The sequence below is a fragment of the Drosophila mauritiana genome, chromosome 3R (assembly GCF_004382145.1).
Source record: "Drosophila mauritiana strain mau12 chromosome 3R, ASM438214v1, whole genome shotgun sequence".
NCBI lineage: Eukaryota > Metazoa > Arthropoda > Insecta > Diptera > Drosophilidae > Drosophila > Drosophila mauritiana.
Genome location: NC_046670.1, coordinates 14,205,137 through 14,314,908, shown reverse-complemented (window position 1 = coordinate 14,314,908; position 109,772 = coordinate 14,205,137). Strand labels below are relative to the sequence as shown.

The following is a 109,772-nucleotide window of genomic DNA, read 5'->3' as shown; positions in this document are numbered from 1 at the left end:
TGATGTTCGCTTCCGACCCCCTAAAATACCACCCCATCGCACCCACTTTGCTCCTTGCCAAACTCACAATCTGAGTGTATATACTTGCAGCAGGATCTCGGGAATATGTGCGTGGCTGCAAAGTAACTCAGCAATCCAAATTATGGTAATTTAGCAAGCTCGACTGCGTGTCTTTGAGCGCGCACTTAATCTACTTTATGGCAGCGGATGGAAGTGCCTCCAGCCAGCGATTTCCAATTCGATTCAACTATGTTTTGGGGGCCAATAGGTTTAACCCGAAAACTGGCACATCGCACACTAAAGTGCGTACATTTGCCGGAAAAAGCAGCAAACCAACTTCCATTTGCAGGAACACAATCAAACTGTCATTGGGTCGTTGAGAGCAACTCTATTGAAACTACCGAATTGCATTTGGCCAGCACTCGGCACACATCACGTATACGCCGCTTGGGGCTGGCCTGGCACGGCAACACATGTGTCCTGGCAAAAACATTCACATTATAGGCAAAACAAAGGCCAAATGGCAAAAACGAGCGACACACAAAAGCCAAAAATTGCATATCCTGCCGGATAGCGGAGAGCAGCGAGCAGAGAACAGAGCGAGGTGGCATCAAAAAACGAGATCCTGATTGACGTGACACCCTCTCGAAAGCAAAAGCCAACAAATGGAAAAGGGAAAATTGTTAAATAAATATTCATGTGCCAGAGCGGTGGCTGTGACCAATTTGGCATAATGCTTTCTTTCTTCGCCACCATTTTACCACCAACTCCTTTTTTTTCGTCCAACCTGGTTATTGAATTAAACACCCGCTGACAGAGGGCCACCGTAATGTGAGCCGGCGAAAAGTCGGACCGAACAATGAATTAGCCAAGTTAATGCGGGGCTTTAAAGTCCGAGGAAAAGGCTAAAAAAGAGCCAAGAAAAGGCCAGGCTTATAAGTCTGACCCTTTTTCCTTTGTGTTTGAATGGCTGGACGAGGATGTGGAATGAAATGAGGTTGACTGATAAGCAAAAGGGTCGCAATTAGTAGGTGTCCTGGTCTCCGGGTGGCCTGTTAATATCGAACTTCTTCCCTTTGATATTGGAGCACGTACGGGCCCGAATAATCTGGGGATGCCATTAAATGCCATGGGACGTCAACAATTGGCCCAGTTCGGATTGGTTTGCGCCCAAAAGTTTTGCCCTTCCGTCCAACATTCGATACGCATGAAAATCAAACTACAATTAGGCACAGAATCCAAAGACGGAAATCTCAAGCGGAGCCAAAGAGCAAATGAAAATGAGGAAAGCACACAGAAATAAAAGTAAGATATTTCAGCTATTTATTATTACTTATTCTATATAGAAAAGAATTTGCAATGCTTTTTAAGTTTCTAAACATTAACTACTAGTAGTAACTCTTTAGCAACTCTAGCATTTTACTATCGCTTAAAATTATATATTTTTTCCAGTGCAACTTAGTGAGGAGCCATTTGTTTTCCGGCGTACAAACGCACATCCAGTGCTCCATTTGTTTTTATGCTTATGCTGCGGAATGGCTGCCCCTCCAGTCGCCTGACCAATTTACCAGATTCCGCCACTGCTCGCCGGCCGTGACGCATCGAATTATCTGCGATCCGGGCTTAACTAAGCAGGCAGGATAAATTTCCGTCCGTACGGGAGACTCCATCAAGCTGTTGGCGGCAGGCGGCGGCGGCGATTTGTTTAATACTTAATGCACAACAACAGGACGAGCGCCCCGAAAAGGGAGGCGGTCCTTTATAAAATATCGCCTTCGGGTCAAGCCAGACAAGTTTGTGGGCTTTCCTTGCCGGCTCCTTTGTGTGATTTATTTAGTTAAGCTGTCCCAAATCCGAGCAATGCACAAATCCCCGGCACACAAATTATGGCACCGACAGGCCGACCGGTCCAAGTTCCAACCAACTATTTCTGTTCCATTTCGATGTCGGGACGTGGACTGCTCTACTGACCCCCATCTTCTCCGGAGGACCTGTCAGCCGGACGGTGGGAGTGTATCGAATGAGACGCACGAGCGAACAGGCTGGACCCGACTCGACCTAGGTGACAGACGCTTGACACATGGGAAGTCCTCACCCGGACCTTTGGCAAAGTGTTAAATCGGTCGCCACTCGGCCGGAAGGTGGAGGATGCCGCCGTGTCCATAACAACTCCCGACCTCATCAATTTCCCAGCCAAGGCGGCTGGTTATTGGACTGCAGATGGAAGTGGAGCTGGCACTCATTGCTAATGAGTTAATTAGATGATTTAGGTGCCGCATTTTCGGCGCCACAAGCGCACATTAATTATAAACCCATCCAGGGAGTTGGTTATGAAACCCACATATTTACACACTCACGCATCTAATCGAGACGAACACTCAAGCTCTGGGGATAAGCCGAGTCCTTGGCATTGCGGGCTGATTGCGGCCTTTCATGTCTTATGCTATTTCAGCCTGTGTGCACGGGCAGAAAAGTGGGTGCAGTTTTGTAATACCCGTATATATTTGGGTAAATAATGAATCCCTAAAGCGCTTTAAGATTTTTTCAGTGTACCTCCCTGTGGGCTCATTAAAATCCACATTCAAACGTTTTGCAAATGCGTATTAACGAACCTTTAGCGCGAGTTCATTAATCGCACCGATTTTCAACCGCATCCTGTCCGCAGAGGCGACATCTTGGGAGGCAGCCAGATCTCTAAGTGGTTTCTTGCTGCCGCATAAATCGACCGGAAACGAGGCAACGTATGAGGGGATAACGGGGATATAGTGGCGAGGAGCAAGAAGGAGAAGGAGGCAGGACTACAGTGCCTGCCAAGTGGGCCCAGTTTGCATTGACCATGACCGTGAACTTTGACGAGCTGGGCCTCATAATGATGCCAGACAAACGTCTCGAAATGAGCTCGCACCGGGACTGCAACCTGCTCCTGCTCCCCTTCACCACCTCCTTCTCCTCCTGGCCTCGCTGCTCCTCCTCGCTTCCGCACACCCACTTCCGGCCCACTTGAGCCGGAGCTTTTGACATTGGCCATCTGTAGTAGCCTTGTCATGAGCCCACTGTGCTGCAGTCTAGATAGATACAGATAATAATCCTTTGCGTAGAGGGTGGCCGGTTGTCCCAGTTAGTCCTCCTCCAGGCGGGGGCGTGGCCAGCTCCCATTGTCTCTGCATTGCGCCCATTTTAATTTAAGCCGCTTAAATTGCAGCAAAGCTAAGCAGCTTGCCATTTTCAACCTAAGGCATCCAGTCGAGCATCGCTTTGATTACCGAAATTAAGCCGAATAGAAAAAACAGAGGAGGTCCAAGCAATTGGCCAAAACTTTGGCTCCGTTTTCCGTTTTTCGTTTTTCTCTCTTTTGTTTAAGCCAAAGAAAGTTTTTTTTGGTGTGCTCTCTGCTGGTGGGTGTATTTTACACCATCAAAACCACTGGCGTCAACCGAATTTTTAACTTCATTTAGAACTCATTAAAAACTTTGGCATAATTGCATAAATTTGCAAAGTCAATGGCAAACTTGTCCAGCGCTCTTAAGTGGAGGAGAATTTGGGTGGTTACTATGCAGAGTCGATAGGGAGAGCTCCTGAATTACCAATTAGTATTGAAGAAGTTTTTAAGCAAATCCTTGGAAAGTGTCTGACATTATTTCTAGTATTTAATTTAAATTTAATTCTTATAACAGAATTTAAAAGTATTATAAACGCAAGTCTTTCATAAGAAATGAAAAAGTAACCACAGTAAGTAAAAGCTTTCGATAAGTCAAACATGGTAACTAAAAAGCTTTCAGTTCTCTAACTAACAATAATGTGTAAATAATATAGAGTCCATGCAGTTTCATAGACTTATTCGTTTTAAATGGATTCCAGAATTCATCCAACTCAAAAAATTTAAATTGAATTTCATTCAAACTACCCGCAATTGAAATAAACATGTATGACTTTATTTAACATGATTTGGTGTGTAGTTTATTCATCGTTTAAATGTTCTATAGTTTATACATATACATGAACTAGTTTCTTTAAATACATATTATGTCAACACTTATTGTTTCGGCTTCTGTTCATGGTTGTTAAGTTGTCGTTGCTGAAATGATTGGGCCATATCATAGAGGACTTCCCCATTCACTCTTGTGACCAGAGACAACAAACAATATATATTAATTTATGCAACTTTATGTAATATTCATTAATTTAGAGACGAAAAACAAACAGTATTATTTTATAGATCTTTATACTTTTTGCAGATTTCCACATTTAAAACATTATTTGCATTAAAGCATTGTTTTTGCACTTAATATTCCATTGTTTAGTTGAGTTGCTGTACAAATTGTTCACAAGGTTTCGGTGCAGGGACGGGGGCAATACGGAAAACAGGGGGGCGGGGATTGTTTAATACTTGTGCGAACTGGTGAAACGCCTAACGTAAGAAAAACAGGGGAGCAAACAAAAGTAACACAAGGTAGGCAATTGTTAATTTTTGTTGGAATGCTACGATTCTTTATGCGAAAATGATTAGACAAAAATATAAACAATTCAAAGAGCATACACACTTAAAACCTAACAAAAATAGTAAACTTTAACAAGTGAAATTACAGTGTGTTGGCGGGAGTAACGACAATCATTAGGCAATTCAATTTATGTACATTGCAAGACGGGACTTCAATACTAAAACACACACTTTAGAGTAGGTTTGCTCGCTTGGACGATATTTAACTAGTTATTGTTTTGGCTACGCTGGGTCGCTCCGAGATACACGTATCCGGGCTCTCAACGTAGATTAGATATTTTGTGGTTTAATTGTGGTTTATGTATATATAGACGCATACACAGCGGATATTGCAGGAGGTGGAGACGCGCCGCACGTTGCGTCGCCGCCAGCTTAAATTATGAATGAAACAAAATTTTGGACAAAAATCAAAAACAAAACAATAAACAGAATCTAATGGCGCGAGTCCCTAGGGTAGAATTCGGCCAGGATGGAGGCCGGGATACGCTTGAGCATCTCCTTGGGGAAGATACGCAGCAGCTGCCAGCCGATGTCCAGGGATTCGAAGACAGTGCGGTTCTCGTAGTTGCCCTGCAGATGGTACAGAGGAAAGTTTTGTAACAAGCCCACTTAATATCCACCGCGTTCAACTCACCTGCGAGATGAAGTTCTTCTCGAACTTGGTCAAGAACTCCAGATACAGCAGATCGTCGGGCGTCAGGGCCTCCTCACCCACCACAGCCTTCATGGCCTGCACGTCCTTGCCGATGGCGTAGCAAGCGTACAGCTGGTTGGACACGTCAGAGTGGTCCTTGCGGGTCATGCCCTCACCGATGGCAGACTTCATCAGACGCGACAGCGATGGCAGCACGTTGACTGGTGGGTAGATCTGCCTGTTGTGCAGCTGACGATCGACGTAGATCTGGCCCTCGGTAATGTAACCGGTCAAATCGGGAATGGGATGGGTAATATCATCGTTAGGCATGGTCAGAATGGGGATCTGGGTGATGGATCCGTTGCGTCCCTCCACACGACCGGCACGCTCGTAGATGGTGGCCAAATCGGTGTACATGTAACCGGGGAAACCACGACGACCGGGCACCTCCTCACGGGCAGCAGACACCTCACGCAGAGCCTCGGCGTACGAGGACATGTCGGTAAGGATGACCAGCACGTGCTTCTCGCACTGGTAGGCCAAGAACTCGGCGGCAGTCAGAGCCAGGCGGGGAGTGATGATACGCTCGATGGTCGGATCGTTGGCCAAGTTCAAGAACAGACACACGTTCTCCATGGAACCGTTCTCCTCGAAGTCCTGCTTGAAGAATCGGGCAGTCTCCATGTTCACACCCATAGCGGCGAACACGATGGCGAAGTTGTCGGTGTGATCATCCAGCACGGACTTGCCCGGCAGCTTGACGAGACCGGCCTGACGACAGATCTGGGCGGCGATTTCGTTGTGGGGTAGACCGGCGGCGGAGAAGATGGGGATCTTCTGGCCACGGGCAATCGAGTTCATCACATCGATGGCCGAGATACCGGTCTGGATCATCTCCTCGGGGTAGATACGCGACCAGGGGTTGATAGGCTGGCCCTGGATGTCCAGGAAATCCTCAGCCAGGATTGGGGGTCCCTTGTCGATGGGCTTGCCGGAACCGTTGAACACACGGCCCAACATATCCTCCGACACGGGTGTGCGCAGAATGTCGCCGGTGAACTCGCAGAGCGTGTTCTTGGCATCGATGCCCGAGGTGCCCTCGAACACCTGGACCACGGCCTTGGAGCCGCTCACCTCGAGCACCTGTCCGGAGCGCACAGTACCGTCAGCCAGACGCAGCTGCACGATCTCGGCGAACTTGGGGAACTTGACCTCATCAAGAATGACCAGGGGACCGTTCACACCAGACACAGTCTTGTAGGCTGTCGAAGAAAGTGAGTTAAATGATTAATTTTAGCGTTAAACTATGCGTATCCATTCTTAGTCAGCTCAATCAATATCAGAAATCTTAAAGTTCAAAAAGTTGCTGGAATAGTTTTATATTCATATCTTATTACACTTATATTTTCAAACCCAAGACTAGTTATTAATCGTTGCTGTTTCATAACAATGTTCATTAGCTCATTAATTAAATCACCGAAGTTATCATAAAAATTTGAAACTTTTTAAAGAGACAATTATAAATTGTTTTTTATAGATGCCATTGGACATCTAAATAAATATTTGTTTCTCTTTTCTTTTTTTTCAATAAAATCGAAGTTTTAATAATTTTACTTTGTAGCACATTGCTTTCTTCGTCTTCCAATTAGATATAGTTCCAACAAAAACACGAGTCGCGCAATGCTCACATGAAAGTCGGAATCTGATAAGAAAGCAAACGTCAAAAGAAAAGTGTGGGCGCGAGGGGGGTGTTGACTGGGAGGGTAAATTATGTCAGCTGACTGTCCAACTGGTTTTATAGCCCTTGCCACGAGCTGCAGTTGGAATCTTATAGGAATTAGATAGGAAAAAGGATTGAAAAATGCAGCGAAGATAAAGAAAATTCCATTAAATGGCAAACCGGCAATAACTGGCTTTTATGCAACACTCGTCTATAAAAAAATAAAACTACATAGAACTATTTATCCACAATGTCTACTAATTTGACACATGAATAGGGCCAACATAAAAAACATTGAAATATCCTCCACAATAAAAAGTAGTTAAAGTTGCCGACCGAACCGATCAATCGTCACTTATGCCATCCACCCCGTTCGCAGTCAGGTGCCTATGAGTGTGTGCGTTCTACGTTGAATGGCAAACGCAAACAGCTGAGCAGCGAACGGTCATGTGACGGCGAAAATTTTCAATAAGCGTTAACCATGATTATGAGGTGCTCCCCATTACGATCTGATCAGCGGAGAACATTTAAAGCTCTATATGAAATATTGTGCTATAGGTTTTATCTGTTACGTTGTTAATTGTGTGTTTTTGTGGGTGTCGCAAGAATATATTGATTTTTTCTCTACTCCGCCTCACACCAGATACGTGCAAACTGTCATGGCGGACTTTCTTGGCATTTTCTTATTGGGTTTTTTTCGGTCACTTGATTGGGTTGCGAATGCATTTCTCGATATTTCACTTATTTGCAAATTCCGTGGATTACTCACTCAAGCGGGGCTGGGAGATAAAGTCCCGGGAGATGGCGAGGACATGTTCCCGCTGGGCTTGTTGGGCGTTCATCTTGAATAGACTTTTTCTGCGCCTCTACCTTGAAAGTGCACTGCAAATTTCGAGCTGCAATTAGATACGATTTTAGCTATTAGCCACTATTCGGACGTGGTTATTAATTATTCTGCAAGCACGTACAATTTTTCAGCTACGGAACAGTACTGAGCGACACACACGCAAAATTTTGGCCTGCGAAGTCGTTGCGAGTACGAGGAAAAATTGCCCTGGAACTGAAAGTATTGCTGAATGTGAATCTGCTGTGACGTCACGTGCCGTCACATGACCCGCCACGCGTTAGGATATTTCTGTTTAGCGATCTTAGCAACACTAGTTGTTAGTGTCGGCAGATAGTAGAGTTCCACACCGCAGCAAGGCTGCCACATTTCCGTATGAACCGGTCCCGAAATAGGTATAGCAGCTCCGCATTCATAAGTTTGTTTTCCTACACTGGAGTTAGCTATGTTTTCCACCTACGGAGTGCTGCCATGTTTCTGTACTTTATCGATAAATTTGGAAGCATTGATTTGTACCACCCCTACTGTTAACTCACACAGCACAGTTCTGTTAATTATTGGAAAGTTTTTTAATGGAACAATTTTAATTAAATTACAAAAGTTGTTTACCCGCTGCGGTACTTGGACACCCAGAAAGTAAAACAGAGTAGTGCTCGGGGACAGCAATTGCACAGTACCAGAATCCGGGACATCGGAGGCAGCGAGCCGCGACAAAGAAGTACACAAAGAGAGATAGCCAGTGCAAAACCCGTTTCTTCCAACCGATAAAAGGGGCGTCTATAGCTCTGCCGATCCGGAGCCCCTGGCATTGCACCACTATGATGGTTGAGTCCGATGGAACCGCCGACGCCACCCGCCGCCTGAACGTGAAGAAGCAAACGCTGGACGATGCGTACGCCGTGCCCGCCAACTTCCTGGAGATCGACGTGGTCAATCCGCTGACCACCATGGCGGCTGGCAAGAAGCGCTACACGGACTACGAGGTCCGGATGCGGGTGAGTGATCGGAGTACATGTACAAGGGGGCACCACCTATGCACCTTCCGAAATTCACCGAAAAAACCATTGATAATCGCTGGAATTCGCTCACACACTTGTGTGCATGTGTTCGTGCGACTTTGTCTCGCTGTGCATGTGTGCGTGTGTGTGTGTGAGTGCGGGTGATACGCCTATAAAGCGAGCCGGCCGATAAATATTAGTCACAAGTGCAGAGCACTGATTCGGGGCTTGAGTCACGGAAATGCGACATGCGGGTGCCTTAATGCAGCACCGACCTTTCATTGAAGTTCCCTTCAAGATTGGCCATTACATATGATTAACCATCTCTGTTTTCCAGACCAATCTGCCCGTCTTCAAGGTTAAGGAGTCCAGTGTGAGGCGACGCTACAGCGATTTTGAGTGGCTGCGGAACGAGCTGGAGCGGGACAGCAAGGTGCGGACAAGTGTGATGCAGCCGGAAGTCCTCCGTTTTCACTTTAATAGAATCAAAAAATCGTTGAGTTATTTAAATCCGCATTAGTCAGAATGAATTTATATAGAATCACTATATTACGAAATAATACTTTGGCAGTATAAGAAGCCACTAGAAAAGTTTTAAGCTGAAACTGAAACCTGAGTTGCATATGTGAAAACGGAAACTTCGATAGGCGCCTGAAGAGTATTAATTATTATTTAATCATGAACATACATATCCCCGCAGATTGTGGTGCCACCACTCCCAGGAAAGGCCTGGAAGCGGCAGATGCCCTTCCGCGGCGACGAGGGCATCTTCGACGAAAGCTTCATCGAGGAGCGGCGCAAGGGACTGGAGGCCTTCATCAACAAGATAGCCGGACATCCGCTGGCGCAGAACGAGCGCTGCCTGCATATGTTCCTGCAGGAGAATGTCATAGATAAGAACTACGTGCCCGGCAAGATTCGCAACACATAAGCAGCTTAGTCCGGCGCAATCGAAACCCCCTAACCATAGCAATGCAATGAAGCAAAAACTCGAACGAACAAACCCGCTACGAAATGTTTAGGGAAGCCGTGTGAATGTGTGTGCTTGCCCGGATTGGAGGAGAATGGAGCAGAGGAGCTATGATGTAGGTTGGAGTAGATGGGATCTGTTATGCGACGCGATACGAGGCGGGAAGTGCTGCTGCTCAGTTAATGTTGAGCCCCTCTCACCCCCCGGGGATTAGTTAAAAACCAGCATTGGGAATTTTTAATGCTAAATTCAAGTTTATATGGTATACATAACAATATACATACATATATATATATATTATATACAATACAGATATTTACGAATAGTGTACATAAGACATGCCTACTACGCCCTCGCTAAATGAGTCTCGAAAGTAGGAGCTGCCCCTCCCATTTTCCCGACCCTCAGTTTCTTCGTTTTGAACCATTGCAGCGGTAATGAAGCAGCAAATAAAATAAGGGAGCCATCCTGACCCCAAAATCCATCCCTTGTAAGTGTATGCAAATTATTGAATATTTTGAAACAGTTTAGTGAATAATATTGTACTTCGAATCAAATTAAAATAATTCAAAAATATTGAACTGCTGATATTATTTGAATGTGGTGGAATATGATGCGATACTGAGTTCGAGTTGAGTTCTGTATATAATACTAACCTTTTTATCTAGCCAATTATTCTGCGGGACGGTGGTTGGAGCCTTAACTGGTCAATGTGAATCTGTCGAGTTCCCATTAGCTAAACCAGGCGAGGATTAATAACAATATGCTGCAACAGGAAACTTATTTGGAAAGCAGGGATAATCAAGTACAGGTGGGTGGATAGGTTGATAAAATATTGTAAATGATAAATGGATATTCTATATATTATATATCATCACAAACACACATCACTAATAAAGGTATCATAGGTTATTATGTGATAATAGAAAATTAAATTTCGCGCTCTGCAAATCTGTACTAGTGATGTTCTGCCACCTATCGACAGCAAAAAGCCGATTTGACCATTGTAAAATTTAAATTTTATATTGAATATATTTTAATTTGTTCATATTAAAAATATATTTTTTTATCAATTAACAAGAGATTTAATAAGTAATTTAACGAACTTAAAAATAAACTTATTTATTAATAAGGTTAACCGTTTTAGTTACGGTTAAAAGTGGCAACGCTGCGCTTGTTATTTCTGGCAACGCTGTGTCATCTGTGGATTGGTTCGGTTTTTTTGTTTTTATTTATTTTTGGCATGGACTCGGCGGAATCCCCCACCAAAACGCAGGACGGCGAGGACGAGAACTACAGTCTGCTGTGCCAGGCGCACGAGCAGTTCAACAAGTGAGTGGGCATCCGCGTGTCATCGGGAAGTGCACCCATAACCGCCACTCCTTTCCGGCTGCTCCTCATTTCAGCTCGGAGTTCGATCGCTGCCTGGAACTGCTCCAGGAGTTGGAGACACGCGGCGAGAGCAGTGGTCCTGTCCTGCGGCACAACCGGGCGGTAGTCAGCTACTACAAAACCGGGTGCACCCAACACTCCGTCCTGCTGAAAGAACTGGAGGCCCTAACCGCCGATGCAGATGCGCCCGGAGAGGTGTCCAGCGGGCTGAGCCTTAAGCAGGGAGCGGCCGCCGCCACTGTTGCTCGTTACAACCGGGCGGTCATCTATTATCACCGACATATGTTCGGCACGGCACTGGAGAGACTAGCACCACTAGTGTCTCGTCTGGAGGCCCTGGAGAAGGCGATGGCAGCGCTGGTGGCCACACTACAGCTACAGCTGCTGTTGGCCACCAATCAACTAAACCGAGCCGAGGCCTTTCTGGATTACTTGCAGTACAAGCTTAACCTGGTGGCCACAGCGCCTAGCAGCAATGCGGCCGAAGAGGCAGCTGTTGTTGGCACAGCACCTCCGACGGCGGCCACCAATAGTTCAGTTGTGGCCACACCAGGAGGAGCAGCTGTAGAGGGAGCTGTGCCCGGTCTGGGCGGTAGTCTGCAGCTCTTGCAGCTAATTACGCTCGTGCTCAACCGAAAACCGGTGGTTATTCAGGAAGACGGCACGCCGGAGTACGCTGCTCTGAAGGCTCAGCAGTACTACATTATGAAGGATTTTCAGATGGCCGCCAAGCAGCTGATGCGAATCAATAACGAGTGTACACAAGCGGGGTGAGTTAGTTTGCTTTATTATAAGTTCATAAAATACATACTATTTTATTGTCTATCTTAATAGCACTGTAACGCCCCAGCTGAGCACGTGCATTGCCAACAATATGGGAGTGATACACTTAAGAGTGCGCCACTATGCCATCGCCGCCAAGTTCTTCCAAAATGCGCTCAACTTTGACCAGCAGCTGGCTCGAAATTTGCGCCAGAGTACGCTGCAGACCATGAGTTCGGCACGGTCCTGCGAGATCCTTTATAACCTCGGCGTGGCTATGTTGCACCTACGCCGCCCCAAGGAGGCGTTTCAGTGCTTTCTGGTTCCCGTTAAGCAATTCCACAGCAATCCACGTCTTTGGCTGCGCATGGCTGAGGCCTGCATCATGGAGCACGAGGCGGTAAGGCAACTTATCACTAACATGTTCTAGTACAATAGTGTCACCATATGGTATTTGTCTAATATCTTAAATTATTTTATTTTAAAGAAACTAGTGGAGGAGGAGCGCCAATCGCAGTCAGAAACGCCATCAACAAAGCCATACGCGTAAGTGCTATTTGTTTTGGCTTCGTCCATTGATAGTAACCCTTTCCTACTTTTAGTCCTCAATCGGCGGGAGTGCCAGAGCCCACGCTGGAATTCGCTGCCTTGTGTCTACGTAGCGCGCTGACGCTAACGCAACACTACAAGACGAGGTTCCACATGGCGGCGGTCTCCTCGGAGGATGTGGAAGCACCCGAACCCAAGGACCCAACTCAGGAGAGTTGGCGTCATCCCCAGGACAATAACTTCTGCAATCCCTCGAAGCCGGTCAGCCTAGAGTCATTGGAAAACATGATGGCTGCCATATATGCTGCTCACAGTTTCGTCTCGCTGCGCCTAGGCGATCATGTGACCGCTCTCGAGATGTCGGAAAAACTGCTGGCCTGTGAACGCCTGTCCGATGCGCACAAGTATTATACAGTTTCTATTGAATCTTCCCATGTTTGATTTAACGTATTTCCCTTTTTTTCTTCAGATTGCTGGGCCACATGTACGCTGGCGAGGCGTTGATGCTTATGGACAAGGCAGCCGAGGCACGCGACCATTTGGACCCTACTTTTGTGGGCACACTGAACGCCTTCGATTTTGAGACGCGTGACTGGCAACTGAAGTCGGTGGACGCCGCTCAGAACGTTGTGCGGTATAATCTGGCTGTTGCGATGGCTCTACAGAACGACCTGCCTCAAGCTAAAGCACTCCTGGCCAATTTAACCCATTCGCTGGTGGCCAACAAGGCGCTTGCTTTGCGACGCTTCATGGACCTCAAGACGGGTCCCGTTCCTGGCGGGACGCCGAGTTAGACAACAAATTGTGTATATAACTAGACGGAATTAAAGTGCGAGAATGAAATGAAGAGGAAGCAAAACTATTTATTTGGCGATCATCAGTTTTTCAGCATTTTACAGGGATACAAGGTGCATGAAAAAATGTCTGTTAACTAATCTATATATGCTTCTCTTTTTGTATACAGAGCTTATCTTACAATATCTTACGTTGAACTTTTGCATTCTCCAGTCATTGAGAATTTTTCATAGGAATTCTACAAATTAGATTACCCTCTACGTTAAAGCGTTGGACACTTAAATTTTAAGTATCTATCTCAGGAATTTTAAAAGTTGGGTCAGAATCATTTTGACTTGAGCAAGTTACTCTTACTCGCAATGCCGTATAAAACGCTTGTCATTCTGAGTGTCTGTACTCAAATAGTCAATGGAATAACTTCTGTAAGTGCTTTTTAGTCAATAATTATAGCTATAGGCAAATGCTACGCTCTCTTTTCCAAGGCCGACATCATAGCCTCGCACAACTATCCGGTGGAAATTCACACAGTGGTAACACGAGATGGGTATTTGCTCAACGCGTTCCGCATACCGAACTCAATTTATTGCGAGCACTCTGGACCAAAGCCGGCGGTTCTCTTCCAGCACGGAATGACCGCCTCCTCGGATGTTTTCCTGGTGAACGGACCTCGGGATGCATTGGCATTCATGTTGGCCGACGCCTGCTTCGATGTGTGGCTGAGTAACTCGAGGGGTACTCGGTATTCCCGACGCCACGTGTCTTTGGATCCCTCCGATGAGAACTTCTGGCGCTTCAGCTGGCACGAGATTGGAACGGAGGACGTGGCCGCTTTCATTGACTACATTTTGGCCACCACAAATCAAAGTGCGGTGCACTACGTGGGTCACTCACAGGGATGCACCACGCTGGTGGTACTCCTCAGTATGCGTCCGGAGTATAACCAGTTGGTAAAGACCGCAATCCTCTTAGGTCCGCCCGTCTTTATGGGTCACACACACACGCTGGGACAAATTTTTCTCAGGACGCTCATAATGTCGATGCCCGACTGCGAATTTATGTTCCACAACCGGATTTTGAATAAAATACTGAGGAGAATTTGCGGGCTTTTCGTTGTGAGGGTGTACTGTTCGACCTTTTTTATGATCGTCAACGGAAAGTTTTCAGATCACTTGAACACAGTGAGTATCAAAGTCGAATGGAGCAAAATATATATATGTTATTTATTCTGAACATCAACACTTCCAGAGTGCGATTCCTCTGATTGCCGCCACGCTTCCGGCTGGAGTTTCTTCCCGGCAGCCCAAGCACTTCATCCAGCTGACGGACAGCGGCAGGTTCAGACCATTCGATTTCGGGATCCTGAGGAACTTGATCAACTACAGGAGCCTCACACCTCCCGACTACCCGCTGCATAACGTCCGCCCTCTGACGCCAGTCCACATATTTTATAGCGATGATGACCTATCCGCCGCAAAGGAGGATGTTGAGAACTTCGCCGCCAGCTTGCCGGAGGCGGTGATGCATCGGATCTCCACACCGTCCTGGCACCACATGGACTTCGTGCACTCCATGACCGTCGCTAATGTGATCAACAAGCCGGTCATTGAAATTTTTAAAAGGTTTGAGCAACCTATCGACTGTGAGGAAGTCTATAATAAATAATATGGAGTACCGCCCGCCATGATCGACTACGTCTGGTCTTTTACGGAAGAGTAGGTTATCTTCTAAACTGTAAAATACTGCATTAACTAGAGAGTTTTCCCCACAAAATTTTACGTTCAAGCGTTACATATTGATTTCTTTGAGGCAATGTATAAATTAGATTAGCTCTATCTTTAAACCGATACATATATTATCCATATATCAGCGATTTATTCACTTATTCCTCCTCGAAATGTCGTACAAAACGTTTATACTCTTATGTCTCTGTATTGATCTTGCCAAGGGACTAATTACAGTAAGCACATGCATCATTAGTCGTAGTCCATGTCTTAAATCCTCCTATCAAAGTCCGAAATTATAGCCTCGCACAACTATCCGGTAGAAGTACACACAGTGCTCACACGAGATGGCTATTACCTCAACGCGTTCCGCATACCGGGCTCTAAATTTTGTCAGCAATCTGGACCAAAGCCGGCGGTTCTCTTTCAGCACGGAATGTCCGCGTCCTCGGATGTTTTCCTGCTGAACGGACCTCAGGATTCATTGGCATTCATGTTGGCCGACGCCTGCTTCGATGTGTGGCTGAGTAACTCGAGGGGCACTCGGTATTCCCGACGCCACGTGTCTTTGGATCCCTCCAATGATGCCTTCTGGCGCTTCAGCTGGCACGAGATTGGAACGGAGGACGTGGCTGCTTTCATAGACTACATTCTGGACACCACGAAGCAGAGAGCATTGCACTTCTTGGGTCACTCGCAGGGATGCACCACGCTGGTGGTGCTCCTCAGCATGCGACCGGAGTACAACAAGTTGGTCAAGACCGCAGTCCTACTAGCTCCGGCTGTCTTTATGCGCCACACAAGCACCCTTTCGCAGACCATCTTTAGGAGATTTATCATGGCTATGCCCGACAAAGAGTACATGTACCACAACGGAGTTTTTAACAAACTCTTGAGTAATGTGTGCGGACTATTCATTGCCAGGGTGTTCTGCACAACCTTCTACTTGATCTCCAACGGAAAAATTTCCAAACACCTAAACACAGTAAGTGCACAAAGAGAATATATAATATTTTACATATGGTTATTTAAAACATCACTGTTTTCAGAGCGTTATTCCTCTGATTGCCGCCACGCTTCCGGCGGGAGTTTCTACCCGCCAGCCAAAGCATTTCATCCAGCTCACGGACAGCGGCAAGTTCAGACAATTCGATTTCGGGATCGTGAGGAACTTAATACACTACAAGAGCCTAGAACCTCCGGACTATACTTTGAGCAACGTCCGTCCCCTGACGCCAGTCCACATATTCTACAGCGACGATGACAGTTCCACAGCAAAAGAGGATATTCAAAACTTTGCCGCCAGAGTGCCGGAGGCGGTGATGCACCGCATCTCCACACCGGGCTGGCACCACACGGACTTCGTGCATTCCATGACCGTTGCTGACGTAATCAACAAGCCGGTGATTGAAATTTTCAGAAGCTTTGAGCGACTCAGCAGTCCTACATTCACATGAAAAGAGTTTCCATATGGAATGATGAATGTCTATAATGCTGGATGAAAAATAAACTTTCCCTTCATAAACGAATGTTCATTGAAGCTACTCTATCACAACTTCTTAAACAACAGTCACAGGTTTTTAAGTTAAGAAGCTTTAAATCAATCACATATACAGTAATTATCTATGTTATATTTTAAAGCATGTTACATGCCATTTGATTATAGCGCAACTGAATTTCCTCATGGCTATGTCGTTCGGCAAGCTTATGGTAAATTGCGAATTAGTTCTACTATTCAAAGCATCTCATCACAAGCGACCCATTCAAACCAGTGCAATATGTTGTTGATGGAGCTCGTGATTTTCTTCGACTGGCTTCTGATCGTCTCTGGTATGCCGAAGGTGAAGTTTGGTCTCCAAAACTTTACGGGTCGTGGTAAAGATTACCGCATCAAGGTGATAACTGGGGTCAGTAGGTAAAATTGTCAAGTGGCACCTCATGTTCGAAGACCGTTTTCTTAGGTTCGTATTATAAACAAGCACGGCTACCCGGTGGAGACGCACACGGTTCGCACTGCAGATGGATACATTCTAGATATGTTCCGGATTCCCTCATCACCCAACTGCAAGGAGGACGGTTTCAAGCCATCTGTCCTCCTCCAGCACGGCCTGATCAGCCTGGCCGATTCCTTTCTGGTGACGGGACCGGAGACCGGACTTCCGTTCATGCTGGCCGATCGCTGTTACGACGTGTGGCTGAGCAACAGCCGGGGAGTCCGCTATTCGCAGCGCCACATCCGCCTGAATGCCTCCCAAGATGCCTTCTGGCGCTTTAGCTGGCATGAAATGGGAATGGAGGACCTGCCCGCCATGATCGACTACATCCTGTCCACGACAAGCGAGGAGGCGCTGCATTTCGTTTGCCATTCTCAGGGATGCACCACACTACTGGTCCTGCTCAGCATGAAGCCGGAGTACAACCGGATGATAAAGACGGCCAACATGATGGCCCCCGCCGTTTTCATGAAGCACGCAAGGAACATGCTATTGAAAATGTTTGGGAACATCATTATGAGCATGAAGGACAGTAGTTTTTTTGGCCCCTTAGATCCTATAAGATCCCTCCTATCGGCTTTTTGCAAAAACTCAAACTTTAAAAATTTCTGCGCCTTTATGTTCGCAATGGCCAGTGAAGTACCAACACCGTATATGAATATTGTAAGCCACAATGAATTCCAACTTCCAAATTGTACCTTGATGAACACTTTCAGACTGCCATACCATTGATATTAGCAACGCATCCTGGTGCGATTTCCACTCGACAGCTAAAGCACTTTCTGCAACTCTGGAAATCTGGAAAATTCCGTCCGTATGACTTCGGAGACTGGAAAAACAATAAACTATACAATCAGTCTACGCCTCCCGACTATCCGTTGGAAAACGTCCGTCCCCAGTCGCCCATTCAAATATACCACAGCCATGGTGACGACTTGGTGGTGCGCAAAGGCATCCACACCCTGATCAGCAAGTTGGACCAGGTGGTGTTGCATGACATTGCTTTTAAAAAATGGAGCCACGCGGACTTTTTGTTCGCCAAATTAATCAAAAATGTTGTTAATGAACCAATTATCAAAGTTATTGATCGCTTTGAGAATAGATAGATATTCATACATTAAATAATGGTATCTATTTGCAAAGTCTTTACTTAAATTGTCTAAAATAAATAACTACGTTTATATATATTGTTATGTTTTCATGACTCTAAAAAAATATTGTATAAAAACTGTTCCTTAGCATTAGTATACATATATAGTTATTTTTTCGTAATCTGCCTGCCACTTAAGATTTATTTTCTTCCTTTACGCACTGCTTGACAAGCAGCTTACATGTCGTGTAAATGTATAAAAATAATGTAAAATGTATACAACATCAAAAGGATGGCATATATCAACGGTGCTTCCGGGTCTTGTTGTACTGAGGGCTTTTACTACGGGGTCTTAATCATCGGTTTTAAATTGTATGACTAGGTTCAGGATTTCGCATCTGATCTGTATGCTCTACAAATCCACCAGTTGGTGAGATAACTATAATTTTTAGGGCTTAGCTACCATTTATCTCGTCCTCAGGAATGGCCAATTGACGTGCATACTTTCGGGCCGAGCTAAATGATGCCCCAAAGACAAACTAACTTGCACATTTTAATCCACGAGTAACGGGTAAAACTAGCACAAATGTCAGATACGAAATATTGTAGTTGCAGTTCTGTAAAAATAAGATGCTAATAAACAAAACGGATTAGTTCGGCCTTTTCTTACAATCATCCATGAAAAATGCAGTCATTTCTCAACCAGATGCTGCCGACATTGCTTGGAATTTGTTTTGTGTGGCTATCGAACAGCCCAGCCTTATCTGAGGTAGGTGCAATAGTTGAACAAAACGTAAGGATATTACCACAAGGATGCTTTATAGGTGAACTGGAATAATCACTCGCTTTACGACATTCATCATCGCACCAAAGTAATAACTGCGGTGAGTACGTTGAAGTTGACTCCACCTGGAGGCGTTAGTAATCCCTTTTCCTATAGGTGGACATCATAAGCAGTCACAACTATCCGGTGGAAACGCACACTGTGGTCACCAGGGATGGCTACATACTGTCGGTCTTCCGAATCCCATCATCACAGCTATGTGGAAGTAACGGGCCAAAGCCAGTTGTTTTGATCAACCATGGCATGACTGGCTCCGCGGACTCATGGCTCCTAACTGGACCCCGCAATGGACTGCCCTTCTTGTTGGCCGATGCTTGCTACGATGTGTGGTTGATAAACTGTCGCGGAACCCGGTACTCCAGGAAGCATCTCAAACTCAAGGCCTGGCTGTTGCAGTTTTGGCGTTTTAGCTGGCATGAAATCGGAATGGAGGACTTGCCCGCCACTGTTGACCATATCCTGGCCACCACGAAACAGAAATCCTTGCACTATGTGGGTCACTCTCAGGGATGCACATCCGTGCTAGTCATGCTCAGCATGAGACCGGAGTACAATAAACGGATCAGGACCACAATCCTACTGGCCCCGCCTGCCTTCTTGAGACATTCTCTTTCCATGGGTCATAAGATAATGAAGCCTCTTTTTAGCCTTCTGCCGGACATTGAGTTGTTGCCCCATCACAAGTTGCTGAATTCCGCGGTATCAGCCATATGCAAAATTCTTGGCGTGAGGGACGTTTGCACCGCTCTGTATCTCCTAACCAATGGACGAGTATCCCAGCACATGAACAGGGTGTGTGAAAAGTGGAGAGCAGGCTAGTCAAGCTTATGTATAAACTTGACTACCTTTTCCAGACCCTCATTCCTATGTTGATTGCCACTCATCCGGCTGGGATTTCTACCAGGCAGCCGAGGCACTTCTTCCAGCTCAAGGACTCCGGGAGATTCCGACAATACGACTTTGGATTCGGAATGAACTATCTTATTTACAGGCAAAACACTCCCCCGGATTATCCCCTGCATTTGGTGCGTCCGCACTCCGCCATCCACATCTTCTACAGCGATGACGATGGAACCATCTCTCCGAGGGACGTCCTAGCCCTAGCCAGCAAGTTGCCTTACGCTGTCCCCCATCACATCACGGATGAAACCTGGAACCACATGGACTTCCTTCTAGCGAACAACTTAAATGAATTGATTAATAATCCAGCAATCCAGATTATCGAGACCTACGAAGAAGATCTAAAGCAAAAAATTGGGAATATAAAGGGTGATATCAGTGTTGATGCACTTCTAAATGAATTTTAATAATTGGGGAAACATAATTGTTTTAAAAAGTGTTGATAGCACGAGCAAATTAAAAACGAAATAAATAATGTATATATTGCTATAATGTAATAATGATTATAATAATGATTAGGACAGAATTGTCAAATAATTATTTGCATGGTTATACCAAAAAAGAGTTGCCTTCTTAGCCATTAAAAGATTTGGATTTTTATTTGGTCTAAACTATAAATTATTTATTTATTAATCAGTACATATATCCATGGTTGATCTAGCTGATTCAACGCGGACTCCGTTTCGTAATTCTACAATTTGTTTTTGGCACTAGTGATAGTTCTGGCTGTGATCCACCGGCATCCTACGACATCCTGGCTTTCATCAGCGTCGCCGCTGCTCGTAGCGGTTCATGGAGAGCACAATGTTGTCGAAGATGTACTCCCTGACCCCCAATCCGCAAATGAAGTCAAAGTGGTTCCATCGCTTCCAAGGAACCTTGTACACGGCTTCCACGTTGGGCAACCGGGTGAGCAATCGCCAGATGTCCGCCGGCGCCACAATGTAGTCGTTCTCCGAGAAGAAGACCGTAACTGGCGTGGACACGTTTTCCAGCGCGTACTCCGGAGGCTCCAATTGCTGGTAGTGCAGCCAGTTCCGCTCGGGACCGTAGTCATACTGCCGGAATCTGGTGGACACATAGCCCTGGAAGTAGTGCATCAGCTGCTTCACCGATCCGCCCGCCGGAAAGTTGGCCATCAGGTCGGGCAATAACGTCTTGTTAAGGAATCGGGTGTCGTAGCCAACGGCTGGCCACAGGCGACTAATGCAGACCAGGGGCTTTTCGTTCTCCAGACACGTCATCGATAGGAACTTCTTGAAGAACTTGTTCGTGGAGAACATCTCGACGCCCTCGAGCATCTTAGAGACATAGTTCCGGGTGCCGAGCACTGGACCAATGACCTTGGCCAGCCCGCTCTTTGTATTGCTCACATAGGCCACCGGGGCCAGCAGGGTGGCGCTCTTGAAGACGGCATTATATTGCGGCATCATTGAATTGAGGACCAGGAAGACGGTGCCGCCCTGCGAGATGCCCACGAAGTGCATCGCCTTCTGTCCGGTTGTCCGAAGCACGTAGTCCACCTGGGCTGGCAAGTCGTAGACACCCATCTCGTGCCAGCTGAAGTCCCAGAACTCCCGCTCTGTGGTGTTCCGCCACATGTTCTTCCGGCAGTAGATGTTGCCTCTATTGTTTCCCAGCCACACATCGTATCCTGCTCGCCAAAGAAGGTAGGCTAAGGAGTCCTCCCGCCCGTTCAGCAGCCACCTGAAAAGGAGAAAGCGGTATTGGAATCTGCAGTTACTAAAAGAACGGAATGCTATTGAAATATATAAATTAGGGCGTTTCCCAATCAGATCATAGCACTAAGATATGTATTTCTAAATAATCGTGATTAATAGTTCACAATAAGCCGGTTCCTTTTAAACTGATATGGGATAGTTGCATGGAGTTATAAGGGATCTCCCAATGATTTTTATCTTCCGCAAGCGGAAGTACCTATTAGGAATGTGGTTTACTATACTACGCACACATCCGACGAGGCATAGAGTCCGGAGAGCAGGAAGACGACAGGGCGTCGCAGCAGACTGCCCAGCTCGGGATCCACCTGCGGGATGCGGTGCAGGGTGAGCACATATCCGTCCTTCGTCGTCACCGAGTGGCGCTCCACGTTGTAGCCGTCGTTCTGGATGCGCCGCACCTGCAACGGACCAAAGACAACGAACAGGTGAGCAACAGGTAGCCAAACTGGAGGCAGGAAGCGAGGACAAGGCACTCGGCCCAAAATCCGAAATGCAAACACAAATTGTTGGCACATTCGGCGCTTGACATTTGGAGGCCACGCGACGCGTGCGTTGTGACACTTGGTTAATTAGGAATTCCGTTGGCGAGCCGACCTGGGGCTTACCCCTAATCCAGCCCCTCTTCATCACCATTCGCATTTGCACTCGACGATCTTGGCCAGGAACACCTACCGCATCTGTGATGATGATTTCGCGCGACTGACGCAGAGTGGCCCTGGACACCTGCTGCAATCCGAGCAGCGCCAGGCACAGCAGCACCACTCGCTCCCGTCGCATGGTGGTGGTCACCAGGATTATGGTTACATGAACGACGCACGCTGGGATTAAGTAACTGGGTAACCGATCAGAAGTCCAACCGGTTCGCAGTCGATCGCACCGAAACCGAAAATGAAAATGAAAACGAAAGCTGCCCAAGGATCGGCGGCTTTAAGACCGAAAGACAGCACTTTCTTTCTTTCTTTCGCTGCCAGCAGAGAGCTTTCAAAAACGCCGAAACTCAAACTGAAAACGAAACCAAGCCAAAACCAAAACCGAAAACCGAAAACTGAAAACCGTCTGAATGGATATGAATGGGAATTGCAATCGAAGTGCCGTTTCCTCGTCTCCGGCTGCTCCGCCAGCTAGTGTTCGATCCGAATGTGCTTTATCGACTGCGCATGCGTCCGCCGCTCGCAGGGCTTGCCACTCATTTGAGCGGCTTGGCGGCGGAGCAGAGCTCCAACCGGTGAGCCACCTGCATGGAATGGCACAGTCGCTCGACTCGGGTTACCTGAGCGCCCAGAGCAGCGGCGCATCCAAGAGTCTGACTCGGCGGCAGCCGCCGGCATACACTGCGCGTAATATCACCTGCCGCCGCCACCGCCCCCACCTCAGCTATTTGCCCAACCCTTCTCCTCCACCAAGCCATACCCCCACAAAAATCCAATCAGTTGGCACGCTGCCACGGCAATTTGAGCAATTATAACAGCTTAGCGAAAGAGAGAACGCTATCCAAAACTGTCAACGGCAAGTACAGTGGGCGAATGGCGCAGAAACAACCTCAAGATGAGATTAAATTGTAAGCCCCCCCAATAACTGAAGAAAGTGAAATTGACCTTGTCGCGTAGAAAAAAAACCAAAGACTGCTTGGCAACATAGAGCTCAACTTTCGTGAATCATGTGTCCTAGAGTTTATGGTACTATATAGTAATGTATTGAATAACAGAAGATAAAACATCTTTCTACCTCCAGAAGTTCAATATACATATATCTTAAGAAATATCTTTAATTGTTCAACAATAACCCTAATTTATGCTTGCCAAAACTCGGGAGCTATAGAGCTCCATCTGTATTCCCGGAAAATGATTCACATCACCGATTGACAGCTTTGGCATCTCACAGCTTTGTCATCTGATCAGCACCATAGAATGTTAAAGGGCCAACATCACTTGGCCATTCAAGCCACATCAAAAAGATGGATGATAAACAATGATAAATACTCCCAATAAGCTTAACAATGTGCATGTGCTCACGTGCCGTTGAAAGTTATGCACATCACATACAATGCATTCATAAGCGACAATTGGTTTCGAGCAGTGTATAATTTTTTGGGAGCTACTTACTTACCTTCTTTTTTAACCAATTTTTTTTGTTGGCTCTGACTGTGGCTGCGACGTGGTTTTTCGTCGCATTGTTGTCGTCGGTCGCTGTTTTGTTTTTTTCGCTGAATTGCAATAACCTGTTGCCTAATGAAAACGGCGGCTGCTTATTTAGGATGTGGCCTGGTCTGGCCCAAGTACTCGCACTTACTTGCCAAAAGGCATAAATATGTACATATGTATGTACACATATGTAGTGGGTACATGTGTGCATGTGAGGCATAGGCTTGGATGCCCATAGTCTTCTGGTGTTTATGTTTGCCCACTTGAAAGACAATCGACGGATCGCCCGCCGAACCGCCGCTGCTCTCACCATTCATTCAGCAGCGGATCGCTGGAGAGCTTTCTGTTTGTTTATATCGCTTTTTAATAGCTCGTCAACAACTGCGCAAGGGGTTGGTACTGAACTGAACTCAACTGCTGTGCACACGGCTTCTACTCCGTTTCATCAATGGACCTCTGCCGCTCCACTGCCCCACTGGCGGCATTGACCCACCGGCCGCGGCTCACGTACTGGACAACCCACCAAGCCGCCGAGCGATTACCCAGTGATGTGGGGTACACACAGTCGAGTGTACCGTGTTGCCCACGGAGGTACTTGGCATGGAGTACCTTATCTTAAGCGAGCAATGATGGATGGATATTTACTCATGATATGATAGTACGATCGTAGAACCTCTTGTGATAAATTAAATACTAAATATAAAAATAATAAATATAATAATAGTGCATAAAATGAACAATCTAATTAATAAACCTAATATCGTACATAATAACATTTGTTTAAGTACCTACTATAATAGTTTACTAAGTGTACCTAACTAATTGATTTATGTACCACTCACAACATCTTACTACATATATGCGTACTATGAGTTCATTTGATTACTTATATTAATTACAATTTTAGTACTCTTGTTCTTGGATACATCACTACTAAATTGTACTACCTTGACCAAAAAGGGTACCTAGCCCATCGCTACCATCATGTTGGGCAAACCCCAAGGCGGGTCGCTCATACATATGATTATGGCGCACAGCTCAAATGCCCATTTGTTTGGCGTTAAAACAGTTTACGCTAATTCCTATTGTGACACATGCGACAGTGTTTTGTCGCATGGATAAAGTAAACTGTTTGGCTAACTGGTTTCGACAATTAAACTTGGGGCACTTGAGGTGGGCAATCAAACGGCACTGGGTCCATGGGGCCAGGGGCAACGCGAAGGCATCTCCACCTCTTGGGACTTTCTTTCTCACTTGGTGCCATCTCGCATTCGGCTAATGGATTCTATGTAATTGAGGCCTAAACACTCCATAATGCATACTCCATGTCGCACTTCATTGCCAAATTTGTTTGTTTATTTGGGCCTGAATGTTTGCCCGCACAAGTGATAGTCGCGTGATGCAATCAAAGGCTATAAGTTGTTATGTAAACAGGTATGGATAACCATCGGTAATTATGCGATGAGTTCATATTTCATTTAATCAACTCAGATGTTTATTTTCCTTTTTAAGCTCGGTGCTTAAACCGCAAGTAACGGAGCTGTTTAACGATATTAACCGATTCAATTTCAAAACATTGACAGAAACCCTAACTGTTGTGTACCAAATATGAGATCTTAACCGTCATATGTGAACCTCCTCCCACCAAAACCACTCTCATATATCTTCTTCCCCAACTGAAATGGTTAAACTTCCAGTGCCAAAATGAAAAATACCTCAACACCAGATAGAGTATCCAAATACCAATGCCCCGAATTCGAAATCACTTTCGTTGACCGCAGAGTCATTCACTGTTGACAGCTGCGTGGTGTGAACTTTGTATTGAACTTGAAACTGGAGCTGGAGCTGGACAAGATCTGCATAATGCATACGATCGGATGGATGGGTTGTGTGTGTGTCGGTCGGTCACAATTCAAAGAGCGTTTAGCTTTTCCGCCGAACAATGAGCTGACATTTCACTTTAAGTGCTCTGTTTTCTGATATGCATTCGGTTGCGTTTTCTTTTTATTTTTTTGCTCTTTCTTTACCAGTCCCTATGGAATTGCCGGTCCGGTTTCCGGTCGACCCAACGAGGTTTATCTAATCCGAAAAGGGCGCTTATCATCAATGCGCTGCCATCCGCGTTGACGTCTTGGGCTCATAAATCTCAATGGTGATTGAACTCGGCGTGGAAGGAAAAGTGATTTTAAAATGGAGTCGATTTAATTTTAAAAGGAAAGTTTTCCCTTTAATTAACTTAATTACTTGAAAAAATATTGTAAAAATAATATACATTTTTCAAAATTTATTTTGATATTTAGCATAAAGATTGATAATAAATCAATTATAGTGTATCATACATTTACAATGGTCAATAATACTGGGAAACATGCCAGAAGATGGTAACTTAAACTGAAATTAGTCACATAAATATCCGTTCCATTTCTCGCTGTGTGGGCCAACTGACCGACGATGACTGTCACCAGGTCCTGGGCAAAGTGACGGGTTGGATGGATGATCAGTTAGCCGTTAGATCACCTCGCTAATCCCCTGCTAATGGCTTCTTGATGCGTTCGTAACTAACCCTAACCAGGCAGCGGAGGACGGCCTTGGCCAGGAGGCGATGCCAAGGAGAGTCTACCTGAGTCAGTGGCCATGGCTAATTACCCGACTTTGGCCCGCGCCTGCCTGACTCACAGGCGTAGGAAATTTACAACTGCCGCCTAGCCGGACAAACAAGGCAATCGGCGGTCGTAAAAAACAGTCGAATGCCTACAAATAAGACTGCAGAGAAAATCTCAATAACAAAAAGCCGCCTCCCCACGACTCCGACGACAACAAAAGGAACCCAGCGAGGCCTCAGGAGGAAGTGCCGTCGTTTTCGTCATGACTAAGCGTGGTCACTCAAAGGGAAACCAATTGATTCCTTCCTGTTCCCGTCCACTGTCCACCATCCACCATCCATCGTCCATCGTCCACCGCAGAGCCACGATGGCAATAACAAAATCTAAATATTTAACGACTAAATTGAATCTGAAGGCGCGCGCTCGCTCACTCACTCACATCAGGCAAATTTTCCGGCCCGACTTGGCTGGGGTTACCTGCTGGCATAATCAATAAAAGATAAACAGTGGGCCGACCGGCCAGCGTCTGCGACTCCAGCCCATTGAAATTGAAATGGCTACATCACGTAATGGAAAATGTTGCAGGGAAAGCCTACACGAAAAGCTCAAAACAACTATATAGTTAGTATGTGCGCGCACAGATGTGAGTAGGTAAAGCGCCTGTGGTCCATGTCGTTGTCAACGGGCGTACGAGAAGTTTGGGCATTCTGTTAGACAGGCAGACATACCCATATAGCCAGCCATGTCCACACACATCCATGTAGCCGGCAAGTAGTTGGTCGACCTACCAGACCATCATCCATTCAATCACTTGGCCGGGAAAGACCCCCGTGGTCCGCAGCTCTCAGAAGCTAGAGTGGCACTCCACCTCTTTTCGATTCTGGCGCTGCTCTCCGATTCAGACTGGGCCAACTCAGCCGAGTCAAATCATTCACAAACAGAAACTGGAGAGGCTGAAAATCAATTCGAGTCAGCTGTTTGGTTTGGTCATGATTAGCCAGGAAAATATTGATTCGCCATGAGAGCAATTGAGTTTGCAGCTGCTGAAATGGTAGTCAGTTATGGGGTCTTTAAGATGGTTAATTAATTTAGTTGATATATTTATCTATTTTTATAGTTTTCATATCACAAAAATATATTTAAGAATGTGGTTCAGTGTGTCACGATTATCTTGCGGTCAGCAAATATAGATTACCTCCACTTCTGAGTGACTGACCCATGCTACCTCGGCGATCTTATCATTTCCCTTTGAAACTCGATTTATTTTACAGCTCCAATTAAGTCCCAAATCCGTGCTCCGATTGAGTGCAAGTGATATCCAATATTTGGTTAGACCAGCCAGCTTGGCCCTTATGGTTCCTGCTCTCCTTTGTGTTGGAGCTCTTGTATTGTACCAAATAAACAATAAGAGTGCCCGGCCGAGGGCAGTGGGATGGGGCTAGGTATAGGTATAGGTATAGGGATGGTATGGACGCAGGGCCTTAGGTAAACTGGACCTGAACAACTTCGTTAGCCGGAGGGTGGGGAGGGGCGACGAGGGGGAAGAACGCCTGCGGGCGAATTGGCTGCCAACCACTCTCACAATGAGGGGCTCGATGACGATGACGCTGTGGATGTGAAGTGCTGCTGCTGATGCTGCTGGCCACAGCCGAACCAAAAAGTTGGTTTCAGTTTGCCTTGGCTTGGCTTGGGGCCGGCGCTAGGCACTTGCACTTATCAGACCAACATGAGTGCATATGTGTGTGTGTGTGTGTGTTTGGGGAGGCGCAGTTGGAGTTTATGGGGCCGGGCAGCCCACTTACTTGCAGCAGCAGAAGCAGAAGCCGCCTGCCTGCCAGGCCCTATTATTACCCGAGAGCAAATAAAGGCATATGATGGATCTGCCGGCGGCGGTAGGGGCAAGTAGGGTAGGTAGCGGGGACCGACGTCGTCATCAATATACGAGCGCAGCACATGCATTGCCTGCCGCAGCAGCAGCAGCAACAACAGCAACAGCAGCAGCAGCAACAGCGGCAGCAGCAACACAAAATTCCAGAGCGCACGCGTTCTCAACTTTAGTTCTTTGCGAGTGGCCAACGCGTTCGGTCGTGGTGCGTGTTATTCGGATGAGTAGTGAATAAACCCCGAGAAAACCGGAGTCAAATCGAAGTTATAGCAACAGCTGAAAGTCTCGAGAACCGGCGACTGCAGCTGTATTCCTTATCTACACATCCCGGTGTTTTTAGTATCTGTGTGCGCATCCCGTGTTTGATAGTCTTGCTGTGCCTTGTGCGTGCGTGTGTGTGTGTGCGTGTTGGCCAGTTGATTTCGGGCCCGTCAAACTGGGAGCGACAACCTAATCAATCAGTCACTCAATATGGCCAGTATTTCTAAGAGCCGCGCCAGCAGCTGCTCCTCCAGAAAGAGGCTGCATCTGCAACCGGGATCGCTGCTCTGCGTGGTCGTCTTCTTCTGCCTGCTGGCATCGTGCTCGGCTCAGCCAAGTGAGTATGGAGTATGAATATAGCGAGTGTAGTGGGTATATCTCCACCGAGACACGCCATGGAGCTGTGGAGCGGTATCTCCATCGCAGGCCCCATCATCGTGATTGTCGTAATCACTTGCAGTGGCTGGTGGCTGCTGCGGTCGCATCAGGCCTTTGACTTATATACATATCTGGGGGTCTCCTCCTCGTCTTCTTATGATGCGGTTTGGCTTTATAGCGATTTTCCTTGCCTGCTGCGCTTTTGCTTGGCATAATTCAAAACGAGCATAATTATGCCAGTGCCGCGGAAGAGAGCCCCCATTTGCAAAGAAAAAAACACCAAACGGTGGCACTTGGGTGTCATAGTTGGTGTACTTATGGATACCACAACCCATGCCCATCGGCAGCTGCATTTCATGCTCGCCGGCAGCGTGCGAAAGTTCAATAATGTTTGGTAACAGGCCAATTGAGGCGGTCAAACACTTCAAATTGCGCGATAAGGAGAAGATATCGTTGCCCCTTTTGGGCTGGGGGATAAACTCGAGGGAGAGTTTAATGGGAATTGGGTAGCGGCAATAAAATTTCCGTAGTCTGGGGTGAACAAACCCATATCGCGTTATTAAATTATCAACGGACCCAGCTCGAAATTAAAGGATCATTGATCATATGGCGTGTTGCCATGCTGTGTGTTATGTATTGGACATGTAATTTCTCTCACTTAAATAGCACGGAACATAATTCCTTGGGCACACCCATCCCGAATTAAAGGAACTGACAGCTGACACTGGCCTACATCTAGCCGAATATATATGTACATATATCGTACATCTGTATCTACCATCTGGAACTGCAACTGCGGCAAACTGCGTAGACAAGTCGAAAAGAAAATCGATTTATGCTTGTATTTTTCCTTTAAATGCCATTTTCCTCATTTGGCCGCCTCTTTGTTTTCGTTTGTGCGGCATGCTTTGTCCCATTTTAAGACCCAAAGACAGTTTCTGCTGCCATTGTAGCTATTTGTTGTTCTTGGGCATTCGATGCGTTCCCAAGGGATTTGGAATGGAAATTGGTCATGGGCATGGGCATGGACCGACCGCCCATGCATATCTCATGCAGAGCATCTAATAATTCCGATTTTCCACGAAACGAGTTGCATCTTAGGGACAGGGATTCACTGGATGGGGGGCAGGGGAATGGAATAGATGTCCCCTCATAAATAAGTCAGCTACTTTATAGGCACACAATGCGACAGGCTGGGCGGGTTGCCCGGTCTCGTTGGTTTGTTTATTTGGTTACTAATTTGGGATTCCTCGATTTGTTGCTTGGTGTCTGCTGCGTGTGTCTGGAATTTTAATCACTCCGACCTCCATCCTACTCCTCCTCCTTTCTCATCCGTCCAAGTGGCCATGCATTTTGAGTAATGGGACGCGGGCGTACATATGTACATGTGTCTCTGGAGGAGAATTCGGGTTGATCGAGTTGCGTTTGGCTACCAGGCGGGGGAATCTCGACCTGGGACCCAGTTGTGAATGAATGTGTGAGAAAATGTGCACCGATGACAGCGATGATAGCTGCCTTGATGTGGCTATGAATGGGCCGTATCGATGTTGCGGCTCATATGTACATATGTAATGGATAATATCCAGCAAGATGCCATCTATAAAGCATTAAGAATCCATCGAAAAGGCCTAATGGCACTCGTGTGGAATATGGCTGTAATATTTGTTTATTAGCGCGTTAAATGGGAGGTTTATCAATGTAGCGGTTCGTCCATTAACATCGTTCGAAAATACATTTTATTAATTTCCGCTTTTCAATGCATTCTGATATTTTTTGGGGGAAAGTTAGGGAGGAGCTCTCAATATTTCCCAAGCCTATTTCCATTTCTGGTTAAGTACTTGCGACGTGTTCTCAGTTTCTTGGGAGAAAGCCGAGCCTAGTCATCGATGTAAACTTAATTATTCAGAAAGTCCATCACGAAGTTTCGATTCCCAATGCTGCAGTAATAATTTTTTTAAAGGGTCATAATTAATTCTTTTCAAAATCCAAAAAGATTGTTATTTATCAAGTATCAAAAACCAAAAGCCTGTGATAACAATTAAATTTCTCGCAGAGCGAATATTTTGTTATCCTTATTATATTTTAATGCAATTTTTTTTAAGAATTAAGCTGATCTGTACTATTTTACATTTTATTGACATTTTACATTGAGCTTACTATTCTTCTACATCATACATTACCATTACATGGGGTTGGTGTATTAGCTACACAAAGAAAAACAACTATGTGAGGCATCATTCGCGTAACATATTTGGAAAAAATTCAAATTTATAATAAATCTTAATTGTTTTCCACATTTCCTCGTTTTAGTCGAGTCAACCTCATTTCCTGCAGAAGTGGACGATGTGGAGGGTACCACAATACTACCCATCCAGTTGGAGGAGACTTCACCAACACCAGAATCAATCATCATGAACGAAACAGCTACTGCTCATCCTGTCGTGGAACTCAAAGTATCAGAATCTAATCCTGTAGATCCTGTTGAGGCTACGGATAATTTTGTATCGGTTTACGGCGGAAATCTGGAGCAGGATATAAAGAACGACGTGAACAGCGAGGTGGAAGATGCTCCTTCTCCGGTGGAACCAATCATCGAGGAAGTTCAAAAAGTGGCGGAAGCTGCACTTGAAAATCATGAAATTAAAAGTGAGTAATATTAATTCTTCAGTTGGAAAAAAATTAGCTAAATTTATTATTATCGCAGTTGCCGTTCAAAGTGTTCGGGAGCCCAAAACCCTGGATTCTGAAGAGGAGTCAAAGACAATCGATGAGGATCGCTTGGAGAATCAAGACGAAGCGGAGACAGTAACGGATAACATTGCCGTTTCCAGTGAGCAGTTAGAGAGCCACATCAGACCATTACCCAGCGTGACCAGTGACCTGGTTTCCGTGATTCTTAACGAAGACAAGGCCATCACTGAGCAACCGATCACCAAAACGAACCTTCTGGCTTTAGAGCAGGAGCACGAGAAATTCGATGGTGATGAAAGTACTATAGTACCAGTATATGAGGAGCCCAAGCACCAAGTCACCAAGAAACAAGGCGTTGAGGACCCATCTCCCGTTGAAATTGCGCCTGAGGTATCTGAAGAACTACACCTTGAGCCTTCCGAGGAACCCCAGACTGTTCGCGATGAACGTAAATTTGAAGAGCACGACGACAATCTGAATGAGATAAATGAGAACACCATTGAAGGTGAGGAGGCTCCAGCCAAAACGTCAACCACGGCAGGTCCCTTGATCACCGTGGAACCGACTAAATCAGCTACCGAACGCTATGAGGAGATCGAGAAAAAGGCGGAAGCTGAGGCCAAGGCGGAAATGGAGGAGCAAGTGGAGGTCAACACTCCTTCTGTAGAAGCAGCTGTGGTGGCAGCGGATCCTGATGATGCACAAGATGAAATAAACGTTGCTGAAACAACAGTAGAAGCTATCACAGAAGCTGCCAAGATTGCTGAGGAGCAGGAACCCCAGGAAGATATTTCAGTTCAACAGGAGCATATAAAGGAACATACAGTCCAGGCAGTTTCCGAGTCTAACCGTGAAGCAAGTCTCACCGAGGAACCAATCAAAGAAGTGATCTTTCCAAAAGGAGATGATGAATCCACGGTAGAAAGGGAAAGCTCCGAATCGGATGAAAAACCAACTGAGAGAGCAGAAGCGGATGACGACTCCTCGGAGGAGCAAAACGAGCCCGTTGTGGATGAGGCAAAGTCCTCTTCCGACGACAGCACCGCCACTCCGCTGGTCTCCTATCCCCCACACGATGCTGGCCAGACCTTCGATAGCAACTCGGCTGACGAGCACTCGGCCCAGCTGTCCGGAGCCACCAACTACCGGTCCACCCTGATCATAGCCCTGTGCTCCGGCACCGCAGTGATCTTCATCGTGGCCTCGCTGGTCATCTTCGTGGTTTCCTTCCAACGGCAGCACGGCACCTTGGACATTGAGATGCAGGAACAGCGTTTGGGCAAGGATATTCAGGAAGAGGACAATGTCCAGATGAAGCTGCTCGATGTGGATCTCTCGTCGCCCGTCATTCTGCCGATGGGCAACGAGGAGACCGACGAATGCCTGTAGACTCTCTCAGCACCATGATGCCAACACCATGGTGCCCTGTAAATATTTATTAACTTTGAGATTTCGATAAATACTTCAGGCTGTTTCTTTGGCCGGATGTTCATTTTGGTTACTAAATTGTTGACTGAGAGCAGCTGCAAGCTAAGCAAACGAAAACTCGAATTGAAACGAAAGCATTTGCCATACTGTTTAATTTTAAATGCACTTTAGCCGCTAAGAATTTGCAAAAGTTCGACAAAAATATTTATACCTAGACTTTTTTATAGAGTTAAGCTCTTTTTTATTGTGTCTGATGGGAAGTCAGAATAAATATTTTCGATTGGTCAACGTGTGGAGTATCTTTTGGGTGGTTCTCCTAAAGTCTGTTGCATATTTTTGGGCCGAGGGAATGATCATCAAGATCCACTGAATATTCACAAAATGTATACCTATTCAGTTCATTCATAATCCTACGCATAGAAACAGAATCTTTTTTTGTTGGATTACATATATGCCGACTATAGATTAAGATAGATTAAAGTTCATTGAATAAAGCCTGCAGTTCTTGATTTTTGCACGGCTCTTACTTGGTTAGCTTTGCCAACATTTTGACGGAAATATTCTGCAAAAGTTATTGTCATTTTGGCATGTCATAAAACATTAGCCAAAAAACAATGCCATGTATATTAACTGTGTAAGTGATGGCCAATTAGTGAAAAAGCTCGTTTTCTGAGGCTACCATGGCAGTTAAGTTCCGTAGTTTAGCCTCCGAGTTACAAGGTGCATACTTGTATGTCCACAACTACGCATTGGAAAACTGTTGCATTATGCATTGGAAAAATATTTAATGAGTGATTGCTTTGAAGTCAGTTCCCCTCCCCCTCAAGTCCCAAGATTAGACTAAAGGTCAACCAGAAATGATTTACGGCTAAGCTACATAGAAGTTAGAAGAAATGGCACCCGCACGCCTAATTGCTTGTCAGGCGTATTGATCAAAAGCTCATTTGCCACTTGGAGCATCGTAGGCGGCGCTCTTCAAAGTCGATTTTTAATTAGTTAATAACAAATGGAGAGCAGGGCGATCAGAGAGCGGCAAGATTACATACTGCTCGCTAGCAACATAATAAACAAGAGCATGCTGAACTCCCACCCGCCTTCGGTCGGCACTCCCATCATTTCAAATGCCGCTCCGCTTTTCATCGGAAAATCGAGTGGCTGTCGCTGTGTAAATGAGCTTAATGAGCGAAATGAAAAGGCGCTCGCTTCGTGACCGAATGAAATAAACAAAACGATTTTGAGATTAAGAGCTCGTCAATTCGGATATGTATTTGTTTACGCCGGATTATGCAAGCGCCCGCACAGTGGTCTTCGATTTCGATTTCGGTCGCTAGCCAAAGAATCAATTTAAAAGCGATAAAACACCAATTGACAGCCTCATTTTCTGGATTCCATCGAATCGAAGAGACAATTGCTTAAGTCGAACGCCCTGGACTGGCTCACTTGGAAATCCAGCGACTCAACGACGTCATTGTCTGCTCGACTTGGCGGGCTAAAGTGAAATGTAAGCCGCTCAAAGTCGCCACAAGTGCATTGTAATGGCCGGGATTGGGTTCCCAAACCATCCACGGACGAGCAACCACGACCACTGTGCTGCAGGCGAGAAGAGGAGACTTTTCCCATTTTCTTCCGCACTTTTGTCTGGCGAGCGTCTAACGCCAAAGCTCCCGCTCGTGCGCCTTTCGCTCAGCTGTTCCGCTTTTCCCGCCGCATTTTCCGCCGCTTTTCCTCCTGCACCCCAAGCACTTATTTTCCCGATTAAATCGTCTATGCCTGCATGCTAGCTAGTCTAGTCTGTCTCTTTCCCTCTCACTCTTACTCTCGCTGTCCCTCTCCCTTACTCTCGCTCTCTCACTCGCTCTGTGGGTGTGTGCCAGCGCTTTTTCATCTGCCACACATTTCGAAAAAAACAAAATAGCAACATCAAAAAGTTTTTTCAGTTTGCTTGTTGCTTTACACGCGTGCGGTTCGCTTGGATTTGCTCCTCCTTCGGTTAGTAAGAAAAAATCGAGGAAAAACGGAAGTAGTGTGTGTGTGTGCGCCTTTGAAAACCGCCAAAGGTAGATGATTCTGAATTCTGAAATTCCTCGGCTATTTCGAACGGCGGTGCAAACGCGGTGATATACGCTGCGTATACGCAACGTTGTCAGCACGTCACCCATACGCGCAGTGGGCCAACCGTTATTAATGTGCAGTCTCTATTGCAAGTGCCGTGAAATATATTTCGAATTTGTTTCTGGCGCTTCGTGACGCCCAAGGTGCGCATTGGCGCAGAATTCAATTCAATTTTTGAAATCACCTCCCTACTTATAGAAAACAAAAAAATATTCTGGCAGATCGTGTATATGCTGGCGGGGATTCTTGTATTTTTTGGTTTTTTTTTTTTTTTGGCAACTATGTTCTCTGTGTGAGTCAGCGGCATCTTGCCGTGACCGCCAAAGCATTGAAATCGAAATGAAATGCGGTGCATTTGAAGAAAAACAAATGAGACCACCTCGCTCCCAATTCACAAATGTTCCCCAATTAGAAATGTAAACAAAAGACCGAATATAGCTCGTCGGCAGGTGTTGCATTCCCCCCAAATTTGCGGGTGCTTCCTTCCACTGGATGTGCTGTGATATAACCAAGATCTAAGGGCAGGCGGCCAGTTGGCACTGGATGCACATTATGGGCCCAAATCCACTCTGTCATCTTGAGACTTGGCAGCAAGTGCACATGCAAATACAAATATCAAGCACTGCGATAACTAGAGCATCATCTCGTTTTGGTGCCAAAGTCAAGCGTATAATTGCCAGCCGGAGGCGGATTACAGGGACATTTGCCACTTTCACGAACATATGCACATACATGTCGATGACGAGCGCCCACAACTTGGCGAATTTGCTTAACTTTTATTTAATGTCACTATTTCCGATGCCTTTCAATGGCCTTTCGCAAGCCATATTCATTGCGGTGGCTGGATTGTACAATGTGGTTGTACTACTTGTATTTATGTGTGTGATTGGGAATGGGAATGGGATGTGGGGCGTTTGATTCGCCATATCTGTCGCCAGTGCCGAGACAATAAAATGGCAATGCGAACAATGGTAGCAGCAACAAATTACCTCTAATAGTCGAGTAACGCCCAGGCCGCAAAATTGTTTTTCAATCGCTCAATTGAGACGACAGCAAAATGTAAACCTTTTCTTGGTCACTTCGAAATTTGTTAATGAAAATTGCTTTGGCACACAAATGGCAAAATAATGGAGAACTGCGTGTTTTATTGACAGCTTGGCACGCGATGCAGATGCCTTCAAATGTTTCCCAATCACTTTCAATCGCTCTGACTGCCATCTGTGCGTTCGACAACCAGTTTAAAGTTGCTGCCCTTTTATAGGTACTCTAAAGGGTTAGTTACAGTTACAGTTCGGAACTTGGAATCCCATCCACTTCCACAGCCACCCACGCTCTTTGGCTTTGGTTGCTCATTTGCAGCATGATTGGACTGATTCGTTTGGCTTTACGCATGGCTAATTAAGGCGGCAATTAAATGAATATTTTGTTAAGCTTCAGAACAGAAGCCCCAAACAGAATAGTTGCCAAATTGGTGTGTTCCAAAAAGGAAAATCCAATTCAAAGGCAGCCCGCGAATGGCGGAAGTTATAAATTCCTAAGCGGGCTGATATCATGGCTATTTATACAAATGTCGCCAGCAGATGAGTTATTACACCAGGGACTAGAAGTTGGTCGAACGGCGCACGGCATATCAATTAGAAGAAAGCGCCGGGCGAGGCCAACACCCTTTTAACTTTGGACTGCCACATGTATGTGCCACTCCGCAATGGACAGACAGCTAGGTGCAACATGTGCCACGTTCCGGTCATTAACCGGAAAAGTGCATCGTTCAGACAAATGGCCATTAGAAGAGCCATCCCCATCCCCGCCATACTAGATCCATGGGCATTGCGCAGATCTCGCCTCTAGCTCAGATCATTAATTGCAACCATTTGATTTGTTTACTCCATAAAAGAAAAGAACAAGAATCCGCGAAAAAGCAACAATTCGCCAAAGTGCCGAAGGCAGGAAGAGCCGATTCGGGCAAACACAAACAATTCCCGCACTTTTGGGCCAAGATCCACGGAATACGGACTACAAACTACGGACTGCGGACTGCCGGCTAGTACATCGCGGGAAATTTTAAGTGCAAATAAAAACAATGACGACAGCCAAATGGATTTGGCGCTTGGCGCTGAGCATCTTGCTGGGTGAGTACGACCACCTATTACCATGTTATTTTTACGGCGGACCGATGCTGATTTTATGGACTTTTGATCGATTTACGGTATTTTTGGCCGGTTGTGTAAACGATTGGCGTTTCGCACATGGCCCCAGGAACTTGAATTCCTTTTACCTCCCTGGCCATTTTAGCCTTCGATTAGAATACCGCGACTGGCTGGCCACAGTGCGTCACGAAAGTATGTGATCGCCAAATGGCATAATGTTTATTTATACAAATGCCAAATCAGCTGTGTCAACTGGATGTTTGCCCGTCATTCGTATATTTCTTTTAGATCACATAAACTAGGCAGGAGTAGATGAGTATGCGGCTATTAACAAGAAAATTAATTCCCAAATATTTCCACTTAAACAAACTATGAAAGATAAACAAGAAGATATATATATCTGATTTAGTCATGACGAAGATGGAATGCTCTGAACTAATTTTATTACAAATAAAAATAGATGTATTTCTTTAATTGCAAATGTTTCAAGGTCTCTTAATTAAAATTTGAATCAAAAAAAGTTTATGGTAATGGAATTGTATTTAGCACTCTTCATTCCACAATCTTTATACCCTTTATCACTAGATATTTGTCTCGCATTTTCCCCGGTTGTGTCTTAATAAATCAATTGAACATATATGCTTTTCGCCTTGGTCCGTATGGCAAACACTCGCTTTCGGATTTTTTCAAATTATATTCACAAAACTTTGACAAATCGTGCTTGAAATGCTGCTCAAAATGCCAACACTCGTTCATTCACTTGTCAGCTGGCCTGGCTGTCTCCCTGCTTTGACATCCCAATCACATCTTTGCCTTTTGCTGTTGGATTGGAAGCCCACACCAAGTCGAGCAGAACTTCCATTACGCATACGCAGCGTTGACTCAACTTGGGAGGCTGTTGGCAGGTGGTCCACTGAAAGTGAAATTCAAGCGAATATTCCGCCTGTCACTACGGAGATGCTGTTGTGTCTCACTTGGGCGAATATATATACATATACACTATATAGTAAAAATCGCGTCGCATGGCCGTTTAACGAGCGTGGGAAATTTGTCCCGGCACCGTGACGCACTTGATGCTATTTTGGGATCGCTAGTTTGGCCATTAATAAATAAGCATAACGAATTCGGCTACTAATGACAACAATTTAAATTTTATTTATCAACATCTTTTACGACTTGCAAATATTTCCTTTCATTTATTATGGCCTTCTTGGATTGTTTGTAGTCGTGAGCTTTGTGGCTGCGGAAAAGCCGACTGGCTATCATCGCGAGATTTGCCAGTACCGCAAGGGCAAACATGTGAGTTGTGGCTTTTTGGGCATATGAATCTCTTTTTATTACCCGACTGGCTTTTTTCAGATCCAGCCCATGAGTGCTTATCACAATCGCCTGATGGCGATGCGCGAACAAATGCAGATTAGAGCCACGCTGCAGGGACCAGAAATCTATGGCTACATACTGCCCTCCACGGATGAACATCTCAACCAGGAGGTGGCAGCGCGAGATCAGAGATTGCGATATCTGTCCGGCTTCTCTGGAGTGCGTGCCTTTGCTGCCGTGACCAGTCACGGAGCAGCCATTTGGGTGGAGAACAGATATGCCCAGCAGGCCGATGGAGAGCTGGAGTGCGACTGGGAGATATATCTGACCAGCGGGAATGTCTCAGTGGCCGACTGGTTGGGTAGCCATGTCCACATCGACAAGCGAGTGGGTGCCGATCCCCATCTGGTGCCACACGCCCTTTGGGTTCAGTGGGAGCGAGAGCTGGAGGACAAGTTCCTTAAGCTGGTCAGAATCAATACCAATCTGGTGGATCACATTTGGGGCGAAGAGCGACCGGAGATGCCCAAGAACCAGGTGATAAAGGTGCACGAGAAGCACTTCGCCGGCGAGAGTTGGCAGGACAAGGTCAAGGAGTTGAGAAGGCGACTGGCGCATCTGGGCTGCGATGCCATGGTGGTCACCTCGCTCACCGAGATTGCCTATTTGCTGAACATTCGGGGCACAGACATTCCGTATACTCCAGTGATTAAGGTGGGTTCCAGTTATTTTAACATAGCTTCTGTAAGTAACCTCCATTTCACCATCAGTCGTACGCCGTAATCAGTCAGGATGATATATTCTTCTATGTGGACCACTCCAAGATTAGTCTGGGTATTGACCTTCATCTGCGCACAGACTGTTTCAATGAAGATTGCGTGAAGTAAGCAGTATATATAGGTTATATCGTAGATTTGCTAATTTAAATCGTTTCAGAATTAAGGAATACAATCAGATCTGGAGTGACATTCGTACCTATGCTCAGATCTGGAAGCGCGTCCTTGTGCCCGCTCCTTGCGTACAGGATCTTGGAGCGTCGGAGGCGATATACACCTCCATGCCTGGCAAAATTGTCGTCTGGGAGATCTCACCCATAATCTTTATGCGGGCACAGAAAAACTCCGATGAACAGGCCGGAATGAGAAGGGCGCACATTCGGGATGGCGCCGCCATTTGTGAGGCCATGAGCAACATGGAGACTAGGTTCCACACCGAGCAGTGGACCGAGGAGAAGATCAAGTACGAAGTGGAGCTGTGGCGTCTGTCGCAGAAGCACTCTAAGGGCCTGTCCCTGCGAACGGTGGTGGCCTATGGAGAACACTCCGCTCTGCCCTACTACATCTCCAGCAATGTGACCAACATCGAGGTCTCCGACCAGAGTCTGCTGGTCATCGAGTCGGGGGGTCAGTATCTGGAGGGCACCACGGACGTGTCGCGCACCTTCATTTTTGGTGAGCCCACGCACGAGATGAAAAAGGCATACACAAATGTTCTGGCTGGGATTCTGCATCTGGCACAACTGAAGTTCCCGTCCGATCTGAAGCCTTCCGAGGTGGACGCCCTGGTGCGCAGCATGGTTTGGAAGGACATGACGGATTTCCCGCAGGCAACAGGTCATGGCATTGGATCCTTTGGGTCTGTGGAAGAACGTGAGTATATGTTGTCTGTTGCTATTTGATTTCTATTAAAAGATACTTATCTTCCATCACAGCTCCCATATCAGTTTCCTATGGCAAGAACAGCAGTTTCCACTTCAAGCAGGGCTACTTCTTCTCAAGCGGTAAGTTGTTCTGGTATATAAGTAACTCAGCTTAACCAGCTTTGCCCTGTAGAATCCGGCTACTACAAACGCGATGACTTCGGCGTTCGCCTGAAGAACGTGCTCGAGGTGGTGGACACTGGCCACACGCATCCCAGTGGAGCACGCTTCCTTGCATTCCGGGACGTTACCATGGTGCCGTATGAGCCCAAACTGATCGACAGTACGCTCCTGAGTGCCGCGGAGAAGCGTCTACTGAATGAGTACAATGCCAAGATCCGGAACGATATTGGGGACGAACTGAAGCGACTGGGCAACATGCGGGCCTTCTACTGGATGATGAACCAAACGCGTCACATTCGGGAGTATCTGCCTGAGGATGAGTACCGCTCTGCGACCGGCGCAGGAAGCTGTGGTCACTCCGCGAGTCCCCTGATACTACTGGGACTCATGGTCATCCTTTCTGCGATTATGCCCTTGCGATCCTAAGGACCAGAGCTTTAAGTGTACACTGTCTGTAATTATGTAGATTTAGTTAGCTATGCAAATTTTAAGAGAGAATCTGGGACTAACAAGAAAACGAACCAATCAATAACTGCAACTGTTAGTATTTTAGTAACGTCATTTGGCCCTAAGCATCCAGTTTTGATCGTATAAAGTCGCACCTGCCACCGAATTCCCCCTTTTAGGAATAGGTATTTACTTAAACCAAATACGTAATATGAAATGTATAATATCCTTATTCGTAATCGACCAAAAATATGTTAAACCTGTTTATATTAATACGAGCATTGTCTTTATAGTTAAGAAATAACATTGTATATTTTTCTAAATATAATTTGGAAAATACGCTTCACTGGGTTTCAGTTTTCACTTAAAGCATTTGGTTCTCAAAGCATGTTTATTTATTTTGGAAGCTACCTATGCATATGATTTAATATAATTATGTTAATTTTACATGAATTCTACATGTTAACTAGCATTTTACACGAAGTCTTTGTGGAACTGTTAAACTTTTTGTTGCATACTCTACAGCTTTATTAAGATGTTTGATAATTCGCACTGCTGAGACATTTAAGTATTTTTCAACAAATTTCTTATAAAACATTCTTTGGGTTTTCGCCTTATAAGTTTTTAATTTTAGCCAAATTTTTATGTTGGTAGACTGTTATTTCATGCCATATTTACAATTAAATTGTGCCTTCAGTAGAAACTCGTTATGTCCTGTTAGAAGAATTTTCTGTTTTGACCCAATTATAATGATTCACGTCATCTCTTTGATTCTCCTCAAATAGCGATGCATACCACAACTTTACCAAAACTTTATCGCATGATCAAGTCAATAACCCCAATAGAACAAGTCAATATTAATAGTAAGCTGATATAATATGGTCGTGTGGCAGTATCTGCCAGTGGATCGGATTAGCAAATCAGAGATTACCCAACCTACTTGTGTTCGTAATGAGACGATTTCTATAAGTTAGTTGTTATTCAACGAGGGTAATCTCCTCTTGAATTGCTTTTAAAGTGGTCCCAATGGCTGTCAAATCCAGTTCAGCACCTGGCAGCAGCAGACAGGCGACTTGGGATTGACAAAGTCCGATCTCAAATGGGTTATGGCACGCCAGGAGCCAGTCCGTTTACGGTAAATGGTGCTCCATGAGCTCATCTATCTGTGGCACATTTTAGCTTTTCAGCTAAATCCCCCAGAATCGAACTAGAACAGATCGCCTGGCCCAGTTTCTCTGGGCACAAAGGAGTTGAGATGCGTCGCCCGGTGGAAAACTTCATCTTTTGTGGGTTGCTACAGAACCTGACACTTGTTCTTACTAAGAGATTGACCCATTTTTTTGGCCCGAGCCAAATAACCAGTTTCCTTTCGGATGATGCCATGAAACTAGCCAGGCATCCCAGCTGGATGGCATGAATATGCGCGGCCAAAGTTATCGACGGCCTGGCCAAAACATGAATTAATTTGGCCCGGGTGGCTTGGAGCTGCAGCCTCGACCGCAACGCCATCGTCTGTCTAACGGTGCACTCGAATATTGGCCAAAGTCAGAGATTTGCCTTGCGAATGGGCACGCGGCAATTTGGGCCACTGTCCACGCAGGTTTTTCCACTTTTCGGCACTGGAAACTGGGCCTCCAGATCGAGTCAAGGTGGACGGGCGGAGCAAATGCGACCTGACCTGCTCCAAAAAAGCGAGGATATGTTGCATGTGAGTGGCATGGGTGTCATGCAAATAAAAAATAGTTAACAGTAACTAGGTAAGAAATAAGTCGATTTGAGTAATGGTAAGCTAATGTGAGTCATGTAGGAATTTGACTTAACTAGGTTGAAAATCGACCATCGAAACAGTTTCCTATAATGTTTTGCAGATTAAATCGAAGATAAGGACATTATTTAATGCCTTAATCAAATCATTGTACTTAAATTATCAGCTATTTCTAGTGGTGAATAATAAGTGTGCTTAAGTCTTTTTGCCATTTCCTGCTAGGAGAAATAATTTATGTAAACATTCTTCTAAAGTCCTATGCATCTTAGCGAAAGGGAAGAGTTATTTAGTTAACAAACTTCTGTTGACTTCTGCTGACTTAAGCGTGGCAAATTGGCATCATTAGTGTCGTACTTAGGATCAGCAGACGCCGCAGGTTCCGACAGCTGGCCAAACTTTTGGCTAATCCACTGCTGCCGTCAGTCGTCAGATGTCAGCACTTTTGTTTTGCCAACTGCACGCATGCGCAGAGGCCAAAACAAAACTGGCCACTGCACCGGCTACTCCAGCATGCCCGTCTCTTTCTCTGCCCCTGTTGCTGTCTCTTTCGCGGCCTGTGCATCTCGAGCTCGGCTTTGGGAGCCATCAAATTGGCCAGCCGCTGTTAGTCTCGTTATTGACTTCGCGCACTCCGGTCGCTGCCTCGGCTGCTGAGTTTTCCACACCATTTTCTCGGCTGGAAAATGCAAATTACGAGCGAACGAAAGTGTTGTCGCCTACTGAAGAATAGGAACGTGACCGAGTCATTGGGAAAATAAGCAGAATTTGTACTTTGATTGCGGGTCTGGCGAAGAAAGTTGTGCCTCTTCTATTGCTCGGTTAAATCAAGAGCGACATTTAGTAATTTAAGATCCGCCAAGTGAAAAGTGATTATGTGTTAAGGAAAAGCCAATAAAGGTAAGGAATCAGTCTAAAATAGTCGTATATTACTCATACGACATGTAGTCACATGATTTTGTGCTAGCCAACTATCCATCTTTGCGGTTTTGAGTGACTTCTTCTAGCTGACATTGCAATTATTGCTATTCCTGCCAATTAAATTTCTGATTTGATCCTAATTACCCGAAGAACAAACTAAGGCAACGACATTCTCCTGGCCAAGAATGGCGCATAAAAACTGGACAAGATCTTGAGGTGTGTGCGTTGACAACCAATCCATATAAGCCTTGTTAGCGAAGCGGCAAACGCTTATTCGATTAGCGGGATTTACGACCACTGCAGCTGTGAGTAGCATTGGTAGCTTCTTGGGCTTTCATGCCATGGCGACGACATTCGAATCAAGATCGACAAGCCATTTTTCCTGCTAAACTCGTTCAGGTTTCCTACCTACTTGTCCGCTGGCCGCAATTGTTATCCGCGCGCTTCTTTCTAGGAGGGATCTCTCGGCTTTTCTAGCAATTATTTTCAGATTTTCTCCTCGGCGCTGGGGCTGCGTGACAGGTCCGCGGTTCAGAAACTGGAGCATCGATGCGCAGTTTATTTCAGCTGCGATCCGACTCGTTTCCACTTCTGAAGGTGGGTCACAGCCATAACTCCTCGACTGGATCTCCGACTCACAGACACGTCTGTTGGATGCGATGGATGTGGCTATAATCGTGCGTTGAGCCATTTCCAATCACCAGTTTACCGCTATCGAACAATCTCTTGATCGGGACGCTAGAATGTGCTAATGAACCATTCTAATGCAGTACAAGATTGTACATCGATTCAATTGGCGGTCTTATAACAGTAGGCAATCCATCATGGTGTAAATATCTGTGGGACAATTAGTATATATTTTACTGAAAGGGGAGCCCTGAGAAAAACAAGTAAATTTATGCGTTTGGAACATTTCAACTATTTAATAATATAAAATTTAAAGTGTTTGGAACAAGGAAATATGTGGCAACCTGTAATTGATATATCAATTCGAACAATTTTTTCTCAGTGCTTGAGTACTAGCAATTATTGACACGCTGGGGCGTCCAGACAGACGGTATATCCAAAAATAGAAACAATTACATTAATCCACAGGCAGAAACTAGTGGCCCTTAATTTAGGCAGCGACCTTAATGGTCAGTGGTATCGCACCCCGTAATTATGAATAGCAATAAAGAAAATCTATTTTCTCGTACTACCAAGAAGTGCAAACTTTCCCTGCGAACGCGTTAAATGACAAGAAAGCAATTATCTGGCCAAAGCCAAGAATTACGATCTAATCTCGCAGAGGAACGGCACTGGGCCACAAAGAGCACAGTTAGCCGGCAATCAGATGGTGTCAATGCGGGTACTTAATGTCCATTCCGGGCGCCCGTTGGAGGCGGAGGCGTTAACATGATCATGGGCGGAAAGCTGACCCACAAAGCACGCGCCATTTGAACTCAGCTGACCAAAGATGAGTGAGTGCCATTTAGCACCCGATGCTCGTTCTCGCACTGGTGGGAGAAGATGAAAACACGTTGAGTTGTCCAATTAAGGCGAACAAAAAACATTTCCATTAGAATTTTCGTGACCACTTACCGCTAAGGGTCCAAGTCCAGGGGCTTTGGGCCGTGAATGCTGGCCATGCGGTATGCAAATGCAAATGCTTATGGCAATTTATGGCCCAGAGTTCATGAGCAGCGCCACGCGTCACGCTCTTTTGGGCAATTTCTTTGTCGGATTTCATTATCTACGGCGTAATGCACCTAACCATCTCCTCGCGGATAGGGCATTGTGCGGTAAAGTGTCCATAACGACCGGTCCGAAAGATATTAGCCTTAATTCAAAAGGAGTTTATAATACAGATGCATATGCAAACCGTTTTTGCACACTCACAGTCGACCTTCTTTGAAAATGTAAGAGTAGCTGAATTCCTTTGATTTAATATTCATAATGTTCATGTGTCGACTTATCACTTTCCTAAGTGCCAATGAAGAAAGCCATGTATGTACGCAAAACCAGTGACAATGTAAACAAGGAAATCCACTGATGATGGCCAATTATATAAACCGAGTGTTTAACATCTTAATGAGCAACTTAGGATGTGAAATCCACACCACTTGGGGTTAGTGGTCGTGATCTTGGTCAAGTCACGTAGCCAGATCGTAAAGCAAAGTGTCCAAGTGCTACTGCCAATTTTACAAAGGGGCTTTAAAACGCGCGAAATTAATTTCTTTTTAACCACCACCCGCTGGCATCAAAATCGAAATCAAACCGCTCCGGCTCGTGAAAAGTGAATCGCTATTGTTGCACGGATGAGTGTGAGTGGGTCGGACGGGCGTAGAAAGGGGCGGGAAATGGCGTAATGAGTAGCACAATGTGACAATTGTCGTGTACTTTTCAAGACTCATTTCGGCGGACGCGGCTTCGTGACGCAACTGCCAGCCGGCTGGCTAATGAATGAATGGAGCCTCATGGAGCTTGGAGCTCGTAGTGGGGTAGAAATGTATCTCAGTCGGGGCCACGATTCTACAAAGAAAGTCTCGCAGAGCGATTATGTCTGGGCCTTAAGTCTAAGGGAAAGTCATGAGACTTTAATTGCGCAATGTTTTTGTGCAAATGATTTGAATAATTTGCAGAACCTGTCCACCAAGTACACTGCGGGAAAAGTTCTCCACCAGGCCGCGAGCTGTGGCTCGTGCTCCGACTTTATGGCCAATCTAATGGATTAGTTGTCTGCTCGCATTTTCTCTCACTGCCTGCGCATGTCAGATACGCAATGCTGGGCACAAGACGAGCGCGAAGGAATCAAGCGTATCTCTCGGAGCACCCAACTCCCAACCTGCAACTTCCAACCAGTGCCAGCACAACCCTCCGGTTGTATCCACACTATCTGTATCTTCAAGCTTCGTCGGGCTGGCTGAGCAGAAAAAAATATACGACTAATTTCTGAAATAGCTGCAAGAAACTCAAGAAACCTTAAAACAGACACCGAAACTACGAATAACTACGGCTAAAACACAGCCTGGTAAATTGAATAGAGAAAGTGATGATCACGGTAGTATGATGTTATTTGTTAAATAAATCACATCACCCATCAACGCCACCCCCTCCACCTCCGCCACCCCATCGAATGCGTGCAGTTAACGGCTTTAGCTGCCGAATGAAAATTCTCTTAAAAGTAAAAGCTGGCGACGCACAAAGGAAAATTCTACCATTTATTTATTTAAGTGGACAGAAACCGTTGAAAGCGAAAATGAAAAGGGGCAGGTTCGTGTTCAGGTTCTTTGAATTGAAAACAAAGTTTAATTTTTGTATCTTATTTAACTGCCTTTTTCATGTGACATCCGTTGAAAACGAAACCAGGCACAAGTTGAAGTTGGCCCTTTGGCCCTTCAGGGTCCAGACAACCCATAAAACCCGGAGCTTTCTGGCCAGACTCTGAACAACAAAGGGCCAAATTAAATCGCTTTGCATTTTTTTCGGTTTGTCTCAAATGGACCACATTTAATTACTTGTTACTGTTAGCTCATGAATAAACCGAAAACGTTGTCAACACTCGAGAAACAAACAACGCAGCCGATCAAAGGCCATCAAAACTAAAATCTCGTATGGAAAATGGAAAGTTTGATGCAAACGTTGAGATAGATTTTTACGGCGGCTGGCTCAAAAGTGTTTTATTAGTGAAATGGAAACGGACTTTTAATTGAAATCATCTTGAATGAAGAGCGTTGGTAATGTGTTGATTTCATTTCGGTGGCCAAAGATCATAAAATCCATTTAATGACACTATCTGCGAAGCATAGCAGCTCTTTTGTTTATTCTAACTTGCAGTTTAAAATGCAAATCTAAAATCAAGCCTGTAATGCCTGTTTGCATGCATATGAATTATTACGCTTATTAACCGAAACTATTCTTCTGCTCGGCGAGTATTCACATTCTTGGCCAAGCCATTCTCAATTTCCAACTGCGCCCAGGCGATTTCAGCTCGGCACAGAGTGAAAAATTAAATGCATTTTACGATGGAGCGAAAGAGGCCGCGGGCAGCTCCAATTATCGTAAGACTTGACCACGGTCATTGATTTCGAAAATGCCTTCACTGCTGCAGCCCGCCGCTCACCCTTCCCCTGGCCGCATCCAACTAGCCAGCTATCCATGCGCTCCATCTGGCCCCGGAATCCCCTAATCCGTCACAGCTTCTGCGCTTGCGCAAATGGCAAAACCCACCGGGCCACCGGCGTTTGGAAGACCCACTCGAAGTCGCGACACCACTGGGTTTAATTGCAATTTGCCCGCGGTTCGGGCCATTTTGTGGGAGACGACTGCCAATTGCCAGTGTCAGTTTAAGCCCTCAATGGTGAATTGCCCAAAATTGACTTTGCGACATTCACATCGGTGGTATGCAAATGCTGAGCCGCAAACATAATGCTCCAATATTGGGCAAGTGATTGTGGCATTCGTCCTCTATCTCTCTCTCTTTGTCGCCCGTCATTTTGGCCAAAAGAAAAACAGTTTGGCCATTTGGCCATCATATATTCCATATTCCGCGATACACAAAGGCATTCTCATTGTGCTCCTACTGCCCACTTGCGCCAGAGATGATATTGTTGTTATTATGGGCCGCTCTTTCTTTTCTTTCTCTGCCACTGGCTCTTTTGCTTTTAGCTTATGGCCAACAACTTCGACGTTTTGAGCCCGTTTTAGTCGCCGTGTGGCATTCAACGAACTCGGACGGATTTAGCCCGGCTTCGGAGCCCAGTTACAGCACCTGGATTGCTGATGCGGATTACCAAAAGCTAGACCAGTATTTGAACGGATTGGGCCGCGTTTTTTACGAGTGACGATGCGGTGCATTGGAGTTGAAGTTGAAGTTCAATAAGGCACAAGTAAATGGCATTTCGAATTGGCTCATTCGAGTCTGTGTGTGTGTGTGTGTGACTGTGTGGCATTTGCTAATTACCGCGAATATTTCTACAGTGAAAGTATCTCATAGATGCAGCTCGAATCCAAGTACGTAGTGCGTGGCTGCAAATAGCAACCAGCATTTTTCCGATACAACAATCGCATTTCATTGGGCAATTTATCAGCCGAAACGGTGTAAAAACTAAAAACGTAAAACTGGAAAACCTCAAAACTCGGATCATAAATATATTATTAACAGCGATTTTGCAATACCTTTTCCTACTCGTAGATTATATGGCCAAACGGTTTTGGGAGCCTGTGTCTTAATCAAATAATGCTAAAGTCTGTCGGTTTTTGGTTTTGCTTGCAGCTAATTAATGAGCCGGCTCCAGTGCGATGATTGAATGATGGCCCCAGTGGAGCACGCCATGCAAATGCAACACCTTCGCCGGGCATCCTACAGTGTGCCTAATATCTCATACCCAGTGCGATTCGCTAACATGTTGGGAATTAACGTTCATTGCGCCTAAACGGATTGCATTCACCGCTAATTGCTCACAAATTGCTAGCTCCGCCGCCGCCCAAATAAACCAAACAAAGAGATCAAGTTAAAAGCCAATAATAACCAGTCAGTGAAACAGTGAAAATTTGCATCCGCAGCTGCGGCATTCCGCGAGTGTTTAGCACGTCCTGCCCACCAGGAAGGAGGAGGAGGATGGTCACCTGCAAGGTGGACTCTCAGACCGCGGTGGCTGTGCCCAAAATGAACTCGGTCCGGACGCGTGGAAAGCCCCCCGCCGCCGGCAGCAACAGCAATAGCAACTCCTCCGGCTTTCGGCTCCTGGACGGCGACCAGCTCGAAAACAATTCGAGTGTCAGCCGCAACTCGATCTACAAACTGAAGATCGATCTTATGTTTGACGATTCCAGGTGAGTTACGGATATGACGATTTCGGTCATAGTTTCGGGGTGAAATTTGGTAATTGGTAGCAAATTGCCTGGGGAGGTGTGTTTTGGTGGGCCATTAGCCTCGCTCTCCATCTCCAAGCAAAACAAATCAATTAGCCTCTCATTTCCCCAGCTGACCACCCAACACTTTCGTTCTCGAAAACGCGACTCACCGACTACAGAGATACAGATACAAAAACTAGTTTCAAGAGATATTTCGTTTACCGTTTGGCATTTCCATAAGCAACATAAAACTACAGTTAGTTCCAAAATTAAAAACGATATTGTCCGATGGAGCAGATTCCCAAATCCGATGTGGGGCCATCCAAAGATAGAGCGACACTTGCTCTTTGAATAAACAAATATTCATCGGCGACACACATTCGCCGGCGGACGAACTACTAAATTGATTGAGAAAGAAAACCAAGAGCTCCCCCTCCCCCAGCACCACTCATCATCATCTCCATCTTCATTCCCATTCAAAACTTGGAGACGTTCTATGGAAATAAGCATTTCCGATTTTATGTCAGCTAGCGGTAAACGGAATGGCTCGAATTGGGAACACCTTAAGCTGCATTCGGTGTTCGGCACTTGGTCATAGGCCTCCAAGACGCCTCTATCCCGGCAACCTCTCTTCGAAGTTGGCCATTCCATGTTTCGCGGGCTCTGACCTGGTCAGCAGGATGTGGCCAATTCGGCTTCCAGCCAAGAAGTTCACAGATAGCTGACACTCGGACCTCAAACTCCGCGGCGCTTCGAATATGCTAATCTCGGCTTGCTTTTGCGTTAATCAGTCAAACTTTCACAAAAATGGAACCGTTTTCTCGATTTAAGCACTGAACGTGTTGACTGGAGAACGGCAATAAAATAAGAAGCGGAATCCATCAACTTTTCAATTTAATCGATGATCTAGATGACATTCTAACTTATGAGTTTTGGGGAAAATTATATTAGATACTTGTCCTTCGACTAGTAAAATCAAAAGTTATTGATTTTGGCTATCAAGATAGTTTGGAATGAATGATTCGATTACCTTTTACCTTTCAATAAAAATCATAAAATTACCCTTTACTTACTCCCTAACCAGATCCATGCGAAGCAGCCGCCTTGACGATCCCCGTGGATCGCATCGCACCCGCTCCATCATCATGTATGGGCGCAGTGAGTTGGCCAGCACCTCGGGCGACACGCCGCGCTCCCTGAGCAGCTTCCTGCAGGACAACCAGCAGGGAATGGGTCAGGGTCAGGGGCAGTCGGCCAAGGTGCTGGCCGAGGCGGCCAAGAAGGACGTGCAGCGGATCAGCAACAGTGTGCAGGCCCAGATCGAGCAGCTGTTCACGGACGTGGCCAAGGATGCGACCAGCAGCTTCGATGTCACCTGCCTGGGTTCCCTGCCACTGAAGGACAAGGTGACCAGTCTGCAGGGTCTGCAGGAGCCACTGCGTCAGCTGTACCTCAGTGAGGTGACCAAGAAGGTATGCATGTCCTCAAATTATCCGTCCATCCGGCAATTATATCCTGGTTTCAATCACCAGAAACTCAACTCCGGATCGCTGGATATCTGTGCCACCGGACTGAGAGTGAAGATCAGCGCTCTGGCCATCTCAAATGGTGCGGCTGCTCCGGAGGAGAACGAGGCCCTCATAACGCCCTTCCACAACATTGCCGTGTGGTCGGCGGTGAAGTTCGTCATATCCGACGACGATGGTGGTGCCGCATTTCTGCCCCTGATCACGGATCCAGAGAATATCGACAAGACTGCCCTGTTCCAGCCACTCAGGTGAGATATCGTTATACGTTCTTTGGGGCACTACTTCTTGACCATTACTTAAAATACTATCTTATATATCAAATTTACAGCTCCAGCGAGCAGCTGGCGGTGGAGCACAGCATCCATGTGCACGCGCCCATTTTCGCGGTGGTAATGCGGTCGGCCAGTTCGCCCAAGGTGCTCGAGTGCCATGGTTTTATCTGCAAGAGCACAGAGGACGCTATCGTCATCGCCGCCACGCTCTACCAGAGTCTGATGGCCCACGTGAGCAGCAGTTCCCGGCGGAGCACCCAGCGAAGGGCACCGCGTCAGCAGAATGGAGTCAGCTGCATCAGCATCGCCAGCAGCTCGGCATTGGCCAGCTCGAACTACCTGTCGCGGTCGCAGATTGTGCCCAGTGCCTCTGGACGTCGCAGCTCCTTCCGGGGCAGTGCCGGTGGTGCTCCATCCCGTTCCGGTCGGAAGAAGCGGGTGTCCAATAGCTCTCTAAGCTCACACAGTAATGTCATCAACGAGACGGCAGAGTTGGAAACATCGACGGAGGAGCGCAGGCGCAAGTCCCACAAGTCTAAGCGGGCTCCTCCGGTTCCCACCACCGTTCCTGGTTTGGGTAACCACAGAAGCGGCGGAGGAGGAGGACCATCGCGAAGTGGCAGCATAGTGTGTGGCAATGGTCATGTAACCCGGCTTCATCAAGGCGCTCATCACGGCAAGAAGTCTTCGGTGGGTTCGGAACTATCTGCCACTGTCGACGTGGCACCAGCAAACGGGGACATCCTCACGCGTGTGGCCATTCCCAGATCCGGCAGCTTTCTCAACACCGGAGGACTGACGCGCTACAAGTCGCGGGCGGCGAGACGCCATTCCGGCAAACTCGGCGGCGGAGGCGGCGGCGGAGGAGGGTGAGTATTGCCACCGGTCCGGTGGTCGGATGCAACTGGCGCACTGCACCACTGCATCTGGCCCATGGGCACGGGCGGCAAACTTTTTGCAATATGGGGGAGAAGGTTTGGTCTGGTTGATTGGCATCGCTTGAATTGTGCTTCTAGTTCCCCACTTGGTTTCAGCGAACTGTTTAACGAATTTCGCCTGCACGAGAACCTGCACTCGCTGGACGACATCCTGTACGCCATCATCGACGCGGACGGCATGTCCTTCAACGATCTGAAGCCCATCTACAAGGAGTTCCTGTTGAAGCTAGCGGTCACACTGACCCAGGACGAGCTCTTCCAGCGCTCCAAGAACATCATGAGGCGGCAGAAGAAAAAGAAGCAGAAGCGCAAGGCTAGTGTTAATGGATCACAGGTGGGTCTCCTTTTCTGAACTTTAGATGGTCCAAGTAATACATCTCGCATCTTATAGAAAAAGGCAAAGACGAGTTTTTTCGGCACAAAGAGTCTGAAGAAGGTGCTCCAACTGGGCCAGTTCCGCTCGTGCCGCGGCAAGTTGGCCAAGCCGACGGTGAAGGAGTCCACGCTGGACAGCAAGGGCAAGCCCAGGATCAGTTCGCCCATTATCATCGGACCGCCCATCAACCACAGCCACGCCCAGCAGCAGCACCAGCGGAATAGGGCGGCCACCAGCGGCTCCGATGTCTCCGTGGTGCGGAACGAGCACACCCAAGGACTCAATCGAAACAGCAGCAGTGGGTACGTTTCCGCCATTAGGTACTACATATTTTACTATCTATTTAAAAAAGGACTTCATGAAAATCTGGACTTCCTACTCTAATCCCAGTGTTTTCGATTGCAACTAACTCCTTGCTTATATCCTCCAGATACGTGTCCTGCTCGGAGTGCAGCTATGACTCCGAGTCCTGCGCGTGCGCCTCCGCCGATCGCTGCTATTGCAGCCTGCGCACGGAGCACCTGAACCACAAGCTGCGCCAGAAGAACGAACGGACCATGGCCCTGGCCTCACCCACGCGAAAGCCCGCGAACGGAGCTGTCCTGCCAACCAATGCAGCTGGAACTGCAGCCAACAACCGGCACTCGTTGATCTCCTGCCGCTCGGACGACAAGTGCTACTGCTCCATGGTGGAGGAGGAGCCGGCCAGCTCGATGGAACGCGACTCGGCCAACAACTCGCACACGGAAACCACTACATCGTGTGACTCCGACAGCTGTGTGAGCGCTAGCAAGTGCTACTGCAAGCGAACCCATCGTCGCCAGCGATCCGCGGCGGCGGCAGCCATCAGCGAGGATTCCCTGTCGCAGCAGCAGCGCAAGTCCCGCCCAAGCAACGCAGCAGCAGGAGGGGCACGCAAGGGAAAATCTGCGGAGAAGTTGGGCCTGGACTACGAGCTGTTCAGCATCAGCGGAAGCGGTCAACCGGTGCAGCCGCATGAGGCACTGAGCGTGAAGAAGAGCGTTGAGGCGGCAGCGGTCTTTGCGGACATGAAGCTCAGCCAGACGACGGACATTAAGAGCCTGTGCCCGCCGAAGGGTCCGGGATCGCGGATTGGCAATGGAAGCTGCCGATCGTACGCCTCCTCCAGAAGGTCCTCGTACCGCACCCGCGAATCCTTCAGCACGGATCGTTTGGGTGGAGGTTTCCCACCGCCGATGCCTCTGGGCAAGGGAATGGGTTTGGCGGGCGGAGGAAGTGCCGACAATCTGTTGGCGAATCTAAAGGCCATGGAGGCCAAGGCCGCCTCCATTCGCAGCAGCGCCAGCAGGAGCCGCATGGGCAGCTATCAGTCGATGCGCGCGGTCAGCGCCTCGCTAGAGGATTCGCTGGGTTACTTGCCATAGACCAGGATGAGGGATCCGAAACTGGAAGCTGGTTCTAATAAGATGTACATAGTTCATAAGCTTATATTTAAAGTAAATACTCTACTCCATCGAACGGCTTATGTTTCCCAAGACGATTTTCAAACCTACCGTATAAACGAGCAATTATCTTGGGAAACGTAATCATCATTAGCTTTAAGTACCTCCTATAGAAAATTCAGTGAGACTTTATCTCTAAGATCGTATCCGTAGAAATCAAGGTGCAATATAATGACCAATCTTTTGGACACAGAAGAGTTCCAATTATTTAAAGCAGTGCAATATTTATAATACTATTTTAAATAAAAGCATATATACTCAACAAGAAATCTGAGTCTTTGGTTTACGTAAGTCCCGGATGATTCCGCAATATTCAATACTATATATATGGATCTTGTGTCGGAAATGACTCCCTTATCTCAAAAATAGTAAACAGTGATTTTGGGAAATTCAAGGAAAATATATAACTCATTGAGCTTATTCAATGTACAGTGAATACTAATCACAGCAGACCTTTTGTAGTATTTAAACTATATTTTGTTAAATATATATGGACAAATATAATAGTGTTTCAGTGACGCAAGAATTGGATCTAATAGGATCTAATAATATCTGCAATTTTCATAAGTATAACAGATTACAGATTTCACTGTAAGCTGACGCTGACATGCTTAGTTATTTGCTTCGTCATTCTATTTTGACCAGGGGATGCGATCGCTGACTCCTAATCAAAACCGGAGGGTCAGGGTCAGGAGCAAGTCACAAAAGCGAAAGCCCGCCGGCGAGAACACGTTCCGTCGGGAACAGATGTTGAAGCTCTAGCCGTCATCCCGCCCATGGGTCATACGTCAAGTGGGCGGAACTGATAAGATTACAAAGTGCTATGTGGCCGTCGGCACTTTGTGGGAGCGCCAGCTGTTGGCTTCTGAATCCCCGGAAAGGCGACGTGGAACGTGATGGCGGAACGGCAAATTATTCACTCGCAATTCGCCGACCAGTGCTGACCAACAGAGATGACCACCTCCGCCGACAGTGTGTTCGTTGCCCGATCCGATGGCATCTCCGCCGAAGGAGTCCGGGATCAGTACGCCGATGGCAAGGCCGCCAAGGTGTGGGAAATCTTCATTGGGGACAAAAACTCGCGCACGGACAACTACAAGAACTTCCTGATCGATATGCTGCGCAATAAGGGATGCAAGCGTGTCCTGGACGTGGCCTGTGGAACGGGGTAAGATGCGAAATCATCCTCATTTTCATCAATGAAAATTAGTCACTACTCATCTGAACTAGTGTATAGAATCCTTTAAGAAGCTATTATTGCAAGCTTGTGCCCTCCGAATCCACTTTGTGCTCTACAACCTTCAACACTTTTCTTTCAGTGTGGACTCCCTGATGCTTGTGGAGGAGGGTTTCGAGGTTGTGTCAGTGGATGCCTCTGATAAGATGTTGAAGTACGCTCTCAAGGAGCGCTGGGCCCGACGAAAGGAAGCTGCCTTCGATAAGTGGGGTAAGTTGGTGAATGACCAATAAGCTTTGCCCCATATCTATAACTATTGCTATCCTACAGTCATTGAGGAAGCCAACTGGTTGACTCTGTACGACGACATCCAGGAGCACATTCAGGATGGTTTCGATGCAGTCATTTGCTTGGGCAACTCCTTTGCCCATTTGATGGACGGGTTCGGGGATCAGCGGGAGCACAAGCAAGCCATTGGCAACTTCGAAAAGTGCCTCAAGCCTGGAGGCGTTCTGCTCATCGATCATCGCAACTACGACAATATCCTGGAAACAGGAGCGACGCCTGCCAAGAGTATCTACTATAATGTAAGTACAAATTTCCCATTTAAAATCTAATTCCGATCTGTAGAATCGAATCCAATAAGCGTGTAGTTCGTACCTCCGATAGTGAGTTGTACAAATTCTAGCGAATCATCTCCTCAATTAAAAACTATCTGTGAAAATAGCTAAATGTTGTCGCATCATCGCGGTGATAAGAACGGATGATCTTGTTTGTGAACCCCACATAACACATAATCATCACTCGCCTTATCAGTTACACATCTTTCGATTCAATTAATCCAATAATCCAATGATGACTTGCACCTAATTGCAGACGAGTCACACGGCGGACATCAAGACATCCGTGCTCTTCTACTGCGGCAAGCCCGCCCTGGTGTCCATGGACTACCTGATCGCTGGCAACAAGCTGACCAGCGAGTTCCGTCTGTCCTACTATCCCCACGAGCTGAAACGCTTCCAGGAGATTCTAGCCGAGATCTTCTCCGCCAAGGCCAAGCACCAGTTGTATGGTGACTTCAAGGAGATGAGCCAGGTGAAGAACCCCGCCTTCTACATTCACCTGATTGAGAAGCCACAGGTTTAGATTTAAGTTTTTAGTTGTATTCACATAAGGCGACAAGACACATCCATATAAATATACATAAAGTTCCTCCGATTCGCACAGTCTCGAGCATCCTCAGTTTTCTCCTAAACCAAAATGCAGAATCGGCCGACGATGGAGCCAAAGCACAGGGTCACCATGGCGGCCTCGATCACGAACGGGAATTTGGCCTTCACGTAGTTGAACATCCCGGTGTAGATGCTCGACAGGGCGGCCAGTAGTATCAACGTCATCTCTCGTCCGCCGAACTTCGCTTCAGACTGTCACTAAAACGCAATAGCTATCGAAACCCTCAATTCTTGGGGCAAGTGTCATTAGCCTTGCAAATGCTTTTCCATTACGTTTTCAATGGGTTCTGCTTTGCAGAGAAAATGAGTAACGATCGAAGGGCGATACTTAAAAAACCAAATACTGGAAAAATTGTCGGTATTCTAATAACAGTGGAGCTAAATGTTGGAAAACTATGTTGCAGTACTACTTTGTATTTCCAAATTATGGTGTATGAAGTCTACTATTATTAAGAAACTAACATAAAATATTATATATATATTGAAATTTGAACTATAATCCGGAAAATGGGACAATGCGTCAAGAATAGATTTTACTGTAGTAGACTTTGTAGCACAATACCCATGGGTATGAATGTTTTTGTGGTCTCTGTATGAAGGATCGTCTAGCAGACAACGCTGACGTATGCTCATTAAAGTGTCATCGAATACAAAAAACACAAGCCAGCTAGCGAAAATAGGACTTAATTGACATGTTTATTATAAATACGTTTTATTTCTACGCAACGGCTTTACTATCATGAAAACGTGGTGAAATTGTAACAGTGTGCTTTCCAATCCGAAATTAGATGCCAACGATTTTATTAATGCGCTTGATGTCGGTGATCTGGCGATCGATCTCTTCGGTTAGCTGGGTAAGTATCTCGGTGATAGTGCGGTGCTGTTTCTCCGGCAGCTCGTACGCGTTCTTCTTGAGGTCATCTTGCGTTTTGGAAATGTGGTAGCGCTGCTTGTTAAACGTCTTCTTAACACTATCCAGTCCAGCGGCCAGGCTCTGGGTGACCTTATTAAGTCGAAACACATCCTGGGAAAACTGCCGTTCCGCAATTACATTATTGGGTAGTGAGGCATTGGCCCTCTGCATCAGGGCATTGCACTTGCGGACGAGCAGCTCCTGGTTGTAGCTAATCTCCTCAAAGCGCTCGGCAAGCTTGTGGGCCCGCTCGCTGATCAGTTCGCGTTCCTGCTCCAGGTTTTGGATCTCCTGCAGCTGTTGTTCCTTCTTCAGCTGGATCTGGTTGATGTGGCGAGTAAAGGCGGCGCGCACAAGGTCATGTCCTTTAAGGTACTGCTCGCGAAGCACCTCGATTGCCTGGTTAAGCAGTTCGTAGCTCTCCTGGGCGGATGGCGAGGAAAGTTTATTCGCCAAGATGGGCTGGTTAACACTACGTTGCAAAAGCGATTTAATCGTATCGACAAACGCTGGCCCACTTTCCTGCTGCGACACTTCTGGATCAACTGGCTTATTCTCATTGGGTGTAACCAACAGCTGGGCATCAATTACCAGCTTAAGACTAATCACCTGACCGCTGCCCAGCAGTAGAACCATACCGGCAGGAATTTGTAATAGGGCAAGTCCAAAGACTGCGTTAACCGTCTCACTGGAGTCGAATTTTGTGCACAGAATGTACTCTGCTCTTGCAGAGGCCGCCAGCTCTAGACGATCTTCATCGGACTCGCTCTCCAAGTAACGTTGCAGCTCAGCGATAAAGCTGACCGTAATGGCATGAAGTCCTGCGTTGTGGTAGGCAAAGTAGCGAAGCTCATTGATCAGATCCCGCTTTAAATATATGGGACAGTTGTCTCCACCTTTTTCAGTTCCGGATGCAGATATTCCCAGCTCAAGTTTGACAGTTTCTAGTACATGTACAACGTATTCGGCGGGTTCAATTAACATAAAATCGTCAACCTCACTGAAAGATTGCTCAGTGGCGTCCGCCTCCATGAGAAGGGCATGGTGGAGCTTTCCGTTGGACTCAGCTATAACCAGGGTCGGCGGAAGTGATGGGATAATCATGAGTGCACACGACTCCAGACCATAATTGTCATGTGCCTGTGGCGTTATAGTAATGGGGCCCTGCAGACGCGTATTCTCCGAGTCCACGGCAGTCATCAAAATGTATATGTTTCCATTCTCGCGGAGCAAAACGATGGGCCACTCTATCCTCTCCTGTTTTGGCAGCGATTTGGCCGCCACAAGGGTTTTGTTGCTCTTATCCAAAGTGGTTTCGTTATTTCCGGCTGTTTCCGGTTGAGTGACACGTGGTTTTGCAGCAGGAGCGATGTCAAAGTCGACGGCTACCTCGCCGAAGTCGCATAGCGAGTTATTGGCCCCACTTCGAAGCACCGTGGGACCCACCTGCCACACGTGGCGCAACTTGGAGTGATTGTACACTCGAATAGTGTTGTTGTTGAGCAGCACGATCAGCGTGGAGTCCGACACAGAGTGCGGATGCCAGCGGACCTGGCGCACTTCCAAGTGCGGGTTTTTTAGGAAGAGCTGGGTGTCCAGGCCGAACGAGTGGCAGGTGATCACTGGCTTGCCTTCTTTGTAGTATCCATCGGGGCCCCAGCGACGGGGCAGTTCCATTATGACAACGCCGCGCGGTCCACTTAGTGCCACTAGGGAGCCCTCGTTGGAGGCCAGCACGCGGTCCACCTCCAGGCTCACAAAGCACGATGGAATCAGTGTCTGGAACTGGACATTCACCTTTGCAGCCAGCGATGAGCGCCAGTTGCGAACCAGCAGGCAACTGTCCTTCGCGTGCCAGGCAAACAGCAGGTCGTCCTTGCAGTCCAGCAGGTTCTGAGTCCTCTGCACCACGGGCAACCCATTGCGGATCTTCGCAAACATCTCCGTTTTGTTCAATTCCAAGACATCGGTGAGCGACATCGTTTGTTTATACTTTAATTCGTATGACCGGCGTTTAAGGCAATGCTATAGTGTGACTGTAGTTTTCAGAAATCCGCAAAGTATTCTTTTAGTATTTTTTTAATTCGAATTCATGAAACTTGAAATTGGTTTAAAAACGCGAATATCAACATTTTCGGAAAAAATACTAATAATAATTGCTGTTTAAACTTTTTAACTAAAGACGTTAGCATGAATGATGCTATAAATTTAAAAAGTGGAATAATTGATTAATATTTTATAAAATAATATAACAGCTAGATGTTATTATTTTTTAATATTGGTATAATTCGCAAAACGCATTAATTCAACAACTTTTATTAATCTATTTAAATCACTTAGTGCTATAAACATTTAAGTTCTCTTTTGGAGCTCCAACAGCGGCACAGATTTCAACTTCATGGTAATATCTTCAACAAAGTAAAGATTTTCAAAAGGAAAACTCGTTCTAAACCTATAATTCCGCAATAACTTGGCTAATGTAACTTTGGCCGATATCAAGGCATATCTCCAACCTAATTAGAACGAAATAATAAGTATATAGTTAATTCAATGGTCATAAATTAGCGGTCACCTAGTTACCTATGCAATTTCGAATGCCCTTGGTAAAAGGTATATAGGCGTACGGATGCTTGTCCTGGATGTTGTGGGGAAGGAAATGATCTGGGTTGAAGGTTTCCGCATCCGGACCCCAGATCTTTTTGCTTCTGTGCATGTGATAGATGTCGATGGCGATTTGCACCCCTTTGGGAACCACTATACCATTGGACAGCTTCAGATCCTGCGACGTTTGTCGGGATACGACCGGAACCGGGGGTATCACTCGCATTGATTCGTTGAGGATCAGGTCCAGGTACACCATCTGCTGGGTGTCCGCGTAGGACACATCAAAGTCTCCTGTGTTTGGGAATGTAGTCTTTATTTCCTCAAAGGCCCTCTCCTGGTATTCCGGAAACATCGCCAGCAACATCAGGGTGTAGTACACTGCATTAGCCGTGGTCTCAAAAGCTCCAAAAACAATTATATTCGACTCATCCTCAACATTCTTCAGGGTAAACACTCCTCGTCTCATCAAATCCGTGGCTAGGTTTAGAAATATGTTCTTATCATTGGACTGGATGACAGGTAGTACTCCCATTTCGTCCTCGGCCAACTTCCTCTCAATTATCTGAAAGGGTTAGGAGATTCGTAAGTAAATAAGCGGAGGGAGTAGTTGGAGGTGGTAACCTTCCGAATAAACTGACGAATCTCCGTTTTGGCCTGGTAGTAGTGCGATTCCTTTCCAGCCAGCTGCCGGCAAAATCGGCTATTGAGCCACGGGGAGAAGCACATATCTGTCATGGTTTCCAGGATGCTATTAATGGATAGATGCAGTCCGATTGCAAGTCAACACTCACCATTGGTATCGCCCCAGCAAGGAATTGCTCCTGAAGCTCTCCTCGTCCTTCACATCGCTGCCCATGGTGGTTTCTGCTCTCATATAAGTATATCATATATTTAATATCAGATCGACTCTTTTACCTGAATAATTCATTCTGGCTTTGGACCACGTTTATATGCAAACAACAAACGTGACAGCCATAATTTATGAGTCTTCTTTCAAACAAACAACACATTCTTCTTTACTCACGGGTGGCAATTCCCAGGGTGAAGCTCTGCAGCAGTGGAATGAGATCCTTCTCGCCGTCATCCTGTAGTGGTTCGAGTTGATCGAGCAGAAGGGCCGTCTCCCGGTTGAAAATGGGCAGGAAGCTGAGTAGCACCTTGTGGCCGAAGGCGGGATTCAGCAGCTTCCGATGGATGCTCCAGCGGGGATCTACACAAATCCACACATAAGTAACGCGCACAATCGATTCCATAGACACACACCCTTCAGACTGAATAATCCAACTCCGGCTCCATCGTCCACTGCCTTGTAGATAATGCCCTTGTTGACGCAGTGCGGCGATGTGAAGATATCCTGCACCACTTGGGGATCACTCACAATCATAAAGGGAATGGGCCCCAGCCAGGAGAAAATGGTCGCGCCGTGCTTATCGAGAAAGCAACCGAATGCGTTAAGGATATCTGCGCACGGACACTAAAGTTATTACTCCCGACCAACACAACAATCATCACAACATCCAAGCACCTTCCCTGCGCATCAGCCAGTGAGCCATGCCCAAAATGGGATATCCAAGTGGTCCCGGTATCTTGAGCGTGAGCAGATAAAATCTGCGCCTGCTCCACAGAAAGTAGATCCAGAGCAGGAACAGCAGTCCACACCACAGCGTCCAGGTCAGCATGCTTAATCCTTTGCCAATATCCGCTATCAAATTGTAATAATCCGTTTGCCAACAATTTTCGACCGATCGGTTTGAAGTGCGCCAACAGTTTGATTGGCCAATTCTCAGTCAATCGACTTTTTATAATCCGGACGTGTTGACTGCTTTGGGACTCGATCGATCGATTTGTTGTCACGCGTGGAGCTCAGCAATCGACCTGGTTGACTCTCCTCCTCCCAGGAGAGAAGAAGCCGTAGGGGCTACGGGTGGAGACCCATTGAACCGCACATAGCGCGCCGCTTTTTATTGGGACTCGACGTGGGGGGTTGCGCATACAAATAGCTATAATTTTGACTAATGGCCAGTGGTGACATGCGCCACACGCTCCAAGAATGCGAATTGGCCAACGACGATGCACTACGTCACTGATCACTGATTCCGATCTGGGGGAGGGGTGCCTCTAATGGCGTTGTATAACCTAACGAATCTCAGGTGGCAAAGTGCGATGACACAGATATTTCATTAACGGTAGGGTTCGGTCAATAGCAATAATTAGAATAACAAGATGCGTAACTTTGTTGAAGCTACTTTTTATGGGCGACCAGATCTATTATATATATTCTAATTTTTATTTAATAAGAAAACGTTTAAATAGTCGAATTTTTCAAAATATTAAAAATAAAATAAAGTTATAACGCCACTTGACGTTCATACAGACATGTCCGGATCAACTTTTTAGTGATATATGTATATATACTTTATAAGGTCGGAAACGCTTACTTATCCTTAAATCATTAGGTTCCTTAACAACGATTGAACCAAACTAATAAAACTCTGCGTCTTCTTATTCTGTGTATTATTTATTAAAATTTAAAATATTACTTTCATTTGGTTTTCAAACTGTTCTTAGCTTAGGTATATTATGCACGTATGGTGGATGGTAGGGCGCCAAGGCGTCTCCACCTGATCTGATGATGAATGGGCATATGCTTGGAAACATGTGCGGTGGCTATGGTCTATATAAAGAATGAACACCTCGATTTTGCGCTGGCTAAGCTGCGGGCTCCGACGACGAGATTACAGCGGAAAATGGCAGAACTTTTCAATTGGTTTCGAAAGTTTTGTGGAATTTAGCGTTTTTGAGTTAGTGCGACGACGGTTTGTCTCCCTACGACGCCGATCCGTTGGTCACGGCGAGTTTCCCTGAAAGATGTACAGGATAATACAGTTGAGCGGATTTTCGGGTGGAACGATTTCGAGCCTGCCCATGCGATGACTCCGAAACACTCAGCGAGTAGTATGCGACATAAGCTGGCATTTATTTACAGCGGTTCCAAGTCGATGAGCCTTACGATCTACAAAGCAATCGGGGTCTATGGGAATGGGAATGGGTTTTAGGGTTTAGGTGTGCTGGGTATGCAGGTGCAGGGTTAGAGACAAGGTGCTCGGAATGTGGAGTGGACAGAAGTGTGTCTTAGTCATGCTATTCGATTACAAACTCGATCCACACCAGAAAGGCAGAGTACGGCAGGCGAAGCAGAGAAGCTCTAGCAGCTAGCAACTAGGCAGTGAGTGAGTGAGTGGGTTAGTAGATGGAGTAGTTATAGCGACGCCTCTTGGGTTCGTCGCCCAGGGGCAGGGACTTGCTGGAGCCAGAGCGCCCGCTCAGCAGGGCGGTGCGCGAGCAGCTGGGCAGCAGGTGGCCCGGGTTAGTGTGAAGCGAGCTACTGGGATGGTCGCAGGCGGCGGAATCTGAGATGCGAGTGGGGCTAGGCCAAGGTGAGTCGGGGTACGAACCAGTTCCGTTGTCCACGTGTCCATTGCTCTGGATAGTTGGGGACGCGGGTGCGCTTCCATTGACACCATTTGTGGCACCCATCAGCGGTGCACTGGACTTGGTGCCTGTTACAAAGTGACAAATCAATTAATCTAGTTCAAAAGGAATTGAGTAAGAGTAAGAGAACCAAAAACTTACCAGCCGACCGATAATGGCCGTTGCCGGCAATCTCGATGTCTCCATTGGCCATTACCACCGCTCGCGGCGCACTGACCCCGTTCTCCTCCTCCTTGACGCACTTGATGAGGAACAAGAGCGAGGAGCCGAGCAGTGGGGGCAGTCCGGCGAGGATGAGCGGCAATGTGTAGGAGTTCGTGCTGTCGAAGATCATGCCCGCCACTGGTGGACCCACTGTGAGCGGAATGGAGCTGAGGCCCAGCAGGAAGCCGATGGCCTGTGTGGCGCCCGAGGGGCCACATATCTCGTAGGCGATTGGTCCCAGCAACGAAATGAAGCAGCCGTCGAAGAGACCCATGACCAGGGTGAACGAGACGAGGATGACGTACGAGTTGGTGAGCGGCAGCAGCAAGGTGACCAGGCCAATGGACACCAAGGACAGCTGTTGCAGGTACATGCGGTTCACACCCGGCATATCGGCAATGACGCCGAAGATCAGACGCCCAATGCCGGAGGTGATGCCGATACACATGACCGGCAGGTTGACATCCTCGCCCGGAAAAGTGGTTTTCACGAACTGCATCATGTGCACATAGGGCACAAAGTAGCCGAACAAGGCGAGCGGCACACAAAGTGCCCAGATGACGAAGCGTTTACGCTTCCAGATTTCCACGTTGATGATGGAGCGCAGGAAGAGATTGATGCGCGATCTGCCGGGCTTCTTCTTCGGCGGCTCCGGTGGCGGATGCAGTGGCTTGTACACGAAGGAGCAGAGGATAATAAAGGCGGAAACGAGGCTCATTATCTGGAAAATCAAGAGAAGCCATCAGTATACTAGCAAGTAGATGCCATCATTATTCCACTTACCCGCAGGGTTCCCTCCAGACCATAGCTACCCAGTAGCTTGTCCAGACAGGGCGGCAGTATCACAGTGAAAACGCTGGAGCCGGCGGTAACGAAGCCACTCACCTTGCCCAGGTAGCGCTTGAAGTAGTGGCCCAGGATGGCCAATGTGGGCGTGTAGGCAAGGGCGGCGCCCAGGCCGAACATGATCCCGTAGGTGAAGTACAGGGCGCCGATGTTCTCCGTGCAGAACGAGGACAACAGCAGTCCTCCCGCGGAGAGGACTCCGCCGGCGAAGGTGGTCAGCCGCAGGCCAATCTTGTCCGTCAGGCAGCCAGCCATTGTGGAGAAGAGGAATGTGGTGCCGATGGCCAGGGCGCCAATCAGAGCTGAAAGTAATTTCTACAATGATTAAGTATTCTTGATATCAAATGAAGTAATCTGTGAGAAAACAAGAAGCTTTTTGAAATCCAGAAGGTGGGCTTCCTTAAGTACAGCTACATTTTGACCCATTTTTAAGGGTATGTTGAAATATTAAATACCTCTCATCTTAAGTAAAGATTATTTAAATATGTAGATGTGAGGGAATGATAATTTGCAAGTCTCTCGACTTAAACAATATTTGGTTTTCCTGCTTATCAAAAGCAATGTTGGTCCAACATATTTATATTTATATTATCTTTACATGGATTCCTGTGCATTTATTTGCAGTGAGGCAACTCCCTAATCCCGATCTTGCTGACCAACTGTCTGCTCGACCCACTTGGACCAATTTCAATTGACAAATCGAATCTCACGCACTTGCGGTCGATTGTGAAGTGAGGCCATGCAAACCATGTCTGGAGTTGGGCCGCCATCCCAGGTGTTTCATTGCAACTTCCAGGTGGATGCCCGACTGCGTCGAGCAGAGAGCGTTAGATGGAAACCCGATCCGCCGGCGGTTGGTGAGGTTGGAGGACCAAATGCATCTTGCCGCACGCCGCTCAAAGATTCGATTTTCGTCGTCAATAATTTTCCGCTGAACTCTATGGGCGCAGAAGTGGGGGAAATCCAATGGTTTTCGTGGCGTAAACACTTTCGCTTGTTCCACTTTGGCACTTCCAATTGATGACCGACTGACAGAATTGGGTTAATTCTTTGTTGCCCGCCTGCGAGGATGATCAAATGCCGTGATAAGACCGATGTGCAGCTGCAGCCGCTCCAGAGCGCCAATGGTCCATTGTCTGGGACATGGACAGTGGACCGGAGCAGGTAGCGCTTCCAAAGCAATCATAGCTTTATTTACGAGACTAATTGAAACCATATAGATTATATTTATAGCACGCAATTATAAGTCTTTGACCCCTCAAAACTAAGCGGACTTGTAGTTCCAATCGCGCGGTATTTCAAATACTACTCTACGGAACTGGAGATAAGCACTGGATTCAGTTCGCGTGTCCATCCGAATTTGTTGTCACAATGTACGTTGGAATGGCTTTTTTAATGGCGATACGCACACCATTCATAAGCTAGCCTTCCTTGACCTTTAATTCAAAGATTAGTTCGTTTCTTTTCATTTCATTTCCATTTCAGTGCATAAGAAATACGCTCCTCATATATCTTAAGTTCCATATATATTACATATATGGGAGAAATAGAACAGAAAGTGCAGTGCATAGCCCAAAATAGCATTTGACCCACTCCGGATGCCTCATGGATACTTATTGACCGTTCGCCGAGACACGTCCCACTGAGGAATGGGGCCGTGAGATGGCACGTAACTCTCGCCCACATGCGCAGAACGATATTCCACTGCAATCTCGGCAAGAGCCGGCCAGTCCAATGTCAATGCCACAGATAGAGACGTCGACGACGACGATACTCTCTCACTGCACAGCCAGTAGTCAATGGCGAGGAGAGGCATTAGATAATAGCCCAATGGACGGTGCCAAAAATCGGTGCTAAAAACGAATCCGTACGGAAGGGGAATCTGCCGGGTTGCATGGCCCCGCCGGCGTCTGGCGAAAATAGATCGGAATATTTATAGGACTCCTCATATTCATAGTTGGATAGGCAACCCGATGCGATCTCATCCAATATCTGACGCAATCTGCAGGCGGATTGCATCGGGGGATAACACTTAGATTGGCGCTCGATTGGATGATTGATCTTGACCTCCGATCCGCGCGGATGAACCAATGGGCCAACCAGCGCCCATTAAGCTCCCCCAAGTCGCGCTGATGTGCCTACGGAGGTGTGTAATTGACAAAGGCTGACAATTAATTGATGAATCGACACCGCGATAAAAGTGGGCGGAGGAGGAGGAGGAAAATATGGCACACAAGAGCTGGGGCTCGGGTTCGGATTACGTCAGGTTTTAATCATATTGCGGAACTGAACTGGCAGCCAGTCTTGGCTTAGCTCTAGCCTTAGCCCTAGATGAGTGCATCTGGCTGCCGTTCGGTCGGAGGAGGATCGCTGTCAGGCGGAGCACTTGAGGGGCTTCCCCGATGCAGCGCCGTCAGTCGACCAAGTAACTGGGTCACTGGCGGGTAGCTTTCGTCTTCTGCCGGTCGGCTTGGCCAATTCGACCAGCTCGTCTTAAAAGCGCCGGCCGTGCCCCCAATGCGTTTGTCGTCCCACGTTGCGTATGCGTAATGCAGGCCAAGCGGCAAAACCTTGACCAATGCTGTGGTGTGAACTCTGCTCGTTTGTTTCAGTTCTTTCTGGTTGAGGGTGGATCTACCCGCTGCTTCAGTTGAGGTGGCCAAAAATAAAAATGATGCACTTCTGGCGGAGAACCCTACGGATTTTCCGCTCCAACTCTATGCGACGTCGCTGTCTTCGTGCTCTTCGCACTCGAAGTCTGTTGAATAATGCTTTGTGATCCAATCAACTTTTAGCAATTTAATTCACTTGACGTCGCTACGTTGGATTCCTATATCGTCACTTCGTTCGTACTACGTACTACAACGTTTTATTGAACCCAAGAGCTGGCGGATGGGAGACGCCAATGTGCGTTGCCATGTCCGAGTGTCCGTTAGATTCGAAATAAATATTAATAAATGTAAATAAAAATTGGCAAAGTATTATTCAGTATGAAGTGCGTCAACATCTAATCAAATTTAAATTCGGAAATCTCTTTTATAAATTTCAAGGTAACTTCCAGTGGTGATAGTACAATCTTTGGCTGTGGATGCCATAAAATGCAAGTCAGATGTGACAATATTATCAACTAATGGGGAATCTTTGACGATTGAACCTCTAGGCTCTTGCGAATCAAAGTCTGAGACCCCCCCGGTCAGCAATCAGAGGCCATAAAATATGATTTGTGCTCTGGAGAGGTTGGCCAGGTCCGTGCCCAAAACAGATAGTAGCCGCAAAAACAACTGCCCAGTTCCCATCTAATCTCATTTGCCCTGCCTGCATAATTACAATCAGCGCCGGCAGCAGCCGTCCATAAATTCCGAATAGATGCGCCAGGGGCTGAAGGGATTATGGACAAATTGCTTTCGCATTTGGATGGATAGGGGAAACATCCCCAAACCCCATACCCCATATCCGATACCCGATTTCCGTGGCACACTCACCCGCTTTGCTGGACGCCTCCGGATCGCCGAGCTTCGTAAGCCTATCCGTCAGCAGCGAATGGATGACGCCGTAGGTGTTGATGAACCCAAAGATGATGCCGTTGCAGAGGAAGGCGCTCACCATGACCAGCCAGGCGCGTGCTCCTCCGTCCGGTGGCTCCTTGCCGTGTATGTCCCGACAGCAGGGCGCCTCGATGTGTGTCCCGTTCGCGTTTCCATTCCCATTCTGGACGGGAGCAGACGGCTTTAGGGCATCCTTGCCGTTCGCATGCACCAATCCGTTGGTCGCGGATGCAGTGTGTCCATTGGCGGCGGGCAGGATGCGACCATTCACCTGGTTTTGCAGGTCGTTCAGTGGTTCATTCTCAGCCATGGCTGCTAGCTAGGATTGGATTGGGATATGCTGCCTGCAAATATATCATATGTTGTATGAGTTTTGAGTGCATTGAATCGGTGGGATGCACTCCGCGTATCAGTCAGCCACACTGCACCCAAATATGCCGAAATGATACCAGTGCCACTCGCGTTTCCCCATCCCGGAAAATAATCACCGACAGACGCGGAATTGGCTGGCCAAATATTTGGACACGTTTATCGCTATTTGCGCCCCCGACAAATGAAAATGCAGTTTACATTGTCGGCGAACCAGAGGCCAACTAAATGGGGAACAAAGGCTAGATCTTAAGGGAGAGTTACTAGGGAAGATCACAGTTCCAGCTGGAGATAAGCTGAGGGAATGGCTATAAAGGTATAAAGATATAGGGGATGCATTTTGGTTTTGAATATATCAAATAAATTAAATTAAATTGTATCTTTGAATAAGTTACCCTTCTGTTCTTTGGCATGTTAGTCACTTAGTTAGCCAACGAAAAGTTTAAATTGGATTAAATTGCAAAGCTCAGTTAACAAAGAACCATAAATATCTATGGTTTCATTGGCTAACTGGTTCAAATTAATATCCAAAGATATCATGGCCACATAACTTTCGATTCCGCCTCCAATTTCCCTGCTTAGTATCTGGTCAGCAACATTGTAATGCACTTTTAAAGCTGCGCAGAACACAGATTGCATTACAAGCGATAACTGAAATTCGTCGCATTTTTCGATTATGCATGCCCTTGTCGAGTGCACTTCGGTGGTCCGGGGGTTTGGGGAGCGGTAGCTCGAGGTGGGTCTACGGTCTACTGTCTACGGTTCACTGCAGTGTTCCGTTCTGCAAACGTTTCTTTTTCCCGCCGCGGGGCAGCCGAAAAAACCGCATCGCCGCCACAGCGAAAACTCAATGTAATGCGAACCGCTCGACGGAATTGTAGCAAAAATAAAGAAATACAATTGAAACCACTGTCGTTCTTGGCGGCTATCGCCGAAGTTCGCGCTATCAACGCCATGCACGTGCCCGCTCGATGACGCTGCGGTGGGTGACACCCAGTTCAATCCCAAGGGGGGTTACTGCCTAAAACCGAAGGTCACCACACCGGTCGATGGGTTGGCCCTTATGCAATCGCCGGCGTTTGGATGAACTCCAAGTCCGCTCCTCTACGTACTTGTAAGCCGGAACTCCAGTCGCTGCAGGCAGGCGTGCGATTCACTTGAAGACACTGGAAGTCCGATGAAGCCGACTCGAGAATCGCGCGAATCAGTGGTCGGGTGGAGACCTCTCGAGCGAGCACACAACCGAACGCTTGCGTCGTCGGCGGCGGAATGAAGAAAACTGAATTATTTTCCACGAGCTGTTTTTGCGAAAAATCGCTCGCTCACTTGATGAGGTGCGCCTAATCGGAGAAGCATAGCAACTGTTCTCTGCGGTAAACAAAAATTCACCTAGGCAACGCACAGACAAGCGGTGCGTTAAGGGTTTCCCATCAGCCAGGCTGATGATGCAGCTGCTCCAGGTCCAGTTCCTCGCGCAATCACATGATCTCGGGCGGGATTTTGTGTTCAAATTGAATGCTCTTCTAATTGATCAATTCCCAGAATTAGAAACTGAAGCTTTCGGCGGTCCACTGCGCAATACTATCAATTGGTGGTTTAGTCGGTGGCGATGACTTCCACCGCCGGCAAGTGGCCATATCCGCCGCAGCCACCAAAGAAGAACTGTTCCAGTGCTCAATAGCCTGACCCCAACTTGACTCATCCGGCGAATTGTTCGCCGCTCCTGGCGCCGGCGCTTCCTCTTTTCATATTGCGATCAAAGGCCCGTCGAGTGGTTTCGGGTATATGTATGTGTTTGTATATTTTGACTGGACTCTGGCGAGGAGCAAAGGCCACGTGCATTGTGTTAGATGAGATGTATATATGTAAAACTTACTCGTTAGTGGAAGATTCAATTCGATTAATTTAAATAACTACTAGCTAATCACTGGACACACTGGAAATTTTCAGGGGAGCAGCGTCGAGGGACATGGGCAGAACATTGGGCAGCACAGGTTCCGGCTGGTCGATGATCAGCTTCAGATTCTTTTCGGGCCACTCGAGCTCCAGTCGCTCCTTGGGCTCGCATTTCTCGTCTAGGCCCGCGCTGCGGAAGTCTTCCATCAGGCGCGGCACCAGTTCATCGGGGATCAGGACCTGAATCCAGTAGCCCAGCACGCCGTAGGGTTCGTTCACTGTCACCGCCGAGCCGGTCACGGATTCCGCCACCAAAGTTAACGCCAGATGCTGAGCCTTGAAGGTGAAGTGGCGCCCATGTCGGATGCGATCCTTGATGGCCAGTAGCAGGTACTTGGCCACGCCAGGTGCGAGGGTAATCTCAATACCGTCCAGTGAAATGCAATTTGGTGCCTGCGCTTGAAAGTCCAGGGGACAGGACTTGTGCAGCGAATTGCTGCTCATCGACATGGATTGTGGAAAGCTCGGTTCCTCGCGCTTCATTTGCGTATCCGTCAGCTGCCGATTATTTTCGTCGTTGGCGCACTTCTCGCTCAGCGACTGAAAATCCACCTCTTCCTTAACCTCTTTGGTAGGTTTCAGCTCACGGAACGTAAAATCTGCATTAACGCCGGCCAGATCGGATCCCTGCTTCTCCAGGTCGTCCTGTAAGTTGAGCAGCGTTTCGGGAAACAGCTCGAAGACGCTCATTTGGCGATCCATGTTAGTCACCAGCCAGTCACCGCCAGTTTGCATATCCTGGCGAAGGAAGTTAAGCACACCGCGCCCGTTCCAACGCGATGCCTGCTCAAGCTCGTCGTCAAAGACGCCGACAATCTGGCAGAAGTCCACCGTGCCGGTGGGAGTGTCGATGCAGCCCAACTGAGGGTCCTGGGCGACGAGCAGGCTTTGTAGCTTGGAAGTGGTACTGCCGTCCAGGGTCTTGCGCCACGGGATGTTGTCTCCAAAGCACAGACCGTTGCCTGTTTGGAAACAGTAGCGTCCGATGGCCTGCAACAGGTTCGCCGGCCAGGTGGGCGGTCTTTGGGGCTTCTCTGGGTTCTCAATCTGCTGCTTCAGCTCCACTTCCGTTTTGGCCAGGCGAAAGGTCAACTCGAATCCCATGCCAGACCGGGTGACGCCCTCCTCACGCAAGTGGACACGCTCGTCGCCGTGTAGGTCGCTGAGTCCGAAACTGATATAGTGCCAGTGTGGCGGAACGTTCCTGTCCACATCTCCCGGATAGTTGTACATGCTAATGTAGTCCAACGGATCCTGACCGCCCAGCCAGTACTTGAGTAGTGTGGTCACCTGCAGCGGGTTGGGCTGCTTGGGGTAAACCTGCCCCAGGTGGTCTATGATGGCCTTAAGGCCCGGCGGAGGCTTCACCTCCGGTTTTTTGTCCAAATTCGCCTCAGCCATTTAATCCAGTGCGATCAGTATGACCTCAGTTGGACCGTTGCGGAATACCACCGCATACTACGTATGAAAATACTGCCATGTCAAAAGCGGATTTGACAATGGAAACTTACATGAGTTTCTTTTAAAAACCATTCTTTATTTTCAAAACCTTTTTTATAATAATTATTAGTTTTATTACTTTTTCCTGCTAATTCTAAAAATGTAGATAAAAATTATGAAAATATATTTCCATTTATTTGAAAACCACCCCCCGACAAGTGTTGAGTATTTCTTGCCGTGGTATATTTTTACATGCTGTTTATTTCTGCCAACCACCTACGGTCACCCTGTTGACCAACTATTTAATAGAAAATTTGCAAATTTTGATAAACGCACAAAATGGAGCCTTATGATGTCGTCGTCAACCAGCCCGTCGTCATAGATAACGTAAGTGGAGATTGGGCTCATTAAATGCGGGTAGCTTTGTGCAAATATAGGGTTCCCAGAGTTTTAGCCAGCAAACAGTGACATCACCTACCGCCCGTCCCTTTGTCAACGAGCTTTCAAGCCGTCTTCAAATGGCCAACATGACTAATCCCAGATAGAATGGCTCCGCAAACGCCAGAGATGGTTCAATTCGGAAGTGAAGACAGCAAAAACGGGGAATTTGGTCTTTAATGCTTGCATGGAATCCCTTTATCGGCCCAGCACACGCACACACGGATATCTGCGGGCGGTGGCTGCATCCCTGCTGTTGCGTCCCTGCATCTGGAAGCCTCTGTCGAAGTCCATTTGGTGCCCGTACTCCATTGGGTACACAACGGGAATGGACTCAACATGGGAGGCAGCGGGTCGCTTTAAGCGCTCCAGTTCGGGATCTATCTTGACACCACACTTGCCCCTGTATGTGCTGAACATCTTGGGGCGCAGCAGCTTGTTGTAGGGATCGCGGAACTGATCCCGGTACTTCTGGCACTCCAAATAGAAGGAGTCCACCTTATACAAGCTGCCGTAGCTGATGTTGGTCAGTCCAACTGGCGGTGCGAACTTTAGCAGCGATTCCCGTTCGTATTGCGAGTTCTTCGACACGGTCATCATGTCCACCTCCGGCACACTAAAGGATTCCATGTCGATTATTTAGATTTCCTGCACGTTTGCACGTTGAATTTTAGATAAAATAAGTTGACGCAACTAACTAAATGTATTTCACATCACTTTTGACAGGGCTCCGGTGTGATCAAAGCCGGCTTTGCTGGTGAGCACATTCCAAAATGCAGGTTTCCCAATTAGTAAGTGCCGTGGACCACTCACGAACCTTAAGAACCCCTAGAACTAATGCCTTCTCCTGCAGCATTGGCCGGCCCAAGCATGTCCGAGTGATGGCTGGTGCGCTGGAGGGCGACATATTCGTTGGACCCAAGGCGGAGGAGCACCGTGGCCTGCTTAGCATCCGGTACCCCATGGAGCACGGCATTGTCACCGACTGGAATGACATGGAGCGGATATGGAGCTACATTTACAGCAAAGTAAGGTGTCCATAGATGTTCTATAATCCTAAATAAATGTTTCAAATGGCACTTACCAGGAACAACTGGCCACCTTCACGGAGGATCATCCCGTGCTGCTGACCGAAGCCCCGCTTAATCCGCGCCGCAACCGCGAAAAGGCAGCCGAGTTCTTCTTTGAAGGCATCAATGCACCTGCGCTCTTTGTGTCCATGCAGGCGGTGCTCAGTCTGTAAGCATTGCAATCTCACGAACTGCCCTTATCGATTTCATCTAACCGTACCCTTGCAGCTACGCCACCGGTCGCGTGACAGGCGTAGTGCTCGACTCCGGCGACGGTGTGACGCATGCAGTTCCTATCTACGAGGGATTCGCCATGCCTCACAGTATTATGCGCGTGGACATCGCCGGGCGCGATGTGACGCGCTACCTGAAGACACTCATCCGCCGGGAGGGCTTCAACTTCCGGTCGACTGCCGAATTTGAGATTGTGCGCTCCATCAAGGAGAAGGTCTGCTATCTGGCCACCAATCCGCAGAAGGAGGAGACCGTGGAGACCGAGAAGTTCGCCTACAAGCTGCCCGACGGCAAGACCTTCGAGATTGGACCTGCACGCTTTAGGGCACCGGAGGTGCTCTTCCGGCCCGATCTGCTGGGCGAGGAGTGTGAGGGCATTCACGACGTTCTGATGTACTCCATCGAGAAGTCAGATATGGATCTCAGGAAAATGCTCTACCAGAACATCGTGCTCTCGGGCGGATCCACGCTCTTCAAGGGATTCGGCGACCGCCTGTTGTCCGAGCTGAAGAAACACTCGGCTAAGGATCTCAAGATCAGGGTAATTATTTCTAACAATTGTATAGTTCTGTGTCACAGTTCTGAAACTGACGAATCTATCTTAACAGATCGCCGCGCCGCAGGAACGTCTGTACTCCACATGGATGGGCGGATCGATTTTAGCCTCGCTCGACACTTTCAAGAAGATGTGGATCTCGAAGCGGGAATACGAGGAGGAGGGACAGAAAGCCGTGCACAGAAAGACTTTTTAGCGTGTTTATAAGCTTAAACGCCATTTGTAAAAGGCTAATTAAAATGTATATCAAATCCTTGTGTCGGCTAACATCAAGTACCCCATAAATTGAAAAATAATGTGTACGTTTTACGCATCAAGGGCGCAAAGTATTTAAAATGCTATTTATTGAAACTGCTTTCCCAGCCTAGAAAATAAAGTACTAAAATTTAAATTTCACTTGCGGATGATTCCTTCCCAGGTTAACTCGTAAAAAATAAACCAAGTATTTGCAACAAGCTATTGTATATTTAGGTGTATCTAACAGATAGTTATACCTTCTTGCTCGAAAGATTTTTGTACTATATCTCTGCTCTGATACATTAGCTAACAAAAGTTATACTTTCTTTATCTGAGATAGCTAGTGACGCCAACCTGGGATGTTTGTGACCCCATTGGAATACTACCACCCAAAAACATGCTCTTGTTCGGAATCAGGGGAAACACTATGGGCTGCCGGTCCACAGTTGCGGCAATCGCCTGTGTCATCTTGATGACGCTCTGGTCCAGCTTGATTCCGCACTTGCCCTTGTGCAGGTGGAAGAACGGCGGACAGTGAACCTTGCCGTAGGGGTCACGATAGTGATCCCGGTACTTCTGGCACTCCAAATAGAATGTGTCAATCCTGTAGATCTCTGCACGACTTATGGTGGCCAGGTCGACCGCCTCGGGCACGAATTTACGAATCATCTGACGATCTTTTTGGGATTTCTTCGAAACGTCCCAGTACTGAGCCTCTGGTATGGGAAATTCCATGGTTCTTTCTTTTTAATAAATCTTTCAACGAAATATATTTAAATTTCTTTCTTAAAACTCCTAACTAAAGCCGTGTGTAAATTGTACTGTTGTAAGAAACTCAGCTCACTGTGATACAAATCAAAATTAGGAATGGTGCAGAATATATATGAAATAAACTCCAAAGGACATAATTGAGGGTAAAAAGTGGTCATCCTGCCAAAGGATATACTATATATAGCCATATAGCACTTGCTGAATTTAAGCAATACATTTTCAATCCACTGCCATTAGTCATGGCTACTCAAAAACACTCTTTCCAGCTTGAAGCACTCTCTTGCTGGCCAAGTATACTTAATGGCCGAATCATTCGAATCGGGTAGTGCTCTCTGGACGGGATTTCTGAATTCAGTTCTCCGCCAGTTGTTAAATCGCTTGGTTGTGTCGGCAACCGTCGCCACGACAACGCCGCTCCAACCACCAACAATTAGTTGCCAATTTCAGGAGACAATGAAAACCGAAACAACTTGAATTGAATGTTGTTGTGAGTTCTTTTGACTGACAAGAAAACTGATCCAAAGTGCACTGGTGTGTGGCGAAAAACAAAGCTCCAACCGAAAGCAAAGCCAATAAACCAAAGATTCATTCATTATGGCATCAGATTTGCAGCGGGTTAACGAAAATGAGGTAAGTCAAGATACAAATATGTCATGAAGATATTCCAATGTATTCATATTCCGAGCAACCACCGACCTTGATCTTAGCCATATATTCCTGGTCTTGAATTATTTATCTGTTCGTGCGAATGAGACACACCATCGTGTCCACTTCTCATTTCCATTCCATCCGTAATTGCCAGTCCGGGTAATTATTGTCTTTGTTCCGACTGTTCGTGCAATTCAAAAATGTTGTGTATCCGACTCGTTGGCCTTATGCACTTTTAAACTCCGATGAGCTGTGCGAAAAGCATTTGTTCTCGTATTGATTTTCTAATTGTTATGGGAATTGCATCCTTTTGTGGTCATTATCCTTGCAGTATGGCTGAATCCTTTGTTTCCCCACAGAAACACGTAAAAAATGCTTGGCAGGTTAGTTTTCAATGATTTATTTTTTTTTATTTACTATGCACATTTGTGTTTGTAACCCTTGCCCTGAATGTTAGCCTATTTTTCATTACTCGCAGCTGCGATGTTCTGTTTTCTTATCGGCACAAGATCTGACACAAATGGCAATAGATAAGGAACTACTTTGAAAGCGAACTTTAAGATTCATTCACTTTCAAACTGACTGTTGCACCGCCACCATGACCACTTTCCTCGAAAATGTATCTTTCGGTTTTGCATATGATATATCCTCAATTCAAATACTCATATATGTATATACCCTATGTTTCAGATGAAGGCAATGGATGCCAACAGGTATGCCACCAAGAAGACGATCGCCCAGGGCATGTTGGACATCGCCCTGCTGACCGCCAATGCCTCGCAGCTGAAGTACATCCTCCAGGTGGGCGAACAGCACCAGTTCTACAAGCTGATGCTGATCCTGATCAGTCTGTCCATAGTGATGCAGGTGGGCACATAATCTCTTTAGATCCTTATTCTCTAAGTGTCAGGCACAGAGAAAAACATAAAACATGAGTATCATAATGAAATCCATCAAACTCGGCATAACTTGGCTTGATTCCCATGAGAATATGGAACTGATAGTTATGTTTTTCTCTGTGCAGGTCCTGTCGGGCGTGCTGAGCCTGTCCCTGAGCCTGCTGCGGGATTGCCGGCTGCATCAGCCGGAGTTCCACCAGTCGGCCAATATCATTAACCATGTGCGCACGGGCTTCGCCTTCTTCACGACCATGATCAATCTGTTCATCTCGGCCTTTGACAGTCGACTGCCTCCGCCACAGGGTGACTTTCTGAACAACTAGGACTAGAGGGTGGGCATGGAAGGGATTGTACGCTTCCGTTTCTAATGCATTCCCCATTCCCCATTTCGACAGCTTTTGGTGGGCATTCTGTTCGTGGTCATCGGCAGTCTCAACATAAACAGGCAGCAGGATCAGACGGCAGCGGTCATCCTGAACGATGTCATTTTGGTGGTCGTGTTCATAATATCCGTGGTGAACGTTATCATATCCGGTTTCGGCATTGAGTACTCATCGCATCCGCTGCGACTCCTCGATCAGCACGAAAAGACACCGTAGAAACTAGAGATCCAACGATTTACACTTATATCCATACATATATGTACTTTAAGGCTACTGCAAACCTAAGTTGTAGAGTGAAATAAATGAATGTGTTGATACCTTCGCAAACAGGTGGCTGCTGGACTCTTGCTGGTCATCCAGTCCCTCATCAATATGCATAATACCAAGGATCGAAATCGGGGCTTCGCCATCAACCACTTCATAGATGCCTTCATATTCCTGTCCGTCTTCTGTGACATCATGAAGATGAATTTTGGCCTGGATCCGGCTGTTCCTCACACGGATGTGGAACTTCTGAAGCCCTGAATTTTTGAAATCACAGATGAAGTTATATTTTTATGAACGACGTAGGCTCAGTGTTTTATATACACTTGCTTGCCACTCTGTATATATACATTTTTACCACAAAAAAAGCAAATTTCTATTAAGTGATAATGCTAGCAGCGTTTTAGTGTCAAAGGACAGAAACCACAGATTAGTGCTTGTTAACAGTTGTTTGGTGTGTATACTTTGAAAGGCCCGTAAATTTAACGTTTTGTTTGCTTATTAATAAATCAAGATGCCACGCCCAGAAGCGGGCGACAGGTGAGCAATCCTATATTTATACAATTTGAATTCGATATAAGTTCGCGCTTGCAAGAAAAGTGTGACCGCCGCGCAAATGCGGACCGTTATCGATAGGCGCCGATCACTTATGTTTAAATATATGTTCATCGTCAATGACAATTTCTTTCAAAGCGAATAATACAGTAAAGAAATAATAGTTTCAAGTTAGTTACGTTAAATATAAGTATAATTTCGAAATTAGACTAATTAACTTAAATTAAGGCCGAAGACGAGTTGGTATTTCTTTAACGCGTTGGTATATTGCAGTATTTCTCCAAAGACTCTGTGGTATTTCTTCGTTGTCCCTGGCGCGGTCACGCTGATTGGTCCGCTATCTGGACCGAAAAAAGTCGTATTCCAAAAATAATACGTATACGTACGCGCGTGAATCACTTGCTACACGACCCAGCGCAGCGCGACAATCGAGTGTAGACACATAACATAACTGCCGTAGTCGTCGCCTCCGTGACACCCGCGCCAGCACCACTCCAAATCCGACCGCGTACCCCGTTTCCGATTTCGATTCTTATTGCCATTCCCGAATCCGCATCCAAATCCAATTTCCCCCTATAATTTCGGTGGCTAATATTAGAGTCTTGCGACATGTTTAGCTTTCTGAAGCGCGAGAAGAACACCCAGGAGGTGGTGGAGAATGTGATCGGCGAGCTGAAGAAGATCTATCGGAGCAAGCTGCTGCCGCTGGAGGAGCACTACCAGTTCCACGATTTTCACTCGCCAAAGCTCGAGGATCCGGACTTCGATGCGAAGCCCATGATCCTGCTGGTGGGCCAGTACTCCACGGGCAAGACGACCTTCATCCGCTACCTGCTGGAACGCGACTTTCCGGGCATAAGAATTGGTCCGGAGCCAACAACGGACCGCTTCATCGCCGTGATGTACGACGACAAGGAGGGCGTGATACCGGGCAACGCCCTGGTCGTGGACCCCAAGAAGCAGTTCCGGCCGCTGTCCAAGTACGGCAACGCCTTCCTGAATCGCTTCCAATGCAGCAGTGTGGCCTCGCCGGTGCTGAATGCCATCTCCATCGTGGACACACCCGGAATTCTTTCCGGCGAAAAGCAGCGCATCGACAGGGGCTACGACTTCACCGGAGTGCTGGAGTGGTTCGCGGAGCGCGTGGACCGCATCATCCTGTTGTTCGACGCCCACAAGCTGGACATCTCCGACGAGTTCCGACGCTCGATCGAGGCGCTCAAGGGACACGACGACAAGATCCGCATCATCCTAAACAAGGCCGACATGATTGACCACCAGCAGTTGATGCGGGTGTACGGAGCACTGATGTGGTCGCTGGGAAAGGTGCTGCAGACGCCGGAGGTGGCGCGTGTGTACATCGGCTCCTTCTGGGACCAGCCGCTGCGCTTCGACGCCAACCGCCGTCTGTTCGAGGACGAGGAGCAGGATCTGTTCAGGGATCTGCAGTCCCTGCCGCGTAACGCCGCCCTGCGCAAGCTGAACGATCTGATCAAGCGGGCACGCCTGGCCAAGGTGCATGCCTTCATCATTGCCGAGCTGCGCAAGGACATGCCCTCTGTGTTCGGCAAGGACAGCAAGAAGAAGGATCTGATCAAGAACCTCGGCCAGGTGTACGATCGCATCCAGCGCGAGCACTCCATTTCCCCCGGCGACTTCCCCGACATCAAGAAGATGCAGGAGGTCCTGCAGCACCAGGACTTCACCAAGTTCCACTCACTCAAGCCCCATCTGCTGGACATCGTGGACAACATGCTGGCCAAGGACATTGCCCGCCTGATGGAGATGATTCCCCAGGAGGAGATGACCATGGTCGCGGACCCAATCGTCAAGGGTAAGTCCCCTCGAGAGTGATTATGAATGATTAAGCACCGCTTTGCCGCATTAGTCACACTGGACTTGCTCGGGCAACCAGACATCCGACTCGTGCCCGCAAAGATCTCGAGAAATCTCTTGGTTTTCCGCGGGCATTTCGCTGGCGCGTTTTCGCCTTCCCATCGCACCGAAATATTGCGCATGCGCAGCGAGAAAAATGCGCCAGTTAACCCAGATTTCCAGCCGGGCCAAAATGCGAAGAAAACGAGTTTTGCCAAGCGGAGTGAGCGGCTTGGCTTCGGATACGGCCAGAGTATGAGCCAAAACTACAGCTAGACCGCAGCCAAACGTATTTAATAGATACACAATTACAGTCACAATTCAAATTGCCAGCGAAAAACAAAGCCCATGGCTAGCGGATCCAAAAATCGAAGCTTTTCCCTGGCCCACATGCACAGCTTCCTCTTTTCGCTGGCTGGCAAATTATGCAATGCCTGGCAACGACTATATATAAACCCTATACTATAAGCGAAACATATTTGAGCTACTATATAAACAAAGTGATAAGCCCCAAAAACTGATAAGGCGAGCGAGCAAAAAGTCGGTGTCAATCTAGCGCTTAGGCCACACAACACACACGCACTTTCTGTGGCAAACTCAACATCGAGGTGGAAGCAAATAGCGCCCCAGAACCACGTATTTTCTTTCGTATCTTTTGCAAATACTCTGCTACCCAAAATGTGATAGCCAATTGCTTTGTACTTGAAAATGGGCGCCAGTGGCGGGCTGGGGCGTGGCATACCGAAAACTTCTACTATTCATATGTGTCAATAATTATCGCCTTGCTTTCGTCATGGGTAAGAAACTCAGGCAAGTTGACTGTTTTCTCCCCGCAACCTGATAAGATTCGTGGCCATGATGTAATCATTGGAAAATACCGATAGCTTGGAGCAGCGCAGGGTTCGTTCTAATTGGGCCGTGAGTCATCGGAGAGGGGAAAAGAGAAAATAATAGCAGGCGTACAGTTGGGCATGATAAATATTTCACACTCGAGTACCCAGCAGCTGAAACGGATCTAGCTCTCCGGAGCAGACGCATCCAGGCAACCATGACGAATACCACGCACTCGATGCCGAGCCAAAACGCCCAGCAATATAATCGCGTTTAAGTGTGGAGCATTCGAGGAGGAGGAGGAGCAGGAGGCGGTGGTAGTAGTAACTCAGTTAATCAGAGACTAGAGGCGCCAGTCGGGAAAAAGTAAACCCTAATTGAAAGTCTAATTTGATTCGATGCAAGCTGGCTGCTCCACCGGTTCGCCCTGTTGTTACTGTGACCTCCGACCTTCGTGCGTGGCCCGGAGTTCAAGGCCCAGTGCCGCGCACCTGTTCGCTTTCCCCCGTGCATTCGTTAGTGGGTCGAGCGAATGTGGCCTGTTTGTCAACCCTTATCGGGTTGCTAGGCAACTTCTAGTTGGCCGTAGTGCAGGTTGCTCTAGATAAAAATCAATGTAAGGCCGAGTCAGCATGCCATCATCAAATCATGCCTTATCACCAGTCGACAAAAGTCTGGGCATGTCCCTCTATTAGCACTGCTCTAATTTCAAGCAGCAAGTATGCTCATTTAGTTCGTTTATCAGCTCCGAATAAACAGCGTAATTAGGCAACAGGTTGTGGCTACTGGCCGTGCAATTTTAGGCATATTTCAAACAATAAAAGCCTGAATTATCAGAACTAGTGCATTATGTATATTATGAGTGGCTCAAAGTTTGGCCACCATATATATATATATTATAGTCAGCTTTAGGGATAATTGCTTGCTGAGCAAGCAACTTATACGGAAAGCCAGTAACTAATTTGATTGCTCATTTATATAATCATCTGTTTTGCATGCACAAACCTTTTTATCGTGCGAGTAGAAGGCTCTGTCAGCGTTCTCTTGCCATTTATCAATGCTCCTTATCATGCCAGCTAATGGTGTTATGCCGAAACGAACACTATAAAACTACAACCGAAAGGCGTGTGATTGGATTAATTCAGTACACAGAGCCGCCAGACAAGGAGAACTCAAATAATTATCTCCCAATAGGCCAGGCAATTTAGAATGGGAAGAGTAAATATGTAAAACTTTGCATTCCAATATGTGCTGCCTCCGAGGAGGAGAGATTGTCGTCCAGCTGATCAAACAGCACCCAGAATAATCCCCACGCCCAGTTCGACCAGACGATCCCTGGTCAACCCATCGCCCCAACCCACCTCTGGCGATTATATACATATGTACGTAGGTACTTATGATCTGTAAACCGAACCGGTTGCAGTCGCATACGAGTGAATGTATTGCTGGCGTTGGCAACCTGAGGCCGCGTATCAATTTGATGCTCTCCGATTGTGACTTGGGGCGTGTGGCACTAAGTGGCTCATCCTCCGTCTAATCCGCTCGTGAATTCCACGAAGGGGCCCACGGAATTCAGATGAACTAGCGCTAAGTGCAGGAAGAAAGCATTTTACTCTATGATATATGGCTCGGTGGCAATCCAGTCGCCACAATGCCATTGTCTGATCTCTACTGTTTGCCTTTTGGTTTGCTGACCACTTGAGTGGCCTTTTAATTCAACTATTAGCGCATTTTGGCCTGACCTTGTGCGAAAGCATTCCACATAGCCGAGTATGTATATACATACGTTTCATTGGGGCAAATCCAAGCATAATACGATTGGCGATCGACTGATGTCATGGGGGGGAGATCAATACCTCAACGCATGTGTCATTCATCCGCAGTCTCGGTCACCGCGACATTCGATTTGGGTAAAATTCGATATAGCCCCCCTATTAAATTGGACCTGACAAGTGAATGAACTTCTCGTTTATTATTACACCAGAAGGAATTTCGATGGATGTACCCCTGAAAAAGAGAGGCGGAATGCGTTGATAAAGCGAACCGAATCGAAATCAAAGTCAAGAACTTGGGGCTCTAATTTAGTGCATGGGCGAGTGAGTGTATGTATCTGTATCTCTGATTTTATTTTCGTTGCGTTCGCTGCACAGTTTGCTTTCATTTGCTAGCATTTCCGTTGTATTGTCTTGGATAATTGACTTGGCTAGCTCAGCCAGCAAGATAAGTGCTTTGGGTAGTGATGTCTTCATAGTTTCGGTTGATTTGCCAACGGAATTGACACTCCATTCGAAATGGAACTTATCTGGACCGTGGCTTGAGCTACTGCCTCCACCGTCACCATCATCACTTCATCACCATCAGCAGCACATCTTGAATATGGGGGTCGGCATCACATGTTTAGCAGTATGTCGCTAAATAGTTGTACACATATCTGACACGATCTTGCAGAAATCAGTTCTTCTGTTCGCCGTTCTTTTGGTTCTTCGTACTTTTCGTTTTCGCCATTGGCCCACTAATTAAACTCGGTTTTTGATATCCACGTCCGAGTCGCACTGCCGCACTCAGCAGATGTGCTCCTCTGTCAACCATCTTTCTCTCTATTTCTTGCATACCCAAGCGGACTCCGACGACGATTTCGATGTGGCCGAGGAGCCAGCTCTTCTGACACCCGGCTCGCAGCGGCAGCAGTTCGCGGAGCGCTTCGATCGCTGGCTGCAGAATCTGCGCCAGCAGCAGCTCCGCCTGTTCAGCAGTTGCACTAGTCGAGTGGGCAATGTCGAGAGCGATAAGGATGCCGATCCCGGTCCAAAAACGCAGTCTATGCCACCGGCAGAGCTGGAGAATGATTCTGGCTCTGGCTCTGAGCTAGAAACCAAACCAGATCCTGATCCTGAAACTGAAAATGAGGCGGAGGCGGGGACAGGGACTGATATGGCCGTAAGCAGCACGCACAGTAGTTGATTCCATAAGTCAGTGGCACCGCTTGGAAATACACTATTGATTTACTTAAAATAATGGAATGGGAACTCATGCCACCAGAAGGGCCCCTTTCAATTGCAAAGAGGCCGCAAACGAATTGAGCAACTTCAAAAAGTGAATTGAGATCGCACTCGGCAACCTGCGCCGCCCATCTCAATTGCCCCCCCAGAATGCACTGCATCACAATTGCCCAGTTAAAGTAGCCGGCAAAGTACATGCTTAAGTCGGTCAGCCGGCCTAGTCACGGAACGGCGGCGGCGACGTCAATTGGAGCCAGAGCGATCTAAAGGTTTTAATTGCCTCAAATTGAATGTTTGTGCACGGCGACGCACCGATCAACTTAGATTACATGCTTAATTAATGCAAATTTATGGCGCACACAGAGTATCGAATGCCACACTGACCTCTCCATCCATTCACCGCCTCTTTCACAGGTGGTGCCTTCGAGGGAGTCATCGACGACCATGTCTCACCATTCGGCTACATGAAGGGCGAGGGCATCGATGCCGGCTACGGAGAGCACGAGTGGATCTGCAACAAGGACAAGCCGCGCACAGATGGCATCTTCAATGGGCTGGGACCAGTCGATGGCAAGATATCCGGTGCAAGTAAGTTTGTTATAACTCAAGGGGAAAATCGAAAATACTAATCCCATTCTTCTCCACTTGCAGCTGCCAAGCAGGAGCTCATCAAATCGAAACTGCCCAACTCGGTGCTCAGCAAGATCTGGAAACTGTCGGACGTCGACGGCGATGGGTTCCTGGACTCCGACGAGTTCGCGCTGGCCTTGCACTTAATCAACGTCAAGCTGGAAGGCTGCGAGCTGCCCACCGTGCTGCCGGAGCACTTAGTACCGCCGTCGAAGCGCTATGACTAGTGTCCTGTAGCATACGCATATACACACCCGATCACACAGCCTCACAATTCCCAAAAAACCACAGACGTACACAGATGTCACTCCTAGGATGCACTATGTTCGATTCGTTTGACTTTTAGCCACACAGTGCAGGCGACTGCCCTTTTATATGTACTATACTCGTTGTGAACGCGCATCATTAATGCGCTGGGTATTAAAACACACACCGTATCACCGTATGAGATATCAATCATAAATTCGTAGAATTTACACAAGCATATAGCATATTTTTGGATAATCGATTGTAAAGCAGGATGTAGACTAGCAGCCTAGTGGAATAAGACAAGGTGTGTGTGTTGAGCGCCCAATTGTCGTTGTTGACTTAAGGAAAGTGGAGTGTGGATAAACAATTGTTCAATGCCAATGAAAAAAGCATGAGTTAAACTGTATACAATATCTAGGTTAATGTCGATGTGCAGCTTGAAGGGCCATTAATTTGCAATCGTACCACTTTTGATACACAATAAATGTATTTTTGTTATACTGAAATTTACAATCGACGGAATCGTGGGTTAGGGCATGTATTTCCTGTATTTATTTTGAATTATTATTAATTGTTTGAAATGCTCCCGCAAGGCAGGCCACTTGAAATAGAAATAGAAACGTGCAATTTACTGCCTGTGCTTCGACTATTTTGTAATTAGTGAATTCTTGAATATTAAATAATATTAAATGTGAAACTAATCTGATTTTTAAATTGTATAAAAGAATAAAATGAAACTATTTTGGAAATGTTTGTTTTGAAAACGAATGGGGCTTGTGGCTTATACTTCAATTTGATTTTTCTTTAATAAACAAAGTAGCTACGGCTTAGAAAACATTTTAAAAGAGAATCACTTACTTTTTAGTAAACTTTCAAATTTTAAACTTTTCGAAACTAACTGATTTCGGTATATTTTTCTGCCCCGCTGGTATATTTAATCGGTCGATCAGTGGTCACACCTGAAACCGGGCTAACTTTTGAGTTAAACTGAGTTCTTTGAGAATTATCATTAAAAATAAATATGGCCACCTACGAGGAAGTCAAGGACATACCAAACCACCCGGAGAAGTACCTGTTCGATGTGCGCAACGAGTCGGAGCTGAAGGAGACGGGCGTCCTGCCCGCCAGCATAAACATTCCACGTGAGAAGCGCCAAAGTCCAGGGATTACAGGCTTAATGGACACACCTTTTTCTAATTTCCAGTGACTGAGCTGGAGAAGGCACTGAACTTGCCGGAGAAGGACTTCGCCCAGACTTATGGACGCGCCAAGCCGGCCGTCGATGCGGTCATGATCTTCTCGTGCAAGGCGGGAGGACGAGCTGCCCGGGCGGCCAATCTGGCCAGCACGCTGGGCTTTACCAAGTGAGTCTCTTGAAGTACATAGTAAAACATTTGTACATTTATTAATCAATTGCAGCGCCAAGGCTTATGCCGGATCCTGGACGGAGTGGCAAGCCAAGCAGTCCTAAAACATTCAGTCTTTAAACAAATCGATTACAAATCTATAAAATGGTATAATAAACTATACAACAATAACACATTTAAACAGTCTACACGCTAATCTCCTTTAATTCACCCCAACTGCGTCCGATCCTCAGCTTCACCTTGAGGGGCACGCTGAGTTTCACGCAGCTCTCCATGGTGATGCTAAGGACTTTGGCTATTTTTTTGGCCTTTCCCGTTGGAACCTCGAAGATGAGTTCGTCATGTAGGTGCATTACCAAGTCAACTGACTTGTCGCCCAAGGCCAGCTTTTCGCGATAACGCTCAATGTTCTTTTCCATCTTCAGAATAGCGTTCTTCGCAATATCCGCAGCCGATCCTTGGATGGTGGAGTTAACGGCCTGGCGCTCGGCCTCTGTGAGAGAAAGGGATAGGGAGGGATGTTCAAATTGAGATCACAAGCGTTTTTTGAGGACACATACTTTTCAGATGCTCCATATCACTGTTGATCATTTCCAAATAGCGTCGCCGTCCAGTAATGGTCTCAACAAATCCCTTGCTGCGTGCGAAATTGACCACCCTCCTGGTGTAATCGCGAATACCCTTGTACGCCTGGTGAAACTGATCGGATATAATCCGCGCCTCCTGCTCACTGCAGTTCAACGACTCGGCCAGGGACCGCATGCCCATGCCGTAGACGATTCCGTAGCACACCTGCTTGGTGCTGTTGCGGAGGTCCGGCGTCACTTCGGACTCCTTGATTTTGTTCCAATGCGCCGCAATTGCAATGAATAGGTCCTGCGGCGAGTTCATCACCTCCAGCAGAGCCTTATCCTGCGACATGTGGGCAAGGATCCGCATCTCCAGCTGACAGAAGTCAGCTGACAAAAGACATCGGTCCTCATCCGTGGGCATGAATGGTGACCGACAGGATATGTTGACCGCATCAGAGCCCACTTGTATGAAGAATTCCTTGGCGACATTTTGCAGGTTCGGCTCCGTCATGGAAATACGACCCGTTGCCGTATATGTAATGCTCTGGCCATAAATTCTGTCCGCCTGGCAGCACTCCATTAGCGGCTGAATGCTTTTGGCCAAGAGACAAGACAGCTTTCGATAGCCCAGTATCAAATGCGAAATGGGCGAGTTCAACTTCTCCAGTACCTGGCGTGAGGTGGTAACTCGTCCTTTTGCTTTTCGGTGGAGGCCCAGCACCTTGGCAACAGCTTGTGACGAGCCCAGATTGAAACGGGAACCATGCTGCTCATAAATCTTTGTTTCCAGTTTCTTCATAACGGCCACCATGCGCTGATAGAGCTGTTGGAGTCGCTGCTTCTGGGCGGGAAAGCCCACATGCTCCATTTGACAAAGAGTCAATTGAATGGGCATTTCAATATCTACAAAGGGATTTTTGTTATTGGTTTCGGCTAAATGAATCACCATGAATGAACTTGCCGTGGAAAAACTTAAGCAAGTCACCTTCGCCGATCCTGCCAAGGTTCTCAGTCTGTCCCTTGAGTATGTGCAGCGTTACGCAGGATTCGATGGCCGTCCTAATCCTCGGCAGAATGGCACTGGAGGTATCAAGCCCGTAGCTGCTATAACCACGACCACTGCCACAGAGATTCGCAAGGCCAGTGCATTCCGGAGCGAATGTCTGGCACTGCAAGATCAAGAATTAAAAGGGATTAGATAAAAATATTCTCCATAGCATACCATATTGAGAAAATTCACTGTTTTGTCCGGCTGCAGCAGCCAGTTTGCCACCTTGGCATCCTCCAGCTTGACGCTAATCTTTTGTAGCTGCGGAATCGCTTTGCGCAGCATCTTAAGCTGCTCCTTTCCGTCGTGCATGACTAGCGTGAGATCCTTTCGAGCCATCAGGCTGCACAATTCCTGCACCTTCAGAGGGGTGGGCACTCCCTGACATGCTGCACGGTCGTCAATTTGCATATTCCAATAGAAGGCAACATTGTCCGCAAGACAGAAAGAAACACAAGAGATGAAGGTGCTGTCGTCCACTTGGAATAGCACACGTTCCCTGGCAGCCGCCTCCCGGTTCTCGGCCGCCGCAACTTGATTGATCAAGAGGTTGGATCCAATTAGCGGCTTCTGTTTGCCCGCTTGAGCCTGCAGGCCAACGCTAAATCCCAAACGCGTGGCTTCTTTGATCTCGATGACAGCAGCTTGAAACGCATTCCGGTGGCCACACACATCGATTATATCTATGGAAGAGAAACTCAAGGCAGGTTCATCTACTTTCGAGCAGCTCATAATGTGCGAGGCATTCAGATGTAAGGGATTTTTCATAAGTGAGTTCTCCATAGACATGTCCGAGATTTCCATAGAGGAGACCCCGTTGGATTCGTTTTTCGATTCCAAATCCATTTTGATTTCACGTGGCGGGGTAGGGCTGTGACTTTGCATGCGCTGTGATCGCAACTGTTGGGAACGCTTCAGTCTGGATGCATGTGGAGTCAGTGCACCGATCACCTCCGGCTCCTTAGGTTGCGAGCTAGGTATCACGTCCGGCTCCGCGCAAGAGGCCATTTTGCTCTCGGCTGCTGTGAGAGCAGCGGCTAGACCGGTGTTCAGCATAAAGGAATCGTCTGCCATAAACAAATCCTCCTCTGCGTTGGAAGCCTTCCTTGAGACAGTACGGTTTGGATTGGGTACTGGTGATTGATTTCGTGGATTTCTGCAGGGCAGTTGACGATTGTTCATCTCATTGTTTGCGTTTTCCGATTGTGTCCATCGATTTGCGGGCGTTCTATTAACCGGACTTGAAAGTGGATTAGACCTCGGCGCCTGTATTGGCTGATCCTTAGACTGGTTCTCTTTTTGGGTGCGTTGCTGAATCTTCATTAAAGCGACCCTGCGGCGTTCGGCCATTCCCTCCTTAACGAGCTTCTTACTAGCACTTTGACTGGTACTAGGTTTTTCTCCATTTGATAATTGTGGGTCATTGCTAATCAGGTTTAGGTTATCCATGTGTTGAGTTGGATTCCCTGGCGTCTTATTTTGCGCATATTTGATTTCTTTAAGATTCGGCTTCATCTTATCAGCTTTATAGCCTCGCTGTGTGTCCACTAGTGTTTCGAGTCTGGGATTTTTTTGTGAATTGGCTGTGCCATTTTCTTCGATGGACAATTTCCTCTTTACTGGCGGCTGTTCCTCCTCCAGGGACATGTGGACATCCTCCACGCCATCTTGTATTGCCCTCGAAGCTTTGTCCTCACCCGGCTGAGTTTGGGTCCATTTAATTGTGCCCAGTCCGATCTCGTGCTGAACAAACTGTCGAGCTTCTTCAATCAATAGTTTGGCAGCCTCACTCACTGTCATCCCCGCCTTGCCGGTGATATAGAAATTTCTCACTACATTTCGCTTGGCCGCCTCCTCCGCGTTCTCGTTGTCGTTTTGCTTTGCAGAGTCGAAGCTGAGTGAGTTATAGAGCACCTTTTCCAATACTAGGGCATCAGCGCCCGCCAGCTCCACCAAACTGGTGATGCCAGCATCAAAGAGAGCACGAGCTCGTTTCTGCGACAGATCGGGTATTCGCATTAGATCGATAAGATCCCTTTGAATGCCAAAGAAGAGACGATCCTTAAATTGGGACACGATCAGGGCGAGTGTGGACCACTGCAGAGAGTTGCAGAAAGCAGTGACAATGCCTGCAAAGGTCGCGGCCATTTGCTGCAGACTCTGCAGCATTCCTCGGTGGCACTTAAACTTGTGCACCACCACGTTTATTGGAGTCTCGTTAACCAGTTCTTCCAGAGCCAGAGCTATATAGAAACTGCAACACATGTAAGCAATATAAGTTTCATATTTGATCTTTTCAAAAAGCTTGCTTACCGTTTATGTATTTGCATTTGCTTGTAGTCCAGTTTTGTTTGACCACGCAGAGCTTTGGAGAGGAAGGCGTCCCTGACTCCAACAAGCTCGCCCACTTTTTTCATGGGCGAGCTCAACTTTTCCCACATATTCACGTACAGCAGCCAGTCGAGATCTTGAAGTTGGTAGCAGACAGAATAGGGCGTTACTAGGTAAACAGCATGCAGCTCTGACTCTAGGACGAAGGAGCGACGAGATTTCTGGAGTTCCGCAAAAAGGATGAGGCCGTCAGTGGGCGGCATAGAGGAAGCCAGACACGCGGCACCGAGACGAGTGGCCACATAGACCGCTGTCTCCTTTTCCTCGTTCCTTTGCAGGCGAACGAACTCGTACTCCACAAGAAAGTCGACGGCATCGTTAATGTAATTGGCATCAGGTGGTTCATCTGGTGGTTTCTCCTTTGCGTGGAAGGCCTTTTCGGCACTCAGCAGGGTACAATTCACGAAGAAGTCGATGTCTTCTTTAGTGTTCGCTACACCAGAGGAAATCACCTCGAGTAGAGCGCGCTTCAAGTGCGTCTGGAAAATGGAAAGCCTAGTTGCATTGCTCTGGCTATTTGTTTGGATACTTACGCTTCCGTCCATATCGAGGCAGGAAGTAATGGGCTGCAGATCCGATACGACCAGGTCTCTTCCCATTCGGGCATTGTTCTCGTTGCAGATGAGAATAGACTCACCCAGCGTATCCTTTCCCATGCGTCCAGCTCGTCCGATCATCTGGCGGTACGTTAGGGAACTCATTTGCTTGCCCCCAAATAATGGCGAGCGTATCAGGACGCGCCGAGCGGGCAGATTCACTCCCGAACTCAGTGTGCTGGTGGCGACTAGAACCTTCAACGCACCTGCCTTAAACGAGGCTTCAACAATGTCCCGCTCCTCCGTTGTTAGGCCGGCGTGGTGAAACGCACAGGCGTAGGTGATCGCCTTCGACATGACCGCATCGAGACCTAAGTTAAATGAAGTTATAATCAGGAATAGAGATTTAAATTATCAATTCGACTGATCCAACCTGTGGGAATGTCCCTGAGTTGTTGCTTCACTTCTGCAATGGCCCTCGGATCCAGATTTGCCCGCAATCGTTGGCCCAGCACTGTTCCAGATTTGATTTGGCCATGGATTGCGGTGGCCAATTGAACGGCCAGGTTCTCGCACCAATCTTTCGAGGGGCAGAACACGATTACGGAGCAGCCCTCCAGCAACGTCTCTATGCAGAGAAGGGCCACATCATCGGAATCGTTTTCCAGGCCTTTCAAAAATTCCTTTTCCTTGACCACATCCCGAATTAATTTGAAACGGTGGTCATAAATTACTGTTCCCACCTTAATCATTTCCTTTAGAGCAACGGGTCGGTAGTTTGTGATGTACAACTCGGCGTCAAGCCAGCTTTGCAGCAGCTGCACATTCGCCAGTGTGGCCGACATGGTGATCACCTGGATCTGCAGTCCATTGCGCCGGGACATGTAGAGGATCTTGGCTAGCAGAAGTTCCAGGATATAGCCGCGTCCCTTGTCCGAAATGAGATGCACTTCGTCTACCACCACCATGCCTATGGTTTCCAGTTTGCCCTGCTCCATCAGCTTGTTCACAATGGAGTTCGCCTTCTCTATTGTGCAAATGGCCACATCAAGGCTCTCAAAGCCTCCTGGTGGCGTATAGCCGCCGTAGAATCCCTCCACGCGGTAACCAGCCGTCGTGAGCAGATCCTGCATGTAAAACATTTTCTCGCGCACCACCGAGATGAAGGGCAGTATGAGCAGAACCTTTTTACCTCGTTCCAGTACGGTTTTCAGCATCATTATCTCACTAACCAACGTTTTGCCCGCCGACGTGGGTGCGGAATACACCAGGTTGCAGTGCTCGAACAGCAATTTTGGGTTGGAGAGGCACTCCACCTGCCAGTCGAACATCTGGACGACACCCTTTTTCTTGTACTCCTCCTGAATGCTCATGGGCAGGTTCCATGCGCTTATTGATCTAAGCGAGTTGAGATCAAGCGGCATTGCTGGTCTCTCGGGCACCGCTTCGCGGATCCTCGAGGAGTTGGGCGACACTCGCAGTTGGTTCGGCGACATGCTGCTCAGGTTCTGCGTGACTTGCAAAATTTCTTGGTAGAATTCCTGCTTGGCCAGTACGGAATGGCTGAGCAAGATGTCCTCCTTCAGCTGCTCGGAAGCCTCTTCATCCTGCGCAGGACACAAAAAACTGTTCTCGTCCAGATTGGGCTGTTCCTGCACGACGATCTCGCTTTCGAACGAAGTCTCCGTGCAGATTTGATTATTCAAAGGGGATGAGCGACTCTGGTCCTCAGAGTCCTGGTTGCAAATAACTGCCATATGCTGCTGAACCTGAGACACATTGACCACTGATTGTTCCACTGGCTTATGGGCCTGATTCACTTCGTAGGAGAACTCGTCCCGAAAAAACTCCGAGTTAATTTCCTGGATTTCGCTATTTACCTCATTGCCGGCACTTTGGACTTGGATAGTTCCATTTCCTGGCTGTGCATTCTCCTTGTCGTCCGCTTGCATTCCTCTTTCCAGCGCCATTAAGGTGCTGTTTCCGAAATTGAACGACTGCGAGAATGACATTGTGATTTCTTACATTGAAATAACAACTGCTGGCAACTGCTTGTCAAAATTGAAATGAATAAAAGGAAAACGAAACGTCGCGGGGTCAATGTGGCCGTCTTAGTTTCAAATATACTATTAATTTTTGTGTCACTTTGAACAAAGTTTTTAACCCGCCGGCGGTCGCACTAAAACCTTGTTCACACTGCACTCGACTGTCTAACAAAATATCTTGATTAAACTGATTTTATTTATACCTTTACTTTCTTGATTCCATAAGCGTGCTATAGGGTAAAACCTTGTTCACACTACATGCGACTTACAAAATATCTTGATTTAACTGATTTTATTTATACATTTAGCTAAAACCTTTTTCACACTACATGCGACTTACAAAATATCTAGGTTTGACTAATTTTATTTATACCTTTACTTTCCTGATTCCATATGCGTGCTATAGGGATTTTAGCTCAATGCTAAGGTCCCGATAAAACCTTGTTCACACTGCACGCTACTTTCTTACAAAATATCTTAATTAAACTGATTTCATTTATACCTTTACTTCTTTCTTGATTCCATATGCGTGCTATAGGTGTTTTGGTACAAAGCAAGTGTAAGCATGAGATCCAAGTATAAGAAAAAAAACTTAAAGCAAAACCCAAAGCAAAAACTCAAAAAGCGCCAAAACGCACCAAGCTCGCGTTCAAATCGCAAGCAAGCCGCGCTGAAATCGCTAACAAACCGTACTAAAAGCAGCACGTAAATCGCGCCCAAGTCGCGTAACGGTAACTTTATGAACTTTAAAACATACATTTGTCTTATTTTTGTTTATTTCTTTATTTGTATATATCCTTAGAATAGTTTGTGTTGTTCAAGATTACATAAAATTTGTTTACATATCTATTAGATCAATATCCCATTTACATAGCATTATACAAAATCGCGAGCCGCATCTGATGACATTCCATTTTAGTTGGTTTTTTTTTATAATATGGTTGTTGGTGGATAGTGTATGGTTATGGTTAATTAGCCGCGATACAAATTTGGATATATGCTAGACGACAAATGTGCGACATTATAAAATAAATAACATGGGGTTACTGCTCGCCGCCCTTGCTGAATATCTTTTGATGGCCACTCCTTTTGGTTTCTGGGGCTAGGCGGAATGGATCCTCATCATCTGGTCATCATCTACATCTTATAGGTGGCGGGCACGGAACGGGGATAGTCCAGATCGTACATCTGGGCCTTGATGAACGCCAGCTTATTGACCGGCTCTGGGCGAACAGTGGCCAATCCGTTCTTGTAGGCGTACTCCACAATCCTTTCGGCAATGGCCATCGAACAGCTGACAATGGAGCTGAGTGGTGGATACAAACTGCCCTTGGCCAGGTCATCCTTGGAGACCAGCTCCGCCAAGCGCTCGGCGGCGACCAGGAATACCTGCTCGGGAATGTTCAGCATGCCGGCACACAGAACACCCAGTGCCACGCCAGGGAAAATATACGAGTTGTTGCCCTGACCCGGATAGAACTTCTTGTTGTTGTACGTCACGGGAGCAAAAGGCGATCCGCTGGCGAAGATGCAGCGCCCCTTGGTGTACGTGTACGCCTCCTCGGCGGTGCACTCCGCCTTGCTGGTCGGATTGGACAGTGCAAAGATGATCGGCGTCTCGTTAATATCGGCCATCAGCTCGAGGATCTCCTGGTTGAAGGCGCCGCCCTGCGCAGCCGCTCCAATCAGGACATTGGGGCGCACTTTGCGCACCGCCTCGGCCAAAGTATCGATGGGTTCGTGCAGCTGGGCAAAGTGCAGTTTGTGTTCGGTGAGTCCGCCCTTTGGACGATCGCGGGTGATGACACCACGGCTACATAGAAAGCATCTATAAGTATCTGGATGAATTTTGCATATATATCGACCTACCTGTCCACCATCCAGATGCGGGCCTTGGCCTCCTCCTCGGTGAGACCCTCCACCTTCATGGCCATCAGGCACAGGTTGGCAATACCCAGAGCCGCTTCTCCGGCGCCCAGGAACAACAGCGTGTTGTCCTTCAGCTGGGTCTTCTTGATCTTCAGCGAGGCCAGCAGTCCAGCCACGGCCACCGAGGCGGTTCCTTGAATATCATCGTTGAAGGTGCAGAAGGAGTCGCGGTACTTGGACAACAGCCTGAAGGCATTGGCGTTGGCAAAGTCCTCGAACTGGATTAGGCAGTTTTGGCCAAAGCGACGGACGCAGGCGTGCATGAACTCATCGATGAACTCATCGTACAGATCTCCAGTGGCCCTGCGTTCGCGCAGACCGATGTACAGGGGATCCTCCAGCAGGGATTCGGTATTGGTGCCCACATCCAAGGTGATGGGCAGGCACTGCGATGGCTTAATGCCCGCCAAGGCCGTATACAGGGACAGTTTGCCCACGGGTATGCCCATGCCGTTGGCGCCCAGATCTCCCAGTCCCAGGATGCGCTCGCCGTCCGTGACGACGATGGCACGCACATCCGTTTCCGGCCAGTTCTTCAGCACGTCGTAGATGTGTCCCTTGTCCTTGATGGATATGAACATGCCCTTGGCGTTCTGGTGGATCAAGCTGTAGCGCTGGCAGGCCAATCCCACGGTGGGCGTGTACACCAGTGGCATCATGGAGGCGATGTCTGAGCTGAGCACGTTGTAGAACAGACGCTCGTTCCGCTCCGACAGGCTGATCAGGTACATGTACTTGTCCAGATCCTGTTCCAGTCGCGCCAGCAGAGCGCGGCAGTGCTCCACCTGCTCACTGGGCTCGCGGACCACATAGGGCAGCATGCCATGGATGCCCAACTGCTGGCGCTCCTCGTGTGTGAAGGCCAGGCCCTGAAATCGAAAGGGATATGCATTTTAGTTGCTAATACCTACTAAAAATATCTGTAGGATTCAAGATTCGTACATCTTTCTTAGACATGGCATGATCGCCTCATTGAGTGATTATAGAATCTCCTCTCAAATCAAAACAAACAATATGTGGGATGGTGGAAAAGTTTGTCCGCTTATCATGGACTTGAGTTCCCAGGCACGCGCCCCTATTTCTATAGAGTATTCCACGGGAACTGGCCACCCGAGACAGAGGCAGTTATCACCCGAGCTTCGCAAATCCGAGGAGATAGAAAAGAGCCGGGCATCAAGTTCAAAGTCGTTTTCTAGCGCCCAGTCGCTTGAAAAGCGATTTGCAATTGCAGCATTAATTAAAACACATTTATTTCGAGGGGGAAGTGACTCAGCGCTGGCCTCGATTCACACGCACATAGTACGGAGATTTGGAAAGTTTTTGCTCCGTAATTGCTGCGGTTATTATCGAAATGGGCGAAGCAGGCGGGGATTATATTGGGGGCGTTGCTGCCGTCTTTCCACTGGGTCACAGCATTAGATAAAAAATACGTGCAAGTTGGCATTCAACTAGAAATCACGCTGGATTATGTGGTTTTTTTTTTTGTAAACTACGGATGTACCTGCTAATATGCACATTAGGGAATAATTACTCGTGCTTTGGGTAACTTTTCCAAGTGGCTGCTGTTTTCAAATCGTGCCCATTACAAAGGTTTTCGTAATGAGTCTATTTTAAGCTTCTTGGGACATTTGATTTAACTTTATAATTTATGCACATTTTTATTTCCAAGCGATCCATCATAATGCAACCCCAATTCATTTGTTGCGAAAGTTTTCCGGATTATTTTTGTAAATTGAATATTTTGTTAGTATCTCAAATTAAGTTATTATTGGAAATTATACTTGTTAGGTTGTCTATCATTAATCATCGTTTGAAATTAATTTCGTTAGCATCGGTCACGCAATAATAAATTTATAGTTTTTATTATGCATTTTTAGTTTTCTGAAGAAAACAGACTATTCATATCCTAGTTAATTGAGTCAGCTCATGATATATGATATTTGGCAAATTTTGTTAAACATTATGTTAAACTTTGCTTATTCATGGTGATAGGCATTAAAAGTGTTATCTTTAAAATGATGACTACCACAAATAAATATTATTGTTGTGTGTTAAAGGAATTTTAGCTGGAAATCCCGATTATATTTTAAGTAATGCGAACTAAAATTCCCCCAATAAAAGAGAAACTAATAAAGGCTTAAAACCGCTAAAAGGGAATTGTACATACATTGTACATATGTACATACGCATCAAATTCAATTACGAGTAGCTCTGAACTGGCTGTTTGGACAATAAACACTGAAGTGATCCCCATAAAAAATTGTTTACTGCCAGAATTGCCTCGAACTTAACCATTATCGTGTGGCTACGTCATCGGTGGGCTGGTGAAATACATACGTATGTACATACATACGTACATACATCTACATCGATAGAACGACACCGTTGACATTGAAAGCGACACACGACCGTCGATAAGCGTGCGAAAGTGTTTTCGAACCGCCTGGCAACAAGTATTCCCCATTCTCCAGCACATACATATATGTACATATATATGATGGATTTATATTCATGTATTCATGCCCCCAGCAATTGCTCAATGCCTCCAAACTTGCCACACAAAACTCATATGAACTAAACCATAGTTTCATCATCTTCACCACCTTTTCAAGTTCTGACTTTAGTATGTGTTATATTAGTAGTTATAGCATTTCATGTAAGATTACTTATAATGGGGCAACCATCTTCCAATCCAGACATGCGTATACGTAATGTGCAACTCCGATATTACGCATACACATTTCGCATGGTATTGCAAAAAACGAAAACGAAGCGAACACTGACAAAAGTCGTAGCCACAAGCAAAAACAAATCAAAAAATCACCAAAAAATTAGCTGGGTTATTTTTTCTTTTTTTTTGCACTGTCTGGCGCGACCAGTTCGATCATCATCATGATCGCAACGGTGATCATCATTATAGCTATGGCTAATCATTAAGAGGGCTATCAACGACCGTCTGTGTCTGAACTTTGCATACGACTCGGATCGGATGACGAAAGCGTCGCTTTAATCAGCGACAGTTGAGCAGACACACAAACAACGGGCAATCTCAGATGATTGTTTCCCTTCTGGCAAAGGTGAGCTGATGAAAGGGTTTTTTTTTTATTCTGTTCCAGCTTCCCAGCAGGTGAAACGCTGCTGCTATTTTGTGGGTCATACGATGTGGAATGATGACAGGATGAATGTGCCACTGAATCAGGCTACTATCTCAACTCGGAGCATAATAGTTTATGATGCACAGTGCAAAAATGCGAGTAATCTATGAGTAATTTAGGTTATCCAAAAGTAACATAAATTCCAACTTACATATATGTATATGCCACAAATATTTCAAAGCACTTCAGCCATTAATTGCAATTGACAAGCACACTATATATATTATTCTTTCTTTAGTTGCCCAATATAAACAATCGCTACCGATAAATCATTGGGTAAACAATGAAATAATCCAACTATTTCAACAAGTTTCGAGCTCGTCGCTCTTTCGGCACATTGACCGCCTGAATTTGTTTAAATTTTTAATTTCCTCAGAGCGGCAATAAATAACAACAAAGAGCAGGGGAATGTAGTTCTATTCGCCAACTGCATGTGGTGTGAGCAAACCACATAGATAAATATTTAATGTATATATATAGGGCTGATACCAGTGTTTTTGTGGGGATTATCGTCATTCTTTTATTTTGTTTATTTTTGCGGTTCGAAACAGAGTTAAATTTATTGCTGAATGTAGGTCAGTTTTCGCGGACTGGCTTTAATTTTGTTTCTTATTTTTTTTTTTTCATTAGAGATAAGAACTCAAAAACTTTCCATGGTTAAATCAAAACAAAGATCAGCTGTTCGGGGAAGGAGGTTCAGATAAACAAGAGTCACTTGTTGGCAGCGTGTAAGAAGTACATAATAACAATCTGTAGTACACAAGTGGGCAGCCTCGACTCGATAAGGAAACCCCAAGATAATTTCTCGCTAAATTATTAATTTTTAGTCTCTTCGTGCGTTTGTGGCGTGACGTAAGCAGGCTAAAAATCCACTTGGTTGTCATGGGGAAACACCATTCTGGAGGGCCTCTCCATTATTCTCAGTGGAGCTTCTGTTTACAATACCAAATGGTCAGTTTTTTTTTAGGAGCCACACGGGGGGAAATAATGTCTTTACTAGAAATTACGTAATTTGTTTAGATATATATAAGTTTCCTAGCATTTTTAAGTGTAATACGCATTCTAATAATTACATTATAACTCTGTTTTTTTCAGTGCATCTGTTTTAAATAAACAAACGCAAAGCCCATGCGCTCTCTCTCTCTCTTCTCTCTTTCGAAAATGCTCTCTAATTTTATATTTTGTGAAACAATTCGTGCATTAGCTCATTCATGTCTGCGTGGGAAAAAAGCGTACAAGCCAATGCAAGCTGAAAAACTGCACAAGCATTGAACTTGAAAATGCAATCTGAGATAAATTTGTAAACGAAATCTGCGTGACCGATTCGTGTCAACTATTTCATACCGTACACTTTTAGCATGTGCCACAGTCAGCTAATTGCCTCAATTATAAAAGTTGAGCTATCGATTTTCTTCGACTTGGGCACCATAAAAAAAATGAAAAAAACAAAAAAAAAAAACTAACAAAAACATTGAGCTTTGGTCTTCCAGAGTGGCGCGTGTGCCATCTGCCGTCCCTTTCACTCGCTATGTCATCTAAAGGTCACCCACACCACTTGCCGAAAAATGAAGCCACTGCCAAAAAGTATCTTTTTTTTACGCTCTGAATTCAGCAGCTGACGTTTCCGCCTAATAGTTGTTTATGTATTTATGATTTGGAATTTTTTATTCTCGTGCTACTGGTAAAAATAGCAGGTGGCCCAGAATAAATTCACACTTTTTCAAGAAGAAATTCCAACATTGGAACCCACTTCTGTAGCAAATATCTTTTAGATACATATGAATGGCTAAGGTAATCGAACTTAAGTTCTTAATATTCTAAACCAATTAAACTGCTTCTAATAGTCTATAATTATAAATCTACCTCTAAATATTTACTCAAACACAATTCGCCCAGTTTGGTCGAATGCGCCCCTTGAGAATGGGGAGCGGAAAAAAAACCGAATACGAACCCACCCTTAAAACCTTTGCCTGGTACTTTTCCACTAAGCTCACGGAACTGGGCAACTTGAATGCGTATTCGCATATTCCTACTTGTGGAACTCACCTTTGAGTAGCGCTTGTCCAAGAGTCGGGTGAATCCGGAGAGGCTGCCGACCACCTCATTGTCACCAGTGCCCCAAAGGCCCAGGCGATCGCGCTGCGCGTATTTATCTAGTTTCGAATCGGGTTTGCTCATCTTGTCCTCCAAATTTGTTTCGCTAGTGGTGGAGCTGTATGAACGTTGTTGTTGCTGTTGCTGGTGGTGTAGGGCGTGCAAACTGCTCTGCAGCTGGTTCCAGTGGTGTCGCGAGGATAACGGCAGACCCTTGGGCAGTTCCAAATCGGTGGCTAAGGCTATATTACCCTGATTCGAATCCCTGTCCCTATGCGTGTCCGTATCCGTATGCGGCGATGCGTCCACTTCGGCGGCACTTTGCGTTGTGATTCGTGTCGTTAGTTTTGCGAAATTGGAAAGTTCGTATTCGAGTGTGGTTGTCGTTGTGGTCGTATGATTTTTACACACACGACTACTACAACAGCTCTGACTCTCTCTCTCATGGCTGTTGTTGTTGTTGTTGCTGCTGTTGCTCTTCGTGTAGCAGCCGAGCTCGCGCTCTTTGCCGCGGCTGTGGGAGGAAGGACTCTGAGAATTGTTGGCGGTGGGATATACCGGCGTGCTGAGGGAGAGAGAGAGAGCAGACAATATGTGAATGAATGTCAATGCGGGAGTGACAATAACAACCAATTCGTCACCAACTTTCGGATACCCTTTCTGAAAGATTCGATGTTAACATTTTTAATTGAATTTCAAACGCACCTACTCTATGTACCCATACTAACAATTTTGAATAATATATATATTTTATTTGAATAGTATACTATATATATAGATTCTATTTTAATAGTAACATATTAATATATGAATTTCACCACAAAAAACATTTTCTTAAAGCCAACAAGTCGTATGAGCAATAATATGGTATTTAGGGCTAATGGAGTACCCTAAAGGGTACTCTTCGTTTCAGTTCCCTTATCAAGGTTTTCCGAACCTTTGAATGCACTGATATGTTTGAAAGTATGTGCATGGTCATATGATGAGGCGATGCATCGCAGACACGCCTTCCCGATGGAAACCGATAAGCGGTGGCAAAGTGACACTGATTATTGCCGATTCAGAAACACACCCTCTTGATCCGTGGTCCAATCGTATGGCACCACATTCTACTTATTATTCGGAAATTCTTGCATTCGACTCACAGTCCAAAGGTTTTTCTGATGCCGGAACAGCGTCGTAGGATCGAGTGCATGGCGATGCTCTTAAAAGTCCTCTATATTATATTGGATTATTGATTTGCCGACAATTATCTCACTGAGTATGTGACTTTTGTCTGCGTTGCTGCAGCTTTCGTGCTAAACTGAGCCGCAATATTCGATTTGTTTTGCTGCCGACACACTTATCTCTTTTACATTTTACACTTGGCTATTTTGTTTTGCTTTTCCGCGCTCTTTCGCTCTTTCTCGCTGATTAGTTTCAGTTGTGTGGGGTATATCAGCTGACTGATAAGGGCGGTGCAAACACTATCTGCACATATAAACGCCATTAAACAACGATTATTACCATCTAATCATTTGTCTGGGACCTGGAAAACATTGCGATGCGGCGTGAATAGCATGCGAAAAGTTTCCGTGAGAACAGCAGCGGTCGAAATAATAGTATTCAAATTAGACTATGTAGTAGTGCAGTTAGCAATTTCTTATCTACTATTAATTATAATCAGTAGCTTTGATTTTCATGTAAGCTTAAGTACAAATTGCGTGCATCACTTGGAGTAAATGAAACGAACCTTTTCTATTACGGATTATTAGACTCGATGGCGTTAAATATTAACCAATAATACGTCCTGAACTTGTGACATCTGACTAAGTATAAATTATTTAAAGAGACGCCTCAAGGTAGAAACCCCAAACCCCAACCTTAACCTTCAGTGTCCCGAATCGCTTCAGTTCCCGCCCCACTTTGCACTTGAGTCACTCATTCGCCCGGTGGGCCCGTTCCGCTTTTGCTCGGATGTCTGTCTGATATATTCAATTATTATTACACAAAAAATTGAAAGTAAAACACGGCAGGCGAATAAATTGGAATATATCACACATGTGTGTTTGTGTCCGAGCAACCTTCATAAATATTAACAATTTACTTCAGCTTTGCCAACGAATTACATTTCTGTTTCCAAGTACCTTCGTGAGCAAAACACACCTGTCGCTCCAACATTTTTTTTTCGTTTTACTTCGAAAACCGTTAATTAAGAAGGTGGTGCTCTGATTTTTTATCGATGTCGTGTGCCAGGAGTTATTCTTTTTTATCGCAACGCTGACGAGTCGCCTGTCAATCGTTGATAAAACGCATCATTGAGCACTAATGACACCTCGAGAAACACATTAATGGAGGGGCGTGGCTGAGGCAAGCAAAAAAAACTTGTAGTTGTAGGAAAAGGATCTAGTAAGTTATATTAAGTATCGAAACTAAAAATTTTAGACCTCATTTCTTATTTTGCTTTGCAGTTACAAATTTGTAATATTTTTGTATAAATTTTTTATTTATATAAAATATAATTTCTTAAACATTCTGGTATTAGTTTTTAGTTAAAAAAAATAATACAAAAAAATAATAACAAAAAATGCTGCTTCTATTCAACACAAACTCTTTTTCCAACCCTCGCATTTTCGAAATCCTCTTTTGCCAATCGCTTGAGTTCAGCTTTAGTTTGTTCACTTTTCCATTTCATTTCTTACCCATTTTCATCGAAATTTGTTATGACATTGCGATCGGCGCAAATGGAACTGGAATTACCCATTTTGGGTTCTAAATTTCAGTTTAATTAGCTCCAGTTAAATAGTTATACAAGTTAATTATTTGGTAACCGCAAAAGTGGTGAACTTTTCGCACGCGAAAATTAACTTAGTTCGCTTGACCACGCGATGTTTCACCAAAATTATTAGAAACAGTTATTAACAAAAATTAAAAATGTGTATTTTGAGCAATTGCGCTTGGCTTAGCTGACTCCGAACCGCCTGAAACTGAATCAAAAACTGAACTCGCGCTGGAAACGCGGCTCTGCGGACACCGGAGGCAACTTGTTAGCGAGCGGCCCAAAGGAGAAGGAGAAGGAGAGCGTCCGCTGCTGACCTCCCGCTCGCACCCGCACGCAGGCAGCACGCGACATTTGCTCCACTGGCTGAGTCACTTCGGTAGGCCCCAGACGGCTACAGTGGCGCCTCGCTAAAAAGGATCAAATCTAAAATTTATTTTTAATATGATTTCAGTTTATTTCTTTATTTATTTATTTAATTCTTTACAAAAGGACTATACAAAAATTAATTTGTTTGCATTTCCTTTTCAATCGGAGGTGTCTTTCATTTCGTGGTTCCACCGTATTTGATTAATCGTTGCAGCCTTAGAGAAGCTTTGGCGCTGAGTTGTACTTCACTTGGAGTCGCACAAAACCTGAGCGCTTGGTTAATCGCAGTGACCTCTGGGCGGCGCACACAAATGCATGAAGCAATTTGTTGCTGGCCAATTAAAAAATAATAATTTAAGCTTTCAAAGAAGGCAACTCCATTGCTGACCATCGCGTCCCAGTCGGCTGCACTTGGCAACCGAAGAAAAATTGATGAATCTAATGAATTCCGGGTCATTTCAAATGCACTGAGGTGAAACGATGATGTAGGGGACTCGGTAGTCGGTGTGGTGGAACCTTAGGCTTTTTTCGCCTTTTGACTCTGATTTTATCACCTAATGATTTCACCGCTGTTTCATTTGTCGCCTGGGTGGCACTCGAATTTTAATTAGATTTGCTTTATTGCACTTCTGTCTGTTGAAATCAGAATACATATTGCACTAATGTTCAAAGATCTTGTTCAATTGTGCAAATATGACACACATTAATTACTGTGTTTGGTGTGCTATACCGAATTTATTGTTGCAGTGTCGGCTTGTGTTTACTGTCTTAAATTTGCGAAAGTGTCGTATGAAAAGTTGCAACACGATTTCAATTGCTGCCAGGGTCAAATGTAATTTCAGTTAAGTCAGTAAAAAAAACTTTATGTGTAATAATGATAAAAAAAAAACCATAAAGAATACGTGTCTGCATTAATATTGGTTTTATCGACATATAAGAGAAAATTGCTGTAAAGCGTGCATATAAAACTAACAAAGAATGGCACTATATTATTATTAACTTATCTATGTATTTTTAAAACCACAGATAGCTTCGATGTTTATAAAAATTTCCATTCATTGACCAACAATAACAATGATTAGACAAGCGATACTCCAAAAATGCCAAAAAACCACTACGAATGGAATTTTCCAGTTGGTCATTTTTATAATAAAACTTATTACTTACAATTTATTTTATGTTAAATTCGTTTAACAGCATCATAAAACCTAACATTGCAAAACATTAATGTTAAGTGAGAGTTCGCTTAAAATATAATGGATGGCGCTGTCATTAAGCTTTAGATTAGGCTGTTAATTTTACGTGCCTCACTGTTAATGTTATAAAAGCTCAAAAGCTTTGCTTGCGTTGTAGTGTTCATAAATAATTACAGATGGCGCCAGCTGTAGTTCTGAAAACGAACGTTATTTATTTATGATTAACGATTTTTATTAAAAAATCATAATACAAATATATTTTTAAAAACTTATGTTTCGCATTTGTAATAATTGTAACAATAACAGCTTTTGTTATAAATTAACTTATTTTACCATAAATCAATTTATTTATGATAGTTTGTAACCTGCGTTAGAAAATAAAATCAAATTGATAGTTTGCTATTTTATAATACACCACTCAAACCGCAATTGCTATTTTAGAGGTGTGTCAGCTGCTTTTCCAAGTCCAGTGCTTTTCACATGCTCAGTTCAACCATGTTTTGCACATATTGCATTTTCAACTTTTTGCCATTGCAATTTAATAACAACGAGATGAGGGGAAGATCCAACGACGTGCAACAAGCAGCAAGGCAATTGAGGGCCACTTTTATCATCAAATGATTTTACCCAGCTAAGCCAGCGCAATTTCCACCAAGTTGCATGTGACGGGGATAACACTGAAAAAATAACAAAAAAATCCACATGAGTATTAATTTAGCATAAAGCTGACATAATCCATTATTATTTAATGATGTTTTCAAATAGAAAGGCTTCCGTTTTTATTAAGCTTTAAGGAAACTATAGAAATTGCTGGAATAAATTTCTCAGTGTAGACAAACACGAGCATATTAGTGAGTGTGTGTGTGGCGATTGCAAAAAAATGCAATTGGTGGGTGGCAGTTGGCTGTGTGGGAGCGAAACGGTAATCTATCATAATTTTTATATCCTAAAATCCCATTTTCGTATTAGGGCAAAAATGTCTGAGAGCAAATATAATAAAATGGCCAACACATCGACTTGGCCACCCAGCCGCCGGAAGGTACAAAGGACGCTGGAGAGGAGCTCGCACATTTATGCTCCTTGTCAAAGGATAACACACTCACACTTCTGCCATGCCAACAGTATGAAATTCCAGACATCCGCTTGATATTTCTCTATTTTTTCGATGCGCTCTACACCACATTCCCCCTCTCTTTCATCGCCCGACCATCTGTCTCTTTCTATTAGCCTTTGCTGGCCGCGTTTTATTTTTCAATGGCTGGTCCGGCACAAAAACGTTCGAATGGCCAACAATTTTATGAGTCTCGCGTACACGATCTCACTTGGACTCGGTCTTGGACTTGCTCTTGGTCTTGGTCTTTCCGTGCCGGAAATGTCAAACTGGACAAAAAAGTAAGGGGGATTTGTGGAATAGAAGGTACTCTAACTCAAACTATTATAGCCATGCAAATTTCCATTTCCTTTGGATCCACTAAATATAGTTAAATAAACAGTCATACTCCCCTCTATGTTGCAATTTGTAATTTGTTAAACAAAGTATAAGGTATACGAATCAATAAGTAATAGCCGGAAAAAAGCCGCTTATTGATGGATTCACTTAGTATTTACTTTAAAGCCTTAAATGTGCCATCAAAATGATCAGAGACGCACTAAGAGATGCCAAAGTAAATTTAAATTAATACGCGTTAACTATTTTTTAATATATGCCGCGGTGGTGTCGGATAGCGGCAAGTCAATATATTATATATAAATTAAAAACTGAATCGGCCGGTAAAAACGAAGCGACGAAGTAATGCGGCAAAAACCCAAACGAGCCAACGTGGCGTATAATTAATTTTTAAATAATAATATAAAAGCAGTCAATAAAAAAAGGTACGGACCAATCGCAAAAAAAAAAAAATTCATGCTGCCGTTAAAATAAAATCAAGAATGTATATAGAGCTGGGGCTGTGGAAAAGTGTGTTTCGCGCACATTAAGCCGCTTTAAAAAATCACCAGCTCATCGATGGTAAGGGACTCTGAGCGGCTCATTATGCATTTACAACTACATTAAACGGGACGACAGTTGGCGCAAGGCTGGCTGGCCACGCCCACTTGGGAGCAACGCCTGCGGGCGACAGGAGTTGGCTTCTCGACGGATGGCCGGAATGTCAGCGCCGTCGGTGTCCTTGCTGGCAGGCATGTCCTTTTGGCCACTTGACTAGTGGGATTCTGTCGCCTTAATTGCAAGTCAATAAGTTAACATTTTCCGTGAAGTTGTCAGTGGTTAAAGGAACGCATTGAATATTTAAGCAGAAATAAATAAATTGTAAATTTTGAAAATTTTTAGTTATAAATGATGGCATTATTATAATTATTAATTAATCTGTGGTATATGCTTATAATTAATTAAAATTGCTCAAGCCAAGTTTTCTGTTTCGTGTCAGATTTTGTTTATTTGTGAGCCTACCTTTTAACTTTTAATCCTTTAAAACTGTTCGAATATTGCAATTAACTTCCAATCGCGACGTTTTTCGGAGTGCTTTTGCAATAACGAAAATTATGGAAAAATGGAGACAAAGAAGCGACAATCAATTTAATTAAAACTTTTAACAAGCTCTGCCTCATTTCACTTTCTCCCAGTTAGGCCCATGTGCCCTATGTGTGAGTTCCCAGTGGGTTTATGATTTTGGGCCACGTTTCATGTTTTATATTAATTAAAAAGTTTACGCCGACTGCCGCGACTGCTTTAAAACAAATTGTTGTCACAAGCAACGACAAACAAAAAAAATGGGCGAAAAAGGAAATCAGTTCCGCGATGAAAGAGCCAAAAACAATGGCAGTTGCATGTGATCCATCAGCGGGAGATTGCCGAACGCTGGGTGAAAGTTCGGGGTGAAAGTAAGCGGAGGGGGCTGCGTTGGATCTCATGTTGCACTGTCGCCCAAAAACGAAGCCCCGCGGTGACGACAGCTGCTAATGTCACGGCTCTCCTCTGACAATGCCAAAGAAAAAAAGAAAATTCATACATAGCGGCAGTGAAACAATGGAAAATGGAAAATCTCTGACATGACGAGCACAACATTCCTGCTAAAAAAATAGAATATTGACCTTCAGCGGGAAAATTGCTAAAAAAATGGGTGTAACTCCCTTAAAAAAAGATGAAGTTTGCATACATTAAAGAATTATTTGGATGATATCAAATATAGCTTTTAATTCAATTGCATTTCAGTGCATTTTTAATAATATTTCTCGCTTTTGTAACAAAGCACTAAGTTTTTTGATTCGAAAATTTTAATTTTTCATTAACTTTTTTTATTGTTTGTTCTTAGCTTATATTAATTTCCTTAAATTGTTTTTAAGCCTCTGTTTCGAGTGCCTTTTCAACGTTTTTCTATATCGGATAATTATGTTCTTTCGCGAATTTAAGCAGCATATTAATAAAAAACATAAACCGATTTAGCATTTCCTAAAAAAATTAGTATCCATAGAAAACGAGACACTCTTCTACTTGCGTGTGGATTTCCTTTACATCCATTTAAATCCGCATTGAAAGTTCATTGAATTGATGGCAACAATTTGGCGGAACGGAAAAGAAATGCAAATTGCTTCCTTTTTTTGGGGAAATTATTAATGTAATGCGGGGCTGCCTCTCATTTCGTTTATTTCCCATTACATAAACAAAATACAAGTGTGCAAATTTTTTTTTCAATTTACATACATATGAAAAGAAATATTACTGTATTTATGCTCTTTGAAAATATGAACATTTCTCGCATAACTCATAAGTCTACTTATACGGGCACCCTCCAGCAAATCCGCACATGCAAATATGTGTTTGTAGATAGTATCTGGTAGATACATTTGATTGTGTGTGTGCGTACTTACAGCCTATGACATTTTCAAATCAACGAACGTCGCGACGACAACTCGCCTTTCACTTTTACGTCATAAAAGTCAAGAGCTTCCACCTCAATCGCCCATCGGCAAGCCCCAAAATCGCGAAACAATATCCCGCCATATAGTCGTATTCGATGGGAATGAGAACCGAATTAATACACTGAGAAAAACTATAGTAAAACTATTTGTTTTTATTCATTCAATTATAATTATCATTTATAATCGCTCGAACTGCATTCTAATTGAATTTGTTATATGGTTTTTACTTGATGTTATTTATGTATTTTAATGGCATATAGAGTTTTTTTCGCAGTGCACCCAGCAGAGCCGAGCCCAACTTTCGCACAATAAACGAACGCACTTGACTGAAAATGTAAGCGATAATCCCCTGGAGCCACGACATTTCAGGGAGGTGGAAAACGCGAGTAATTGAACTCGGCAGAGTCCTGGAGCTGGGATAAGTGGGTTGCAGATGAGAAGAGAAGAATGTGGAGCTCGGAATGCATATTTATGCGAAAGTTGCGCCTTTTTCATCCAGCTAGCTCCATTCAAACGGTCGAAGTACAGTGGGCACAAAGATATAAAATATCTGTTGAAAATCTAATTATCTTTATGATTCTGATTTATTAGTTTTTAGTTAGTATAAAACACCTGCTAGTCTTTTGTTTTTTAGTTACTTTTCTTGCGATTCGACCCACTGTGCAGCGGTATCATTCGGCGGACTGGCATCCAGTGAGTACCCACATCCTGTTGCTAATAAACTCCCGCCGTGTTGCCGTCTGGAAGACTCGAGTCCTTGTCCTCGAGGCTGCCGAGCGCCAATAAGCGCCAAACTTTGTCGATATTTATCGAATTCCATAGCCCCTGGTTAAATGTTTGCCGGTTTTGCATGTGTATTTGGGTGCTGGCTTGGTTGGCGGGTTGCGGCTCCTTTGGCATCGAATAAGGGGTGGAGCCAGCGTTGGCCAGGGGATGTGTGTGCGCCCACATCCTCGCGAGAGATTCTTCCGCCTTTGGGTTTATGGCATGTACTGAGGCATGTTTTAAGTGGTTTTACAGGACGCGCTTCATTGCGTCATGCAATCAATTTACTCAGCTCGTTATGTTTACCAAACGCTCACAGTGGCACACACTCGCACACACTTACATATGTACATACATAAATTTATTCATATTTTAACTAATATTTATCAATACACGAGTTGCGGCGAACGATTTTGCCCAGGTAAAGCGAATTTCTGCGCTTGGGTGTGTCCTGCATATTTAGTGCTTATTATGGCGAAATGATTGTTTTCTTTTAGACGAGTTACATTTACATATTCGCATTTTGGGCTTGCATCGCGTAGTCTCCGCCCATCGTAGGTACACATGTTTTGGCGGAACGAAAACATAAAAAATAATATTTATGCGCATAAATTGAGCGGCGAAATGCTAGCATTTAATTGGTCCTTTACCACAACACAATAATATTCAAAGGTGAATTGCTTTCTCATTAAATTGTACATTTTAAACAAAGCAACTAACATCATTTTAGAGACAATTTGTTTCAATAAAAATATATTTTATATAAATTTATGAATATTATCGAAATTAAATACTTATATTTAATTCGGTAATTTCAACAAATGTTTTTGTGTGCGATAATTTAAAGCTATTTCGAGAATCGAAGAGCTGCTAACAAATCCTTCCTTCTACGATTTTAAAACGCTGTTTTTTATTCGATTGAGGCATTTCTTAAAATAGACAGACATTTGCATTATAATTTGCCACTCCCATTGGCATGGAAAAACAGAGTCGTTCGTTTGAGTACGTACAAAAAGGTGTCAAAGGCCTTTTGTCTGCCTGTCAATGGCAACCGGGCAAAAGTGTGCCAAAAGAGCTGGCAAAAGACTTTGTTAACCCCAAAAACGACAACGAAAACGACTTTGTCAGCTGAGAAAATTGTGTGCAAAATTCAAATCTCTCTCCCCATCTTATTTTTTGTTTTGCCAATGCCCCTTTTTAGGCCCACTGCCATGTCGAACATAATTTAAAGCCGAAGGAGCCGGAATGCCGGTGGCCGATTTGGGGGCCATAAGCTAAGCGCTGTCAGGCCTGCCAGTTGACCCTGACGGAGCAATCGAGCAATCGATTTGCCAACGACCCATCGACTCTTGCAAGCATGTCACTTGACTGGGTCCTTGCTACTCAGACCACAGTGCCCCACTCCAC

At 46.0% G+C, this 109,772-nt stretch overlaps 25 protein-coding genes across 41 annotated transcripts; 14 read left to right on the top strand and 11 right to left on the bottom strand.

Annotated features, from left to right (window-relative positions):
• Nucleotides 1–3,930: 3,930 nt before the first annotated feature.
• LOC117146005 (V-type proton ATPase subunit B) lies at nt 3,931–7,946 on the bottom strand. Its single transcript, XM_033311925.1, has 4 exons — nt 7,821–7,946; nt 7,622–7,748; nt 5,133–6,394; nt 3,931–5,068 (listed from the first exon to the last, which is right to left on the bottom strand). The coding sequence occupies exons 2-4, from the start codon at nt 7,692–7,694 to the stop codon at nt 4,931–4,933; spliced, it is 1,473 nt and encodes a 490-aa protein (XP_033167816.1). The 5' UTR covers nt 7,695–7,748; nt 7,821–7,946; the 3' UTR covers nt 3,931–4,930.
• A 261-nt stretch (nt 7,947–8,207) lies between these two features.
• Nucleotides 8,208–10,232, top strand: LOC117146009 (sorting nexin-12). The gene is made up of 3 exons (XM_033311929.1): nt 8,208–8,691; nt 9,032–9,127; nt 9,395–10,232. The coding sequence occupies exons 1-3, from the start codon at nt 8,515–8,517 to the stop codon at nt 9,623–9,625; spliced, it is 504 nt and encodes a 167-aa protein (XP_033167820.1). The 5' UTR covers nt 8,208–8,514; the 3' UTR covers nt 9,626–10,232.
• Nucleotides 10,233–10,838: 606 nt separating this feature from the next.
• On the top strand, nt 10,839–13,214 carry LOC117146004 (CCR4-NOT transcription complex subunit 10). Its single transcript, XM_033311924.1, has 6 exons — nt 10,839–10,996; nt 11,071–11,826; nt 11,891–12,218; nt 12,306–12,364; nt 12,421–12,771; nt 12,837–13,214. The coding sequence occupies exons 1-6, from the start codon at nt 10,908–10,910 to the stop codon at nt 13,159–13,161; spliced, it is 1,908 nt and encodes a 635-aa protein (XP_033167815.1). The 5' UTR covers nt 10,839–10,907; the 3' UTR covers nt 13,162–13,214.
• A 97-nt stretch (nt 13,215–13,311) lies between these two features.
• Nucleotides 13,312–14,845, top strand: LOC117146007 (lipase 3). The gene is made up of 3 exons (XM_033311927.1): nt 13,312–13,584; nt 13,645–14,340; nt 14,408–14,845. The coding sequence occupies exons 1-3, from the start codon at nt 13,522–13,524 to the stop codon at nt 14,822–14,824; spliced, it is 1,176 nt and encodes a 391-aa protein (XP_033167818.1). The 5' UTR covers nt 13,312–13,521; the 3' UTR covers nt 14,825–14,845.
• Nucleotides 14,846–15,055: 210 nt separating this feature from the next.
• Nucleotides 15,056–16,412, top strand: LOC117146008 (lipase 3). Its single transcript, XM_033311928.1, has 3 exons — nt 15,056–15,119; nt 15,173–15,868; nt 15,933–16,412. The coding sequence occupies exons 1-3, from the start codon at nt 15,057–15,059 to the stop codon at nt 16,338–16,340; spliced, it is 1,167 nt and encodes a 388-aa protein (XP_033167819.1). The 5' UTR covers nt 15,056; the 3' UTR covers nt 16,341–16,412.
• Nucleotides 16,413–16,456: 44 nt separating this feature from the next.
• LOC117146006 (lipase 3) lies at nt 16,457–18,034 on the top strand. Its single transcript, XM_033311926.1, has 3 exons — nt 16,457–16,790; nt 16,845–17,540; nt 17,594–18,034. The coding sequence occupies exons 1-3, from the start codon at nt 16,509–16,511 to the stop codon at nt 17,981–17,983; spliced, it is 1,368 nt and encodes a 455-aa protein (XP_033167817.1). The 5' UTR covers nt 16,457–16,508; the 3' UTR covers nt 17,984–18,034.
• Nucleotides 18,035–18,652: 618 nt separating this feature from the next.
• Nucleotides 18,653–20,297, top strand: LOC117145179 (lipase 3). The gene is made up of 4 exons (XM_033310730.1): nt 18,653–18,736; nt 18,792–18,851; nt 18,908–19,603; nt 19,666–20,297. Exons 1-4 carry the CDS (start codon nt 18,653–18,655, stop codon nt 20,116–20,118), a joined length of 1,293 nt encoding a protein of 430 aa, XP_033166621.1. The 3' UTR covers nt 20,119–20,297.
• An 8-nt stretch (nt 20,298–20,305) lies between these two features.
• Nucleotides 20,306–23,920, bottom strand: LOC117145178 (lipase 3). Of its 2 annotated transcripts, none has more exons than XM_033310728.1 (3): nt 23,560–23,920; nt 21,682–21,851; nt 20,306–21,418 (listed from the first exon to the last, which is right to left on the bottom strand). In XM_033310728.1, the coding sequence occupies exons 1-3, from the start codon at nt 23,905–23,907 to the stop codon at nt 20,476–20,478; spliced, it is 1,461 nt and encodes a 486-aa protein (XP_033166619.1). In that variant the 5' UTR covers nt 23,908–23,920; the 3' UTR covers nt 20,306–20,475. The 2 variants fall into 2 exon arrangements, with proteins under 2 accessions (XP_033166619.1, XP_033166620.1); XM_033310729.1 differs by lacking the exon at nt 23,560–23,920 and adding an exon at nt 22,126–22,645.
• Nucleotides 23,921–28,244: 4,324 nt separating this feature from the next.
• On the top strand, nt 28,245–33,128 carry LOC117143924. 2 transcript variants are annotated; one of them, XM_033308840.1, is made up of 4 exons: nt 28,245–28,680; nt 31,032–31,367; nt 31,426–32,344; nt 32,393–33,128. In XM_033308840.1, the coding sequence occupies exons 1-4, from the start codon at nt 28,554–28,556 to the stop codon at nt 32,799–32,801; spliced, it is 1,791 nt and encodes a 596-aa protein (XP_033164731.1). In that variant the 5' UTR covers nt 28,245–28,553; the 3' UTR covers nt 32,802–33,128. The 2 variants fall into 2 exon arrangements, with proteins under 2 accessions (XP_033164731.1, XP_033164730.1); XM_033308839.1 differs by having other exon boundaries at nt 31,426–33,123.
• A 1,653-nt stretch (nt 33,129–34,781) lies between these two features.
• Nucleotides 34,782–40,991, top strand: LOC117145288 (xaa-Pro aminopeptidase 2). 2 transcript variants are annotated; one of them, XM_033310877.1, is made up of 8 exons: nt 34,782–34,829; nt 36,847–37,081; nt 38,325–38,398; nt 38,459–39,133; nt 39,190–39,302; nt 39,356–40,068; nt 40,131–40,199; nt 40,252–40,991. In XM_033310877.1, the coding sequence occupies exons 2-8, from the start codon at nt 37,033–37,035 to the stop codon at nt 40,665–40,667; spliced, it is 2,109 nt and encodes a 702-aa protein (XP_033166768.1). In that variant the 5' UTR covers nt 34,782–34,829; nt 36,847–37,032; the 3' UTR covers nt 40,668–40,991. The 2 variants fall into 2 exon arrangements, with proteins under 2 accessions (XP_033166768.1, XP_033166769.1); XM_033310878.1 differs by lacking the exon at nt 34,782–34,829 and adding an exon at nt 34,835–34,897.
• A 2,083-nt stretch (nt 40,992–43,074) lies between these two features.
• Nucleotides 43,075–54,062, top strand: LOC117145180. 5 transcript variants are annotated; one of them, XM_033310736.1, is made up of 8 exons: nt 43,075–43,350; nt 48,626–49,185; nt 50,291–50,678; nt 50,739–50,983; nt 51,064–51,876; nt 52,042–52,279; nt 52,337–52,623; nt 52,752–54,062. In XM_033310736.1, exons 2-8 carry the CDS (start codon nt 48,971–48,973, stop codon nt 53,725–53,727), a joined length of 3,162 nt encoding a protein of 1,053 aa, XP_033166627.1. In that variant the 5' UTR covers nt 43,075–43,350; nt 48,626–48,970; the 3' UTR covers nt 53,728–54,062. The 5 variants fall into 5 exon arrangements, with proteins under 5 accessions (XP_033166627.1, XP_033166626.1, XP_033166622.1 ...); XM_033310735.1 differs by having other exon boundaries at nt 52,024–52,279; XM_033310731.1 differs by having other exon boundaries at nt 51,982–52,279.
• Nucleotides 54,063–54,718: 656 nt separating this feature from the next.
• Nucleotides 54,719–56,200, top strand: LOC117144008 (glycine N-methyltransferase). Its single transcript, XM_033308963.1, has 4 exons — nt 54,719–54,973; nt 55,125–55,252; nt 55,313–55,569; nt 55,859–56,200. Exons 1-4 carry the CDS (start codon nt 54,759–54,761, stop codon nt 56,126–56,128), a joined length of 870 nt encoding a protein of 289 aa, XP_033164854.1. The 5' UTR covers nt 54,719–54,758; the 3' UTR covers nt 56,129–56,200.
• Nucleotides 56,124–56,501, bottom strand: LOC117144009. The gene has a single exon (XM_033308964.1). It carries the CDS (start codon nt 56,377–56,379, stop codon nt 56,233–56,235), a length of 147 nt encoding a protein of 48 aa, XP_033164855.1. The 5' UTR covers nt 56,380–56,501; the 3' UTR covers nt 56,124–56,232.
• A 381-nt stretch (nt 56,502–56,882) lies between these two features.
• Nucleotides 56,883–59,163, bottom strand: LOC117144007 (nuclear pore complex protein Nup88). The gene has a single exon (XM_033308962.1). It carries the CDS (start codon nt 59,105–59,107, stop codon nt 56,999–57,001), a length of 2,109 nt encoding a protein of 702 aa, XP_033164853.1. The 5' UTR covers nt 59,108–59,163; the 3' UTR covers nt 56,883–56,998.
• A 280-nt stretch (nt 59,164–59,443) lies between these two features.
• Nucleotides 59,444–61,553, bottom strand: LOC117143638 (probable cytochrome P450 313a4). Of its 2 annotated transcripts, XM_033308416.1 has the most exons (7): nt 61,257–61,553; nt 60,995–61,192; nt 60,756–60,941; nt 60,523–60,595; nt 60,353–60,479; nt 59,708–60,293; nt 59,444–59,640 (listed from the first exon to the last, which is right to left on the bottom strand). In XM_033308416.1, exons 1-7 carry the CDS (start codon nt 61,408–61,410, stop codon nt 59,480–59,482), a joined length of 1,485 nt encoding a protein of 494 aa, XP_033164307.1. In that variant the 5' UTR covers nt 61,411–61,553; the 3' UTR covers nt 59,444–59,479. The 2 variants fall into 2 exon arrangements, with proteins under 2 accessions (XP_033164307.1, XP_033164308.1); XM_033308417.1 differs by lacking the exons at nt 60,756–60,941; nt 60,995–61,192; nt 61,257–61,553 and having other exon boundaries at nt 59,448–59,640; nt 60,353–60,459; nt 60,523–60,747.
• Nucleotides 61,554–62,230: 677 nt separating this feature from the next.
• Nucleotides 62,231–69,866, bottom strand: LOC117143077 (monocarboxylate transporter 10). Of its 3 annotated transcripts, XM_033307547.1 has the most exons (6): nt 69,300–69,866; nt 67,756–68,162; nt 64,211–64,575; nt 63,365–64,148; nt 63,187–63,291; nt 62,231–62,592 (listed from the first exon to the last, which is right to left on the bottom strand). In XM_033307547.1, the coding sequence occupies exons 2-6, from the start codon at nt 68,126–68,128 to the stop codon at nt 62,558–62,560; spliced, it is 1,662 nt and encodes a 553-aa protein (XP_033163438.1). In that variant the 5' UTR covers nt 68,129–68,162; nt 69,300–69,866; the 3' UTR covers nt 62,231–62,557. The 3 variants fall into 3 exon arrangements, with proteins under 3 accessions (XP_033163438.1, XP_033163436.1, XP_033163437.1); XM_033307545.1 differs by lacking the exon at nt 62,231–62,592 and having other exon boundaries at nt 62,685–63,291; XM_033307546.1 differs by lacking the exons at nt 62,231–62,592; nt 69,300–69,866 and having other exon boundaries at nt 62,685–63,291; nt 67,756–69,283.
• A 96-nt stretch (nt 69,867–69,962) lies between these two features.
• On the bottom strand, nt 69,963–71,581 carry LOC117143078 (suppressor of fused homolog). The gene has a single exon (XM_033307548.1). It carries the CDS (start codon nt 71,542–71,544, stop codon nt 70,108–70,110), a length of 1,437 nt encoding a protein of 478 aa, XP_033163439.1. The 5' UTR covers nt 71,545–71,581; the 3' UTR covers nt 69,963–70,107.
• A 258-nt stretch (nt 71,582–71,839) lies between these two features.
• Nucleotides 71,840–74,272, top strand: LOC117144517 (actin-related protein 1). Its single transcript, XM_033309736.1, has 6 exons — nt 71,840–71,970; nt 72,748–72,812; nt 72,875–73,049; nt 73,109–73,260; nt 73,320–73,866; nt 73,934–74,272. Exons 1-6 carry the CDS (start codon nt 71,923–71,925, stop codon nt 74,075–74,077), a joined length of 1,131 nt encoding a protein of 376 aa, XP_033165627.1. The 5' UTR covers nt 71,840–71,922; the 3' UTR covers nt 74,078–74,272.
• On the bottom strand, nt 71,842–72,712 carry LOC117144518. Its single transcript, XM_033309737.1, has one exon. The coding sequence runs from the start codon at nt 72,649–72,651 to the stop codon at nt 72,220–72,222; it is 432 nt and encodes a 143-aa protein (XP_033165628.1). The 5' UTR covers nt 72,652–72,712; the 3' UTR covers nt 71,842–72,219.
• Nucleotides 74,273–74,313: 41 nt separating the features above from the next.
• LOC117144519 lies at nt 74,314–74,941 on the bottom strand. Its single transcript, XM_033309738.1, has one exon. The coding sequence runs from the start codon at nt 74,851–74,853 to the stop codon at nt 74,446–74,448; it is 408 nt and encodes a 135-aa protein (XP_033165629.1). The 5' UTR covers nt 74,854–74,941; the 3' UTR covers nt 74,314–74,445.
• Nucleotides 74,942–75,258: 317 nt separating this feature from the next.
• On the top strand, nt 75,259–77,368 carry LOC117143288 (ninjurin-2). 6 transcript variants are annotated; one of them, XM_033307871.1, is made up of 4 exons: nt 75,259–75,519; nt 76,228–76,404; nt 76,562–76,768; nt 76,832–76,921. In XM_033307871.1, exons 1-3 carry the CDS (start codon nt 75,484–75,486, stop codon nt 76,757–76,759), a joined length of 411 nt encoding a protein of 136 aa, XP_033163762.1. In that variant the 5' UTR covers nt 75,259–75,483; the 3' UTR covers nt 76,760–76,768; nt 76,832–76,921. The 6 variants fall into 6 exon arrangements, with proteins under 6 accessions (XP_033163762.1, XP_033163763.1, XP_033163760.1 ...); XM_033307874.1 differs by lacking the exon at nt 75,259–75,519 and adding an exon at nt 76,080–76,156; XM_033307872.1 differs by lacking the exons at nt 76,562–76,768; nt 76,832–76,921 and adding an exon at nt 77,150–77,368.
• Nucleotides 77,369–77,534: 166 nt separating this feature from the next.
• On the top strand, nt 77,535–84,728 carry LOC117143287 (EH domain-containing protein 1). Its single transcript, XM_033307868.1, has 4 exons — nt 77,535–77,623; nt 78,256–79,472; nt 83,758–83,931; nt 83,995–84,728. The coding sequence occupies exons 1-4, from the start codon at nt 77,598–77,600 to the stop codon at nt 84,198–84,200; spliced, it is 1,623 nt and encodes a 540-aa protein (XP_033163759.1). The 5' UTR covers nt 77,535–77,597; the 3' UTR covers nt 84,201–84,728.
• Nucleotides 84,729–85,157: 429 nt separating this feature from the next.
• On the top strand, nt 85,158–85,777 carry LOC117142983 (rhodanese domain-containing protein CG4456). Its single transcript, XM_033307334.1, has 3 exons — nt 85,158–85,364; nt 85,427–85,586; nt 85,642–85,777. The coding sequence occupies exons 1-3, from the start codon at nt 85,244–85,246 to the stop codon at nt 85,691–85,693; spliced, it is 333 nt and encodes a 110-aa protein (XP_033163225.1). The 5' UTR covers nt 85,158–85,243; the 3' UTR covers nt 85,694–85,777.
• On the bottom strand, nt 85,627–92,233 carry LOC117142982 (DNA polymerase theta). Its single transcript, XM_033307333.1, has 7 exons — nt 90,570–92,233; nt 90,134–90,507; nt 89,523–90,079; nt 87,384–89,463; nt 87,123–87,330; nt 86,150–87,064; nt 85,627–86,082 (listed from the first exon to the last, which is right to left on the bottom strand). The coding sequence occupies exons 1-7, from the start codon at nt 92,146–92,148 to the stop codon at nt 85,775–85,777; spliced, it is 6,021 nt and encodes a 2,006-aa protein (XP_033163224.1). The 5' UTR covers nt 92,149–92,233; the 3' UTR covers nt 85,627–85,774.
• A 1,045-nt stretch (nt 92,234–93,278) lies between these two features.
• Nucleotides 93,279–102,316, bottom strand: LOC117143914 (NADP-dependent malic enzyme). Of its 2 annotated transcripts, none has more exons than XM_033308827.1 (4): nt 102,041–102,316; nt 99,312–99,924; nt 94,051–94,979; nt 93,279–93,994 (listed from the first exon to the last, which is right to left on the bottom strand). In XM_033308827.1, exons 1-4 carry the CDS (start codon nt 102,100–102,102, stop codon nt 93,319–93,321), a joined length of 2,280 nt encoding a protein of 759 aa, XP_033164718.1. In that variant the 5' UTR covers nt 102,103–102,316; the 3' UTR covers nt 93,279–93,318. The 2 variants fall into 2 exon arrangements, with proteins under 2 accessions (XP_033164718.1, XP_033164719.1); XM_033308828.1 differs by lacking the exon at nt 102,041–102,316 and adding an exon at nt 100,505–100,610.
• Nucleotides 102,317–109,772: the final 7,456 nt, after the last annotated feature.

Bases quoted from the DNA above. Each gene is read 5' to 3' on its own strand.
- LOC117144008 (XM_033308963.1), top strand. From the start codon at position 54,759: ATGACCACCTCCGCCGACAGTGTGTTCGTTGCCCGATCCGATGGCATC. The intron at 55,253-55,312 runs GTAAGTTGGTGA...GCTATCCTACAG, and splicing joins AGCTGCCTTCGATAAGTGGG to TCATTGAGGAAGCCAACTGG. The intron at 55,570-55,858 runs GTAAGTACAAAT...ACCTAATTGCAG, and splicing joins CCAAGAGTATCTACTATAAT to ACGAGTCACACGGCGGACAT.
- LOC117146004 (XM_033311924.1), top strand. From the start codon at position 10,908: ATGGACTCGGCGGAATCCCCCACCAAAACGCAGGACGGCGAGGACGAG. The intron at 11,827-11,890 runs GTGAGTTAGTTT...CTATCTTAATAG, and splicing joins AACGAGTGTACACAAGCGGG to CACTGTAACGCCCCAGCTGA. The intron at 12,365-12,420 runs GTAAGTGCTATT...TCCTACTTTTAG, and splicing joins CCATCAACAAAGCCATACGC to TCCTCAATCGGCGGGAGTGC.
- LOC117146007 (XM_033311927.1), top strand. From the start codon at position 13,522: ATGCCGTATAAAACGCTTGTCATTCTGAGTGTCTGTACTCAAATAGTC. The intron at 13,585-13,644 runs GTAAGTGCTTTT...CTCTTTTCCAAG, and splicing joins TAGTCAATGGAATAACTTCT to GCCGACATCATAGCCTCGCA. The intron at 14,341-14,407 runs GTGAGTATCAAA...CAACACTTCCAG, and splicing joins TTTCAGATCACTTGAACACA to AGTGCGATTCCTCTGATTGC.
- LOC117144518 (XM_033309737.1), bottom strand. From the start codon at position 72,651: ATGGAATCCTTTAGTGTGCCGGAGGTGGACATGATGACCGTGTCGAAG.
- LOC117144519 (XM_033309738.1), bottom strand. From the start codon at position 74,853: ATGGAATTTCCCATACCAGAGGCTCAGTACTGGGACGTTTCGAAGAAA.
- LOC117142982 (XM_033307333.1), bottom strand. From the start codon at position 92,148: ATGTCATTCTCGCAGTCGTTCAATTTCGGAAACAGCACCTTAATGGCG. The intron at 90,080-90,133 runs GTAAGTATCCAA...TCCATTTTCCAG, and splicing joins GCCTCGATATGGACGGAAGC to ACGCACTTGAAGCGCGCTCT. The intron at 86,083-86,149 runs GTATGTGTCCTC...TTTCTCTCACAG, and splicing joins TGATATGGAGCATCTGAAAA to AGGCCGAGCGCCAGGCCGTT.
- LOC117143924 (XM_033308839.1), top strand. From the start codon at position 28,554: ATGGCCAGTATTTCTAAGAGCCGCGCCAGCAGCTGCTCCTCCAGAAAG. The intron at 28,681-31,031 runs GTGAGTATGGAG...TCCTCGTTTTAG, and splicing joins ATCGTGCTCGGCTCAGCCAA to TCGAGTCAACCTCATTTCCT. The intron at 31,368-31,425 runs GTGAGTAATATT...TTATTATCGCAG, and splicing joins TGAAAATCATGAAATTAAAA to TTGCCGTTCAAAGTGTTCGG.
- LOC117145179 (XM_033310730.1), top strand. From the start codon at position 18,653: ATGCAGTCATTTCTCAACCAGATGCTGCCGACATTGCTTGGAATTTGT. The intron at 18,737-18,791 runs GTAGGTGCAATA...GATGCTTTATAG, and splicing joins ACAGCCCAGCCTTATCTGAG to GTGAACTGGAATAATCACTC. The intron at 18,852-18,907 runs GTGAGTACGTTG...CTTTTCCTATAG, and splicing joins GCACCAAAGTAATAACTGCG to GTGGACATCATAAGCAGTCA.
- LOC117143288 (XM_033307869.1), top strand. From the start codon at position 75,484: ATGGCATCAGATTTGCAGCGGGTTAACGAAAATGAG. The intron at 75,520-76,227 runs GTAAGTCAAGAT...CCTATGTTTCAG, and splicing joins AGCGGGTTAACGAAAATGAG to ATGAAGGCAATGGATGCCAA. The intron at 76,405-76,831 runs GTGGGCACATAA...CCATTTCGACAG, and splicing joins GTCTGTCCATAGTGATGCAG to CTTTTGGTGGGCATTCTGTT.
- LOC117146005 (XM_033311925.1), bottom strand. From the start codon at position 7,694: ATGAACGCCCAACAAGCCCAGCGGGAACATGTCCTCGCCATCTCCCGG. The intron at 6,395-7,621 runs GTGAGTAATCCA...TTTCTTCGACAG, and splicing joins TATCTCCCAGCCCCGCTTGA to CCTACAAGACTGTGTCTGGT. The intron at 5,069-5,132 runs GTGAGTTGAACG...TACCATCTGCAG, and splicing joins AGAAGAACTTCATCTCGCAG to GGCAACTACGAGAACCGCAC.
- LOC117146008 (XM_033311928.1), top strand. From the start codon at position 15,057: ATGTCGTACAAAACGTTTATACTCTTATGTCTCTGTATTGATCTTGCC. The intron at 15,120-15,172 runs GTAAGCACATGC...CTCCTATCAAAG, and splicing joins TTGCCAAGGGACTAATTACA to TCCGAAATTATAGCCTCGCA. The intron at 15,869-15,932 runs GTAAGTGCACAA...CACTGTTTTCAG, and splicing joins TTTCCAAACACCTAAACACA to AGCGTTATTCCTCTGATTGC.
- LOC117146009 (XM_033311929.1), top strand. From the start codon at position 8,515: ATGATGGTTGAGTCCGATGGAACCGCCGACGCCACCCGCCGCCTGAAC. The intron at 8,692-9,031 runs GTGAGTGATCGG...TCTGTTTTCCAG, and splicing joins ACTACGAGGTCCGGATGCGG to ACCAATCTGCCCGTCTTCAA. The intron at 9,128-9,394 runs GTGCGGACAAGT...ATATCCCCGCAG, and splicing joins AGCTGGAGCGGGACAGCAAG to ATTGTGGTGCCACCACTCCC.
- LOC117143078 (XM_033307548.1), bottom strand. From the start codon at position 71,544: ATGGCTGAGGCGAATTTGGACAAAAAACCGGAGGTGAAGCCTCCGCCG.
- LOC117145180 (XM_033310731.1), top strand. From the start codon at position 48,971: ATGGTCACCTGCAAGGTGGACTCTCAGACCGCGGTGGCTGTGCCCAAA. The intron at 51,877-51,981 runs GTGAGTATTGCC...ATGGGGGAGAAG, and splicing joins GGAGGCGGCGGCGGAGGAGG to GTTTGGTCTGGTTGATTGGC. The intron at 52,624-52,751 runs GTACGTTTCCGC...TATATCCTCCAG, and splicing joins AATCGAAACAGCAGCAGTGG to ATACGTGTCCTGCTCGGAGT.
- LOC117143638 (XM_033308416.1), bottom strand. From the start codon at position 61,410: ATGCTGACCTGGACGCTGTGGTGTGGACTGCTGTTCCTGCTCTGGATC. The intron at 60,942-60,994 runs GTGTGTGTCTAT...GGATTTGTGTAG, and splicing joins TGGATTATTCAGTCTGAAGG to ATCCCCGCTGGAGCATCCAT. The intron at 60,596-60,755 runs GTGAGTAAAGAA...ATATGAGAGCAG, and splicing joins CACCCTGGGAATTGCCACCC to AAACCACCATGGGCAGCGAT.
- LOC117143287 (XM_033307868.1), top strand. From the start codon at position 77,598: ATGCCACGCCCAGAAGCGGGCGACAG. The intron at 79,473-83,757 runs GTAAGTCCCCTC...CCTCTTTCACAG, and splicing joins CGCGGACCCAATCGTCAAGG to GTGGTGCCTTCGAGGGAGTC. The intron at 83,932-83,994 runs GTAAGTTTGTTA...CTCCACTTGCAG, and splicing joins TGGCAAGATATCCGGTGCAA to CTGCCAAGCAGGAGCTCATC.
- LOC117143914 (XM_033308827.1), bottom strand. From the start codon at position 102,102: ATGGGTAATTCCAGTTCCATTTGCGCCGATCGCAATGTCATAACAAAT. The intron at 94,980-99,311 runs GTGAGTTCCACA...TTTCGATTTCAG, and splicing joins TGGACAAGCGCTACTCAAAG to GGCCTGGCCTTCACACACGA. The intron at 93,995-94,050 runs GTAGGTCGATAT...CTTTCTATGTAG, and splicing joins CGCATCTGGATGGTGGACAG to CCGTGGTGTCATCACCCGCG.
- LOC117146006 (XM_033311926.1), top strand. From the start codon at position 16,509: ATGTTATATTTTAAAGCATGTTACATGCCATTTGATTATAGCGCAACT. The intron at 16,791-16,844 runs GTCAGTAGGTAA...CCGTTTTCTTAG, and splicing joins GCATCAAGGTGATAACTGGG to GTTCGTATTATAAACAAGCA. The intron at 17,541-17,593 runs GTAAGCCACAAT...GAACACTTTCAG, and splicing joins CAACACCGTATATGAATATT to ACTGCCATACCATTGATATT.
- LOC117145288 (XM_033310877.1), top strand. From the start codon at position 37,033: ATGACGACAGCCAAATGGATTTGGCGCTTGGCGCTGAGCATCTTGCTG. The intron at 37,082-38,324 runs GTGAGTACGACC...GATTGTTTGTAG, and splicing joins GGCGCTGAGCATCTTGCTGG to TCGTGAGCTTTGTGGCTGCG. The intron at 39,134-39,189 runs GTGGGTTCCAGT...TTTCACCATCAG, and splicing joins CGTATACTCCAGTGATTAAG to TCGTACGCCGTAATCAGTCA.
- LOC117144007 (XM_033308962.1), bottom strand. From the start codon at position 59,107: ATGTCGCTCACCGATGTCTTGGAATTGAACAAAACGGAGATGTTTGCG.
- LOC117144517 (XM_033309736.1), top strand. From the start codon at position 71,923: ATGGAGCCTTATGATGTCGTCGTCAACCAGCCCGTCGTCATAGATAAC. The intron at 73,261-73,319 runs GTAAGCATTGCA...GTACCCTTGCAG, and splicing joins ATGCAGGCGGTGCTCAGTCT to CTACGCCACCGGTCGCGTGA. The intron at 73,867-73,933 runs GTAATTATTTCT...CTATCTTAACAG, and splicing joins CTAAGGATCTCAAGATCAGG to ATCGCCGCGCCGCAGGAACG.
- LOC117144009 (XM_033308964.1), bottom strand. From the start codon at position 56,379: ATGACGTTGATACTACTGGCCGCCCTGTCGAGCATCTACACCGGGATG.
- LOC117145178 (XM_033310728.1), bottom strand. From the start codon at position 23,907: ATGGTGAGAGCAGCGGCGGTTCGGCGGGCGATCCGTCGATTGTCTTTC. The intron at 21,852-23,559 runs GTAAGTAAGTAG...GGTCCGTTGCAG, and splicing joins AAAATTGGTTAAAAAAGAAG to GTGCGGCGCATCCAGAACGA. The intron at 21,419-21,681 runs GTGCGTAGTATA...TCTCCTTTTCAG, and splicing joins CTCTATGCCTCGTCGGATGT to GTGGCTGCTGAACGGGCGGG.
- LOC117142983 (XM_033307334.1), top strand. From the start codon at position 85,244: ATGGCCACCTACGAGGAAGTCAAGGACATACCAAACCACCCGGAGAAG. The intron at 85,365-85,426 runs GTGAGAAGCGCC...TCTAATTTCCAG, and splicing joins CGCCAGCATAAACATTCCAC to TGACTGAGCTGGAGAAGGCA. The intron at 85,587-85,641 runs GTGAGTCTCTTG...AATCAATTGCAG, and splicing joins AGCACGCTGGGCTTTACCAA to CGCCAAGGCTTATGCCGGAT.
- LOC117143077 (XM_033307545.1), bottom strand. From the start codon at position 68,128: ATGGCTGAGAATGAACCACTGAACGACCTGCAAAACCAGGTGAATGGT. The intron at 64,576-67,755 runs GTGAGTGTGCCA...AATTACTTTCAG, and splicing joins GGAGGCGTCCAGCAAAGCGG to CTCTGATTGGCGCCCTGGCC. The intron at 63,292-63,364 runs GTAAGTTTTTGG...ACTTTGTAACAG, and splicing joins CGGCCATTATCGGTCGGCTG to GCACCAAGTCCAGTGCACCG.